General features: G+C 41.6%; 7 protein-coding genes across 12 annotated transcripts; 3 read left to right on the top strand and 4 right to left on the bottom strand.

The window, feature by feature from the left end:
• Nucleotides 1-3,768: 3,768 nt before the first annotated feature.
• On the bottom strand, nucleotides 3,769-17,859 carry aplf (aprataxin and PNKP like factor). The gene is made up of 11 exons (XM_070981520.1): nucleotides 17,712-17,859; nucleotides 17,384-17,519; nucleotides 16,140-16,211; nucleotides 12,812-12,975; nucleotides 12,060-12,231; nucleotides 11,544-11,679; nucleotides 8,544-8,725; nucleotides 8,054-8,370; nucleotides 6,942-7,064; nucleotides 6,543-6,589; nucleotides 3,769-4,862 (listed from the first exon to the last, which is right to left on the bottom strand). Exons 2-11 carry the CDS (start codon nucleotides 17,474-17,476, stop codon nucleotides 4,651-4,653), a joined length of 1,518 nt encoding a protein of 505 aa, XP_070837621.1. The 5' UTR covers nucleotides 17,477-17,519; nucleotides 17,712-17,859; the 3' UTR covers nucleotides 3,769-4,650.
• Nucleotides 17,860-18,377: 518 nt separating this feature from the next.
• Nucleotides 18,378-21,115, top strand: fbxo48 (F-box protein 48). Its single transcript, XM_070983377.1, has 3 exons — nucleotides 18,378-18,451; nucleotides 19,276-19,589; nucleotides 20,123-21,115. The coding sequence occupies exons 2-3, from the start codon at nucleotides 19,290-19,292 to the stop codon at nucleotides 20,282-20,284; spliced, it is 462 nt and encodes a 153-aa protein (XP_070839478.1). The 5' UTR covers nucleotides 18,378-18,451; nucleotides 19,276-19,289; the 3' UTR covers nucleotides 20,285-21,115.
• Nucleotides 21,116-21,968: 853 nt separating this feature from the next.
• cnrip1a (cannabinoid receptor interacting protein 1a) lies at nucleotides 21,969-26,905 on the top strand. Its single transcript, XM_070989035.1, has 3 exons — nucleotides 21,969-22,254; nucleotides 23,778-23,922; nucleotides 24,069-26,905. Exons 1-3 carry the CDS (start codon nucleotides 22,076-22,078, stop codon nucleotides 24,231-24,233), a joined length of 489 nt encoding a protein of 162 aa, XP_070845136.1. The 5' UTR covers nucleotides 21,969-22,075; the 3' UTR covers nucleotides 24,234-26,905.
• A 1,111-nt stretch (nucleotides 26,906-28,016) lies between these two features.
• ppp3r1b (protein phosphatase 3 (formerly 2B), regulatory s1ubunit B, alpha isoform, b) lies at nucleotides 28,017-45,751 on the top strand. Of its 2 annotated transcripts, XM_070978581.1 has the most exons (6): nucleotides 28,017-28,316; nucleotides 33,866-33,905; nucleotides 41,303-41,479; nucleotides 42,026-42,085; nucleotides 42,518-42,702; nucleotides 43,252-45,751. In XM_070978581.1, exons 1-6 carry the CDS (start codon nucleotides 28,314-28,316, stop codon nucleotides 43,297-43,299), a joined length of 513 nt encoding a protein of 170 aa, XP_070834682.1. In that variant the 5' UTR covers nucleotides 28,017-28,313; the 3' UTR covers nucleotides 43,300-45,751. The 2 variants fall into 2 exon arrangements, with proteins under 2 accessions (XP_070834682.1, XP_070834689.1); XM_070978588.1 differs by lacking the exons at nucleotides 28,017-28,316; nucleotides 33,866-33,905 and adding an exon at nucleotides 40,956-41,060.
• On the bottom strand, nucleotides 37,366-39,024 carry LOC139341433 (E3 ubiquitin-protein ligase TRIM39-like). 3 transcript variants are annotated; one of them, XM_070977984.1, is made up of 2 exons: nucleotides 38,295-39,006; nucleotides 37,366-38,177 (listed from the first exon to the last, which is right to left on the bottom strand). In XM_070977984.1, the coding sequence occupies exons 1-2, from the start codon at nucleotides 39,004-39,006 to the stop codon at nucleotides 37,366-37,368; spliced, it is 1,524 nt and encodes a 507-aa protein (XP_070834085.1). The 3 variants fall into 3 exon arrangements, with proteins under 3 accessions (XP_070834085.1, XP_070834078.1, XP_070834092.1); XM_070977977.1 differs by having other exon boundaries at nucleotides 37,366-38,746; nucleotides 38,780-39,006; XM_070977991.1 differs by having other exon boundaries at nucleotides 37,366-39,024.
• Nucleotides 45,752-53,447: 7,696 nt separating the features above from the next.
• Nucleotides 53,448-59,440, bottom strand: etaa1a (ETAA1 activator of ATR kinase a). Its single transcript, XM_070986376.1, has 6 exons — nucleotides 59,168-59,440; nucleotides 58,272-58,403; nucleotides 57,929-57,999; nucleotides 57,625-57,737; nucleotides 55,461-56,992; nucleotides 53,448-53,659 (listed from the first exon to the last, which is right to left on the bottom strand). Exons 1-6 carry the CDS (start codon nucleotides 59,331-59,333, stop codon nucleotides 53,553-53,555), a joined length of 2,121 nt encoding a protein of 706 aa, XP_070842477.1. The 5' UTR covers nucleotides 59,334-59,440; the 3' UTR covers nucleotides 53,448-53,552.
• Nucleotides 59,441-75,185: 15,745 nt separating this feature from the next.
• On the bottom strand, nucleotides 75,186-119,469 carry meis1a (Meis homeobox 1 a). 3 transcript variants are annotated; one of them, XM_070982257.1, is made up of 13 exons: nucleotides 118,835-119,469; nucleotides 115,606-115,838; nucleotides 113,322-113,463; nucleotides 111,982-112,032; nucleotides 111,823-111,873; nucleotides 111,420-111,563; nucleotides 108,235-108,346; nucleotides 99,196-99,341; nucleotides 87,217-87,293; nucleotides 82,450-82,508; nucleotides 78,862-78,951; nucleotides 77,944-78,055; nucleotides 75,186-75,956 (listed from the first exon to the last, which is right to left on the bottom strand). In XM_070982257.1, the coding sequence occupies exons 1-12, from the start codon at nucleotides 118,844-118,846 to the stop codon at nucleotides 77,997-77,999; spliced, it is 1,176 nt and encodes a 391-aa protein (XP_070838358.1). In that variant the 5' UTR covers nucleotides 118,847-119,469; the 3' UTR covers nucleotides 75,186-75,956; nucleotides 77,944-77,996. The 3 variants fall into 3 exon arrangements, with proteins under 3 accessions (XP_070838358.1, XP_070838377.1, XP_070838368.1); XM_070982276.1 differs by having other exon boundaries at nucleotides 75,186-75,953; nucleotides 118,835-119,360; XM_070982267.1 differs by having other exon boundaries at nucleotides 75,829-75,967; nucleotides 118,835-119,360.
• Between the last annotated feature and the right edge of the window lie 1,581 nt (nucleotides 119,470-121,050).

Below are 121,050 nucleotides of genomic sequence, written 5' to 3'. Positions count from 1 at the left end.
AGCCAATCACAGTGAAGCATGAGGACAGTAGCTCAACAAATGAAGAGTATGGCAGTTTTACATATGTGAAGAATAGAAATCATCAGACAGGTTGAAAAGAGAAGAAAAAGGACAAAGTGTGATGTGTGTACAGGTGTGTGGTTCTTTATCAACACTGTGTGCTGCTGCCTTCAGGTGTCTAATGAACTGCAGGTGACTCTTCGTACGGTGTGAAGCAGCGACAGCTACTGGAGGAATCACAGAGACTCATGCAGGGACAAACAGATTTTCCTGACATTTTAATTCTAATGTTTTTGTCACATTTTAATCGCGATTCCTACATTGCTGGTATTTGCTTCAATTATTTAGTTGCTGTTGTTGAGATAAGTGGCATCAGATTGACGTGTTTCTCAGCACAAAGACACATTTCCCACCAACATAAAAACAACTCATACCTTCAGCTCTGATTGAACTGTTCAGTACAGAAGCACAAAGTCTTGGTGTGTTTCCACTGATCGACAGACGTCCAGCTGGTTCTTCAGAATGTGGCTGGTGGTTTGTTTTGCTGTTTTTCTGCGTGTCGGACCTGTTCAAATCACCGACTGTAGCATGTTAACAGGACACATCGCCGTTTTAATTAGTCGTGTCTGTGTGTCACTTTCTGTGAGCTTTGAATTAGTCTGATTTCATTCATTCAGAAAGAAAAATGGACAGGAAATGGAATAAACCTGACTGTTTTAATTCAACCACATTCAGACTGAATTTATTCCTCGAGGAGAGGTTGAGTTGGTTTAATAATGAGTACGTTAATCATAATAAACACTCAGTGATTTACTCTTTCCTACCCTTCTGTTCTTTATTCCTTCAAAAAAAAATCAGCATAAAATTATTATTTCATTTGTTAGAGGCGGCCTGCTTTCATCTTTCTTATTTTAAGATATTCATATTATTTTCCAAAATAAATATTCAGATGCTCTAATGAAACATTGTAACCTGTAATGCACAATGGAGCCAATAGGAAGCAATTTTGGATGCAGATGTTCTTGATTATTAACCACCACTGGTGGAAAGAAACTGACTACATCTGCTTAAATAGTGAACTTAAGTACAACTTTGATATACTTTACTTGAGTGCTTCCTTTTTAACTGTCACTCCACAATTTCACAGGGAAATATTGTACTTTTACTTCAGTCATCTGACAGCTGTGGTTATTCTTTCTAAAATGATGCTTCCAGTCAGTGACGTTAATAAGTAATAACACAACATTAATAGTAATGTTATAGTGATAAAACTCTATAATAACGATGACAATATATATTGGCTGTTCTGCTGCAGTATGAGTACTGTAACTTTGCTTTAAGCGCTTTTTGTTGCTGATACTTTTTTGCGGGACCAGGCGTGTTAAACATGTATGTGGTGACTGGTGCTGTGAGGCCGAATCCGCTGCTCGTGTTGTTTTGACAGCCCGCGTTCAAACAGCAGCTCTGGAGTCGTGAACTGAGATGCTATTTGCAGCTGTTTCCTGTTAAAATTCATGAGGTCGGCCGCCTGTTTATCATCATCAATGAATACAAAGTGTCAGACGTGCCAAATACAACCGGCCTGACTTCAGATCAGCTCGTCTGTGGCAGCTTTCGTAAAAAGGTCTCATACTGCCTGCTCTTAATTCATAAACACGTTGCCAGGAGTTTAGCTGCGACACAAGGTTCACAAATAAAAAGTAAAGTAAGGAGGCATTAGAATCAGAATACAGCCGACTTAGAGTGCTAAATCCCCGAGCAGCAGAGAGAGTGCAGGGACAGAGGGGTTGCCGGTTCGATCCCCAGACGGGGCCTTTCTGTGCGTGCATGCATGGGTTCTCTCCGGGTACTCCGGCTTCCTCCCACAGACCAAAAACATGCTCATTAGGTGGACTGGTGACTCTAAAATTGCCCCTAGGTGTGAGTGTTAGTGTGAATGGTTGTTTGTGTATATATGTTGCCCTGCGATCGACTGGCGACTGGTCCAGGGTGTACCCTGCCTCTCGCCCGTTGACAGCTGGGATAGGCTCCAGCCCCCCCACAACCCCGAGAGGGATAAGCGGTATAGAAAATGGATGGATGGATGTCTAGCCTGTCTGACTCGTTGATCCTTTATCTGACTGAGGTTTGTGTCACTTTGAATCTATGACTCTGAAGCATCAGCAGTCTAAGTGTGTATGGATGAATCCATGGTGCTGTCCGTGGTGCTGAAGGAAAGGATTAATAACGACACCTTTTTCTCTTAGTCCCTCATTTTCATCTTGAATCTAAAATATTCTCCAAACTTTATACTATAAGTACTCTATACTACATTGTAGCCTATATACTCTACAGAGCAGTGCCACCTTCGTGATCAAGTGACATGTCGCACCTTGTAGTGGTGGAGGATCATGGAGACTCACTGCTGCCTGTAGTCGTCTGTGGGTAACATGAGGAATCCCCTCCTGAATAAACTGATGTTGTTGCAGATGCAGAATACATTTTTTGCAGGACCGTGCAGCCTTGGCAGACACGTGTGGCCAAACACATTCAGCTTGTAGTTTTTCAATGAAAGTGTCTTAACGTGTGAGCGATCCACGTGGGGCTGCGAGCTCAAGGCTGAGAAACTGTTGAATAGCAAACCATTCATCACAGGGAAGCTGTTGTTTTTGTAAAGATTATTATTTTTCTACTGTTGAAACACAGTTTTGAGGAGCTTGGGATACTTGAAAGCTCATGACACCTGACATGAATGACACCTATTGAAGCGTCAGCAGTGGTGGAAATTGATATCTGATGCAGCTCTTGAGCTTGTGTGCAGTTTTTGACATTTACAGGTGCTGGACTTCAAATTGGGCCGATCCAATCTTTAAGTCCTAAATGATGAAAAACTGTGAAGCTTACAGTGTGCATGGTGTGGCATCACAGTTCCATGTTTTGCCATGAAACAGGAAGTTGTTGTAACTTGAGTGTTCATGGTCAAATCTGTCCCAGTTTTACATGTTTGATGAAAGTCCTGGCTTAAAGACATCTGCATGCCTGTTAGGAGTCATAGTCTCTCTCATTCATGAGAGTTTCATGGTGTGGTTTTCACTTGATGCACTGAAATGTAATGTCTAATTAGTGGGTGTCCTCTGGTGCCACATACTGGACACAGGAAGTGACACTGAAGTCCTTCCTGAAATGTCCAAAATTCAGAGGTGTGTCAACCAGTCGGTGTCCAATAACAAGGAAGTAGCTGCTTCAAGCTTTGGTTTTGTTTTTCTCTTTATGCAAAAAGATGATCTCTTTAATTCCACTTAATTTGTGAGAAGGAAGACGCCCTCCTTAACGATGATCAAGGATGATGTGTCTCTCAGTCTGGATGTGACGGTGCATAATGTGAACACAGTTCGTGACCAAATACCTTTAAAACTGATGAAATTCCCATCAGCCTCAGCTCTACTTTGAACTTAGTGCTAATTAGCAAGTGTTAGCATGCTGACGTTAGCATTTAGTAAAGCCTCACAAAGCTGTCAGCACGAGGACTTTTAGCCGAGTAAATCCAAGTAAAAAAAAGTAAAATTTAAATTTAATTAAGCATTTTTAAGCAAGGCCATAATGTAGAAAGATCAAATTTATAGAAAAACCATTCGAAAGCTGATACATGAACAGATAAAGGTAAAGTCTTTTTTTTTTTCATGCAAAATAGTCAGAAAATTGTATAGAGTTTGGTGGGTGTTTTAACAGCCAGTGTTTCTAAAAACCTCGTAAGGCCATGTTTCATATAATGAAGACAGGAAGCTCTTTGCTTTCATTGCATGTATTTAAACACCGTAAGAAAAACAGTCCAAAAAATAGACTAATAATTACTCTAAAAGACCTATATTATACATATTTACACAGACAGATCAAATCAATCTGGAACATTTGGAGCTTCATCTGAAAAAAAATCGAAGCAAAAAAAAAAAAGAGAGGCAGTTTCCAGTTCTGCTACATTCTGGATGAATACTTACACAGTTCTAAGTGCTGAAAAGGCTCATGGTTCAGTAAAGATCGAGACCCCCACACTTTCATCAAGCCTCTATTTTTAGCTTTTCATGCTCCTGAAGCTCTGAAAACATAAATCTATCAGCGGGAAGCTGGTAGACACCAACAGTTCAGTAGCTTTTACATCATACGTATAAAAAAGATGACTCACAATGATGGAGGGCAGGCACATCTGACCTTAAATTTACCATTTTAACTATATGTATGTATATTTCAGGTCTAAATTGTAGCCTCACAATAACTGAATTTCCTTTTAGTTTTCCCGTAATTTATTCAGTTTGTGTTCTTCCCAGTCAGTGTGTGTTGTAGTGCAACGTTCAATAAAACTTTGAGCATCAAATTTAAGAAATGGGTGCTGCACCTGAGAGGCCACCCCTGATTTGTCCCTTCAGAGAACCAGTCTAAAGACCTTAAAGTGTAAGTGTAAGTGTAGTGTAAAGACCTTAATCACCTGTACATGAACCTGTTGGGGCCGCAGCTCCTCCAGGTGATTTAGGGTCATTCAGCTAGTGTGTGTGTGTGTGTGTGTGTGTGTGTGTGTGTGTGTGTGTGTGTGTGTGTGTGTGTGTGTGTGTGTGTGACATTAAAAGGTCGCCGGCTGCAGCTTTGAACCCAGCAAATAGCAACAGAAATGATCCGTGTCTACTTCCTCCTCTTCAGAAAGGCCTTTGCTTCTTTCTGCAGCCTTTTGATGTCCTCCTTACCGCTGTCATCCGAGTCAGGAGGGACGTAGTCTGAGTCATTGCCCGCGTCCTCACTGTCATCATTAATGAAGCTGTCGTCGTCCCCAAACTCCTCGTCTTCATCTTCCTCATCAGCGGGCGTCTTCTTGGGGACTGTGCGTCTAGTAGAGGCTGTGAAAGCATAAACAGTGCGGACAGGTTGACGCTGTGCAGGGTGAGTCACAGAGGGAGACGTTATAAATTCACCTACAGGAGTTCTGTGAAAGAGCTGCTTCATGTACGTCTGCCAAAGATCAGCAGGACTCGAACTTCAGTAGATCTTTGAAGAACTCGTTTGTTTAGGCAGACAGAGAGATAAAAGAGAAAGTTTGATGTTTGCATTTTAAAATAAGGTTTGCTGCGTCTCCCAGCAGCATGTTTCTGGTCATGATACCCTCAAAGACTTTGTGCAAAGTTAGAACTAAAGATTTTACCCCCTAATTAGATTCGGATATTAAAAGTCTTGCAGTGTGACGACTTGAGTCCAGTTCAGTGTGGAAGAAACGAACAGTGCCATCATGTCTCCGTGTGTGTGTCGTCCTCTGGTCGGTATAAACAGAGGTCATTGCGAGACACTGTGTCTTCAATCAGGAGACGGCGGTGATGAGTGACTCAGCATAAAATCATCCATCCATCCATCCATCCATTGTCTATACCCGACTATCCCTTTTTGGGGTTGCGGGGGGGCTGGAGCCTATCCCAGCTGTCAACGGGCGAGAGGCGGGGTACACCCTGAGCTGGTGGCCAGCCGATCGCAGGGCAACATATAGAGACAAACAACCATTCACGCTCACACTGACACCTAAGGGCAATTTAGAGTCACCATTAATCTGATGAGCATGTTTTTGGTCTGTGGGAGGAAGCCTGAGTGCCCGGAGAGAACCCACGCATGCACGGGAAGAACATGCAAACTTCACACAGAAAGGCCCCGCCCGACCTGGGGATCGAACCAGCGACCTTCTTGCTGTGAGGCACGCGCACTACCTGCTGCGCCACTGTGCCGCCAGCATAAATTCAATGTCAACTAAATGTCAACTGAGGCAGCAAAATGGAAATTCAGAGGAACAACATTCCACACACACCCAAACACACACACACACACACGGTGGTGAGTCACAAGGTCATTTCATGTACAGTGGGCGTTGACGTCCTGAAGGGCCCAGAGATTACATTTTATAACCCTCTAACAAAAAAATCAATAGGCTCCACCATTCAGCTTCCACATAGAGGTGCATTATTAATCCAGAATGTCTGGCTCTTATAGACGACATGACTGGAAAATAAAATTCCTTTACTTTAATAAAATGAAATAAATGACAAGAATAATGAGCCTGTCATTTAACTATGAAAAATAATCTGTTCAATAGCTGACATTTAAAAAGGCTGTATCAAATTTGTATAATGGAGCTGAGTTAATGACCTTTTCCTGGATTTTAAAACATGTTTGGTCATCTGACAGGAAGAAATATAGTTCATATTAAAATGTGTTATACTCATTGAGATCAGACCCATTTCACTGATTAACATTTTGAATGACTAATGAGCTACTTTATATCGACACACACACTCAGACAACAACACCATCTGCCCACCACGTGCTTACGTTCTCCACCTTCAAATCCCGTCTCAAAACACACCGTCGAGTTATTGTATTAACCTCTTATTGTATATCGCTGCTTTGTTTGATTTGATGATGTCTGGATACATCGCTGCCTGTTTCTACTCATGTAGGCGTCTGTGTTTGATGCTCTATGCTGAATTTTACTGATCTCACCGTTAATTAGAGTCAACATTCAGCCAAAAACAGCCCACCTGGTTTCTTGGTGTGTTTGTATTCCTTCCTGTGAAGAGGATTCTTCCTGTGAGGGGAACAAAGTTAAAGTCACGGTTTGCTCTCAAGATAAATAAACAAGTTTAATATCACATTCGGACTCAGGGGTGACAGGAAATGATGCAAGAGGCTCAACAAAGGTCCCTGATTGGACCTGACAGGAGAAGCTGCTCCAGTAATTGTTGTTTTCATGCAAGTCTTTCGTGCAGTCTTATTCAACCACCTGTAATGTGTGTGTATCTGTGATGGAGCTCCTGACTGGTAAAACAAATCCTCTGCAATCCTCAGCTCATCAGATGTTAGTCATCAGGTTTCCCATCATGCCTTTCAGTCCCTCCCTTTCATCTGGTGGTAATAATGAGCGTGCCGTGATGACTGACCTGTAGCAGTCGGTGCCATAGGGGCACTCAGGTCGGTCTGCCTCCTCCGTCTCCTCCTCCTCCTCCTCCTCGTAGTCGGTGTCTCCGGGGTGACTGCACTCCTGGAAATGGAGCGGGTTCTTCCTGGATAAAACAAATAGGGAGGTGATGAGATGTCTGCCGGAGGAGAAATGTGTTAGAGACTGTGCACACAAAACATTTCTGCAGGATGTTTCCCTGCTGCCGCTCCATCATTATGTACATTTCATTTAAAGGACCAGACCGTGTTCTGGTCAGGAGCATTTGAATGACTGGGGTCAGACTGGGGCCAGACTGGGGTCAGACTGGGGCCAGACTGGGGCCAGATAGGGGTCAGACTGGGGTCAGACTGGGGCCAGACTGGGGCAGATGCTCACAAGTTCAGAGGCAGCATCTCACGAAACTGGCCCGAATTCACAAACTCACAAATTCCCCTTTAGATTCTCAAAACGGAGAAGCTGTCTGATGACTGACAAACTGGTTGCGCCCATTAACCTGCCGACGTCCTGCAGGGAAAGATAAAAACATGCTGCTGCTGCGTCCTGCAGGCAGAGGAAGCTTTATCCTTTCACTTTGTTAAAGCGGTTTACTTACTGTGTGTTTTTTTGCCTGGAAAGTTAAATTGTTTGATGGCTAAAAAATAAAATATTTTCTAAAAATGAAACATTTTTGTGTCTCCAGTGGGTATTAGTTTACCAAAACACACAGAAAAGCACTAACACTGGTATCTATCCACGACTCCTGTGAGTGGAATTTTATTGCTTTTGGCCAAAGCTTTAAAAAATCACATTTGAAAAACTGTGGTCGTGGTCCCACTCTGTGATTTATGTCGTGTTAGAAAAGCTTTCAACATTAATGTTTCGCCTTTTTAAATCTGAGAAGGAATGAGGCAGAAGCACAGAGCATCAGGCAGTTGCTTTCAGAAGCTTTTAGACCTCATTCAGGTTTTTGGTTCGCTTCATGTTCATCAGCTCAAGGGCCCTTCATGAACCTCGTCTTTGTTGGAAAATGAGCCACATCAAAGTGAAAGCCCTCCTGCAGGACTTCAAATGGACTCCCAGTCATCCTCTACGCTCAGCCTGAGATAAACGCACCTGTAGCAGTCCTTCCCATACGGACACGGCTCTCTGACTCGAGGTTTGGATGGAGCTGGTCTGGACGCAGAGCCACTGTCTGACCCCACAGACTCTGCTCGTTTGGTCTTTTGCTGCCCATTTTTCAACTTCCTGTCCTCATTCTCAGGTTGATTGACTGCACACGCTCGCGTCGCGGTGTTTACGCCAGCTGTAGATGTCTCTCCTCGTCCTCCTTCCTCGTCCACCTCCATGACGAAGCTGTCCGACTCGTCGCTCACCTCGGACCTGTTGGGCTCATTCTGTAGCCGAACTGTGGGCCGCTCCGAGGGAACATCCTGGAAGTTGACAAAATCAGTTGAATTACTCTGTGAAAAAAGCATTTTTAGACACTCACTGAAAAGGATTTCACAGCGCTGCTCATTTACAGGTGAGACAGAAAGGAGGCAAAGCCTGAAGCAGACTGAACCAAAAATAAGCCTCTGACTACTCGCTAACATTTGTACTCAACTGTTATAGACTCGGCTGCTGCTGCTTCTTCATTGTGCATCTTCCTTCTCCTCTTCTTCGGCATTTCCTCCTCGAAGAGCTCCGCCTCGTCAGGTGAGGAAGTCTTGACCTGTTTGGCTGCTGCTGGTTTTGTGCTGGTTGACGCCGCCGCGGGTCCTTTACTTCTCTTCACAGCTGACTGAACTACAACAGAGAGAAAGATCATTTTCAGAAGAGTCGGACTGATGCTAAATATTGATATTAACATTATAAAAATATGGTTCACATTAATACTTTTACTGACACACAAACTCATATTTGGTAAGGATTCTCAAAAGGGGTTAAGAGAAATTGTGAGAGGGGGATTTTACATTATACATAAAGTTGCCAGTGTTAACACCAAACCCATCTCCTGAACAATCAACACAACACAGATCGATGGAGCACAGCAGGCTAAAGCAGACAGCCCGAGGCTGAGTATTAAAAAATATATCAGCTTTTATTCACAGCCACACACATGTGAAGGACACTGCAGGCGAGGGAAGCCTGCTGAGGTGAGCTCCTGAAGAAAAGCGCCTAAATGTTCATAAGAAGAAGAAAATTCAGCAGGAAACGGTGAACTTGTGACACTCATGACATCAAAGTCATCAGATAAATAAAGTGAATCTTTTGACGTCTGATCATGTGTGACATCATTAATACTGAAGCATCAATGTTAAAGCAGCATTTTACTGTTGGAGCTGCTCCAGGTGGAGACAGTTTCATCTACTTTATATACAGTTGGATAGTTTAGTCCAGTCTGGGAGCCGGGCCCCTCCAAAGGGTCACCAGATTAATCTGAGGGGTCGTCAGGTGATGAATTGGAAAGAAGAAGAAGGAGGAGAAATGTCTCTTTGTGGGACTTCTTAATCTGACAGTAACTTGTAACTAAAGCTGTCAGATAAGTGTAATGTAGTAAAAAAGTACAATTACTACTGAAAGTGGTGGAGTAGAAGTATCACAAAACACCTCAAAGTATCTCAAACTTGTATCTAAGAACGGTACTTGATTACTATCCACCACTGCTCACGTATCCAGCTCTACTGCACTTCACAATTTTCTGTGATGTCGCGCTCATGACGTTTGTCAGACTGTGAATCCACGAGACGATTCCGTGTCCTGAGAGTTCAGACGACACCGAGATCATCTCGCGCTTCTCTTCGGGAAACTGGAACTTTTCCATCCGTCCACTCTGCGTCTCCGCGAAACGCAGCTCTGAAGTGAGCGGATGCCCAAAGTGATGGAAGCAGCGATGAAGCAGCGGAGCCGTCTGCTTCCCCTCAGAGTAAATATTAGAGAACAGCAGCACTCAGGGGAAACGCACGCACGCACGCACGCACACACACACACACACACACACACACACAGAACATCCTGATACACAGAGACAGGCTCGGTGCACTGTTTTCCATTCATCCTCTTGTTAACATCACTTCATTCAGTCAAGCTGCCCAGCTCTTCCAGTGAAAAACCTGCAGCCCTCAGACTGTGCGGCAGTCGGGTTCAGCTGCTATTTAAGGTCAACAAATGTTCCCAGAGAGGCATCAGGTGGAGGCTCTGCATAACGTCACCTGAAAGCAGACTCGCTCCTTCAGCAGACGCTGTGAATTAGAGCTGTGTGGAGGACTAAACAGCACAAGCGTTTAACAAACGGGCACAAACTGGCTTCAAGAGCAGCTGGGACCAACACATCAAAGTTTAGCCCTTAGTCCTCAATCTAATGTTGCTTTCGTCAACGAAAATTATGACTAAATATCGTGAACGAAAACAAAAGCAAAAACCGAAAAAACGTGGGTTTTTTTTTTTCCAAAACGAGACGAGACGAAATAACATTATAACATTTCGTCTCGTCTCGTTTCAGTCAATGAAAATGAAGAGACATTTCAGCAGAGTTTTTATTTTGTAAACCACATTTAGTCTCGTTTTTATTTGTCAACAGTATCGCATTATATATTTATAGTTATCGTCACATAACCAGCATTTATGTTGCGTCTTGTCTTGTTTCTGTCATGTTAAAAAGGTTTGTTGACCACGATATTTAGTTTGTTGACAAAAGCAACACTACCTCAATCAATGGACCACATGAACACTGTGAGCGGTGTGACCTGCGAAACAGTGACTCATCTCTTGTGGCTGTCTGTCCGTGGAAACAATGACGTTCACCATCAGTAAAGACACACTTACCGGGAATCTCAGTACGCTTAATTCAACCCCTCAACAGTCTGTTAGCAGCAAAAATTCTTTGTTACTGTGACAAGCAAACACAAATCTTCAATTCTTCTTCCTAATTATGTTACTGGCTGTAATTATGATACTTCAGAAGTTAGCTTTTCTGATAGACAGCATTCACGGCTAAATGCCAATTTATTCCAATAACCAGTTTAATGACTAAAGAGTTTTTATTTTGCAAAGTTAAAATATGAGTCACAGTCATATGAGATGGATCACGACCTACTGCGCTCACAAACACAATAAAGCTGCAGAAATCAGCCAGTTGCAGATATATCTGTATCACACAGACAGGAAATGCCAAACAGCACTGGAGGTCATTCAGAAACAGTGTCTCCATTACACAGTTTGTCCACCAGGGAGCGCTGACAAGATGATTTTAGTACAGTAAAAAGTGCCACTCAGTATGAATCTGAGTCATAGTTTAAAAACAAGAGCACATCTAAAGGATTCATATCAGGAGTCTGTGTTTATGCTAAAAAAAGAGAAAAACTGATATCAGTGTGGCCTCAAAACTCAATCATCAGTCTGACTTCAGAGAAATAGAAACTCCATCTATCAAAGACGTTTTTAGACGATGAATGAAAAAAGGAGGGAACTTCCTCATGGATCCCATAAATGTCTTGTAAAACAGAGACAGATCACAGATCTGAACAGTTCAGGTGAAAGCGTCGTGTGTGGGCTGACACGTGAAAAAAGTCTGTTTCTGCTGCAGTGAATCCACAGTAAGAAACAGACAACATGACCACGGTACCTTTCAGGCTGGAGGAAGAGCTGTGTGGAGCTGCGACAGACGCCATCATCCATGCAGGTAAAACTCTCCTCTTGGGTGCAGACGGAGCGACGTCACTTCGCTCGTCCTCCACCTCTTCTGGTTGTGCAGAGTTTCTCTATATGAAAAAAAAACAGTCTTTAGGAGGGGACAGAGGCTTTATCAGGGCTTGTTTGATGAAAGCTGCTGATCACACGCATAAAGCTGATGAGCCGGTTGATCTGATATGAACTGTGTACCGCTGCGTTACACAGTGGAGCATCCTCCATTACTTCCCTCTTGTAGTTTCAGGGTCAGAGATCGGTGAATTGGTGCACTTTGTCCACCTCAGTGAGGCTGAGGTGGACACAACGCGGCAGAGTCAGCAAAGAAACGACCAACACAACCAGAGATACTGAAGGGAAAGATGAGCGTGAAAGCAAAATTTCAAACCAGACACAAGCTCAGCGTCCACCTGGAGAGAGGTCGACATGGTTTAACTCACAGGTCAGAACAGACCTTGTTTAAGCTTCTGTCGGGATGGTCGGCTTCCTCCTGGTTTGACGGAGCTGCCGGTGTCGGCTCCTGGAGAGGCGGAGTCTGTCCACGGCCCTGTCCAGTAGGAGGAAGCGGGTCCATGTCTGGCTTTGGGGAAACAGGAAGTTCTTCTTCTTCAAACACCTGACTGTTTCTGCAGGAAGTGAGATTTGACAGAACGTGATTCAGCCCGAACACTCGAGGTTAAAACTCCGAAAACTCCTCCAACTACCAGAGAAGTTCTTTCTTGAGACAACTGCGAGGACAATGTCAGAAATCCAGACTTGTGAAACCGTCATGCTGTTGCTTTGATGCAGACTTTGTGCATGAATTTTACATGAGCTCCGGCCGGTCTGAACAGCGGTAACATTTGCTCGAGTGCCCTTTCCCGTCTGTTTGATGTAAACTTCAAACAGAGAGCGAGCGTCAGAACAATGCTATGAGGGTTAACTCATGGAAACCCAGAGACTAAAAAAAAAAATTTAAAATTGCTTTAATTGAGTCTACAGATAACACTTCAACTAAATCCCATTCAATACCACACAGTCTGCTCTGCAAAGATAATAGATGGGACTCTAATCAAACAGCGGAGAACCATCTCCTTCATCCGGATTGCATTATTCATGGAGACGTCGGGGAGGAAACTTCAGTAAATGAGATTCATTTCTTGATGTCTTGACGTCTTGATGCACAGAATTAACATGGAAATGAGCCTTTTACTGGCATCTAAGTACCTGGGAGTGCGGTCTTCTTCGCCCACGGCCACCACCTCGTAGATGAACTGCCCCGGCAGCAGAGAGAACAAGTCTCCATGACGAAGAGGGTGCCAGGAATCTCTCTGCAGAGGTCGAGGGTCGTCGGTCAGGGACGACTGAACAAAGCAGGGGTTCAGGTGGGTCTAAAGATCAGAACAACAAACAGGATGAAACCACAACATGTCAGTCGGTCATGAAGTTTTAGGATTCAAAGCTCAGTGTTTGAAGTGGCTAATAAAAATTAATGCTCTTCTAATAAGAACGACGATCGTCAAATGACGGCGTGGACGTGATGTGACGGTGTGTTTCTGCTAGAGATTGATCAGCTGAACCCTCAATTCAGTTCAAAATAGTGAATTCAATTTGAGGCAACCTGGTCTTCAAATATAAAAGCAAAAAAAAAAAATCATCAAGGGGTTCATTCACACACATCAAACCAAAAGAATCTTCCATGCATTTGTTTTATAGACTAATCTGAAAGGCATTTCTGATACTCTCCTGAAAAAGTCATGAGGACATCAGCTGACAGTTCTGTCTTTGTGAGCGTTTGTTCAGAGTGCTGGACGAGCTGCTGATCACAGCAACCAGGGGTGGACTGGCCATCTGGCATACCGGGCACTTTCCTGGTGGGCCGGTGTCTAGTGGGGGCCGATCAGTGCAACAGTTTGTTTTTCCCCCCACACATAATTAGCCGTCCAGGATGGGCTGGGCTATGGTTCCTAACGGGCTTGAAAATTACAACCTGACCCGACCCGGGCCGCAGGTTTTTAAGGCCGGCCCTGATGCAGCGCGACACACCAGCATTAACCACCACCCGGTCAACCGATAATGTTGTGAGCCGGTCTGGGCCAAAAATGCCAGGGCTGATTGTTTTCCCCCAGTACAGCCCTGACAGCAACCCCACAAAGTTCAGAGTTCAAAGTTCCACATTTTGGGGAATCAGCTAATTGAAGTTCTTTCTGCAAATGAGACAATCGACACCAGTCTCACCTCTGGGCGGTGGAACAGTGGTGGAGGGACATGCTAAGGACACAATTAAGTACAATTTTAAGTTACTTGTAGTTTACTTGAGTCTTTAGTTCTACCTCACAGCGTCTATCTAACAGCTTCAGTTACAAGTTACTTCACAAATGAAGATTTTTACACACAGAACATCTGAAGAGTTTATAAAATATGTTTGTATATAAATTACACTAAACAGCAGTTTATACAAGTACAGCTGAAATGATAAGTCGATTAATCATCTTTTTTCCTGTAAAAACATTTCATGTTTCCAGCTTCTCAAATGTGAAGATTTGCTGCTTTTCCTTTGAATCATTTGAAGGATTTGAATGTATTTGTAATAATGTGGAGGTTTGGACTGCTGGTTGGACTAAACAAACATGGTGATGGTGTCACTTTGGGCTCATTGTGAGCACATATCTCACTATTTTCAGCATGTTTACAAACCAAACAATCAATCGATCGATGGAGAACATAATCATCTGTTTAATACAGAATGAAAAGACTCATCAGATCATAGTTCTGTGCTCTACTGCCTGACACGGCCTCGTCTCACTGTGTGACACATGATTACCCTGCAGGATCACTCCAGCAGGTCTTTAGTTGGTTCCCCTCTGACCACCTCTGTTAAATGGGTCAGAGTGATTTAAGTCATTTTCCACCTGAAACAATCAGCTGAAATCTGGGAATGACTTTTCTTTAATGCTCAAAGCCCAGCAGCAAGAAACCGTCAGCAAACTGAGCCGATGGAAACGACAAAGCGGACAGCGTTTGGACCTGCGATGCAGGTATGAAGGTTAACATATCAATGTCGTTTCAGAGCCTCGAGCTGCTCCATGCAGAATATCTGTCATTGTTTTCCAGTGTGAGATCAACAGACCAGATCATTGATGCAATTGATTCCACTTCACAACACAAAATGGACGCAGTGCTGCGGCTGTTTAGCGGTAATTACTTTTCTGAGGTGTAGTGACATCAAGTCAATTCAACACAAATGATAAATAAGGTCAGTATGATGCATGTCTTTAACTCTATGTAATCTTTTCTAACACACCTCCATCCGACTTCTGCTGCTGGAGCGACTCCACTTCCCCTGAAGGCTGATAAAGATCTGTGTGTTTAATGTATTTGTTGGAAAAGGTCACAACAGCATTTCATTCCAGCGACTAAATGACGACCTTTCAGAAATCACTGACACCTGTTGCTCAGGAAAATTCCTCCTGATAGAGAGTAAAACGAACAATCATCACTTCTCTGACACAGTGTCAACATGCACATGGAGAGATTTACATATGTAGGATTTCTTGATTTTCTTGCATCACACTGAGCAGCTTTTTAAATTCATCTGAATATTTAATGTAGTTTCTAAAGCGTTTCCTCAGGCAGCCATCTGTTTCAACACAGCAAACCACTAATTTTACCATATCCTGCTTTGGATGTGATGGCCAGTGAAAAAAGTATTCAGATCCTTTACTTAAGTAAGAGTATTAATACACAGTGTGAAAACACTCCACTATAAGTAAACATCCGACATTCAAAACCTTATTTCAGTAAAAGTATGTAAGCATTAGTAAGTAGATGTTTAAGGTCGAGCTCATTTGAACTGCTTTATATGCTGTTGGCTGGTTTAATCTACATCAATGCATCATATTCTGTGAGATCATCATAGGTTTGGAGCATGGCTGTCCTGTGAGAACCACGTATCTCTAAAAAGTCAATTGGACAGAAAGGGGATGAAAAACTGTAATCTGAACAGTAACTAAAGCTGTCAGGCAAATGTAGTGGAGTAAAAGTACAATATTCACCTCATTCACTCTTATGGATTTGCTGTCTCAAACAAAATCTCTAAAAGCTGTTTGTCATAGAAATTAGCTGAATGCAACAGATGACTGGAAGACACTGCATGTTGTCGTCCTCTGTGAGTAACAAGAGGTGACTGGAATAATGTTGAAACAACAAACAAAAATGGGTGAGTTGTGTTTATGAGGTACCAGGCAGACAATGTCCTTAACACAACCAGATGCACAAGAATCACAGTAAACTGACTCAGATTTCTGATTTTAAGGGTCACAGTAACTTTATGAAAGTACTACGAAATGACTTGAGTTTGGACGACTCAATGTGCCACGAAGGAGCTCACAGACAGGGAGGCAGGCAGACAGCATTCATGATATTTCATATAACCCTGACCCTGAAAAGTTTCAAAACTGATGCTTAAACTTTGGAAAAGGTCACCAGTAAATTAAAGGTCAAAAGTAGCAAATGGCTGGTGTGAAAATCTTAAACTAGGACTGAAAACACGTACTGGTTTGAGACGCAGTTGTCCGTTCAGGTTCTCCAGCAGCCCGTGACATCTGGACACTCTCTTATCACTGACCTGAAACAACATGAAGGAAAACAACACAAGAGAAGAGCTTCAGCTCTTGACAACTACACACCAGATTCTCATGAAGCTTGTTGTGGACATTCATGGTCTCCAGAGGACGGATCATAGTTTGGTGATGGAAAGTGAAGACGTAAAATGAAGATATAACACAAAAGCTGCTTTTTAGACTCTAGAGTTCCTTTAAGTTTGTACAGAAAAGTCTAAATGGTCAAACTTCAGAGCATTCATGCTGTAAATGCTATATTTATACCTCATCTTTGCATAATTATTATATTTTATCTTATTTTCTTTAGTTTCTATATATTTGATAAAAACAGACAAAAACATAATAAATATTGAATCCAATGAGCCTTGTACATATTTTATAACACTCTTTGCATGTGGTTCCAGTGGAAATAAAATCAGGCTCATTTCTAGAAGCAGAGATACGTCAGAGACTCAGATGTGCAATGAAAAGCAGTAACTGACGAGAAATCTGTCATTGATGGCTCTGGACAAATCAGTACCACAAACAGTGTCCTCCATCAGAAAAGACACTTCTTGTTCCTGCAGTCCAGCTGCCTGCATGTCATCAGCATGACAGAGTCCTCCAGTGGTTCAGAGGAAGACCTGCAACTCAGCTGTATTCACGTTTCTTTAGTTTTATTCTCTGGGAGACGTTCTTAGGGTCTGTTCTGGGTGTGCATGTGGAACCCACAATACACATATATTGGTCTGTTTGTCTGTATCAAGCAAATATTGTATAGGGATCTGCTTGTAATTTGGGAAAGTAAAGAACTTTTCGGGACGTCTGGACATGTTACCTAAGGGTGTGGCCCTGTCTTGTATGGGGGGTCCTTTGTCCAAATCTACTTCTAACACCATCATGTTAGTTCATTTTGTAAGAATGGGAGACACATTTCTAAATAAAGTTTAATCAAATTACATTATACAGATTTATTAGGGGTGAGGGTTCAACAGCGGCCCGATGTAGTACCTGTGTACCTGTGATTTTTTCCTGTCACAATGTGAAGTTAAAAAAAGTTTTAAAAACTCCCACACAGCATATCTACATCTTATCATGTCTAATAATATGTACTGACCTGTTAAAAAGCCTGTAAATAATTAAGAGTAATTGTACTTTTAAAGTAACTAGCCTAAGCTAAAGCCAAAGCAGCACTCACTCCCAGGAAAGGCCCCCTGCCCAGCACCGTCTCCCCTGGCGGAAGCTGGATGGGATCCCCGCCGTCCACCGGGACGAGGTCAAACCGGGACATGTGGTCAGCGGGCGGGACTGGAAGGGAGCTTCACCTCGGGTCACTGAAGGCATCACAACACAAGCCTTTAACATTCAGTTCAGGGCGTATTAAGCTTATTGGGATAGTTGAATAGTATCAGGAATAAAGAGCTTCTCTAACTTGTTTCATTCAATTTCTTTCTGAGGGAAGTAACGTGAAACAGAAACGAAAGCTGAGCAAAGGTTACATCGAGCCAAGCTTCACTTCAGCCCACCTGCTGTGGTGGTGAATGGAGAATGAATGGTCTCTCAGGACAGGACAGAAAGACGCTTTCTAAGTTGTCTTCTTCTTGTTCCTTGTTTATTTCTTTTTCCTTGTTTCTTCTTCTCCTTCTCCTCGTTCTTCTTCTTCTTCTTATTATTATTATTATGAAGGCTGTTGGCAGACAACGTTACTGTGAATTACCGCCACCTGCTGGAATGGAGTGCGGCTCGATGATCTAACTTTACATTTACTAGTTGCAATGATAAGTAAAAGAAAAAAAACCGAAAAAGAAATGAAAAGAAAAAAACTCATTTTCTCTAGTAAGTTCGTTATCCTGAGATATTGAAACAAAAACAGATTAACTTGAACTTCCTTGTAAAAGATCACAGAAGCATAAGCAAAGCTCAACTTTATTTCTTTAAACCTCAGTAAGCTTCCTTCTCTCAGTATCATATTTTGTCACGTATAACATGTTGCACAGTTTCTTCTTGATCACAAAATTCACACATCCCTGTTTGAAATAATCTATTCTTCTCTCCTGTGTGGATCTGTCAGCATGTTTAAATCCCTCAGCGCAGAAACACGTCGAGGAAAATGGAAATTTAAAGGTCGCTGTTTCTTGTTGGCGAATGACTCTTCTGCACATGCGCATTTCACCAAAAACAAGGTGACGTATGTCTGTGTATAAACAACCGTTGAGACATTTAAACAGTGGAGCTGTCAGAACGAGACGAAGCGACCATACTGACGGTAAGAAGCTCTTACTTTAACGACACGGTGTCGTCCCTTTCCTCAAACATGGCGGCAGACGTTTACTATCTGCGTTCTTCTTTAAAAAAAAGGTATTTGACTTGGAAGTGCGAAAGGCCGGAGGTGTCAGGCGGTGTTAGCTAGCTAGCTGCTAGCCGGGGCGGAGATGACTCTCGTGCAGCTGAACGTGACTCGGAGCTGCAACAAGAAAATCTGATGTTAAAATAAGATTCACGCTTCGATGCTGAAATTGAAGTTTTGTTTCATCCACATACCCAACAGTAAATCAGATCATATGAATTCAAACTGGCTGCTGTGATTTATAACAGCCTTGAAGTGGGAAAACGTTGTTTTTGTAGCCAGAGGTTTGGCCATCCCTCTTCCTGACAGCCATGTTATATTAATACATAGATCATAAGAATGCTTAAATCCGTAAAAGTTGGGAAATGTATTTGAGCTGGAGATTGAAATGGGTTTAGTCACCGTCATGATCAGATTTAGAGCAGGAATATTGGTATTTGCAAAATTAATGTATGTCCTGCCATTGTAGTTTTACTTATGGTCTGTCCGGCTGTTCAGACTGTCCGTAAGCTTTTGTTACTGAGCAGAGGGCCAGAATTCACTCATAAGTAAACGTTTCCACTGAGGAGAGGACAGTGATTTTGCTACTATGGTAGAAAGAAATGTCAAATTTTCCTCCATCCTTGTATCTTCAAAGTGCCCATGAGATTGAAAGCCAGTCCTGAACTAAAGGTGCTGAAATGAAGCTTCAAATGGAATTTGATTGTGCTCTGAGATGTTTAATCACTGTTTTCTCACTGTAGGACCCTGAGCTATAATGCAGCATGACCGCACGAGCACCTCGCCTGTGTTCTTCCTCTATGAAAGACGACCCTCCCTGAAATCCACCTGCGACACCCCCCCTCAAAACTTTGCTGAAACGCTGCCGACAGAAATGAGCTTGAAGATCTTTGGTGAGCTGGACGCAGAGAGTCTGTGCAGCGCCTCGCGGACCTGCAAGCTGTGGCATCACATCATCGAAGACAGCGAGCAGCTGTGGAGGAGCCAGTGTTTGCTGGTCAGAGCCGTCTGTGAGAGGGAGGTCGACAGCGACAGGAAAAACGGCCTGTCCTGGAAGGTGAGTCAACCTTCAAGAAAAAGAAAAAGCAAAGTGGTCCGTTATTAACGTTGGAGGTAGTTGAGGTCATGTGACATCACAGGAGACCAAGCAGCAACCTCCTGGGCTGAAAAATGATGTGTAAGTGCTAAAAACTGCAGCTCCACTAATGGCCACTTGTCTCCAAAAGTCAGTCAGTCCCCATAGACCCCCATATGAAAATGCCCACTGTGACAGCAGAAATAAAGATGCTTACTACCTGATGCAAAAAATGGTTTTGGTCTCTGTAACTAATTTCCTTTTTCATGATGAGTCTACGGGGGTGAATTTATATATATAACTCACTTATGCAAATGGCCACTTTGAGTGACAGCTAGCTGCTGGAATTCAGTAACCAAGCTTCATTCAGCTCTGAGCTCTAATAGGATTCTAATACCAGATATCAGATGGACAGACTCCCATTGTTGTGAATTCATGTAATGTAAAAAGCGAGATGAGATTTAAGCTTCTGTCATATGTCCGTCCTCTGACTGTGTTCTGCCTCCTCTCTGCAGGTCACTCTGGTGAGGAACTACAATAGAAGCTGTTTGAAGAGAGACTGGCTGAGAGGACGTTACAGCCACGTGAGATCAGCGGAGGAGCTGAGCGGCAGGAAGATGACGCCGCTGGATGCTGAGTCCTGGGGAGAGATCCTACAGGCCGAGCTGGACAGATGACTGACGGCAACGTTTGCTGCCACACTTAGGATTTTATTTAAAGCACCTTTTATACTTTTGTGTTTTATACAAATACACACAAACAATTGTACAGAATTGATTTTTGTAACTTTTTTAAGAAAAAACCACGGACCACGGAGAAACAGAAGTGAAACGAGTTTAATGCTAACATTAGACTTTACTTTGTTGATCCCAATTGGGAAATTCTTTGTTATAGGTTGTTTGCAGTCACGTGATGTTAAATCAGGAGGGCCGAAAGTGCGAACTGCAGTGAATGATGTGAAGGACTGATCTTTCTGGGCTAGGTTAGATTAAATTATGAGAGAAAGGTATAAAGAGAAAATCAGAACATATGTTGGATGTGACCCTTACATTATGAAGAAGAGCGATTTTTCAACTGAGCTAAAAGATTTGTTGCTGCTGAGGCAGCAGATATAACCGACTACCTGCTCATTCAGACGTCGCTCTACTCCAGAAAACAAGTGAAAGCAGACAAAGTATGGAGGCATACAAGTTTCTTGTTAGTGGTGGGTCCACTACCTCGGTACCAAGGTGCTTCGTTTTGTTTTTTCAACAGTGCATATCTCTTATTTTCCTGTGGATTAACCAGGCAGCAAACTTTCAGCACCGCGGAGCAAACCATACACCTTTTGAGTGTGTGTTATAGTGTTTCCTTTGTAGAAAACCACTTCTGCCCCTCCATCTGCAGTTCGCACCACAACAAAAGAGTGACGTGATGTTGTCTGCAAACAACCTGAAATGAAAAGTTATGACTGTCTCTTTGCTTTGATGTAAATATGGCTGACATGCAATAAATCACATCATGTTGAAGCGTGTGATGCAGTTTTTATTGACACCATGTCAGACACATATCTCTCCAAGTATTTTTGATGCTGTATTTAGTGGTCATGGAGTAATGTAGTGCATTACATTGTCAGTGTTCCTCTTATTGTGTCCACCCAGACAACTTTTGGCTTCATTGTTGAAAAGAGGCCAACAATGACATTTTGTGCATTAACATTGACACTTTCTGTGGCAATGTAATTATTAATTTCTATGGCTGCAAGAAATATTTTTTATCATGTTATTCTGGCATTTAGTTTATTTTTCAGTTACTGACTGATTGTTTGTTGCACATCAGAAAATGGTGAAAACTGCCCAGATGAGTTTCCGGCTGGCTAAAACCCAAAGATGTTCAGTTTACGACAGTGTAAGATGAGGAAAAACAACAAATTCTGTTTTGATAACCTGCTTGAAAAATGATGATGATTGATCAATTTTTCATGGACTGTACAAATTAATTGACTAATTATTGCAGCTCCACTCTGATGATTTAATATAGAGCTGAAATGATTAGTACAATAAGATTAAAGGATTAACCCGTTGTCAGAATGTTAATTGCCAACTATTGTAAAAACAAACCAAAAAAAAAACAAAAAAAACAAAAAACAAAACCGCAATACAAAGAAGTCAAACAGACGTGGCTTCTCAAATGTGAATATTTGTTGTGTTTCTTTGTCATATAAAAGGGTAAACTACATATCTTTGAGTTTTGAACTGCTGGTTTGACAGAAGAAGCCATTTAAATAGGTCGTAGGAAAATAACTGGGTATTTTTGTAGCGCTACAATGAAATAACTTGCTATTCCGCTTTTATTTTGAAAGACGTAAGCGGAAGCCCCGGAATGCCCAGCTTGACTCTGGTCCCTCCTCAGCATCACCGCATCATCCGCTGTCTTCTCCCTCAACACGGGACCTAAAATTGACCCCGTAAAGCACAAAAAGCGGCATAATGGACGACGTTCCTCCGATCATCAACATCTCCATCTCCCTGCGGATCCAGCCCAATGAAGGACCCGTGTTTTTCAAGGTGGACGGAACCAGGTTCGGCCAGAGCAGGACCATCAAACTGCTCACAGGCTCCAAATACAAGATCGAGGTGGTGTTGAAGCCTGGAAACGTCGAGGCCACGTAAGAAGAAATTAAAAGAATATTCTTCTTATTATATACTGCAGTTTATCTGCAGCAGGAGGCCACCGAGCATGCACATCCCCTCGTTCATTCCCTGAAATAAAAAAGGTCACAGGCCGCGTCTGTAAGGAGAAGATCCTTCTCCATTATCAGAGTGAAGGGATTTTAATACACATTCAGTAAAGCAGAAATAACCTTGCACGTCGCTGACTGTGCTGGCCTTCCTCCTGCAGGCCTGCAGCATCCGGTATCCGCCTGAATAAATCATGTGCGGCTCGTGTGTGATGTGTTGTTCGTCGCTGGTGGTGACAGGAAGCGTCGCCTGTCCGCTGATGAACAAACAGACAGCTGATGTCGGTGTGTTGTTGTAGGATTAGCTGAGGTGCAGTCAGTGTGGAGCAGGGTGGGGTCCAGATGATCAAACACGGCCTCAATGACAGTGGGCACGACCCGTCTGTAAGGATAGATGGATGAGGAAGGGAAAAGCTGAACTTAAAGCCAGCGTTAGTTCATATAATAAGAAATATGAGTTGTAAAGAGAAATAAAATTAACATCAATATGGAAAAGTAGGACCTGCAGAGTTTTCATGATGGTCCACATACTTATAACATAGTTTTATGCAGCCTACAGCCAAATAGAGCAACTTGACAAGCGTATTAAACCACCAAATAAACATTATATTGTCATTTCATCTAAGGTTCCCAAGTGCTGTCATAAAGACTTTGAAATAACATCACATATGATGTAATGAAGAGCGTATAGGAGTGGTGGCCCCTGTACTGATGGTGAATCTGGACATTTCTGCCTTGAGAAGTTGACTAAAATCAGCTAAATGCATCATTAGATTTGGCCTCTGAGGAGGAAGTGATGATGCTGGATACACCTGGCAGGAGGACAAGGATCTGACCTCTAACTGAAGGAACATGTTTGATACGAGCACAATATAAAGTAAAATAATATGATGTATTGATACAGAGCCCTCTCTACAAAACGTTGCAGTGTGAAGTTATTAATGTTGGACCCATTTAGTTGATATTGTACTTTAATGATGCAAAAATCAAGTGCCACGCTGTGGATCTGCAGCCTTTTTGGGCCACTGGGAGGTCTGGGATTCGTGGCGGCCCCAGTTTTACCCATGTTGGTGATCCAGTCTGGGTGATGACTCTCTGTAAACCTGTTTAATTCAGGTGCAAGTTCATCTGATAAGCCCTCTGTCCTCTGGAGAACACACCTTACTTTACCAGATACTCATCAACAGAAGTAATAAGTCACATGACTTTACTCCAAAGCCTTTAAATGAGCAGCCAGACTCCGGTTTGCAGGTATTTACCACTCATCAGCAGCTGACTGCACACTCCAGAAGAGGGTCCCTGCAGTGGATCCAGAGGGTTCAACACCCTTCAGGTCCTCCAGAAAGGCATTTCTACTTCTGTAGTTGCCTCCTCTAGTTTCAGGTCTCCTTCCAAGCTTAGACACACAAATTAAGCAGCACACTGCTTCCTCCTGTTTGTCTCCCTCACAGCAACATGAACATCGGAGGCATCATTTTCCCTCTGGAGCAGCAGTCCAGGGACGAGGAGTCTGTGGTTTATCACGGCCAGTATGACACCGAGGGCGTCCCGCACACCAAGAGCGGGGACCGGCAACCTGTCCAAGTCAGTATGGAGGTAAGACGACAGTGTCACAGTCACCTTTGATGAAATATCAAGTGGCTGTTGGTAACTGAGAAGCAGAAATCTGCCTTTTGATGCATCAAATTAAAGATCAGAATCGCCATTTTTGCTGCAGTGTTGGTGATTTTCTTTCTGTCCAGTTTAACAAGGCAGGAACGTTTGAGACGGTCTGGCAGGCAAAATACTACAATTACTACAAGAGGGAGCACTGCCAGTTCGGCAACAAATTCAGCAGCATCGAGTACGAATGCAAGCCCAACGAGACGCGGACCCTCATGTGGATCAACAAGGAGGCGTTCAACTGAGTCAGCTCGTCCTTCCTCAATCCACACTCCAAAAACCAAGCAGAGGACATCCGTTGTACCAGGACTACCTTTGAATATCAGCATCACAATAAAAGGACAGCCTTCTTTTAAAGGCGGGCGTCAAGTCAGCGAGGGTCTGGAATGTGTGTTTTATCAAGACAGGGAGAGAAAGTAGCTGTTTGCTATGCTGGTCTTTCAGGGGGTTTTGTTTTAAAGCTGCACTCTGCAATGGTGCTTTTTGACAGCTTCACACGGCAGCAAAAGGGAATAGTTTGACAAGAATTAGCTAATATTGAGAAATCCTACACTTAACTGCACACAGCGCGCTCATGTTCGCCACCTTGGCTGGTTTTAGATGTTTTATATCAAATGATAGTAAAGTGACAGAGCAGGGAGAAGACTGGAGGCTTTAAAGTGCAGTTTCCTTTTGAGGGAGCGCTCACGTTTCTGTATTTTGCTCTGAGGTTTCAATCCATCAGATACTGTGCGAGTGTATTTCAGTCAGTGATCGAACATCAAGAGAAGCTCCCTGTGAACAGTTGCAGAGTGTAGCTTTAAAGCAGCAGCAGCGTGTCACGTTCAAGGAACAATTGGACATTTTGTGAAGTTAGCTTGCTTGTCATCCTACAGTCACATGGGACTTGAAGATTGATATGAATTTCATGTCAGTGCGTTCAGTGCAGATATGTGCATGGTGTGTTTAGCCTAGCGTAGCTCCCAGTAAGCTCCCTGTAGAACTGTGGGAATTCAGAGATGAGGAAATGCTAGAGTGCTAGAGAGTGCTAAGTTTTCAGGAGGGTTGAGGGGCCTCCGCTAGCCTGGGTCCATCAAAAGAGAAAAAAAAAAACTTGTTCCAATAAAATGAAAGCAGCTGATTTTGTTAGCTAACTAGCTAGTCAGCAGGCTTTAGTTGACAGTACAGTCAGAGCTCAAACCTGGCAAAACACAAATGCAGTAGCTTCAACGCTAACAGCTGCTAAAACCATAATGTCGCCTATTTCTGCACCTGTGCAATAAACAGCATCTACAACTGACTTTCTTTGTGCTAGGCTAAGCTAAATATTGGACCTATCTCTGTACTGGGTGCACAAACTTGAAATTCATATCAATCTTCTCATCTCACTCTGGGGAAGAAAATATCCCAAAATGTTCCAACTGTTCCTTTAAGGTGGACTAAAAAGAAGCCTTCACATAATGAGCAATACCCCTCCTAATTTGATTTATCACAACACTAATTGGGAGGGACCCAGCGCACCAGCTAGCACGGTGCTAGCTGAAGACCAGGATGGAAGACAGCTGTAGATGGAAGAAGTGTTTTAACTCATGTGTTAAAATGTGTGAGTGTGTGTGAAGAAATAATGTATGAGAGTGTGAACATCATTGTAATAGTTGGACTTTTCTTATTTGTTATGTATTGCGTTAATTAAGGGGAAATTCCACCCAAAACACCTAAGCACTGTTTAAATGAGGAGGTAGCAGCACAGGAAGGTTAAATGAACTGATCTATTTGTCTTCTTCCTGTGGATAACAGTTCAGTTTCAGATTAGGTGACATTTGATATTTCCAGCAGCAGAAAATGTGGCAGAAAATATTTCAATAATGTAAACCAAATTAGCAAAACTTGGTTCTGGTGTCAATCCATCAGAACCGAAGTGTGAGGGCTGCCGTGTTGAAAATGACCTTTTAAAACCACACAGGTAGAAATGTGTCAAGAAGAGGAAAACAGATGGAAATGTAGAGGCAGGTTTAGAAAAAGAGGTTTTCTAAAAATATATTTCTGTAGGAATGAACCAGACCTCACAGATAATAAAAGATCTAGCAGTGTGAGTGGATGACGGCGGGTTTTTCCTTTAACAGGTAAGGCTGCTGTTCGTCTCAACAAATCCCATGAAAAGACCAAAACCAGCAGTGTGTTAGTGCGTCTGTCGAGACTGTCTGACTTCTGTCTGTGGCTTCAATCCCTTTGGTTCCTGCTGAAGAAGAATCTTTGAAAACTCATCATAAAACTGATGTGTGTGTGTGTGTGTGTGTGTGTGTGTGTGTGTGTGTGTGTGTGTGTGTGTGTGTGTGTGTGTGTGTGTGTGTGTGTGTGTGTGTGTGTGTGTGTGTGCGCGCGCGTCAGTGTGTTCACGGTAATGAAGGAACATGTCAGCCAGTGTGACAGTGTGGCTCATTGGTGTGTTTTTAATGGAGGTCGATGGCTCAGAGGAAGAAGATCTATCATGCTGCGATACTCACTCAGTACTTGTTAGCACATACATTCACTGTTGGTTTTGGTTTGCTCAAGAAATTTGTCGACAGCAAGATAAATATAGAATCTCACCAGACTTCTTTAAGCATTCGAACACGTCTGTGTTTCTGCTGAAAAGGGGACGATTTGTCTTTAGTCTGAGACATGGTGCTTTTCACAGGCTGCCGCTGCTTCACTTTCTGTTACATTTGTGCCGCTGTAGCTCTTTCTCTCTGTTTCCTCCTGATGTGCATGGCTGGATTAATTTTGCCAAATATTTGTTTGTTTGTTTTGTTAAGATGTCTCAATGCCTAAACCCTGCTGTTTTGTTACATATTGAAGTAAGGAGTATAAAGTGTCTTTGTGCATAAAACAGTACACTGAACCAACGTGATTGTACACTAACAATTGCAGTTATGATAAACTTCAGTATTTAAATTTTGCAGTGGTAGCCTTTGATCCTTTACTGAAGTAAAACAGCAATACCACACCGTAAAAATAATTATAAGTGAAAGTCCTGCATTTAAAAAGTTTCGCAATGTAAAAGTATGCAAGAAGGAGCAAAATGTACCTTAAGTATCAAAAGTAAAAGTATTCAGTGTATCAAAATAGCCCCTGTGAGTGATATACTATTACACATTATATAATTAGACTATCATCACTGCTGTAAAATTCAGCACGTTGTTGCTGTGATGTGGTGCTTTGTGACATAAATGTACTAAGCACACCCTCATTATACTAGCAGAGACAGAGGTTAGAAAACACGATTCTGCTGTAATGAAAACATGATGACTGATGTTTGTTTTTATTAGTGATCTATGAAGAGCCGAAGATGGAGAGAAAACCTGGACGTGCTGTACGGCTTTTCTCCAAAGATTGTGTGTTCACAGTGATGAATTACTCTGCAACAAAAAGGTCTGCTGAAGAGACCATCGCGTCGGATGCAGAGCCTAATTGTGACCTCACCACTTCTTATTTTCCTCTTTGAGCTGGTCACACAGAGCTCCCTACACAAGCTTTAAATTTTATTTTCTACTTATCCAGCAGCTGGTTGCATCAAAAAATGTATTTTCATCATCTCGGAGATGTCTACGGTCTAACATAACACTGTCCAGGGTGGGAAATATTGAGTTTAAACACTGATATCACTCTGAGCAAATGTTAAGATGACTTTTCCCCTACAAAGTTTGCATAAGGAACATTTTGGAACCAATGTGTGAGGAGGAAAAACGAACAACAATCAACAACAAGCAAATCAGATCAGCCTTGGTATTAACATGTCGGCTTACTCAGTATTTCAGGATCAGATTAAAAAAAAAAACTTGAGTGGGACAACACTGAGACAAATCTTCACTACAGGCCCTTCAAACAGTGGCTCTTGCTTCGGGGCCCCTGACCCTTCGGTCTGTCCCTGGTAAAGCTGTTCAGTAAATAATCCATGGCTCAGGTCACAGGTAGGGCTATTTGAGGCTCTTTGTGATTCAGTGTTACTTATTATGAAATAGAGTGAATCATCGCCTCAATAGGCGAGCTTTGCTTTGCACCTTCTACTCCTCCTCCTCCTCCTCCTCCTCCTCCTCCTCTTTCCCTCTTCACTCTTCTCACCAACTCAGCCTCTGTCTCTCACACCACCGGCTTCTCACTGCTCTCTCTCCCCCCTCTGCGGCTCGATCTACTGCTGCTGCTGCAGTGAATCTTTCCCCCGCTGTTCGAAGCCGTAAAGTCAGACAGCCGGTGGTCGATTTCTGGCCCTTAAAAGTCATAAACCTCGCTGAAACAGCGTCTCTGTCTGACCGTTAACGGAGCTTTGAATTGCATTTCCAGCAGCTTTGAGATCCTCTGACGGCAAAATGGTGAGAAAATTGTGTTCCTTATTTATTAAATTATAATGTCAAACCTCATTTTGTAATAACAGCTTTCTCCTTCGACTGTACTGTTAGCTTCGTAACTAGCTAGCGTTCCAGGCTAACCTGCTCGGTGCTGCTAGCTACCGTTAGCAACAGCGTTGATATTAAAAAGAGCGTAACGTTTGTGGCAGTTTGTTTATGACAGTATCGTAAGATTATTGTGTTATTTGAGCTTCTTCCACTGACACATTGTCACACACTCAGGTTTAAAATAACGTCTATGTATGACTTGGTAGATATGGCCACAAAGCTAGCTTGTGAGGAAATTGAGAAATACTATTGCGGTTTTGCTAGCAGCCTTGCTAGCTGGAGATGCGTCAAGTGCGCAACAAAGTAAGGGCGGAAATGTCGTAATATTGCCAACAAAATAAAAGCTTCAAATTTGTTACTGCTGAAAAGAAACCCATCACCGCCTTCATAAATGAACTAGGACTTCAGCTAACGGTTATTTCCATGATCTGTTAATCAGTATTAATCAACGAATTATGTAGTCAATAAACAAAAGTTAAATAATATTTCATGTGTTTTGTATGGTTGTATTAATAGCCTAAAGTTTAAAGGCAACATTAAGTTAATATTAAACAGCAAAAAGCAGGAAACCCATTCTTTGATTCCAGAACCAGAGAGTTTGGCATTTTGTTTGGTGATTTATTCAAAATGTTAGTCTGCTCTGAAATGAAAATTATATGTGACAGAGTTTCGGCTGTACCCGATGATATTCATTGAACAATTATTGATTATAGTAGTGTTCATAATATGTCAGAAAATAGTGAAATCCAAGGTTGCGCCTAGAAGATGCGTTTTGTCAAAGAATTCACATTCTACATAGGTTCAGTTTATTGTCATACAAAATGAAAAAAACCAAATTCTCACATATGAGAAGTGTGCGCAGAAAAAGAATTTAACTGAATTATCAGTTCTAAAAATAGCTGCTGATTTTCTGTCGATCAGCTAATCGATTCTAAGTATATCTGTGAATCCGTTTAACAAGGTGGCAGAAATGTATGTACACTTGGTTGACTTGGTTTTGTTTCCTCATTTTAATCTCTGAGACTGCAATCAACTAATGCTTCACAGGTCTTTAGCATAAAAAAGTATTTATCACGTGGTTGATTCAATGTTTTTAGGAACCCATTCTTTCCATAACATCTGCATGACCTCATCAAATGTTACTGTCTTAAAAAGTGGTCATCCAACATGTAGACAACCACATAGGGTTGGCAGTTTTTGCCTGCAATTTACTATTTTATTTTGAAAATCGTGACCGGAAGTGTTGTATTGCCTCTTGTGAGAAATGGCAGATTCTTTGTCAAATGTCGCTGTTGGTGTTTAAATCGAGCTGTCACCTGCCATTGACTCGATTTTAGTACTGAGTATTTTTCGGGATTCTAGCTGTCTGACATTCAGACCATCCTCTTGTTAATTCATGTGCTTTAAAGTAATGCCATTGTGACGTTCAATCTAAAAATAAAAGCAAGCTGATAAACAGCCGTTAGGTATCATAAGCAGACAATAACGAAAATAAGCTAAGATTTGTTTTTCAGAAAAGCATAAAAACATTAATTTATCTATTTTTTTAAGATTTTGTAAAGCCTTTGACATGCTGTCTGAAGAACTGCCTGCTGAGTTCTGATCAGAAAGGGCAAAAACAGACAAAGCAGCGCTCCTTTATGCAAAATTGTACTATTTATTTTTTTCCATGCAGTTTCAAATTCATGCCAAAATCTTTAGCTCATATTTTTATTTATTTTATGATATTGGGGTGCTTTATAACCTTACATTAACAGAATATAAACATCCTCTCCAGTGATAAACATCTGATAACCGTGTCACACCTTGGCCGAAAGAACCACAGATCAGTACACTTAACATTCAGTACTTGTCTATTCAAACTGAAGACTGCTCAAAAAGGCCAAACTTAACATAGTCTCTGACTTCTGTACAGTAGCTGGGATGTGCCAATCCAGGTGGGAAATGTGATATAACTTTGGAGAGTTGGAGTGTGTCAGTGTTGGGAAATAGGACAGAGGTATATGTTGATGAGTCAAGATGCCGGATGTGGATGCGGGTGTTTTGACACGGGCCATATGCTGCCGGTGAATGTTGCCCTTTAGAGATAAAAATGGACTGATGAATCCAAAATTGTGTGGGCAATGATTACCTTCGCACTGCAGCGAGTAAGAATACGCCCACACTGAACCAGCTGTATTTGAAAACATCTTTTTCTCTCCATTGCTGCCCTCCATACTGTACATGCCAAGCCAGTGTTTTTCATACTCAAAAACTGAGCTTTTCAAAAATGGTCTCTTGAGTAGATCCTTTTGAAAATGCTGATCTCATGTGTTAGTGTGGATGAGGAAAACTAAGCTTTTGGGTAAACAGAGATGGCTTTCTGGACTCTGTCTGCTCCATCTGTCACGGTGATTCCTCTTTTTAAATGTCAGTAAAACACAACACAGCTGTTGCCCTTAACTTGTAACAATAATGATTTCAGGTCATTTCATTCTGCTTTATGACAGCTTGATAATCCACCAAGTATTGATACTGGTTACTGGAGTATGTAGAGAAAAGAGAGGTTTACTTAGCTGAGAGGAATCAGACTGTCTGTCCCTCTACTGAGCACTTGTTGGCTGTGATGAGCAGTTTTATTGTTTGCTGATTGAAACAGGAGAAGGAAGAACAGAGGGAGCTTTTTCCCATTGATTTAGTGTGGATAGCTTTATAAAAATGCTAGTGCGATTTTCACATGCATTTTGAGATTTAGCCAGCCTCCTGTCAAAGTAGTGTGAAGCCAAACACTTTCCACGTCAGCGCAGCCGCGAGGGTCCGTGTGGTGCGAATTCTGTCATCTTTCCATCTCCACGAGGGACAAAGACCCTGAACTACGTGCATTTTTGTGCAGTTTATATGACAGTTGTGTTGGTGGTCAGCAGTTTGAGTCTCCTTTCAGACACTGCTGCTGCTGCAGCACCAGCAGCTTTACTGTCACGTGTCTGTGAAGCAGTGTCACTCAAATTTATGTCAGAGATTCAAATCATCTGGCAGATAAACTGAGCTGAGCTGAGGTGGGGTTTCCGTCCACAATGCCTAAAAATACAGGCACACGTTTCATGAAGCCAGGACTGAATGGTTGCGTTTTAATCTCAATGTATTTAGTTTCAGTGCATTTAAATTGACTTTGTTCAGCAGCTGCACAGTGTCAGAGGTGTCGTCATCACAGTAGAGCGTAGAGGAATAAGTTTCTAACTCCTTAAACACTAATGATCTTTAAAGGCCTTTGGATGGTATTTTGTACTGTGGTCTGGATGAATACACCAGTGAAAACTGCAGAAAGAGTGTCTAATCATATGGTGGATTAAGAAAATTTCAATAATTCATTAAGCAAATATGAAAAGTCAGTCTGACGGAGGCTACTCTCACATTTGGGCAGCGCTCCTCTGCGTTCATGCTTGATCACAAATGGACGTAGCTTTTTCATTTTTTCCAACAGAATATCTGACTCTGCGCATTCAGCCTGACTCATATTTGAATCATCTTTTCACCTTGTTATTGGAGCATGAATTTAAATAGTGGCTGGTATGTGATGGATGGTTGTGGAGCGAACCATCCACTGAATGCTCAGACGGAGGCGGAGAGCACAGGATGAGGGTGTAGTGGCTGTAAAGTAAGTGAGGCAGAAAAAAACTGCAGCACACCCTGAACTGTAGTGTGTGGAGTCATCTGTACATATGTTTTTTTGTTTTGTTTTTTGAAAGGGTGCGTGGCAGGAAAAGTTTGGGAAGTCCTAAACCTTTAGTCCACTTCATGTTAACCCTCTGTGGTCTTAAGAAAAGTGCTCTCATGCTGAACCACCAGGCTGCAGAGATCCGTGGTTATAATCCTGCTTTAATATCGACACTCCAAGAAGTTCATGAACTGTGTCCGAGATGCAGTGATTGATTTCAGGGCTGAAAACTTATTTGAAAGCAGCATCAGTGAGACTCATAAGTTCAATGTTGTACAGCACACAAACAATCCAGTTTAATGAAGCTGGGTGGGACCCTGATTAATGAGTATGAAGAACAAGTATAATTAATTAAGTTGAAGATAAAGCTGAGACACAGTGTAGTGTAGTAGGCTTGTGTGACGCCTGTGATCAGGCTTGTGTTGGCTCAGTGTCGGACAACAAGCCAGAACAGACCTCTGCATGTTTAGTTGAGGACGAATGTTTGAAACCAGATCAGCTCTCCAGTCAGCCTCCATCAAAATCCCAAACAGAACGATGAAATCTGGAGTGAAACTGATGGAGGAAAACAAAATGGCTTTTTTGAAAGTATGCTGTATTTTGCTCGAATTTTGCAGAAGATGGCATGTGTGTGAGATCCAAAGTGATTGATTAGTCTGTCAACAGAAAATAGTCTATTTTGTTAATTGATTGTTCATTTTGTTCAAGCAAAAATACCAAACATTCTCTTATTTCCAGCTTCTTTCCACATCGGTTGTGAGGATTGTCTGCAATTCTCTGTCATATGTGATAGTAAACTCAATATTTGGGGATTTTAAACTGGTGATTGGACCAAACAAAACATTTATTGACCTCACATTGATCTTTAGAAATAATGATTTTGATATTTTCTAACCCAAAAATGAATCAGCAAAATAAATAATAATGAAATAAACATTATTTATTTAGTTAATTATTGCAGTACTAAGTTTGCTTTTTTTATTAAAATTATATTTCACAGCAGAGAAACAAGTTAGATAATGCACATAGAGATGTGGCAGAAACATCTGGTGGAGAGAGAATATTTCACTACATTAAATAGTTAATAACCTTTTAAACATAATCAGAAACCGCACTTTAGAAGCCTCAAATCTCAGTGGCCAGCCCAGTATTCATGAAGTCAGCAGTGCTAAACAGCTACCTCGTCAAACCCCACAGATGAACTTGTGGGTGTTGTGTGTTGGAAGGCAGTATGAACCTCACATATTGCCTGTTCATGAGTTACTGTAGCTCTCATTAACAGTTGAGGAGGAAGGCTGCAGCCTCGTTGGAGCAGCCTGGTTCAGTGTGTGCGAGTCCTCTAGAGATGAGACAAGGCAGATCCAGGCGGCACGTTGGCCTCGTTTTCAGTCCAGATCATTCTGTCGCTCATGCATAATGAATAACACCAACAATTAGCCAAGAACACAGAATAGTTGAGTTCATCTTTCCTATGTGTTGGAGTTGTTTTTACAGATTTTTTTTTTAAAGTAAGGGGCGTAAGATTTCTCCCAGTCTGTGGAGAACTGCTAGAACACCTAGCATTGAATGTAATGCATTGACTGGCTTTTAACACCTCTCCATATGGTAAAAAACAACTCCTCAATCCAAACTAAGAGATACAACAGACCTCACTGATGCTCTTGTGTTTACAGCTTGTTGCCTCTGTTTGCATAAGATTTTCCTTTGTGTTTTTAATCAGATTCCTCAATGTGGAACGCTTGTTTCATTGTCAGTCTTGTCTCTTTTTCAGGGAAATGAAGCCAGCTATGCTCTGGACATGTGCTCGCACTGTAAGTATCAATAAATGTCACTTCACCACATGGTATTAGATCAAACACTGTCCTTGACCTAAACTACAAACATTTGCTGCTTCCCCTGAGTGTTTGATGTCCTTGTGTGCTGTTAGGGTTCGTTAAAATATGTAGTTAGCACCGTCGCCTCGCAGCTAGAAGGTCCAGGGTTCAGGTACTGACTTAGTAGCTGAGGTTGTTGTTGTTTCACATTTGTGTATACACACACACACACACACACACACACACACACACACACACACACACACACACACACACACACACCTACATACATACATACATACATATATTGAATATTAGAAGTTTGATAACCTGCACTATTGTATAGTGATCATCAAAAATGTGTCATAATGTGTCACAAATCAGACACATTCACACTGAGTTTTGGATGTGATGGATGTGAACATCACCCACAGACTGCACCTTTTTCTGGAGGCCTCTGCTGGGAGTGACTCCCAACACTCTGAGGCTAAAAATGCCTCATCGCTCTGTAAAGGTCAGTGTCAGGGGTGCTGGGAAAACCTTGTTTATTTTTAGTCACCGCAATATCCCAGTTTTAATTTGTCGGTCGCCCGGCTCCAACACCCCCAACCCCAGAGAAGAAAGCTCGCAGCTCAATTAGAAAATAACTAATGTCTGGACCTACTTTTTGAGTAACATGAATGTGATAGTAGGTGAAGGTGAACTTGGGTCTCAAAAATGACATCAACCATTGCTGGTATCAGGTGTTTGCCGCATGGGTGGGTGGGGGCCTCTGTCCTATGAAGCTGTTAAGAAAGTTGTCAAAGACTGGGGCCTTGTCCCAGAAACATCTTAGTCTTTTTTGAGTTTGTGTCCTGGAAAGTTGACTCAAAATCTTTGGTTTTCTAATCTGTGAGCAAGACCAGACCCTGTTTTGTGATCAAGGCGACGTTTCTCTGCTCACCACAGCCCAGCAAAAAGTCACTCCAGCAGCTCTCATTTGTCTTGGCGCTCACCAAACCTCACCAGTGTGTCTGGAGAGGTTTTCTGAGGATCTGAACGGCAGGATCCAGTCTTTCCCTGTCAACTGATGGACTTTGCCTGCTCAGGAATATTTATGGAAGTGTCGATGCCACCACTCCTCGACTCTCCACCCTTTTCTTCTTTCCAGACCGGCAGTTCAGGGCAGCTGCTTTCCCTTTTAAAATCAGAGCTGCTTTGCTGGAGTTACCCGCTCAATCGTCACAGAAGAACCACTAATTTACATTTTCATTTACTCTATTGAGCCATGTCTTTATGAATGGGTCCCCATTTTGTTTAGCCCATATCTTACATGCACAGGAGGATGTGGTTGGTGTGATTAGTAATCTGTATTATTCTCTATTATTTAACCTACACGTTGTCTTCACTGCAGGACTTTTATATTAGACTGCAGTAGTTCTAGTTAGGTGTATCTAATAAACTGGCGACTTAGTGTATATCCAAAAAGAGGACTACAAAAATGTGGGTAATTGGACTTTTACCAGTGTAGATTTTGTTGTTTCAAGAAAAAAAAAAACTATGTTAAAAGTGTGTAAAATGACAGGACACACATGTATCAGGAGTGATGGTGCAGCAGTCAAGTAGCTTTGGCCCCCTCACTCCTTTGGATTGTGATCCATCTTGTGGTTGTTCTGTGTCATAACACCAGTTAGTGGTTTTAATGGAAGCCTGTTGTTACTGCAGTGTAGAAGTGGTCAGACATGATGAAAGCTGTCAGGTCCAAAAAATGTTCACAATTAAAATGAACACACTGTTTTTCCTTTATTACAAGCCAGTCATTGTTGGATGACTCTTTCAGAGCTACTACACAATAACATTTGTTATCTGTATTGAAATTTTACCTTGAAAAATTAAGGTTAACTGACAACATAGAAAACTAAAGTTATTATAATTGTTAGTCTTGTTATCTGCAGGAAGGCTGCAGACAGATGATCATTAATTCTTAGTTTTTATTCCTAGTTTTAACATGACTTTAGTCTGTCTGCTTGTGGTCAAATGAGTTGAGATTTAAAATGGTTGGTTTCAAGTCTTTAACTGATGTTTCAGAATTAAATATTATTATTATTCTCCGTGTATGAGTCTAATGGGTTTGTTGTAGTCACTGAGTCTCTCCAGGTGGCAGGATATTGGCGCAGTCACAGAAAACTGCATGTTATAAGAGGAAGTTTAGTTGCTTTAGCCTGCTGTAGATAAGCATTATAGTTACTGAAAGGCTGTGTGGTGTGTTCACTGTCACAGAAGAGTCCCTAAAGAGTTTGTGTTCACTGTAACTATAGCCAGTAAGTAATTAAACCATTTTTCAGAAAAAATAGAAAATTCTGTAGGCTTTTGTTCTATTCCTCAACTTTGTCCAGTGTTTCCCTTACGGACATTTCCAGCAGCAGCCTACTGAAGAGCTTTATTTTGGACCACCAGAAGATATTTAGGGTCAGCTTCAAGACCCACCCGGACGGCCTATGTCCTGTGGTTGGTCTTGCCTCTCCTCCTCCTACTTTCCTGTTTCACCTGTACTACCTGTCTAATAATTGAATACATGAAGTAAAGTACATTTCACATCCAGAAGATAAAATACCTGCCTCCATGCCTTAATTTTATCCAGCTGACCTCAGCTTCATCATGACCATCATCAGCCTCTCTTTTCCTAATTTTCCTCATTTTGTCACTGTGTTGGTCATGCATTGGCCAAAATGACTTGGAAATATTCATTCTAGGATAAATGTACAGATTGAAATACATTTCATTTTTGAGAATTATGTTCAGTTACAGCACACATATGTCTGACATTTATTTTCGACGGGAAACAATCACCTGAGTAGGATGAGAAGAGATATTCTGTGAATGTGCACGATGCTCACGAGCCCTAACCCTAACCAGATCAGATTAGAGCAAAGAAAAGCCTGCTCCGCGTCTATAGCTCCTGATCAGTTCTGCTGCTAAACACAGAAACTCACAACAGCACTTTCAGCTTTGCTCCAGTACAACAATAACAGGAAAAGTCATGCTTGGAGGAAATTGGTGGCGATCACTGGTGTCCAAAATTGGGAAATTTTGTAATTTAGTTTGTAATGAGCAATAACTAATAACTGATTGCTAAACGGTGGCAATTTATTATTCTTGCCCTTCTGTGGCTGTTTAAAGTAGGGATGGTGAGTTTGCCGCATTTGAGTTAGGGTTAGATGGGGGTCAGATGTGCTCAAAATTCAGCTTGATATATTTGGTGTCTTTAGAAAATAAATGTCTGTGGGTTTAAATGGATTCTCCCCATAACGGGTCATGATGTAGGGTTAAAGAAATGAGTTAATGGAATACATATGATATAAAATCTTAATAAATTGTAAAACAGAAAATAAAATGTATACTCTATAGTATTGCCTCTAAATGTGTACATTTGTTCCTTTCCATGAAAATACATCAATACATAAGATAAGTCATTAGACTACTCAGTTTGATTGACAGCAGAGATGATCAGAGGTGCAGAGTTTTTACCATAATCATTAAGCCCAGGACAGAAGTATGGGAAGAGTTTCTCTGTGAAGGAGCAGCCAGTAAAGCAGTAGATAAGAGCTGCAGCATCTACATCATAAAAAGAGACCAGACTCTCCTCATAATCCACAAACACCCCCACCTTCTGAGGCTGAGACTTCAGAGAGAGACTGACTGATGGGTCATCAATAGCTTCGTACTCATTTCCATTTCTCAACCATATAGTCCAGTAACCATTCTTAGGACCCAGTGTGATTTGTCCCTTCCTGCTGATCGTCTCTCTGGCGACTCCAAAGTCCCATTCAGTCTTTCCTTTAACCTGAACCTCAAAGTAAAATCTGCCTGAAGAGAAACTCTGCTTTCCTAAAACACAAGGATTGAGAGAAAATCTCTCTGGATTGTCTGGAAGAGTCTTCCTAACATCAGAATCATTCACCTGTTTCCCATCATCAGACAGGATGAGATCAGGATGTGCTGTATCAGGATCAAGAGTCACATCCACTGCATACTGCTGGACCCTCTTCAGCTCTGCTTCAATCAGCTTCTTCATCTCTTTACTGAGTGTCTCCCCCAGCTGAGCCACAGCTCTCACCACAGTCCTCTCATATAATGCTGGAGGGACGCTGACCTCTGTCCAGTCTTTGGTGGTTGGGACATCCTGCAGAGGCGAGAAGCTTTGGAGAAAGTGGAGGTGGTCTTCAGAGCGTGAGAGCTGCTCCACCTCAGTGCTTCTCTTCATCAGCTCAGAGATTTCTTGTTCCAGCTCTTTGATGAAAACTTCAGTCAGTTGTTCTGTTGTTTTCTGCTTCTCTTCAATGGTTTTAATGAGCTCATCCAGGCCTCTCTCTACAGACTCCTTCAGAGAAGTGAAGACCTGAATACCTTCTGCTATCTCTCTGTCTGCATTGTTCTTGCTGAGCCTCACTGACTGTTTGACCTCCTCAATCTTCAGTCGTCTCTTCTGGATCATCTGCTGAATTTCAGCCTCAGTCTTCCTCAGCTCGGCCTTCTTTTCATCATATTCTTCTCTCAGAGGAACAACATCATGTGCCTTATGGTCTAAAACAGTGCAGAGCATGCAGACACACGTCTGGTCGGTCTTACAGAACAGCTCCAGAGGTTTATCGTGCTTCATGCACATCCTGCCTTCCAGGTTCTCCACAGGGTCGATCAGCTGATGTCTCTTCAGGCCTAACACTGTCAGATGAGGCTCCAGGTGAGTCTCACAGTAGGAGACCAGACAGACCAGGCAGGACTTCAGGGCCTTCAGTTTGGTTCCAGTGCAGACGTCACAGGGAACTTCTCCTGGTTTGGACACTCGTTGCTCTGAACTGCTGCTGATTTTCTGCTGAGCCGACTGTCTGAACTGAGCAACCATCTCAGAGATGAAAGTGTTGGTGTACAGCTCAGGTTTTGTCTTGAATACCTTTTTACACATTGGGCACAGGTACTGGTCACTGATGTTCCAGTGTTCAGTGATGCAGTTTTTGCAGAAGTTGTGTCCACATGATGTGGTGACTGGGTCAGTGAACACATCCAGACAGATGGAGCACAGAAACTGATCTTCATGTGGTTGATAGTTTGCAGCAGCCATATCTACCCATGTAGAGTTAAAGAAAACATTTTATTCAAAATTCAGTTTTATTTGCTGAAAAAGAAAGGTGTGATTACTGTTCTGTAAAGCATAACGTTTGATATTAGGTAGTTTGAATCATATACTGTGTTTATAGGAATGGTGATACTTGTGCAGAGTCATGAGCAGCTGGCATCATTTCAGCCATCCAGAAAAGCTTAAACTCGCTATGGTGGCAGAATAGCCCGGAATAGGCTCATGTTTTTTACACCAATTTTTATTGAAGAATAGTGGTGCTAACAAAGCTCATCATACATGATGACAAAGCATTATTTCCAGCTGCTTCAAAAAGCCCCCTGCCAGTTCTTTGGTGGAAAGCCTTTAATGTGAAACAGCCAGAGGAAATGTAGGAAGCAATCTGTACACAGAAATAACTTAACTGCAAACTCCAATCCAGAGATTCAGTTCCAAGTTTGTAAAGTCCAGTTAAAGTAAGCTACTGTATAGTTGACCTTTGGACCAACAGTCACTTTTCCTTTCATACTTACACGTACATTTAACAGAGTGGTTCTGTGTGAATCCTTGTTGTTGAAGCAGTAAATATGATCAGTTGTACTCACCGGTGTTTTGTAGACACTCTGCTGTTGTTGAGAAAGACTTGATGAAATCTGTTTTGAATTTTCTTTCAGAGAGAAACAGAGACTTGCCTCGACTGCTGTGTGGCTCTTTCTCTGATCAACATTCAGTTTCTTTTCTGGGGTGTGACGTAGAAGCTCTCCTCCTTCCAGCGTTGCTCCACCTCTTACTTCAGTTCTGTGGGTTAGGCTTTGTTTCCTCCCTCTGATTTACACTATTATTGGGAAATACCAGGGTTTTATCAGATTAATGTGAAGCAGAGGTGGTATTATACCTCACAGATGGGAGGAGTAAGGTGCGTGAACAGGTGCTGCTTACTGTTGAAACTAAGCTGCCTCAGCTTTGCTTTTGCCACAAGTTTAGTTAATTGGATACAAAGAGAGAGATGTCACACATATCTGCAAAATGTCAAGGATAACAAACAATTCCAGGACTTTCATTGCAGGCTAAATTGATGCAGGAATGTTCAGTTCAGTAAGTATTTATGTATATGCAGTATTACATACTGAGTGTCCGTGGACATTCCCAGAAAAGAGACCGTATTAAGTTCATGCTAATGCAAACCAAACATTTCATATGACTGCAGCTTCACATTAAAAGCATTTAATTTGCGATAAGTTAAATTTTACTATAAGGTAGTCACAGGAAATGCAGTGTTTGTCAGTGATCGTTCATGTCTACAAAACACGGCAGCGGTCGTGTTCTGACAGCAGATCAGTGACAGTCTGCCACATGGAGCTGGTAGATGAAGTGCTGCTGGTGACGGGCTGCACACCTCTAACTTCTCCACCAGGTGGCCGGCTCCTGTCACTGAAGTCAGATCACAGCTGCTCACAGATAGATGGAGAAAGGCCAATTAATGCCTAACTTCTTTATTAATATGAAAATAGTTTGTTTTGCTGCCCCTAGAATCCTTACTTGCTGTTACCATCAGTAACCACAGGTGTCGCCAAATCAACCAGGACTGAAATCCTCCACATTGTCTCTTTTAGTTTGGACTTGTGTTTAACTTGTGTTTGCTCTCATGCTGTACGTAAAGCGTTTTGCTGGATATCCTTTTATTCATTCACAGAGTTGTCCTGAATTAACATTGAATATATAATGAGAGGCTGCTGGTCAGAGTGTGACTGCTCCACATGTTGTTGAAAGCCTGCAGCTGAGCTTTGTGATATTTTTCCCATAATTCTTCACATTTCTGATTATTCAAAAGGACAGGCTAAAGTATCTCTACCAGGTTACCAACACAGTACACCTCCACTGTGTTTCGCTGTTTCATGGTTATCAACGGAGTGATTAGTGTCGAAAGAGGTGTCACATGACCTGGTGTTGGGGCTTAGAGCATGGCACCAGGAGGGCCGGTGGCACAAGGTTCAGTCTAACTGGTGCAGTGAGAGACCAGTAGCTCTGAACGACTATGGCCAGTAGGAACAGGAAAGCAGGTAAGTTTGGTACAGGTGTTGTGGAGGGAAACAGTCTTTACAGGCAGCACAGGAGGAAGTAAGACACAGGTGGACGACAGGTGTTTAACTGCTGTGTCTTGAACTTCACAGGCTGAAGTGTCGCCAGACTCACTGGTCAGGAAGCGTTTGTCCAAACAGTCTCCTCCTGTTATACAGACACTCTGTCCGTTTGTCCTCTCTGTCTGCAAGTAACTCATGTCTCTCTGTGTGTTTCATTTCAGTTGATGCTGATGAGATTAAGAGGTTAGGAAAGAGATTTAAGAAACTCGACCTAGATAACTCCGGGTCCCTGAGTGTGGAGGAGTTTATGTCCTTACCAGAGCTCCAGCAGAATCCCCTCGTGCAGCGAGTTATCGACATATTCGACACCGATGGAAACGGGGAAGTCGACTTTAAAGGTAAATAAATCCTGAAATGATTGTAAGTTTTACTGTTGACTTCAGTCCTAAAGATATAATATCATAATCTGTTTTCTTATTTAAATATTGTACATTTGTTGGGAGTCAGTGTGCAGGGATTTGTGTTGACAGTGAGTGATGAACGTACATGTGAAACACTGTGCATCGTTGGGTGATAAATGGCCAGAAGAAAGAGGAAAAGATAAAGTTGAAAGCAAATGAAATACCTGACAGAACAAGATATTTTACCACACTTATGCAAATTTCTTGTAATGATGACGTTCTAATACACCCAGAAAAGTTTGAAGTGGTCGAAACTGAAGTGTTAACATGTTAAATCTCTGCTGGTTGACAGATGTAAATAGTCTCAGTATATATACTTATGTCCTATACTTATCTACTCGCTAAATGTCTCATCACCCGCATGAAAAGTTCCTCTTGATAATCAATTAATTTATGCCTCTGACGTATTAAATGTATTATGTGGCGACAGGTTTGTTATCATAACCGCCATTTGAATCTATGATGTTTTCTGTCCTTCGGCAGAGTTCATCGAAGGAGTGTCCCAGTTCAGCGTCAAAGGTGATAAAGAGCAGAAGTTACGCTGTAAGTGTCCAACACCCAGCAGTTTCTTCACATCTCTGGTGCCTCTTTGTGATTATTAAACTCAATTATGTATGTAGCAAAACTGAATCCCATGTAAATCTGTTTCCTCTTCAAAGCGAAGATTGCAGTAAGAGACAACTGTCAAATACATCTTCTAGCCACAAGGGGGCAGTAGAGCCACTTGTGTCAGCCAGACCTGAGGTTTTACTGAGGTGCATTGCATGTTAGAAAATTTGGACCACTTATGGGCAAACATTTCAATATCAACACTGCAGCTGAAGCAGGACTTTTCAGTAATGTTAAGACAGCAGCACCTTTTTGTCACTCTTTGAAATGCTGCATGTGTTACATCCTCAGTCAGCTGCTCTGACCCAAACAAACCTCATAAATAAACACTGACATCAATCCTCCATGTCGCCTCTTTGACCTCAGTTGCCTTCAGGATCTACGACATGGACAAAGATGGCTACATATCCAACGGGGAGCTCTTCCAGGTCCTCAAGATGATGGTGGGCAACAACCTGAAGGACACTCAACTCCAACAGATCGTCGACAAAACCATCATCAACGCAGACAAAGACGGGGATGGCAGGATATCCTTCGAAGAGTTCTGTGCTGTAAGTATTGATGACTGAGCTTCATCGCCTCTCGTCCTCCCTCTTCATCTCCTGTGCGAACCAGGGCTTCAGATGAACAACGCAGAGCTGAGATTTCTGCCACAACTTCACCTCCTTCCCAAGCACAGGAAATAGTGAGAAGAGGTCAGAGCTCCAGCAGCGCTTGTCCTATAAAGAACGACTGTATTGTGAGAGCAAGGGCATTCACAGAAACCCGCAGGTCTCACAGTAAGTGCTGCTGGAGTTTTGGCCTCAGAGAGCTGAACCAGCACAGCACCATGAGCTAAAAGAGGCTAAAAGCTAATTCTCTGAGGGTGTGACACCTTTCACGTTACACAGTTACTTGATTCATCGTTAGCGCAAACCAAAATGAGGCCGCGCTCACACCGACCTGAGCACTCTCACTGGAAACACACAGATTATTTCTACTGTTCACCTCGCAACGGTTGTAAACTCTTCTCTCCCTCGTTAGTCATCCTCAGTAAGACTTTCATTAAGTGTTAAAAACACGAAAAAATGTGTGACCTCACTTCCTTTTGCGTCCTCCAGGTCGTTGGCGGATTAGACATTCACAAAAAGATGGTGGTGGACGTCTGACAACCTTTTCCCTCCATTTACTGAAGATCTGCTTGAAGACGTCGTCCAGCAAAACGCTCTCGTCTGTTTTCAACAGAAGCATTTTCTCTGTGAAAAGTCCCTTCCTCACTCCTCCTCCTCCTCCCCTCCTCCTCTTCCTCCCCCCCTCGAGCCTTCTGAAGCCAAACTTTTACCAAGTATCATTGACCAGGAACTCTCAGTGACTCGCCGTTGCACTTTAAAAGCTGACAGACGGCTTTTGATCGCAGAGCGACGGTTTCAGTTTGGTGGAGGAAAGCTGGACTGTGTGTGTGTATGTGTATGAGTGTGTATGTGTGTGTGTGTGTACTGTATGTTTTACTGGTTTTTCAAGGTATGTGGGTTTTTTATATTTATTTTGGTGTCATTGGTTTTTTTTGGGGGGGGGGAATCAAAGAAAGTCTCTGTTAAAGACAGTAAACTTTAGTGGACGAGTGCAGTTAGCAATGATGTTACTTGATTTCAGAACAACACAAACAGCATGAAGTGCCAACGAGAATTTATTGACATGCAGTTGAATTACAGGTTAAATCTGTGTCTTTGTTTTAGGGATGTAACTGTATTATTGAATGCATTTATCTTACTGGAGTATTGCGTTATTTAAACTTAAAGAACAGCTTCACTTCACAGTCATGTTTGGCGACATTTTCTCAGAAATAAAGGGACACTGCATGTTTTTAAACGACAGACTTTGGCTGACACGAGCCTCCATATTCGTTAGCTTTTTCAGGCACTTTTGTGTTTCTAAGCACCGAATCAGAGTTCAAGCTGTAATAACGACTTAAATGCTGACGTGAGCATTAGTTACAAGCTGGTAATTAGAATAACCGCGACATGACATGAATGCAGCATGCCATCAGGGACGAGCGCCTTCTGTTGAAGTCCTCTATGAAAACTGCTTCGCCTACACGTTTAGAGATTTTCTGCATAGATCTTCTGCAAAAAGTCTGCAGCCAACAGACTCACACGTCCAAACAAACGCACATAAAACTCGCAGCTTTGTGGAATAAGATCAGAGTTTTTGATGTCTGCTTGTCAGCAGTTTTCTATTTTCTGTACATCTGGAGAAAATTAAATGAGGAGGAAATGTGCAGATATTCAGATATTTCTCATAAGTATTTGCGCGTTTGCCTGATGACGCATTAGAAACTGTAAAGCCACTGACGTTGACCAACATGCAGGACTTCTGCAGGTTGGGAAGACTCATTTCTATTTTTAGGTTTTAATAGTTCTGTACGTGTTTTTACACCTGTAAGGTTTAGTGAAACTGTTTGGAAAGACAAATCGGCTTCATCTGTAGACGTACGGCAGAATCAGCAGAGATTCGATTGATCAGTCTGTTCTGGAGGAAACTGAATCTGTATGTGCAGCTCATCTGCTTTGGACGGTCACATCTTTATCTTAAGTGAAGAAGCAAAGCTGAGGAGGAGGAAAAACAATGCTAAGAATGCTAAACGCTGCTGTTCTCGCTTCACGCTGCAGGAAATCTGCCTGGCCGGACGGTTTATTTACTGACGTGCTGCAACAGACTTTTATACCTGAAACAGACGACTTGTGATGTGTTTGCATGACGTGTGAACTGATCTCCTCTTCTTCTCTGCCCGTTGCTGTTTGCATGTAGATCAGGTTTTATTAAAGCTCTTTAAATCTTTTTTCAAGGCTCCAGTTTACTAGACTGGTCTCAAAATTTAATGAAATGAGTGAAATGTCTTGCAAATGCAAATAATGTATTCCGTGCATGCAAGAGTATGTGATAGTTTTACTGCACTGAAAATACATCATTTTCTGTGAGCTAGAATGTTTGGATTTTTCTACAGTTATACGATAAAATAACATTTAAATTGGACGGTTTTTGGTGCATGTTTAATAGTTAGACTATAGCTCCTGTCAATAGAACTTTAACCCGTAAACAAGATTGTTTATTTAGCTCTAATACTTTCATATTTGAACATATAACGATGCTGTCAGGCTTGTGTTATTTATCAGATCATGCATTTCATGGTGAGGACATGTAATCTTATCATAATCTGTCGTGTATTTACTTTGCATTTCAGAGTTTTGGCTCATTTCAGGAAATTCAGTGAGACCGTGTTGTGTTTACATGTTAATAATGGTGATAAATAAAACATTTCAAGCACGTCAATGTTGCCAATAAAAAGGTTTAAATATGGAAATGACTAAAAAAAAAAGAGTAATTGTAATCATAAAGGTTTTGAAACTGTCGCTCACTCGTTGTTTTCTCCTCTTCTTCTTTGGGTTGATGATGTTTTGTTTGAACAGTTGGTGTCAAAGCTTCCTGCTCATTTACTTTCAGGTCGGTGCTGAAATGTCTTCTGTTGGTTTAGACTTTTACTCCTGTTTTCATCTCTGCTGCGTCACTGAAACTTCATACATGGAAAAATGAGAAATAAACTGTTTGAAAGTTGTTACGGATGCTCTGACGTCAAAGTCTCATTTCTACATGTTCCATAATTAGAGGGTTAATGAACCCTGCTTGAAAACACTGAGAAACAAATGAAAGCTTTTAAAGTAACTGAGGCAACAGAACGTAATGTACGTGCTGACTCTTACAGGGTTGTGATATTTGAGGATTGAAAGTCAGAATACAGAATTTGGAAGCACACAAGAAATAAAACTTCAATACTTAAGAAGTATAAGTACACAACTTTCTGTGAGCTCATTAAAACCCAGTCAAATGCCCCAGAATGACACTGCTGATGGATTTAAAGGTGCAGTGCACCGTTCCCGCCAGCAGGTGTCACTAGAAGGTCACATGTCGAACACACAGGTGTGAGTGACGTCAGCCGCTTTCTGAGGAGTTTTTGGAAACCTGGAAGTAACTGAAACCAGGACACATTTTCTGATAAACCTAAATAATTCTTTATGGGAAAAAACAGTAATCAAATATGGAAGCCCATTCCCACCACTTGTAGAATTCGTTATTATTTTTATTAATTATGGTATCAAATGTAGTAAAATTGTTATCTTACTTTGGCACCTGATTTAAATTTAGTTTTATGACATTTTAAATGTTTGATGCTTGTTAATGTATTGATTTTTGTCAGTAAAGTTTTAGTCTTACTCTTATTGGTCACTTGTGACAGTCATCAAAGCGTTCGGATGGTACAGCTGTCTTCATCTTTGTTTGTAGTTACCATGGTTACATGCATTGTTCTTGTTAGCCGAAAAAGACTCTTAATACATCAGATGGAAACTGAGTTATGGCCTGTGAGAAACTTTTGATTTTTTCCAGCAAAACAAAGGAAAATATAAATGAGTGGGTTTTTTTTCTGACAGGTGAGCACAGTATGAGCGGAATAATGTCCTTCCAGGTGTCAATTATCAGGAATTAACGGATGGCGGTTGCCTCCATGACACTGAATAACCATATTAGTGTTGATAAAAAACGTATTTCAAATTTATATAAATTTTGTGTCTGACAGGACTTATTTTCTAAAATTATCATAAGTCATTTGCTCAGTCAAAAAACCCATCAGCCCATTGCAACTGATAATAATAACAATAATAATAAGAAGAAGAAGAAGAATTGTTTAGTACTGTGAGACATTTGCTGCACAGTAAAAATCTCATACTGCTGCAATCTCAATCCTAATATTTGCATAACAGTCATGGGTGGAAATGAGCATTAATTCACATTTCTGGAAATTTGGTTAAAATTTGAGTTACTTCTGGTTGGAAATGTGGCGAGTGATTTGTCAAAAAACTGTCAGATTAGTGTATTAATACTCCATTAGAGAACGTCCAGAGGAAGCTTTCAGTAGCTGAACAACATAATTCATTCCTACTAACTGATATGTGACATTAATACGATGCCACAGTAACATTTAGTAATCATTTTCAGGCATTGGGATGAAATTAGTTTCTAAATCTGTTTCCCTCCAAAAACACTTCGCTGACGTGGCAGTGCATTAAAACAGTTACTGGTTCATTCTGTCAACTCATCTGTCTTCCACTTTATCATCCCCTGAACTGAAGCATCAGATCACCTGATGTTCCAGGTCTGAATGCTCCTAATTGAGCTGCAGGAGGAGGCGGCCATTTGTTGCCGTCGCTGCCAATTAAAAGTCTCATTCATAGTCCCTCAGCTGCGCCCTCAGACCCCCGAGCCTGCCGCCTCTCGTGGAAGCTGCTCATCTGTTTGTGATTTGGACTCCAGATTTATTTTCACACAAGCCAACATGAAAGCCCGCAGAGGCGACCTCTAAAACGTCTCTCTGGCTCTCCAAACGATCTGTGCTGTAATGGCTAAAACTACACGATTCCTAGAAATATGGATTTTCACACAGCGTCCTGGGAGTAAACAGAAACGTCAGCGTCATTCTCTGGTCAAGTTATGAGGGAACAAAGAGCGGCTTGTGTTTCAGGCTGAGATACTTTAAACACTGGTGGGACACCGAGGAGAAATCCTGCTGAATACAGTTAAAAACATGGAGCAGTTTCATGTCTTTGAACTGATTGGTGCGTGCTCTACTTTTTAAAGCTCTTGGTTTGCCTTCAAACTGGTATCAGCAGGGTTTTAGGGCGTCTTAAATGACCCTGCGCTAGTTTGTGTAGTTCCTGTTTGTTTGCCGGGTGACGTTAACCTATCGAGGACGTCAGAAAACGTCTTTAAAGTGAAACCTGTCCCACTCTTTATCTGTGTGGATGTCGTCTGTGAAAGCTGGACGTACACCAAGCCGTCCTCTCACCTGTCACTATCCTCTGTGATTGGCCGGGGAATAATTCATGGAGCAGAGTGAGGTGGAGGTGGAGGGGGGGTCACTCAGAGTTCAGTGGAACTCTCAGGTAACTTCATTTCACCTGCAGGTAAGTAAGAAGATCTGCAGTAAACACTTTCAGCCATGTTGCTGTAGGCGTCAGGTGAGGCCATGAAACGGCTCAGCTGCCCGGCAGGTCGGCCGACACCACCACAAGCTGTGTGTGCACGTGTGTGTTTAGATCTTCATGTAAATCAACCATCTTTGCCATTCAAATGAGGATGTTTGGATTTCATATCGGTCGTCTGACTCACAGGATGAGGGCCGGCCACCTGTTTCTTTCCTCTTCCCTTTCTAGGTGTTAACGTTTTCAAAATCGCCGTCGCTACGGGAAACGACAACCTCGAAGCTAGCAACCTACACGCTGAAAATGTTACCTTAATTTTAGCCTGGTTGCTAATGCAAACGTTCCACCAAAACACACACAAGCAAGGGCACCGACCCTACATCCTTGTCTGAGCGCTGCCCAGGACGATTGTGATTGGTTTGAAGAAATACAGACAAGCCAGAGCGCTTTCCCTCCGTAGCAGAATGTGCTAAAGTGCTAAAATGAAGGGTGAAGACGGGAGGACGGGACACTGCGAGGCTTTCAGTGTGAGAAACCGTATGTGTTCGAGCAGAATGCTTAAACAGTGACTGTATTAAAGCTGCATTAATGAACCTGTGGCCAGCAGGGGGCAGAAGACCTCCACAACCAGCTGACAGACACTAATGATTGGTGGCTACAAAGTCTCATCCTGATTGGTTCACACAGCCTAATGTACATTTCTCAAATTTGGGGACACGTGTTCAGTTATGAGGTCATGTGACTTCACACGACTTCCAGAGGTGGAATTTAGCTAAGATCATTTACTCAAGTACAAATACTTGTACTTGCCTTGAATCTCTTTTTTTCTTGCCATGTTGTACTTCTACTCAACTACACCTCAGAGAGAAATATTGTAGTTTTTATATTTTTTTAGTGCACTACTTTATCTGACAGCTTTAAGATTTTACACAATCACAGCTGAAACGATCAATGGATTAGTCAACCATTGTTAACAGAAGTCTTTCTTCCTGTAAAAACATTTGGTGGTTTCAGCTTCTCAAAGGTGAAAATTTGCTACTTTTCCTTTGAATGATTTGAATCATTTGGCTGTATTTGAATTGAATGCATGAATCAGAATAATTCAATGACATCATATATACAGTAGAACAGTCACAGGAGAAATTTTACTGCACTGAGTAGTTTTACTTTGAATACTTGAAGTACATTTTCCTGATTATATTTGCATACTTTTACTGAAGTAACATTCAATGCAGGAATTTTACTTATAACAGAGTATTTTTACAGTGTGGTATTAGTACTTTTAGTGTAGTAAAGGATCTGAATAGTTCATCACTGACCACCACAGATCTCGTATTAAAAAAGCCGACATTTGATGATCGATTACGTGAACAGCTGATTTTTACTTTGTGTTGTGTGTTTGAATACTAACTTTTGATCATTTATCATTGATTTATGGTTTAATTTGGAATAACTAACTTGTTCCACAATAATTAGTGCAAATATACAAAAATTAGACTGTATAACAGTCTCCACTGTGACTCTGAGTTTTGGATGAAGTATTATTGTATTAACATGTGTAACACGTGTAAACTTAATTTTTGATATTATCAATGGCAGCTTAAATGCATTTCAACGTGTACTAAAGTTACTAGAACCTACTGTTACTACGGAAACGCAGAAAAACAAAATTGACTCATTTCTTTCTTAATATTTCCATATTATTTGTACCATTTTGAAAAATTTCTTTCAACCACAAATTTTAAATAAAATCTATGAAGACGTAGTAAAAAATCCAAAAAATAAGCTTCTTTCTGCAGGAATATGAACCTGCAGTCTGCATGCTATTTGTTAATTTATTTATTTTAGAGCATAAATAATTGAATGATTCATTAGTTGATTCTATCTCAGGCATATTCAAACCGAGCTGGAGAGTAACGATATGATGAATATTTATTGATCTGAGCTGTTCTGCAGTCACACAGCATCCTGGTTGGGAATCAATGAACACCATCTGCTACTTGTCACTTTATCAAAAGCACACAAACATCCTGATTTCAGCCTGAATGCTGCAGATTTAAACATTCACAACACATAACAGTTATTATTTTAATGCTGCCGGAGCCCCCGACACACTGCAGACAGTCGGACTTACTTTGTTATTCACAGCAGACGCTTCGCTGGCTCAACTTGAGCTTTAATTCAACCAGTGAGCTTCTTTTGCTAATAAGCAGAACGTCAACATCAGCTAGAATGAATGCTCAGCCTGATAAATAATCTCCCTCTCTCCCAACACAAACTGAGTTATAAGACTCACACACACTGACATTCTGAACTTTCATTGCCAAAATGAGCTACTTTATAATTAAAAAACTACTTCAACTTGGCAAAGAAAAACTTCAGAGAAATTTCCTTTACAAATGGAGTAAAGTGAATCCTGGAGTATGTTTGGGACAAAGGCAGCGTGATTAAACTGAGGCAGATTACATCTGTGCGCCTGTGATTTGCAGCAGCGCGCTGGACTACGGTTACACACCTGTCTGCTGATAACGAGGCTCGGTTTACCTGCCGGGACGATATCTGCTCCATCAGACAGCTGCCAGACTGTTAATGAAGAGACCTGACAGGCCGAACGGACCACCTGACCACGAAGGACAGGTGAGTCCCACCGGCTGATGTCGACATGAAGGAGCATTTATTTCACTCCTCTTTCATTGATAGAAACATATTCCACAGGTGTGAGCCTAATTTTACTTTACCAAAGTCAGTGGCAGAAAGCACAAGTTTACTTCAGCATTACACTGAAGTACTATTTGAGGTACTTGTACGTTACTTCAGTGTTTCTGTTTTGCTGTATGTTACTTTATACTTCTGCTCCACTACATTTATTTGACAGCTACGGCTACTAGTTATTGTGAAGATTAAGATTTTACATCAAAAGCTGACGGTGAGTTTAGAAAATCTTTACTCAAAAGTACTTCAAGTCGCTTCACCTGCAACAATAAAATCAGAACAAATCATTAAATATGAACAAAACTCTGCATAAAATACGACAGGAGTATTCTGCTGCATAAGAAATACTTACTTACAGTATTTTTACTTTTACCTAAGTGAATCATCTAAACACAGATTAAATCTGGGTGAATTTATTCCTGTGCTGTAATGGTAGTAAAACTGTATTTTTCAACACGTTTTTTTGTGTGCTTTTTGTTAACATTGCTACTTGGTAACACTTTCGTGGAAAAATGTCCCTGCGTCGAACACGTTGTGTCTAAAAATCTAATCGGAAACAAAATGCACATGATGAACTAAATTTTCTCTTGTTAAACAAAGCTCAGTTCTATTTGAAAGTCAGAACTTGAATAAACGCGTTGACAAGCAGAACCTGAAAGCAGCGCACTGTAAAGAGATGCTAAACTGCCACTCGTTCATAAAATAGAACTTTATTCAAGATGCTCAATACATGGCACAGTGTTCAGTGTATGTATACAGCCTATACACAAATACACACTCACATGTTTGTGCATGTGTGTATATAAGAGTGTTTATACATATTTCATAAGTGGCACTTCTATTTTTCACATTAGTACAAATTCTGAATTTTGTCCGTTTTGTACACAGCACTCCTAATTTTCAGGTGACTTCAGTGATAAAGCTGGTTTGATTCTGGTTATGTTAAATGATTAGATTTTTTAAAATGTCAAGTCTAAGTCAAGTAAGGAGAGAATAAATGATTACAATAACCAACAACTCAACATAAATACAGTATGACATGTAAACAAATGCCTTCTGTAAAGAGTCTGCCTGATCATGAGGAGTCCACAGTCTGCTGCTCTTCATACACAATCAACAAGCCAATAAACTGATTTCATGTGACAGTCAGTTTGTGTTTTATCATCAAAACCAAGACAGCTGGTGGGACCTGAACAGAACTGCTTTCAGGTTTCTGTAGACAGATCACAGACAACCAGTGATGATATCGACAGTAAACATTTTATTGGTAAAACACTTTGAAATCAGTTAAAGTGCTTCACAGAAAATAAAGTGAATGAACAAGAGAAGAGCAGACGCAGTCGACAGTCAGGTTAGAAAAGTGACTCCTCGAGTTCACAATCAAAAGAAAGTGAAGTCTGCCTCCTCTCATGCTAACAGAAGCATGCAAAAAAACAAACAAAAAAAAGAATCAGGCTTTTCATCAGCAACACACAGCCAGAATATCTTCAAGGAACAGTTTGTCATGTTGTAAAACCCTACTGTCCACTACGTGTTTAGCCTAGCTTAGCACAATGACTGCAGGCAGGGGGAAACTGCTAGCCAGCAGTAACTTGACTTAAACGCTAAAGTAACTGACAGCAAACAATTATCAGCAAATTATTATCAGCAAATTATTTCCTTCATCAATGGACTGTTTGTTTAAAACATTTTTGCATCAGAAATGTACAACTGTTGCTGTAATATAATTGGACATTAAAATGAATAGTTTATCATTCTGATAAACACACTTATTTGCTTTCTTTCCATGAGATGAGAAGATCGATACCACTCTCACGTCTGTGTGTTGAGTACAGACCTGGAGTTGGGACGTGGTTAGCCTAGCTTAGCATAAAGACTGGAAGCAGAGGGAAACAGCTAGCCTGGCTCTGTCCATAGTTCAAACATGTACCTACCAACACCTCTAAAGCTCTCTGGTTAACAGTGGGTGTGTTGTTGCTTCCTGAAGTTTGGTCGTCACAGTGAGGATGCCAGGTTTGATGCCATTGTTCCTGCAACCACACCGAGCGCTCACTGAGCGTATCTGACAGCCTACACTGGTGGAGATGCGGCACAGAAATGCTGGACATATGGATACACAGTTGTTTGTCAGGAAATTGTGTAAAACCACAAACTGTCTTTCTTGCATTTTGGTTTGCGTACAGATGAAACAAATAAAGTGTGTTAATCAGAGAGCTTGATGGGTGTTGGTGGGTACATGTTTGAACTGTGGACAGAGCCTGGCTAGCTGTTTCCCTCTGCTTCCAGTCTTTATGCTAAGCTAGGCTAACCACATCCTGACTCCAGCTCCATACTTGACTTACACAGCCCTTATAATCAGACGCTTAGAAAGAAGGTAAATCAGCACATTCCTCAACTATCGAACTAAAAACATGATTTGATTTAAAAACACAAAAAGAAATCTGACAATAGAAACACGACATAAACATTATATTACAGAACATCTACAGTTTAATGCTACATGAACAAATTGTACAGGAAATGCTGTTCAAGCTGATTCAGAGATTTACGTGCTGACAGCGGTGCTGGACAGGTGGCACTCTGACAGCAGCGCAGCAGTTTCTGTCTGGCTCCGCCTTCGGCCAGGTGAGGCGAGACACTGTTCAACAGGTCTGTTGTGTTAAGAGGCTGTTAGTCCGTCAGGTGGGAGCTCGGAGGTTTTGGGCGGCCTGCATTCGCTGTCGTCGTCTCTCCATCGCCTGCTGCTTCTTCAGCTCGATCTCTGCTGCTGAACATTTGCTCACAGCTGCAGAGGAAACACAGAAGATACAGATGAAGGTGGAAACAGCTTCGATTTCATCAACAAACACTTTGACTTCGAACATCTGAAGGCGCTTATTCCACAAAGGCATCTAAAAAAAACAACTTTTAATACTGAAACCAGGACAGAATGCATCATTCACTTCAACAGATAAAAATGTAATTATAAAAAAAGACGGACAAATAGAAGATCAGTTCTATGAAAAGGGGCAGAGTCAGTTCCCTTAATTAAACGGTTGATAGAGAACTTGTAATTATAGTAACTGCAATGATTAGCACTGGGAGGAGAACTGTAAGACTGCAGGTGAGCAGCTGTGATCAGAGCTGTGCGGCAGCAGAAACATCTCAGCACAAAGAGCCGCTTACCTTCATCGCCTGCTGCAGGTTTGATGTTCGCTCACAGCGCAGGACGGCCTGCAGCTCTTCATCTGAGCCGCTCGCTGTGGCTACAAGACGTTTGCCTGAGCAGAAGCGTCGCTTTCGGGTGGAGCACTTTTCAATTGAACTGTGTTCGTGCAGAAAACTGTGGCGGCTGATAACATTAACGATCATTCATCCAGTGACGCCATTTTGTTGTGGTAAAACTAAGATTTCTGCAAACTTTCCAAGATCTTACTAATGTACATAAGAATTCATTAGGGGTTGGCATGAGTCACACGTGCTCTGAAAAAAACACATTGCTCTGTGCGATGAACGAAATGACCACAGCAGCAATGCAGCGTGTGTGTGTGTGTGTGTGTGTGTGTGCATGTGAAGGTCTGAAACGGTGCTAAAAGATCTGGACCGAGATGGTTTTTGTCTTATCGTTGTTTAAAATGAAAACACAGACGCAGACAGAGCTGCTGGTTTGAGTGTGAGGTGAATCGATGCTGAGCTACCTCGTAGCTGTCGTCTATCATGTGGTTAAAAATCATTTCACTGGCTGTAAAGAGTCCATACATCTAACACCAATTCCCATAATTCTTAGGGAACGGCCACCATATTGGTACAGGGGAAGCCACGCTCCATTAAAATTAAACTCATCATAACTCACTGAGTTTTCTACTGATATTCAGACAGTTTGTTTTGCTCCAAAGGCCAGCCATGTTTTTATGATACAGGATACTTAGTTACATTAAAACATTCTTTTCTCTTTCTGGGTGTAAACTGGCTGCCATGATGTCATTTGGATAGTAATAATAGTAACAGTGAGTCCTTTTAATAAAGTGACTCAAGCTGCTGTTTGTTACTACATTACTTCCCATGTTTGTTTGTGTAAATCACGACCAAGAGAATAAACAAACTTTACAGATTTATACTGATCAGTAAGAATACACTGTATGATGATATAATTTTGCTGAGATTCGTGCTGCTTATTTGAAGTAATAAATTGATGTTTTGTAGTAAGATATTCTGTTACTGCAGTTTCCCATTGTGGGCAAATGAAGAACATATTTGTTTTGGATTTTGGGCAACCGAAGCTGAGTGACGTCTAGCTCCACTGCACTGAAGAGAAGGCAGACGTCTCTACAGTCAATATCTCCAGAAATCAGCAACTCACATCAAAGCACTGAAGAAGCATAAACAGCTCGAAAGGTAAGAGGAGAAAACTGTAATTCATCCAATCAGAGCATCACACACTGCCTCAGTGATGTGGTTGTTTCACACTGGATGGCAGGAAGTGGACAGCAGGCGTGTTTGTTATGTGCGTGAGCAGTGATGCTCTTAACTGAACGAGCATGAAGCCTGAACGTGCTGTGACTTCACAGAGTGTCTGAAGCTGCTTTTCTGTGTGGACGTGCTCTTACCTTTGCTGCTCCATGTAGAAACTGGACTGTTGGGCTTCTTGAAGGTGAACTGGTCTTTGCGGGTATTTCCCTCTGCTGCTGGCTGGACCCTGCTGCTCCCCTGCACACATGCTGAAGTCTTGGTGGGTCCTGAAGCGTTTTTCGCTTGTGTGAATCTTAAAGAATCTGACACTGCGTTCATCTGTGCACCTGCAGTGAAGTTAGAGACAAAACCACCAGCCAATGAGCTGCCGGCTCTCCCTGAAGCACAGGGAAGAACGGTTGAGGTTTGTTTTTGGGGAAAAGGTTGCCGATTGGCTGGCTGGTTGCTGTTGTCCCAGGTTCTGCTGGCCGGTTGCAGAGCTGCTCTCTGGTTTGAAATGTGACCCACAGTCTGTTTAGTGGAAACGTTCCCCGCTCCCTGCATCTGGTTCTCCACGTCTTCACACATTTCACACAGCAGGTCGTCGTCAGCGGGGTCGTCCCAAACCGGGTCAGACGAGAAGAACGAGTACAGGTCTTCGTCCAGGAGGTCGGTGTCAGCAGGGGCCTCGGGGTGGGATGAAACCACCGCAGGTCTTTGAGGAAAGCTCTCAGCTGTTTCTGTAGCTGATGTGTTTGACGCAGCAGAAATAGTCGTGTTGTATTTGGCACTCGAGCCTCCAACGGAAGTCCTGTGAGGAAACTGTGGTTTCTGTGAATCTGACTTCACCATGTTTGATGCTTGGCAGGTACGCTGAAATCCCGCTTTGATTACGACATCTTTACCAGCTGAAGACCTGCTCTGCTGAGTGTCTTTATTTGCGGTTTCTGAGCTGAAACCCACCTTCGACTTTGTCCATGTGTCTGTCTGGATTCTTCTGACAGAGAAATTAGGATTTGACTCCAGTTTGAACGTTGTTCTCTGTCTCACGTTGTCCTTTTCTATTTTGGAAGCTGCTGATTGGCTGAGTCCAACACCTCCACTGATGGGAACATTTGCTGGTCTTTGATATTTCATTTCACTGGACGGTTTCTGGGTTGAACAGTGCTTTGGAGCAGAGAAGATCTGAGGATTTTGTGTCATCTCCAAAACCAAAGAGTCATTTAGCAAGTCATCGTTTTCCCAATCATCCTCAAACTCATCGTTTGCCAAAGTCTGTTTAGTGTTTGTCATGGAAACACCAGAAGTGGAACCATGTGAGGAAGAAGACAGTTTCCCAGAAGCCTCTTTGGAAGATCCACCAGAGGCAGGTTTTACTTGTGACGACAGCTGACTTAAATTTCCGCTCACATGTTGGGTCGGTCCATCAAACAGAAAATCCAAATCGTCTTCCATATGTTGATCCAGGTGGACCTGAACATCTGCCGCAGCTGCTGCCTTCACAGCTGGCTGAAAGCTTCCAGGAAGCGACGACGAAAAGTCTTTCTCTCCGTTTTCTAAATCCAAGATGTCCTCCGGCAGGAGCTCCAGACTCTGCTGGTGCAGGTCTTCGACTTCTTCTTCATCCTGACGAAACATGTTGAAGTCAAACTGTTTGGCCAGTTTCAGCAAGTCGTCCACTGCGTTCTGCCTGTGACAAAACAAAATCAGCTCACTGTGACGAGCGAGACATTGTGGAAACACAACATGGACACACGTTTCCTGAAGGACATGACGATAGGAAAGAAGAGCGACTCTTTATGTGATCAACCTTATTTCGCTTCCGGGCACACATCACACCCATAAATCAAAATCTAGCAGAAGAAAAGCCTCAATTTCATATTTTGAATTAAGTAAAAAAGACAACAGGAAATACATTTTTTAACAAACAGGCTGTTAAAGCTGCAACTCTTTAACAGATACAACTCGTGTAGAATTTTCTTTATTTCTTGACTTTTCTTTAGATACAATATGATGTCGATCATAACCCCCACGTGGTGCTTATCCAGGTGTCTGAAACCAGGATGTGGTGTTTACATGTACAAGACATAACCAGGATGCTCCAAAAACAAGCTCATAAGCAACTAAGTTAAAGAAACAGACTTTGAAATCATCAGAAATGATCAGAATCTTACTGGCCCTTAACTGAATGCACAGATGTCTCGTGAGCTAAAAGCCTAAAGCTCAGTCCACGGCCACGATGTCTCCACACGACAGGATCCGTGTCATAAACATCACAGCACAACAGATTTGGCCTGTGCTCGTTGGTTCTTCTGAACCTACCTTGGGGATTTCTTCTTGGGTTTGGGCACCTGAACGTCTGGCGTGCAGGGAATGGTGGCGCTGTCTCCGATCCACTGCTGCAAAGTCGGCTCTGCGTTTTCCGGTCTGCCATGCTTCAGGAAAACAGTAACAACACAACAATAATATAAATAAACACTGTTTACTGGCTCTGCATCTGATGATCTGAGCTGTGATTCGGAGCACATTCATGAACAGTGGACACAATGATAACTCTTATCAAAGTAGCTTCAAGAACTTTAAGTTTTTGGGGGCGATGTTTAATCCCAACAGGCTTGGTACTGACCTTTGGAGCGATCCTGCTAACAATCTCAGAGATGTCCACAACTCCAGCACGCTGTTTCTTTCCTCTTTTACCTGACGAAGAAAACAGAAAACAGCTCAAAACCAGTTTGTTTTGTTCAGCCAACAGGAAAACTAAACATGTTAAGTTCACAAAGCGGCAGAGAAAAATGGCTGGAGACTTTGGCGTTTTTGTTTCCTAAAGGACTACAGGAATCAATCTGTAATCAAAAGTGTAGTTTTCTGATGATCAGCTAATCAATGACTTGTCAGCGGTAACTGAAACAATGAACTTCAAGCTGAACGTCTTTCGCAATACACGTCCCAGCTGGCAGGCTGAAGATTACCGAATTTGTTGGGTGAAGGAGAGGTGGCGTCCCAGATGATGTCCTGCTGGAAGTCGGAGTCGTTGTGTGGAGACTCTTCACTGAAACCGCCACCTGTTCGAGATCTCAGGATTCTGGTCGGGGTCTTAAAATCTGGACAAGAAGAAACACAAATACAGATTCACAAAGAGATGTACAAAAAACAGTGTTTATTTCTCAGCATATTTGACCTCAATTAACTCTGTGAACCTTTTGTCTCTTTGCATGCTCCCTACATGGAGGTCAGAGGTCAAGGTCCACTCCAGTAGGACAGAGACTAAGGTCTAAATTGGGAACGCTGACTGTTAAACTGTACTTAGACGCATTCTGATGGAACATAATTTTGCGAATGAAATATAAATGTGAAGTTTTGCTAATGACTGACTCAAACTGGAAGTCGCTATTTGTTAGCTTAATGTTAAAAAGTCTGTAAGTTTTATATATTTCTGTCTATGTGGAAAATGTACACTCACATTAGACTATTAACTATTTTATTCCATTAAAAAAAAAAAAAAATCTTTCAAAGGGGTGTCCAGTGGCATCAGAGGCTTGTTTTGGCTGATGACACCAGAAAAAAACTATTAGAGCTTAGATTTTCCACGCATAAACTGAACTGTGTTGAACTTTTTGTATGCCGACCTGAACATTTAAAACTGTAGTTTGCAAACACATAATATGTGTAAATATTATTTAGTTTAACGCTACATCTTGGAAATGCAAGAAACTCTAGAATCGCGAGGATTCTGAGTGCAGTTTGGCACGTAGTTATCTGCACTCAGCTGAGCAGGTTGTTGCTCAGGTTACAGCTGACGAGAAAGGCCAGAAACAACTTCAAACACATAAAATAAGACTTAATTAACATGACTACAGTTGCTGACCTGGCTGTTGGCTCTGTGGAGAGTCGACTTCCGAGGCTGTTTTTGTCTGCTGACTCTGTCTGAAACTTCTTCTCAGCCGATTTGGTTTGGATGTGGCGGTCTGTTGATAGAGCGCGGAGCCTGTCAGACCAGGCGGAGGGTCGAGCTTCCCTCCGCCTCGGTTCATCGTTACCGGCGGTTACCTCTCGACCTGTTGACGGTCCGTCTTTTTTGCCAATAAAGGGTGAATTGTACTTTGTTATTTACAGTTTATTTTGTTGTTCATTCGACCAGTCGGCGGAGTTTTTAAACGTCCCGCCATCTTGCCGTTCCCAGAATTCCTTTCGATGGCGGCGCGTTCAAGAGCAACACAGCTGCGCGGATACTGCGCACACAGAGTTGCATTTAGGGGTGATGATTTTTCTTTATTCATTTATTTAGTTTGATATTATAGCGATTGTCACCATGAGCATTTCTAGAGTTTCCAAATGTTTTGCCATAGTCATGTCGCTGTTGCATTTAATGTGTTTGATATTCTTCAAACTTGAAGCAGATGACAGCAGCAGAAGCAGCAGCAGCAGAGGCAGCAGCATGGGTTGTTTGTGAAGCTGTCAGCAGCAGCCCTCCTCCTCCTCCACCGTTTCCCAAAGGAAGGATTAACGTGCCGTATCCTGCTGGGCAAACAGTACATACACACTAACATGACCACAGTGATGCAGCTGCTGAAAACATGTTCACTTCTTTAGAAAAACAAAAAAACAAAAAAAAAAAAACACGCAAAGTGACTGAGAGCACTGAATTATAACAGATGATGGTGGAAGCAACCAAAGTCCATCATTGCATTTAATGACAGTTTCTAAGATGATATTACAGAGTCCAGCACTGCAATAGATGATGTTAGTGAGTAATAGATGTTCAGTGGGTGGGGAAGGGGAACACAAATTCATAACAGGAAAAAAAGGATTCAGTTGACTGTAATCAAGTCTGTGCTTTGGGTTTTTGAGCAATGCTGAAACCATGTGCATGTGTTTACACCAGTCATCTGCCATAAGCCTCCACCTGGCTCTATCCAACAGCATCCACGGTTTCTCTCCAGGAAGAATTACTCAGATCGTTTCCTTAAGTAAAAGTAACAATACTCTGTTACAAGTCCTGCCTTTGAAGTTCTACTTGAGTAAAAGTACATATCACCATCAAAATGTACTTAAGGTAAGAAAAGTAAAAGTACTCACTTACGGCTCCTTCAGAGTGTTAAATTATTGAGGCTTCAAGTTTCTGAAAGATATTTTTTATCTTATGCACCCAAGATAATAATTTTTACTCACAAGTTATTATTGTGTGGACTCTGGGACTTACAGCAGTTTCTGTTTCTGTTTCATTCTAAGAAATATTTGATTACCTCTCATAAATGCACACAGCTCCAACCTGAGCAGGTGTAATCTATAAATTATCTGAACACACGTGTGAGCATCTGAGGGGCCTTTAATCTGTAACAAAGCGTCATATCTAATAAGTTGATATGTTTTCCAGGTGAAATCTAGTGACTATAACAGTTAAATATTGTGATGTAGAAGCATAAAGTAGCATGGACTGGATATATTTTAGTAAAGTACAAGTACCTCATAATTGCACTTACGTACAGTACTTGAGTAAATGTAATTAGTTACTTCCCTCCACTGGCCAATCAAAAATGGCCCGACTGGAGGAACTTCAGATTCTACTGCAAGGTCTAATACCGTCAAATAACTTAAAAAAATTTAGTTTTTGCCAAATGAAAGACAGAACATGAAGAATCGTGGAGCTCCAGATTGGTTTAGAAGGTCCAGGTCTGCTGGATCAACAGTATTGTTGTAACATCAGTCTGAATTCCATCGCTCATCATTTAGTTTCCAATATTGTTATTTTGTTTTCAGTGATTTGTTTTCATTGTGACTGATATATATATAGCTCAATATACCCAGAGTCCTGAACCAACACAGTCCAGCCACCAGAGACATGAGGGGGCTCTGCCTTGACAGTTTTATGCTCTTCAATGATGAAGTGGAGAAAAAAATGTAAATGAGTTCAACTCAAACAAAATCAACATTTTACAACATCCACAGCAGTCGTTTTTAACAACGCGTTTATAAGCTGAGCAAAATGGGAAATCCAACATGTCCACCATTTCTTCCAAAAGACTGCAGCTCTGTTTCCAGCTCGCCAGCTGTGGACTGAGGTGAAATCTGAGCGATTCATCACCATCCTGTTGGGCCGCCATGCCGACCCTGTGCCTGGCTCACAGCCAAACAGAGATACGCACCATGTTTCATGGCCTACGCGTCCGAACAGAGTACCCTGCTGCTCTGAGGAAGCACTAATCTTTGGTGCACTGAAGAAGGAATCCGTGGCAGAGCTGTCAGGACGGACAGAGGCAGCGACCTGCTTTTCACATTACAGTGGCAGCGAGCTAAATGGCTCTTTTTCCCCAGTAGACATTGTCCGTCTTTGAAATGTGATCTGGGATGCTGGCGGAGGCTCGTTAGAAAGTTAGAAAAGGTCTGAGCACTTTCAGGCCGGCGGATCAGAGAGCAGCGTCAGATATTCTGCTCTCTAATCTCACCGATCTATCACTGTCTGCTTAGAAGTGCCAGAGAGCCTCCGGGGTGCAAACTGCAGGACCAACTCTGATCTGAAATCAAACCCCAGTTTATGAGTCAGTGCGCAGCGACTGGTGGAGGCCGTGGTGCAAAGTACAAATATTAAGTACTTGTACTTTACTGTTTTCATTTGATGATACTTTATATACTCCACTACATTTACCTGACAGCTGCAGGCACGAGTTACTTTGCAGATCAAGATTTCACCATATGATAAACCTATAAATATAATGCATTATTAAAGATTAAAGCACTGGTTCCAGACCCTTTTGACTTATGACCTCTTACAAAAAACAAATGTTTAGTTGGGGCCCTTCATCATGTTTATAAGCTGTTAACAGTTCCAAAAAAGACATATTTCCCCTCAAACTTCTCACTTGGTTTCATTTCAATAATTGATCCAATCATCCAATTTTTCACAAAAAATCAACAACTCTAACATCGATGCTTCAGTATTAACAAACCAACAATGTCACATAAAATCAGAAATCAGCCACAGGAGACATTTTACTACTGCACAAAGTAATTAAGTAAATTATCTTCTTTCACCACTGACCCTGTCCCACTTACCAGCACATCAATCCATCAGTAAAACAGCAGTTTTCATTCATTTGCTCCCCAAATTCCAGCTTCTGACTACATGTGTGATACTTCATTTGCTGTTTCAGAAGATTTCAAACTGAGGTAGCGTAATGTCTGATGCACACACGGTGGGCAGGTGTGCAGGAAAATTAAATCATGCAAAAGAAAGTGACGTATTTTGGCAAAAGTTTATTCAAAATGTGATACTTATAGAAATGATGGACAAAACCACCAAGACAAGACCTTAGTGGGCATTTTAAACAATGCCATCACCAGAACACTCACACAATGGGTTCACAGGTTTGTGTTTCCCCGCAGTGGAAAATGATCCTCATTGTTGCACTTTTATAACATCCAGCAGATCTTTCAGGTGCACATAAACACGCTTTCTTTCTTTTATTGGCCTGTTACTGCTCTCAAGGGGCATCTGTGGATGTTTCAAGTCAAGTTTCAGTCATTCTTTTGTGTAGTGTTGCTCCACCTGCAGCTTCCAACACTTGCAGAACAGCTCCTTTACAGCAGTGTCCTTTTTGCTTATCCTCTTTTGATTTTCCTCTGCAGGATCTTTCTGCAGGTGCAACATTTTGTAGTTCCACCTTAACCAACTCCAAAAGTAAAATCCTGCTTTTACAGTACATGAATGCATGAGGCAGAAGTCAGTATGTTTTCCTGATTATACTTGCATACTTTGTCCAGAAACTATCAGTGTTTCAGCTCATTTGTTCGAGACTGACACAAGATGATGACAATTTAAAAATAAGACAAGAACAAGACAGTTTAGAGCAAACATTTGTATTTGACTATAGTGTCTGTGCTTCCTTTGACTCCACTGGAATTTTACAACAAAGGAAAAATATCTGCTTTGTGGTATTTATAGACACATATTTTTCCCTAAATAGAGTGTTAAAAAAGACACCAGAGTTCAAAGATGTGGACAGGGTGGGATGTCTAATACAAAACAGTGCAGATGTGGCTCACTTACAAGAAGACAAGCGTTGGGAGGGAAAGTATTTTTAGCACATATTAAACAGAAAAGTGAAACTGGATGAGGTCTGACTTTGAAATCAGTCCGCATGAAGCAAACTCAAGTGAGGCAGACTTGACGTCATGCGTCCAGTGTTTCCCCTTTGAGCCGCAGCCGGTTAACAGACGGAGATGGGCAACGTTTCCTCCATCACAAGCTTGAAAAGAATTCCCATCGACGTGCTCTTCAGCTGGGCTGCCAGAGCGGCGAGCAGTCCAGAGTACACAGTTTACAGCTCGCCGCACTTCAAGTCTAATGTTCCACAAGCCTCCCTTCAGATTTCCACTTCAACACCCACTATAATGCGTGCAAACGACTCCAGTTACTGTTTCATTACTGGCCTATAAACTCTACGATAAGTGGCTCCGTCACATCCATTTGAAAGCTGTCCAAGACGTCGCCCACAAAGTGCCCGCTTCAGAGCGCAGCGTGCATGTGTTTCGGCTGGACTTAATGCTGCATTTATTGCCACTGACTGGCCCATTGTAATCTATGTCAGATGGTGTCCCAGCTTTTTGTTTTTGTGAGAAGTACAAAGCAGGAACCCAAGAGGACTCAGAGGCATGCCGAGACTTCCAGAGGGGCTGAGGAGGAAAAGCAGAGCATCTTCAACATGCAGCTTTCAGGTGAGTTCAGGGTTCATGCTTGGTGTAAGGTCACGGCAGAGGGCAGCTTCAGCTGTTCACCAAAATAAGCCAATGTATCAATCAATAAGCCAAGGAACCTACAAAAAGCTTCATTTTTATTTGGTTAGCCTCTTCTAGTGTCTTAATAGTGCCAAGGCACAGCAGTGCTTTGAGCTTAATACTAATCATAGCTTTAACATACTCACAGTGACAATGCTAACATGCTGATGTTCAGCAGGTTCACCCTCTTAGTTTAGCATGCTAGCATGCATTCAGTTGAGGCTGATGGGAATGTTTTGCAGGTATTTGATCATAAAAAACTGGAAAAACTGGAAAAACAAAAAATGTGACCTGATGATGGTGCTAGATGAAAAGTCAGAGGATCATTACAGTTATTAAAGTTCATCCTGAGGGGAACATGAATGTCTGAACCAGACTTCATGACAATCCATCCGCTAGTTGTTGAGCCATCTCTCTCTCTCACACACACACACACACACACACACTTGACGGTGGTGCCAGAAGAAAAGTCAGAGGCATCATCCAAGTCATCAAGATTTGTCTTCTGGGGACCATGAATTTCTGTACAATGGACTGACTGACCAATCCACGCTGCCATACGTGCCTGCCAGTAGTGGGACTTTGGCCACCGCTGGCTAACACTGGTTAAAGATGTGAGGCAACGACCTGAGGCCATCATGTTCTGAGGTGCTCATGAGCTCTCAAACCAGTCCATAAGTGTTCCTTAGGCCACAGTTTGTGCCAGAGAATCACCTTGTTGTGGTGAGATATTTAATTTCACAAGAACTGGCTCGGTCACGGTGGGCGCAGAGAACCAGGGCGGTTCTGATGAAACATAGAAGAGGATTTCAGAGCCAAACACAATGGATCTTGAAAGCATAAGAGCTAATTGTGTTTGGTAATGCATCTGAACATTTATCAAGCTAGTCTGTTTTCTCTGCAAATCTAAAACACCTGCAGGAATGCTTTCATTTGTAGACTGTAAGTGCTGCAGGCCCAGCTGTCAGCACGCAGCATTTTAGAGTCCAGTGTCTGAACATGCAACGGAGCAATGAAAGCAGTTGTCCAAAACCTTCATTCTTCCCAGGATGACAGTACTATTTGGCTTGTGTCGGCTCAGTCGACTAAAAGCCAGAGCGCTCTCCACTGGTCTTATTCTCCTGTCGTTCCCTGGACGCTGCTCACGGAGTCTGGAGAAATCCCCCTCCGCCGTTCCAAAAGCGAGGACTGTTTGGATTTATGGACGAGCTTTACTGGACTGTTGGGAACCGGCATGCAATCACTGCACTGCAATGAAATCCTGACATTATTCTGCCTCGACCATAATTGACTTCATTTTGACCTGAATGAAGACATTCAATCCAATTCAGTGAAATTTCTGTTGCATGTCATTCCAGTCCTCAGAAAACTCTACAATACTCATCCAGCTGCACTTTTTTTATAGACAAACTCATCTAAAGGATGCAGAGGGGGAGGAGAATATGTGAGGCCACAGGGGGAAGTAAAAATTTAATGGAAATTACCTTCTTGGACTCTTAGGACAGATGAACTACTGTTTACTGAAGGGGCAATTTTCAGCTTGGTTTAAATTAACACAGTTTGTCTACATTTACAGATTAATTACAAGTAGCTGTGCCTTGTGTCCTTTAAAGGAACATTTTAGGAACTCTAAATCTTAAAATAGGTTGTGTTTAGCCTAACTTAGCTCAAGCACAAACTGAAGGAATCTGCCAACAAATGAAAAATGACAAAGACAAAATGACTTAAAGGTGACTTAAAGGCTGGAAGCGGGGGGAAACAGCCACCGAAAAGAGCGCAAAAATAAACCAGCTAACAACCTCAGTCGTCATTAGAAATTCTAAATAGTATAAATTGTATTTTACTTGCTGTTTTCATGCTCTGTGATAATGCTGTAATGCTGCTGTAATGCTACAAATTAAGTTACTTACTTAATGTCTTAAAGTTCTGTGCGTCCAACTCAGAGATAGGTCCAGGGCATGTTTAGCCTAGCGTAGCACAAAGAATGAGAGCAGGGGGAAAGTGCTAGCCTAGCTTCATCAAAAGAAAGAGATTTTTATTGAAGAGGTGTCGAATGAAATGTTAAAATGAGACATTGTGCTTTAGCAACAGTTAGCACTGGAGCTAACTGTACAGAATGGCTGACTCAGGTCCTCGCAGTGTTTATATAAGCTCCTGTTTCTTCACGCTCTGCTGCTATGATGGATGGTCACAGAGAGGAAGGATTCAGTTTACTAGAAACAGAGGAAGTCACTACCATCAAACCCCCACAATCTCCGTCACCCACCAGCACATGCACAGACACCACTAACATGGAGTCATCAGCCAAGGTCACGCTCACCCTCCAAAACACACAAACACATAAAACCCTCAGTGTGTCCGGTTGTCAGCGTCACTGATGAACAATGTGTGTGCGTTCTTCTACTCTTAGGCCTCATTTCTGATAAGATTAGTCTCTCTTGTTCAGGGTGAAGGCATGGATTACAATCATTACAACTTTCTAACTTTTGGGACACAATGAGCAGTAATGGGACATTACATAAAATATCATTCAACATAATCACTGAACAGGGGCAGCACGGTGGGACAGCAGGTAGTGCGCGTGCCTCACAGCAAGAAGGTCGCTGGTTCGATTCCCGGGTCGGGCCTTTCTGTGTGAAGTTTGCATGTTCTTCCCGTGCATGCGTGGGTTCTCTCCGGGTACTCCGGCTTCCTCCCACAGACCAAAAACATGCTCATTAGGTTGATTGGTGACTCTTAATTATCCTTAGGTGTGAGCGTGAATGGATGTCTGTCTTGTGTGTTGCCCTGCGATCGACTGGCGACCGGTCCAGGGTGTACCCCGCCTCCCGCCCGTTGACAGCTGGGATAGACTCCAGCCCCCCCCGCATGGATGGATAATCACTGAACATTTCAATTAAACACATAATTCAAATATAGCTGTACTTCAGATTTGATATTAGATGCATATCTATATGAAACTCATCAAAAAGCAACCTGAGATATGAGGAACTTCCTATCTTTACACATGACCTTGTCTTTTTTTATATTTCTATACTTGTACCTTTATTGAAATAGGATATCTGCCCTCTTTCTCACTTTGTACTACAGCTGCTGCACAACAATTTCCCTCAGGATAAATAAAGTTCCATGTGATCTGATATGATCTTAAGTTTTAGAGTTATGGATAGAATAAGGTTCAGATTAATGTATTGAAGTTCCTCTCCCATAAAAACTCATCTCTGTTCATTTCATACTTGTGTCTCGAGATCACAAGTTCTTTATTTCGTTATCTTGAGAACAAAGTTTGTTTTCTCATGATAACCGGTTAATGTGTCAGTTTGTTTCCTCTTCTTACTTAATGCTCATCAGATATCAGGAGTGCCAACATGCATCAATGCCGTCTTAACAACTGTAGCAACTGACTGAATCTGAAAATGTCAGATGGAGTACCTGTTATTGATCAGCACATCAGACTCTACTTCAGTTTTACTTATCGACATCCAAACTTTATTATACTATTCAAACACCCACCAATATGGGCAGTTTCTTCTGGTTGCAGCCTCCTTCAACATGTCTGTTGATCACTATATGTAAGCCTGTCCCTTACAGTATGAAGCCAACAAATGGCAAAACTTCATAAAAAGTTGATATGATTTGCTTTGAAAATCCAAAAACCCACAGAGCAGTAAGTGTATGTGTTTCACTGTTACGGATATTATGAAGTTGCTTCTCATGATAAACTGCCACGTTATTTTGAGAAATCGGATAAAAAGATAGATTAACCGGTCATCACGAAAAAGCGAGCCTTTTTTTTAAAATCTCAAGTTAATTAATTTAAGCCTTTGATTCTCTCATAAATTGTCCTTTAAATATCAAATTGTGTTGGACCATGAAACTGAAATGTTTGCAAAATACCACAAACAAACTGTTACATTTCTGAAGAAAAAAGTCATTTATGTTTTCAAGGTCCCACATTGTAGAAAGTGAATTTTCCATTATTTTGAATCACAAAGCAGGTTCGGGTGCTGTATAAATACTGCTGAGTAACGCACACAATCTGTATTTACTGTGCCTGTAAAAGAGCTGTCAGGACTTTGGTGATGTCACAGTCACCGCCCTCAACCACGCCCACCAGACTGGGCTTTTGAGGAGAAGGGCCTTAAAGAGATAGGCACTGCAACAGAGCGTTCCAGGCAAAGGGTGAATAGAGGTGCTGCAGCAATGGACAGCATGAAATAATAATGTGTCAGCATGTAAACATGTTCTGGTAAACACCCAAAATAAAAGTATAAACCTGAAAATGAGCTTAATATGGGACCTTTAAGTACATTTACTCATGAACCTTCCTTTAAATATAATTCTGAGGTACTTCTACTCATTATCATATTTAACAACCTTCGATGTTGTTTAGAAACTTAAATATTCAGTTTTGTTGTTGGTTCATTCCCTGAAGGCCTCACTCATCCTCATCTCGGCGTCTTGATGTCGTGTTTATAGACAAATAGTCTGTTGAGGCCCCGCCCCCGCTAACGAGCTGAGCTAATTGAAGTGAATATGATGGTAAATGAGTGAGCTGCAGGCTCTCATTAACCTGATTAATACTCTCTCTCCCCACAGCCACAGATTACATGTTATTGTGAGTCATTAGTTCTTCCTCTGAGCACGAGAAATGAATCTGACCTGAGACCCTCAGCCGGGAAAACACGGGAGGAATCACTGGTGAAAGAAACTTTCAAACTGTGTTTTTACAGAGAATTTCCATCTGCATTTGATTACCCTTGTCTGATCACTCACTCACACTGAAAACTGTTTAAAACGTGGCACATTTAAGTCATAAGACACATTAAAACTATTTTTCATATTTCACATTCTTGTTGTATTTGCCTCTAGATTTGTGTGTTTTCTGATTATGAAAGGTGATTTTATTTGCCTCTCTTTATTTTGTCATACTTTCTTCCTCTGCAGATGGCGTTTGCTGTGCTGTCGAACTGTAAATGTTTAAATTTCCATTTTCTGAGCACTTGTAAAGTTGAGACTGAAAGACTGACATGGTTAGAAGGTCCAGAACAGCTGCTAAATGGACATTTTGGTGAGGCTGTTTTGTCAACTGCAGTTTCTGAGGCTGAGAATCAACTTTCAATCTCAACTTTCAGGCCAACGTGGCCAAAAACAGAAATGTGAACATCTGCAATCCCATGACAGCAAAGCAAACTGCGGAGGAAGATCACGAGATATGATCAAAAGCCCTCATTGTGGTTCAAGTCTGTTTATGTTTTATTTTTTATTATGTATTTGTATTCATTTTGTTGTATTTGTTTCAGTATTTCTGCATTTTTTATTGTATTTTTTATCAGTCAAAACGGTCCCACTTCAAGGTCCATTTAGCAACTATCTGTAGCCTTTGATTGCGTCTCATGATCATCATACAAATGTAAATGTTTCCATTTTTCTGAGGACTTTAAGGACTTCTCGTTCATGTTGGTCTGACAGCTGAGAACGAAAGATTGATTTGTTAAAAAGGTCCAGACCTCATTGGGTCTCTCGGAAATGACATTTATATGCAACATCGAATCTGCTGCCTGATTATGTTTCTATGATCAACATAATGAGGAAACTTTTTTTCTAAAACATCTTATTTGTTTTCCTACCGTATCTGCTCATGATGACTGAAGTATAATTTTTTTACTGTCGCTGTTGTTTAGGCACTGTGAGGTTAAAGTCAGTGAGAGCTCACTGTCTTTGTTAAATATTGAATTTTACTTAATTTATAGGACTCAAAGTTACCTAAACAGCCATAAATTTTTATATTATGTACACACACACACACACACACACACACACACACACACACACACACACACACACATATATGTATGTATATTTAGGTATTTTATTAGTTTTAGACAGTTTTTATGTCATTATTGTTGAGGCATCTTTAATATTACAATGTTTTATGTAAGTAAATAGTGTATGTAAATAGTTTTATATTATTAGTTTTTCATGGTTTTTTTTTATCTTATTAGTTTTTATACCATGTTATATTTTTTTTATGCTAATTTGGAAATTAGCTCCAAGAGGGAATGAACAAAACAATACTCCTACGACTACTACTACTTCACCCCCTAATACTACTGCTAATAACCCGTAGCTGACAGGTCCTGTGTTTTAAATTAACTGTATTTTCAGGTGAACAGATGAAGCCTGTCTTTCATAAACAAGGTTGACTTCTTGCCCAACAGATCGGCGTGTCCCGTCAGAGTAAACTGACCCCCTCCTTCATCATCTCCCCCACCTTACCTCCTGCACTTCCTCTCTCCAGGTAACCATGATCCTCCCCTCCCCGAGCTTCTGGATCCTCTGTCCGACACTGAATACCTTCCCCTTTTGCCCAGCACATGGGGAAACACATTTAATCCCTTCTGAAGCAAGCATTTAATTAAAGGCAATAAATTATCCAACTTCGTGTTCAGTTCTCCTGGATCCCACAGATCTAGACGGCAAATAGAGCGGCTTTCAGGAGGAGGTGGGTGAGCTCATGGCGTATGTTGTTTTCAAACTGAGTATTGATGGAGCAGCAGGTCACAGGCCCAGACCTGGAGGAGGCAGATTAATGTCTCCTTGGAATTTGGGTCTGCTCAGGCTAACGTTTGTTACTCGGGTACGAATCAGGGGTAGGTTTGTTTAGATAAACCTCGTTACCTCTGCAGGCTTGCTGCCTGCAACCAGAGGGGGTCATCCCCTGGGCACAAGAGCCCACTGCTCCTCAGGGCCAATTTATCACCATCTGTACGGATCTGTGGCATTCTTTCCTGCTGACAGAATACAGACACTGAGAGCAAACTGATGCAGCTGAAAAATGCAAAGGATTCCCCTTCACATATCACTGACTTCATGTGAAATATCAGGGTTTCCCCAGGAAACTGGATGGCAGCCTGGGACAGAAGCTGTCAGGTAATCGGCTTGTTAGTATCATGGATCGATTACTGAACACGTACTGAAAGTCTCTGAATGCACTGACCGTTAACATTTGTCAATCAATGAAATGACTACATAGAGAAAGAAAACAACTATGAAGAGACAAAACCAGATCCAAATGACTACAGAGAGACATAAAATGACTACAGAGAGATGTTAAATTATTAAAAAGAGGTGCAAAATTACTTGGAAGAGATGCAAGATTACGAGTGAAAACTAGTCCACAGATGAAAACAGCTGTGAACTGCAGTTTAGGTTTGTATTTATTATTTTTTGTAGTCATGTTGTTTGTAGGATGTAATCAATATATGATACTATCGTACAGTGAACTGATTTGTACACATCACATCTGATTTAATTTCCAACTGATTTCTGTTCAGAATTTTTAATTTCTCCTCTTTGTATTGTTGGATTTTGCTGTGAGCACTAACACAGCTGAGCCAAGATAAAGTCAAGCTGAAAGGAAACACTGGGAACAAAAGTGCAATTTGAGTTTAATTGAAATTTAACTGTGACAGATGAGCAAGTTTTCGATCTTTAACTCATCTTAGCAGCAGAGGAAGGTATTAACTTTCTTAAAGTGAATTATTCCCAGGTCAAATTTTGGTGAGACAATACAGCTTTACAATATAATTTGACTGTAATTTTTAATTTTACTGTATTAATCAGATGTCTTAGCAGTTCTTACTCTTTCATAATAGTAGGTACAACGAAAACAACTGAGCATTTAATGAATAATAATAAATAATAGACTTTATTTAGAGGAAAAGAGACATACATTTTATACAAAGGATTTCTGTAAAAACTGGGTCCCTACATGCTTTAGTACTGTGAACAAAACTGAAATCTGGGAGAAAAAAATAAAACAACAACAATACTACTACTACTACTACTATTACTACTAATGATAATAATAATAATCATAATAATAATAATAACAATAATAATAATATAGATGTAAATGTATCCAACATAACTAAGCGAGAAACCTGTTAATTATTATTTAAAATCTTTTAATTCTACTGAATTTTGTAATATAAAGAGTTGACTATTACATCAGTTTTGCAACTTTACAGTTTTGTTTCTCAGTACTGCACCATGATGGCACCCAGGAAGTATTTACAAAATTACCTAAAGGTTGTTACTTCCTTGTTCCCCGAAGTCTTTTTTTCTTCCACTGTTCCTATGTTTAAGTACCGGTGAGGACCAGAGAGTATTTATTGGTTGGCCTACGTACGTGATTCAAACAACCAAATTACTCTGTAAATCACTCTTGGCTGTTATATAGTGTAGAAAATTAATTTAGCAACAAGTAAAAACCAGTTTAAAACCACAGTGCTGCTGGTTTGAGTGCAACAGAGAAAGAAAAGAGTCTGAAAAAAGAAAGAAGGCAGGTTATTTTTACCGAATTGTCACAAGCTAAAACTTTGGCCTGCTTGTTTTAGCCTTGGTGATTTTGGCTCAATTGGCAAAAATTAGAGCTGCGAGCAGCAACGAGTAGCTTTCAGGTGTCACAAAGGTGAGGAAAGTCACTTCAGCCCATTTAATTCCTTTTAAACAAGGCTTTAAATAACCAATCACACACTTGTTTCACTTGCAGCAGTTCAATAACTGCTCGCTAAAAATTCCTCTGTTTGGACACCTCACAAATAAATAATAAAGTAAAAAAATATATCAAGTAATAAAGTGAATAGAGACCTTACAATAAAGTAAATATGGCAGTGAGTAAATAACAACCGATATAATAAATTTGTAGTCATTTCAAATGTACGTTATAGTTGTCACTAGGCAAGAGATGACCCTTGACCTCAAGAGAAAGACGCTGATTGGTTAAAAGTTATGGAAATGTTCATCACACACGTGGTGTGTTGGTGAGTTTTATTTGTGTGTGTATTTGTTTGATAAGTAGCAGTAACACTAATAATCAGAATAAATAACCTGCCTGGACACATTGCATTCACTGCCCGAGCGATGTTGGAAATTGCAGCGCTGCACAGCTCAAAACAGTCATTTAAAAATCTTTCTCAAATCCGAGTTTCCTGTTTATTTAGCTGTCACTTGTTGTTGTCACGGCAGCTTCAGTCTCCCAAGCCTCTCCTCACGTCAACGTGATGTTTTCACTCTTATCTTTTTGCATTTTTAAGTGAGCACGATTGATTCTTTGATGAGCGCTCACCATCGGCTGACTGTCTAATCACACATTTAGCTTTAAAAACAAGAGATGAAGGCAGTTTCCACAATCCCCTAAAGAGGGCAGTCTAACATGGGAGTTGAGGCGGCTGCCTGTCAGTCAGCTCAGAGTGAAGCAGAGGGAGAAGAGCAGCACTGAGGACGCATGTTTGCTTTAGCTCTCATGTTTTCTGCTTCAAAAATAAGTCACCAGGATCATAAAACTCATCTGAACAAGTTCTGTGTCCTGCAGCCGCTGAACAGAAACCCCTTGAGTCAGAAACCTGGCTGAAAATCTGCACTCGCCTCAAATCCCTTCTCCAAATTAGTAATTGATTTTAAGAGGAAGATAAATGATCTCTTTTGTGGCCTCCAGCTTTGAAATGAGGTGTATCTAGGAAACTCCCAGCGGATTGGGAGAACACATCCATTGAGGGGGCCAACTGGAGCGTGAGGGGGAACTAATCTCTCCATTTAAGAGTTTGGAGCAGATTTACGTAAATCAGCTTTTTTTCCCCCTCCTCCGTCAAATTCCAGGGGAAGAGTTGCATCAGAGTGTGCAGCTCTGCAGGACATCCGACTAGAAGACTTCCCTCAGGTCTGCATGTACACTGTGTGAAATGACGATCTGTTACGTGATTATTTTAAACCAAACTGGAGAGCAGGGCGAGAGCCAGCTGCTGTTGGCACATCTGCGCTGTTTTCTTCCAGGAGTCTCTTTCCTCTTCAAACCAGAGTGCCTCTTGAAAGTTATGAAATTAAAGTTGTAATTTTAGTTTCTATATATATATATATATATATATATATATATATCTCATAGTTTAAATTCTTGTGTGGCAACACCACAGTGGAAAAAATACTCAATTTGAGAGAAAAGTAATAAGTAAAACAAGTAACAGCAGCAAAATACACTAAATTAAGCGAAGTAAAAACTGCAGTATTATGAAGAAGAGTTCAGCTCAAGATCTTTCAGTTTTCAGATCAAAGGAAAAGGGACAGAAGGAAAGAAGCAAAAAGAAGCAAAGACAGAGGGAATTAAAGAGATGGGCAATACTTTATTTTGTAAATACTGTCAGTTCTTAGGACATAAAATGTTAACACTAATTCAGAGTGAAATATGGAGTTAGGTTGTAACCACTATTTGAGTTTTTAGAAGTTGGTCAGGATGCTAGATGGTAAACAGAAGAGTTGTTAAAGGCAGCCATTTCTATCAAGAGGGGACAAAATGCAAACATGTATTCTCCTGCAGGCCGACATCTCGCTGCAGTGTCTAACAGACCCGCCGATTCGCCGCGTCGCTGTTGTGTTCTGCCTCATCTTGATGTGGAAACAGTTAGCTGTAACAAATATGCAAAGCTGCTGAGTCGCAGTTTGGTTCGGTTCAGGCACCAAAACTACTTGGTTAGCTTTAGGATCACGGTTTGGCTTAAATTAACTACTTTGTTAAAACAATCAACACTGACTGTTGATTCCACACGGGAATCGAACATCTGCCCTTCGCTTCTGTTATTATCACCTCCTGCTGGTACTGCACCTTTATACACGCGTGTACTTTTCACTATCCACTGGAGAATCATACTACATCCTTTTTTAGGGTGAGGCTGGGCAACATTTTGAGCAAATTAATAGAAAAAAGATCTGTAAAATAGTACCACCAAAAGATGATACTGGATATTTTATGAGCTTATCTCATGTTTTGAATAGAAAATCTTAATCTTCAAGTAACCACTGACTCCAACAGTCATGTAAATGTAATGAAATGTAAACATTTTCCCCTGAAATCTGGTGGAGGAAAACTGGAAACTTTCCAAAAATTAAAAGGTGCATAAACCTGCAAAGTGTACTCGAGTACAGCGCTTGAGTAACTGAGTCCCCACTTCTGATGTCAAGTGTTTGTACACACCAAACGGCTTCTGTAGAGTTTGACAGCAGCAGAAAACCACCAGGTGTTAATAATAAAATACTTTCACAAATCGAGGAACAAATTTGCTTCACTTTTTTATTTCAGAACTCAAACGTTTGTGGAGCTCAAGGGAAGAAAGTCTATGAAAAAAGACAAACACACACAGTGTGGAAAGTGAAACAGTACAAGTCCTTTCCTTTATACCAGTACATTATGCAAAAGGCAGCAGCAGAGCACTTGTAAGGACTTGTCTCTCGTCCTCTGAGAGTCCACAGTAAACCGCGCTCAGTCACGTGAAATCTGCCGGCCATTTTTCAGAGCTTCTGTGTCTTGAAAAATGGTTTGTAGACAGGTCCTGTTTCAAAAGAACGCCTCGGGAAATACAGACATCAGCTTCATGTCTTCAGCTGGTGGGGAGGATGGGAGGGTTGATCCACTGGTGTCAAAATGTCCACTTGAGGCTTCCATAGTTGTAAGTCCAGAGAGTAACAGAAGGTTAAATCTGTTGGTGGACATGCCGGTATGCTGACATCGCAGGGAATTATCAAATCCAGAGACGCCACATTGACATTTGTGTCCTGTTCCAGAAAAATCCTCCCAAGTGTCATCAGTTCAGACACACAGCTGTTTATGATTCCTTCCAAGATCTCCATCTGTCCCCACGTTCTCTCTTTTGTGCTTCAGCTGGAAGATTTTAAGTCACAAAGCGTCTCCTGTGGCCATGGAGACGCAGCAGCTTTCAGGTGTTTACTTATCAGGCCAGGTAGATGCCCAGGGGTGCGGGGCTGAGGGAAGGACGGGTGAGGAGGCGTAGGGTCCTGCTCTACGCCTGCCAAGGAGGTCTGCTGACCTGCTGATAGAGTCCAGCAGAGAAAACAGAAAGTAACATGTCAACAGGAAGTTAACTTGAAAAGGAGACAAACTGAACTGCAGAGGAGAAATTTGTCTGACATGAGTCTGTCAGATAAGGCTGCAACTAACTGTTATTTTCACTGTGGATTAATCTGTTGATTATTGTCTCAATCAATCAAATAGTTGTTCAGTCTATAAAATGTCGGAAAACAGTTGTAAAATATTGGTCAGTGACTAGAAAGCTGGAATCAGAGAATTTTTACTGTTCTACTCAAACTGACTGACTGGCTATATCAATCAGAAGGGTGGCAATTAATCTAGTTGACAACTAATCGATTAATTGATTAATCATTGCTGCACTAGATTCATATTTTCATTTGGTTTATCAGTAGAAATACATGGCATCTCCTCACTTGAGTTACATCACCATATGAAAGTCTGGTGATGGGCTGACCAGGCCTACTACAGGGCTAGCTAGTGAGCTACTGTAGCTGGCGAGCTAAACTAGCACTAGCAGTCACAGTATCTGTCAGAGCTTCTGTCTTGTCTGTGCTTCGTTAGGTTTTTGGCCTGTCATTTTGTTCTTGGGATTGTACACAATTTTATTTGACAAAGAAATGAAGAGGGAGGCAGCTCTCTGCGCTAACTGTCAGTTAGCAAGTTAATTAGTTCAGATCCTACATGGACAGTAAGGTCACACAGTTTATTTAAGGTTATGCTCTAAAAAGAGAGTTAAATAAAACCAGGGTGGCTGCTAATGAGCTACATGAATTTGCTCTGTTTTTGACGCTCCACCTTTCTGTTCCCTCAAAGATAAAATACTCACACACAAACACAAAGTATGAGCTAGCTGGTGAGCAACTGTAGCTGGTGAGCTAACCACTAACATATGCTAGCCAGCCAGGAACATGCTAGCACAGTCCCAATATCTCTCCATGCTAGCTGACTTACTAGCTAAAAAGCCAGCTAGCGCAGTCGCTAAGAGGACAATGAATTTCTGTCTCATAACAATGTCTCTGTGGAGCGGTACTCAAACAGAGGAGGCTGCATAAAAGTGAAATGTGACACATAGCTTTTAAGATACAGCAGCTTATGATTTAGGGTCCAGTTTGGAATAATTTTCCAGAAGAAGCGAATGGAAAAAAGGAAGCCAAATGACCATGGAGTGGTCATGTCCTCGTGTGTGTGTGTGTGTGTGTGTGTGTCTACATGCATGATTGCATCAGATCCCAGCTGACAGGTGTATTGTTTCCCACGAGCCATAAACTCAGTAATGGCAGAGGGAGGAAAGACCAACGCTCCTGAAGACTCTTTAATTGTCTTTGGTCGGAGTGTTGCCGTCTGACTGACCACGTTTTAAGGAAACCCCTCCTCACCCCCCTCCTCCTCATCTCTAACTCCTCTACACTTCCTTTCTGCACATTAACATCCTCTTAATCTCTCCTCCCTACGCTGCGTTCACTGCCCCCCCGGCCTAATAATGAAAACTGCTTACAAAGTAATTGGACTCCGTGTAATCAAATAAAGAGATGAGAGCGTTCTGCTTCTCTCACTAATGATCAGTTCGTTAGACAGAATATGGAGAGGATCTCAGAGGATTAATTGACCTTTAAATCAGATGGAAATGGATTTAATTAGTGAGGAGGAGCGGAGAGGAGGTGGTGATAGAAGAAGAGAGATGTTTTGTCTTTTGTCTGCTGTTGTAGTTGTAGTTCACTCAACTTGGCGAATGGTGCTAGACATGTTCAATGAGAGACGTGATCTTGTATAACAATAATATTTTTTTTCTATGATTTGTAAATAGTTGTGTGTACATTTATCTACAATTAATATTAAAGAGATCACTGTCAATGGAAAGCATGTTGCATGCAAAGGTGTTCAATATTGACTGAGTTATCAGTTTTGACATAAACAGATTACACGAAAATCTTCACTTTTGTGTAATTTGGGTGAACTGGCCCTTGAAACACCTGACTTGTGTTACTTACAGTGGTTTCCTGGGACACTGGGCGGGTCCTCTGGCTGCAGAGTGGTGGTAGTGTTACATGTAGTGCCACTGTCCCTCCACACCCATTCCCATCCCCACACCACCCATAGGACCTGCAGGACGAACACAAAAACACACAGTTGAATCATCATCAGTTTGTCTGAGCTCATGAAAAGTTGACCCTTCAGAGATATGTTGTTCTCACAGGACAGTGTCACACAAACATGTGATGGTCTTACAGAAGGTGATGCATTGCTGTAGATTAAACTAAACTTGGCTGTAGGGAGGGTCACACCATGTGATCGCACACAAACAACTACTGGTCTGACGTCATGGTCCCCAGGTGGTGAATCCAGTGGGTGAAACAGGTCAAAGTTTCCTTTTGTTTAACACTTCAGTTCATGACAAGATATCTCTGAAACAAAGTGCTAGCTGTACTTTGAGATTAATCCTGATGTAGAATACTAAAATGTTAATGTTAGCGAGTTGTTTTGCCAAATTGTGCCAATGACTGGATGTTAAGTGAATCCAGCAGCTGTTAACCTGCATGTTTATATGTCTGTGAGCGCACTTTGAGGTGAGTTCCAGACTGTTTAGACTGAGCTGAGGCTGACAAAGAGGCTCTGAGAATGATTTACACGACAACATAATTTCTACTTGGGCGTCACCCTCAGGACAAACTGCACAGAACGTTGTTTCTTATTTTCATCCATACGATTTCTTGATCTCTGGTCTGTAAGGATCGTTGCAGGCTCATGGACGGTTAATGCAGCTAATGCAGTACTTTAATGATTCCCTAAAATATTCTTTCAGTAAAAATGTATTAAAATGTACCTATTTATTGGGAAAATAACATTAACGATGCCTCTACACTGAATTATTTGTGTGCATGTGTGTGTGTTTGTGTGTGTGTGTTTACCAGGTGGTCTGATTCCCATGTGTGTCTGTCCATCCATAACAAAGCCTCCCATTGGCTGACCATCTGGGCCGTACGGTCCTGCCTGGCTCACTGCGGACACGGGGGGATATGACCCTTTTTAATTATCTCGCTGCCTGCTGTCCCATAGTGATGACATCACTCTCACATTCACACTGTGAGGTGGGGGACAGTATGACAGCTGCCGTCTTTACGAAGAAATCCGCATCTCGTTAGTGTTCAGACCTGATGATGTCTCTAAGTCTGTTCATCTGACCGGCACTTTGGTCCACAGTTTACTTGAACTTCCCTGTGGATATTCCTGCTCCCCAGAGGATGAATATCAATGACCTGACGACCCCTGACCCCACGTCTAGTCCCACCTTTTAGGACAAAGTTTGCATTTAATGTTTTTAAAATTAAAAGTTTTTCCAAGACTTCATATGATATTGTGTGGTGAAATTTGCATTTCAGCCTCTAGGGGCACTATAGCAGGTTTTTAGACTTCAGCATCAAAGTGTGTTTATGCAGATTAAGACTGTGCTGCACCTTTGGTCTAAGCTGTTACAGCATGTTAAGGCTGTCTGATACACCTGATCTGTGACCTCTGACTTTCTGAACCTCTCCACAGACCATAGTGTTCACCACAGGACAGCTGGGATGTAGGAAAGGTTGGACAGGGCAGGAAATGACAGGACGGACAGACAGTTTAATTCTGGATTTAGTATCTTAAGTATTCTCTACCACTGTGTTCATATACTGTAACTTAACAATGGTGCAGTTCATGTTTCATATTAATTATATTCCCATATAAACTCTAACAGCACCAGCTATGTTGTGTTCAAACACACTCCTGTTTTCTCTACACTTGTTTATGATATAGTTTATTTTCCTTGTTTTCATCTTCCATCTAATCTTTGGAGGGAGGAGGTCATAAATCAATGATGACATGACTTTAAATGAAATGTGCTCTTCCTCATGGGGGCATTAGCTGGATAAGGTTTCATCTTAAGAGGAAGTGTTTCACTCTACATAGTGACATTCCCAGGGTTGAAGCCTTTAACAGTTTCCCATCGCTGTCATTTAGAAGTGTATCGATGCTTTTGTGTGGAAGTCAGCTCCGAGGTTAATGCCAACAAAGCTTAGAGGCCAAAAGGCTAGCAGTACTTTAGCCTTGCTTTAGCCCGGCTCCTATTTGTTTTAATCCCAGGTTAAAATGTTCAATGGAGTGGTCAGTCAAAGCGATTAGCGTCTTTGTCTGGAGCTAATCCTGCTGAGGTTTAGAGGCCATTCAATCCCGGAGTTTAAGCCTCTCTGTTCGCTTTAACACAACAAGGAGCCGAGAAAGAAAAAGACACAGCGAGTGGGGGGAAGTTCACCAGTGAGTCTCTAACTGCTCAAATTCAGCATGTTTTTCATTGGGTGTTTACATACATGTCAGTATTCCATTTGGTTTTGGAGTATCCCGGTTTTGCGTATGAAAACATCAAATCCTGGTTCAGAAGTTCGGATGAACCTTTACTCATGTTTGACAAAGCCGGATGTTCCAGCTGGAGGACTCCAGAGCGCTGTGGCTCTAAAGTCCTTATGCAGATTTCAGATAACTGTCTGCCATGTTTGCACTTGTGTCTACATGCTGACAGAAAAGTGAAAAACATGACACTGTAATGAAGAGAGTAAAATTTATTGTTACTCTCGTCTTTAGATGAAGAAGCCAAACCCAACAGGAAGGCAAACGGTGAACATATCCACACCCACACAGATGATCAACTCCGGATACTGTTAGTCCTGAATGCAATGATGAATGAATAAATAGGCTTGTCTATGTTCCGTGTAAATGCCATATGATCAAAACCAGGATAAGACTCACAACTGGGACACTCATGTGCATGTAAATACTTGACAGGCTCAAAGATATCTTCATTTCACTAAAATACACTTCATACATGGGTCTGGAATAAACATCTGCAGCACTGCATCGTATTTCATCCACACAGGCTACAAAAACTCCTTCTTGAGCTATAAAAGCAAATAGCAAACAAATGTAAGCTTCAAATTTTATCATGGTGACATATGTCCTCTTTGCTAACCAGGAAGCCAAAATGGTTTGGCTGAGCAGTGGCTCATTATTTGGCAGGTGTGACTAACGGACTCATGTTGACTTTCACAACACGACTGCCAACGCAGGCCAAAACTAGCTGCTACTCTGACTGATTCTCAGCCAGCGCTGGTGTCACCAAAACCTAGACAGAAGTAGGGAATTCACTTTTCATTCAAAGTGAAACTACAGTCCACCATGGGCAAAAACCCAGCAGGGTGGTTTTAGTGAAATACACTCACTGGAATCTACCACATGTCCTGTTGCTCCGTCAGGAAACTTCTTGTTAACAGAAACTGGAGGACATCAGCAACCGTTTCTAGAGATGCATCTGAGTCGTTCTTTGAGTCTTTTCTTTTCAGGCCATTTTCTACTTTGACTTCACCAAAACTCAGAGGGAGATATTGCACTTTTTACTTCACTACATTAATCTCACAGCTGTAGTTACAAGTCTTTATTTTAAGATTTTTACACACAAAACACATGAAGAACTTCTAAAATATGGTGTTTTGTTCTAAATTAAACTACATGTACAGATTAAGGAATTAGTCAATTAATCAGTCTATTGACAGAAAATTAATTGTTTACTATTTTGATAATGGTTTCAGTCATTTTTCCTGTCAAAACATTTGATGGTTCCAGCTTCTCCAATGCGAAGATTTGCTGCTTCTCCTTTCAATGATTTGAATCATTTGATAGCTCAAAATGAGCTCCACCTCAACTAACTTCAACAGTAAAATCCTGCTTTTACATGAATGCATGAGTCAGAATAATCTAATGACATCATTTATAACAGTAAAACAGTCACAGGGGACATTTTACTGCACTGAGTACATTCATTTTGAATACTTGAAGTACATTTTCCTGATTATACTTACATAATTTCATTCAAGTCAAGAATCTGAATATTTCTCCCACCACTGCCTGAAAGCCTTGAGACCATAAATGGAAAAATAATGGATAATAAAGATGCCATTTAAAAAGTGACATTTGAAGAAAAACAAACTGCATTAGTAACGTTAAATCAAAGCTTGTCATTCAAGCGAGGCAGCGGAGCTATGCAGAAACTGAACTACTCATCAGTCCTACAGTGAAGTTTAAGTTCAGGCTTAGAGGGATCCTTTTGAATTATTTGAAGAAATTACGTGTCTTTTCTCATTTATTAAATCTTGATCTTTTGAAAGAGCAACGGCTGTAGTCAGACTTGTTACTTACTGACATCTGAGACTCAGGACTTTCTCAGTGCAGGAAGCTTCACAATCACAGTCTCTGTTTGTCTATCTTCTGGGTTTGACTCGCTCTCAAGACTATAACATCTCAAATGTCAGACCTTCTGGGAATGTGGCATGACATTATCATGCTTTACCATGTCACAAAACGAGATTTTATTACTCATTGAATATTTACTTATTAAATTAAAAATATTTTCTCAAGGTTACGGAATAAAGCTTTTTCCTGCTGGATGCAGATGTGGACTGGAGCATGAGACCTACCTGCTCTGTTGGACTGGTCGATCATGGGCTGAACGATCCGCCGCCTCGCGTTGATGAACCTGAGAAAAGGAAGAGACGGAGGGATGCAGAGAAACAGGAGGAGGGAGGAGATGGGAAAGACACAGTGACAGATTATAAATGAGGTGGCCCAGCACTGTGTGATTTCAGTGTTTTGTCTCTAAAGCTGCAGAGAAACCTAAACTTCCTCTCTGCTCACAGAGCCGAAGCTCAGATTCACTGTGGGACATCAAACACCTCAGTGCACCAGGACATCTCATGCTCGTCTGATATGGAACGTCTCCTTTCTTATTTTCTGAGCTTCACTGCAAAAAACTGCTTAAAATCATGACAGATGAAAACTGAATAAAAGATTTTGCGATGTTTCATAGAATCTGTTCTGTTCAGGTGCTGAAACTGAACCTGAACCAAAGATTTAGTTTACGAGTCAAACCTTTGGTTTCATATAGTTGGTTTGTCAAGTTAGTTCTCAAGTTAGCTCATGAATTCTGCTCAGCAGGTCAAACGGGTCAGTTCAGGTTAGCTGATGGTTCAGTTAAGCAGCTCCAGTAGTTTGATTGGACTTAAGTTCTGATTTGTGTGTTTACAGTTGAAATAAATTTACCAAATCAAACGAAGCCGTTTCACTTTGCTGGAGTTTCTGCAGCTTGGTCAACAATGAAAATCTATTGTTGTAACAGAGCCACCAGCAATTTAGTTACACCTTTAATTGTCTTTGCACTACTCTTCCACAGGTCATCCAGGTGTCAGTGCAGAGCTTATTAACCAGGTTAATGCAGTGGGAGAAAAGTGTTAAGTGCACTGAAACCAGAGGCCGACGTCTGATGGCTGCAGCAGCAGCAGTGCATTCATACACGTCCCCTTCTAAGTACACTCTTGAAAGCCATCATCCTGGTATGTGTGACCTATGACCTGGCACCTTTTGTGACCCCCCCTCCCTTAACTCCTCATATTCCCCCTGCCGCCTCCCCTCTGCTGAGGAGCGTTCTGGTCTTCCTCAGCTTAAAGCTTTCTGAACCGCCTGTCGACCCCTCCTGACCCGCCCCGGAGTGAAAGCTCTGTGGTTTCCCACTTGATTTATGTCCCCTACAACCACCTCCCCACCCTCACCCCACCTCCTCACCCCCGGGTGGGATGGTTCCATTTCAACTTGTTCAAAAAAGAGGGGGGAGAGGGGGTATAAAAAAAAAAAAAGTGGGGGACAACCCTGTTTCCTTTTCAGGAAAACAAAAGCCATAGGAGTCTTTTCAGGAAGTAAAAAAAAGGCAGCAGGGGAGGAGGAGGAGGAGGAGGATGGGTGAGATACAGAGGAGAGGAAGAATTTTTAGAGGAGAGTAAAAGAGGAGCCGCTTCAGCTCGAACAGGAAGCTGAAATGTGCTGTCAGACTGAAAGCTGCACAGAAACAACCCTAAAACTCGCCACTGCTCTGATACAGACGAGCTTCCTCCCTGAACAGCTGATAACATTCAAAGAAGTTAAACCCTCTGGATTCAGAAGGTAACTTTAGCACCACATGAGCCTCTGCACGCTGTTTCAGAGGCTCTTCTAAAGAAAACTGTCTTCTAAAAACAAAACATGCTTTGAAATAAGAAGAAAAGATTGTGATGGATAAGAGGAAAGAGCAGAGCTATTGGTTCCCTCAGAGGAAGAGCCTCTTTAATGAGCCACATGACTCGAACACTACAGAAGATACAGCTGGACAGCGGTTCACATGATGAGTCTGAGGTGTCACAAGATGATTCAAGACAGAAGAAGAAAGAAAACACTTGTCTTTCTCAATATGATTTTGATTACATGCATATTTTCTCATGTTAATACTGAATACTGCCTTTAGAAATCCTTCAAAGGAAACAGAATTAAAAATGATTCGTTGGTTGAGCTGTTCATGATTCAAGAGAGTCGTGTAAAGAGTTTTCAGGAGCATAAATAACCACAAGTTCAAGTCCAGACAGCAGAGGCTCTTGTGTAATGTTAGCCCCTCCTCACTAATGGTTAATAAAAACACCAGAGGACCAACATGGATGAGAGGAGACACACATAAACGCATCTTCTCTGTCATTATCAGAGCTACTGCACTTCCATTAAAGCTGTCATGTTGCCCGTTCTCTTGACATAAATGTGTTCATTAGAAACATGCTCAGACCAGCATTTTATTTCACCAAAATTTGTACAAAACCTGTAACTTCAGACTGCTCCCATGTCTGCATCACCTGCGATGAAGCACGCCAAGCTTAGAAGCAAACAGTAGAGGTCCACTCGGATCTGGTTCCTGACCCTCGTCCAAATGTTATCAGTCATGTAGGATCTCAGTGTACTACCACAGATCTCAGGTCTGTGTGTCGATATTTGTCCACCCTGAGTGGACTCTCAATCAGCTCTGATCCCGTGGTGCATCATCATCATAATGAAAAGACTCATTAGTTGCTGTCCTATACAAAAAAGCTCAAAATGAGCTCCACCACAACCAGCAGTAAAATCCTGCTTTTACATGAATGCATGAGTCATAATAATCTAATGACATCATATATAACAGTAGAGCAGCCACAGAGGATATTTTACTGCACTGAGTACTTTTACTTTGAATACTTTTAGTACATTTTCCTGACTTTAAAGTACCTACATGGTTACCCCCCCTCTGTGGCCTCCAGGCCCTCCCTCAGGATGGAGGGGAGGGAGGTGGATGCTTCTTTCTGTACAGTCTGAGCCATGAGTGGAGTTTAAAACAAAGCAGCCACACACACACACACACACACACGCACACACACACACACACACACACACACACACACACACACACACACACACACACACACACACACACACACACACTGCTTGTAAAACAGTCACTAAGTCCCGCCCTCCTGGGTGTCAATCTCAGGTCAGTCCTCCCCCTCCTCCCCCTCCTCCCCCTCCTCCTCCACAACGGGTGTGTTTAAATAAACCAGTCCAGCTGTTTGCCATGAAAATGCCATTTACACCAACTGCCCCCACCAAACACACACACACCTCCCTCTCACAAATCAGCAAACACAAAGTATGACATGAAAAAAAAAAACACTTGACATAAAAGTTTAAACAATTTGACAGTTTGAGCAACAAAGTACGATGAAATTAAATGACTGGAAACGTTTTTGTCTCTTCATGCAGCCTTTTGTGTGGCGACACTGGAAAACCAAAAAAAAAAATCAATCTGATATGAGGAAAGGTGAGGAGAAGGAAGAGTGAAGGAGGTGAACAGAGGGTAGGCAAGAGCAGGAGAAAAGAAGATGATGGGAGGGGGGGGCAAGGGAATAATTGAGGAATAAAGATGAGGGGAGCGAAAAGTCAAGGGAAGCAGGAGAGGAAGCAGACGTGTACAACAACGGAAGAGAGCAGGGCAAAAGAGGAGTTTAGAGGAGAATGGAGGAAACAAGGAGGAGAAAAAAAGGAAGCAAGGGAAAGGGGCAAGGAGAAGAAACAGAAGAGGGGAGTAGGCAAGGAAAGGAATCAAAGGGAAGGATAGGAAACAAGGTGATGAGATGCAAGGAAACAAAGAGAGGAGAGAAAAAAAGGGTGGACAGTGGAGCAGAGAGGAGAGGAAATAAAAGGAAGCAAGGACAGGAAACAAGGACAGGAGAGGAAACAAGGAAAGGAAACAAATGATGGGAACGAGAAGAAGAGAAGTGCAGATTCAACACATCACACAGGTTAAAGCCCACCTGAAAGCACACACACACGCGCACACACAGGCACACACACACGATCTGACAGTATAAGCCAGTTGAGCAGCAGTCGGATCAAACCGCCTCCTTCCTGCTTCATTTACAGCCTTCGCCTCTGCTCGCTCATTTACTCTGAATCTGCAGAATCAGGGAAAACACTGTGAGCTGCTCCAGAGGCGTTACCTTGGCAACAGCCAAATATTCGGAGGGAGCGGGACTGACTAATGGCTTCAGAGGTTTCAGAGGCTGACAGGCTCCAGACATCAGCTCCAGTATATCGCCGGGCCTCCGAACCTGCTTTTAATGGGACTGAAGGTGTTTCCAGTCTGAAATATTCACATAAACCCAAGCAGGTCGTTTCATTCTGATGGTTCTGTCATTTTGGCAAAGATGTGATGGGATGGAAAAAAAACGCGCTCCTGCTGACGTGCTGTTTGAAATCTTTCTGACGGTGACATAAACATACTGATGCATAATGAACTTTGGCACTGGAGACTAGTGTTTGCATCGCATCTCTGAGCAACAGTCGATGTTTTATAATCAGGGTCTTCCTGTAACTTAACCAAACGAAATGATTAAGGAACACTAGAACCAGGTTCTGGGCTTGCCGTGCAGGTAAAGCTCCTACAAAGCATCCTGGTTTCCTAGAACGGTTCCTCAGGTCAAAACAGGTAACAAAACCTGTTTGAAAATGCCTTTTAAAGGCCAAAGGTTGCTTTATAGTTTAGGCGAGTTTAACAGTGCGCTAACTATGTATTAACTGTTAAATCCTCGACACTGAATCTTGCTGATGTTTCCATTTCTGTATCAGTAAACAGGAAACACACCAGGAAACATCCTACAGGTCTCTAGCTCCCCACCTCCACCCTCCAAGCTCCAATTAACTCTCCAATTAACCACCTCCTCCCCTCTGTAACTGTAATTGGGGATATTTGGAGATGGGGCAACCCCACAGGATTCATTCAGATCATTAGCTTCAGGTTGCCTCGAGGGGACGGGCTTCCCAAACATAACAAGAGTGTGGCGTCGCCAGCGTCGCCCACTCACCAGTTGTTGACCTGCAGGATGGTGAGACCGGTGTCCTGAGCCAGCTGCTTCTTCTGCTCCTCTGATGGGTACGGGTGCTGCACAGGGACAAAACACAGACATGTTAACACACTGGAAAACATCACAAGGTTGTTTCTAGTTGTTGTTGTTGTTGTTGTTGTGAGCCTCAAAGCTGCTAATTAGCATTAAAGAATGGAGGCGGGGCCAGACTCATTAAGGGAGTATGAAATGGAGCATAATTAATGGGAAGAAATGGTGAGCCAATTAGAGAGGGAAGCTGAGTGGAGAGAGAGCCCTGTTAATTAGGACTGTGTGTGTGTGTGTGTGTGTGTGTGTGTGTGTGTGTGTGTGTGTGTGTGTGTGTGTGTGTGTGTGTTCGGGGTCGTTTAGGCTTGTTTCTCTAACAGTGCAGGATCAGAACAGGCCTCAGGCCGCACAGCTTCATTCCTGGAATATGTGTGGTTGTACTATATGCTATATGGGGAGTGTGTGTGTGTGTGTGTGTGTGTGTGTGTGTGTGTGTGTGTGTGTGTGTGTGTGTGTGTGTGTGTGTGTGTCTTCATGTTTGTGAGTGAATACATAAGATTTATTGACATGTATAGATAGTATGTTGAACATGGGGTGTGTGTGTTCTTGTATTTCAGCCATTGTGACGACTAAAAGAGCAAATACATACATACATACATACTAATTCATCTATCAGTAGATCAACAGAAACATCAACTATTTTGATAGTGAAGCATTTGTAAAAGTGGCCACACTGGCTTTAAAGCCGCTCCCTCATGGTGTGACTACACTGTAGGACATGAAGGACGAAATCCACTGTCCTTTGGATAGGTTCAGGTAAAGGGTTGGGCTGTAGGAAATGTGAAATGGAGATGTTTCACGGCTGCTGGGTGAATAAAAAGCATTTGATGAGACAAGCTGAGCCTGAACATTCATAAAGAATTTCATCAAAACTTGAGAGGGCGCTGAAGGTGAAGGCATCTGCATGCGACTGCGGGGTCAGAAATTGCAAAGTGGTATTGAGCTGTCTCTGGTCTCGGCTCTAAATAAACACTTAGGGAGTGGACAGGAGAGAAAAGTTCACGTAAAGCTTTGCCAAGTTCGCAGCACTGCAAACAATAAATAATGCTTCAGTGCAACAGCTGACAGTGAGTGAGAGTCTCTACATGTGCTGACTGAAACCAGCTGCTGCAGATCCTCCGCGGCACGTCGCTGCCTGTCCCTGACCCAGATAAGCAGCGCTATTTTCACACCGATCCAACATGTAGCTGCTTAAGTTCAGACTCATTCAACTCTGCAGAGAGCAGAGCATCCAAAAGACTGGACACGTTTGCTGCGACCACATCATTAGAAATAGCTTAAGAACAGGAAGTAGAAGCGAAGCACAGTCTGTTCCAAGATGTATTTTCATTGTGGGAGACTTTCTACGTTTCCGCCAACATTTCAGATGGAAATATTTGGCTTCAAGCAAGAACCACTCGGCACGTACAAGTGATTTAAGAGGACTGTAGTACAAGTCATGTACAAATAGTCACATTCTCCACAGTGGGAAAAACTATAACAAGTATATGGATTTTAATGCCTCAGTCTGAATGAAGCTTTTATGTTCAAACTATTCCTTCTTTATTCAGAAAACTAATCTGCTTTTGATGAATATTAACTGTTTGAGTGTTTAACCATATTTTGTGATTTCAGGTCCTCAGTTGTGAAGATTTGCTGCTTTTCTTTGTCTTACGTGAAAGTGAACTGAACTTGGACATTTTTGCTGTGAAGTTTTTCTTCCTCTGCTACAACATATTGATTTGGGGCGTCAATTGTGCAAATGATCAAATGTCATAAAACGCAGCACGTCGTGATTAGTTGGCGTTCAGGTTGAAAAAATCTGACACAAACGTGGTGGAAATATGAAAGGTTTAGGATAAAATAAAAACGTTCTGGCATGAGACACAAAGTATTTATCTATCAGATGGAGGGGTGGCTGGTGTCAGATTCTGGTTTCACAGGAAAAATAAATTATCCAAACATATGAAAACTTGAGGCACTGCCACATTTCAGATCAACACAATCACTATGAGCCATAACACAACGTTTTACTGTTGAATCAACAAAACGAAACATCAAAACAAACTTAAAGCTTCTCCTTCAGAACATTCTGAATGCAGGGGTTTTACCTGCGAGTACTTTCATGTTCTGTCCTGTTACTTTTACTTCAGAAAAGGCTTTAAATACTGATTCCTTCACAAGTGACGACAGGCAGCGTGGACAAACTGAAAGCACAGTTTGTACAAGTGTGAACAAAAATAACCTTCAGGAACAAAGAGTCAATATAGTTTCACTCAGTAGTGGAAGAAGTACTCAGATACTCTTTATTCTACTTCAAAACTACTGTCATCAAAATATACTCAGTAACAAGGACTCATTATGTGACATGGCCCATTTTCAGAACACTTTTTTTTATTATAATCATTGAAATAGGTCTAAACATGTACTATTATTATTATTTTATTTATTTTTTTTATCATTCTTATTCTTATTAGAATTAATATAGCATTAATAATAATAATAATAATAAAGGAGTAAGAGGAGAAGAGGAAGAACAAGAAGAAGAAAAACAAGAAAAAGAAGAAGAAGAAAGAGGAGGAAATAGAAGTAGAAGAAGTAGAAGCATCAAGTAGCGGAAAATGGAGATTTTCAAGTAAAATACAACTAAAGTACTTAAATGTACTTAGTTACTCTCCACCAGTGATTTCACTGCTGTTAACCTTCAGCCGAGCCGGCAGGTGAAGGACAGGACAGGAGAAGAAATGAGCATGAAGATGAGGAGCGGTGAAGACGAGGAATACATATGTATCAGGCGGGTTTACTCCCCCGTTCATCACCTCCTGGTTTTAGTCCAAACACTATCATCTATTTCAGAACTCCCAAGTCAATCAGACAGCCTCGGGTGGACACCAGAAGACTCTCCACATCGCTCAGTGGTGAGGAGGGAGAGTCTTTGATGTCTTCTTTTCTCCACTCTGCCCACCCCTCTGCCAAAAGTGCTGTGTTTTCCCTGTGATCTGATAGCAGGTAATTGGCCTAAACTGCATCTAATTTGCCACAAAGAGCGATAATCATGAGGTCGGTTCATCACATGTTCAGCCTCAGAGCCTTCAGCCTCCTCCAGGGAGCAGCTTTAATTGTCCTGCCGATGATTTCACCAAAAACAAGACAAGACAAAGCGAGTGAAGAGCGGCGAGAATGCGAGAAGCTTCAGACTGTTTATCTAAGACCTGAAAAATCAACCGAAGATTGTTTAAACCTGAGAAACACACACTGCTGAACAAATGAGTTCAAACTTTTTCTGTAATCCAAGATCACAGCAGGCTCAGGAAGATCCTCCTGCTCTCTCATCACCAAGTCACATAGGATTTCCCTGCAACGGCTCATCACACGGTCACATACAGCACGAAAACGCAGAATCTTCCCTCCACCAAATGAAGCGAGAGTAAAAACACATGGTGAGCGGTTCAGGCTGGTCCACCTCCCAGTCTAATTTCAGAGTTTCCACTTGGGTTTTAATCTGGAGCCACCTGCTCATTATAAAATTATAATCCTGTTAGCAGGGAGTGGCAGCTCAGACTGCTTTGCAGCTCGCAGCCTGGACGAACACCAAACTGGTTCAGGACCGCCAGCGCTGAGAGGCTGGTCTGGGATCAGTCTTACTGTCTGTTTCACTGTGAAGGAAGAGCTGATCTGAGTTCATATTCAGGAGATGTTACAGAACAGAATTTACCTCAGCATTCAATTTTCCCATTTACAAAAAATCCCCCTCATGGTACTATCACCTGTCACCCATGAACCTGTTTACCTGTGGAATGTTCCAAACAGGTGTTTTCGGAGCATTCATCATCTGCTGTTGCTCCTGTCCCAACTTGTTTGAAACATGTTGCTGCATCAAATTCAGAATAAAAAGATATTTACAAAAATCGATGAAGCTGATGAGGTAGAACATTAAATTCATTGTCTTTGTACTGTTTTCAATTGAGTTTATGTCAAAAGGAAGAGCAAATGATCTCATTCTGTTTTATTTATGTTTTACACAGCGTCACAACTTTTTTGGAATCTGGGTTGTACAGTTTTGCTAATACACCACCCGGTGAGCATCCACACTGTAATGCACTGTTGTTCTTGTCTTGCTCAAAGAAAGAAAGAAAGAAAGAAAGAAAGAAAGAAAGAAAGAAAGAAAGAAAGAAAGGAAATTTTGTGTGAATGTCAGTGAACGTCAGCTCGGGTTGTTAATTTTTTAATTTTTTTTTTGGAAGTTGTGAATGAGAGGCTGAATTTCATGACTGTTTAATAATAAAATCTGCAGCTCTCCCTGCATCGGCACATTAACGGATGCAAATGAGACTGCTGATACACACAGGTGCAGGACTCTAAATGCATGTTACACACTACACACTGAAACACACAGCGTTTCATGCTGTGAAGTGGGAGAGGTGTTGTTGTTTAGTGTCCCAGTAAACTTGTTAAGAGGCTGTAATTGCTACTCATTTTGTGTGTGTGTGTGTGTGTGTGTGTGTGTGTGTGTGTGTGTGTGTGTGTGTGTGTGTGTGTGTGTGTTTGTGTGTTAGCATTTAACAAACATGTCAGGACTACTTTGTCCACCTCTGTTATGAAACAATTCACTTTGATCGCTCAAATTCAAGAGAAACTCATTCATTTCTAGGAAAAAGTGGCAGATATTCTGAAAAAACTGAATGTTAGTGTGTATGAAGGCGTGAAATTGAAGGCGTCTTTAAACGGCATCTTTTGCACGTTTCTCGAGTCTTTCGGCTCAGATCTTTCCCTCCATCTGCCGTCTGATGGCCTCCTTGCTTCATTATCTGACGGACGCTCATTTACGCTGTCAGGGAAGAAAGGCTGCTCCGTGATGTATGTGACCACATGCTGGACATTTTTTTGTGGATGTGTGTATGAGTGTGTGTGGGGGGGTGGGAGGTCAATAAAGGCGACCCCCACAGAGAGCTGGGCCCGGGGGTCTCTGGGGGGCCTGTCACTGAGGTAATGGATGATGTTTTCACTGCAGGGTGAGGGAGCCACAGAACAGCCCTCCTCACAATGCAGGGAAATGAATGTCTGATCATACAGGCCTTTATTTTTAACCAAACCCAGAGAGTTTCAGGTCTGATTAGACCAACTACAGTCCTGATGCTTTTTCTTCTTGTCTAAGAAACTTACAGAGTTCATGGAAAGTTATCAAAACACCCTCTGACCCAGTTTGACTGACTCTGACCAGTGTTCCTAAATCTGTTGGTGTGTTTCTGTATTTAAGAAACTTGTCGTTGAGGTTGTTCCAAAAAAAAGAAATAAAAAAAAAAAAGAAATTTGTAGTTTAAAAGTTTGCCTCTGATTCACACAGGATGGACTGTATTTAATATCTGACATCAGCTGTATTTTATTTTGGCGGTAGAACAAGCACTGTATGACTCTACTGTAAATTCCTCAGAAAGTCCTTCTTTGATCCAGTTTTTGAGGGCTGAGAGGAAAAGTACAGATTCTGAGGTCCTGAGGATTGAAGCTCAAGTCACATCAGAGAGAGGCAGCGAAATTCATTGAGGCTTCCTCTTGAAATAGGTGGTGTTGGCAGCTTGGTGATGTAGTGACGACTCGCAGGACTGGAAGGCTAACTGCTAACATGCTATCCAACAGGAACATTCTTGCGTGATTCAGTCACAATAGTTCTCCAAGCTAGCTAGCTTGCTAACTGCCAGTTAGCACATGAGCGAGCTTGGCCACAGTTTCTTCAAGATTGACTGCGGTCATCGAGCTGTCTGAAAGACAAGCGTCTGTCTCCAGAAAGGTTTTTGAAATTGGATGTTGCCAGACAGCAAACAGCTTTGTCTTCGGCTGTCTGTTATCTGAAAGGTCGTGACTGTCTGATGGTTTGCTGTTGCTGAACAGCACAAATTTGAAGTCAATGTAAAAAAACTTTCCAAATGAGTACGCTCACTGACCGTGGTGATTCCAGTGAAATGAAGTCCTTTTGTGTCAAAATTTTATCTTTTTCTTAAGATTATTTTTCCGGTATGTCTTTGTTATTCTAACAGTGCTAGCTGGAGAGAGAGGCGATGACATGCAGTGAAGGATCCTAGGCTGGAATTGAACCCTTGTCTTCAGTGAGGACTCATGTTACGCTCTCAACCAGGTGAGGTACCTGGACGCCCAAATTTAAATGCTGCTATGACTGTGCCATAATAGGTTTTTCCACTAGGGGGCAGATGAAGCTTGCATCAAAGCTGCAGCAGCAAAAAGCTCCATTAGCTTCTCTTTAAAATGTTGTTAAGTCCACTGCTGGCCTACTTCACATCCCAGCATACCGTTCACGAGCTTAACTGCATTTTCATTTCAGATGTGCATTGTTAAGTTTTAAATATGCTCACAGCAAATTCTCAGAAGAAACATGGGATACACAGTATAGGGTAGTATATTGGCACTTAAAAAACACTCACTGTGTCGGCCATTGGGGCTTTTTATCATTCTGTGTCGTTCTTCTTGTTGTTGCCGATAAAATGTTTATTACTATTAAAACTGTTGCAGCAGATTGCAGAAATCACAACATTCCCATAAAAATTTTTCATCTTTAAGTTTGGAGGCTGAGTGCGTAAACACAATCACCACCATGTTTAATGATCTCCATTTGTTTGGTCTGTGGCGCCACTGATTTAAGCGTAATGAGGGAACATGAATATGATGACGGACAGAGACTCGCAGGAGACGTTGGGACCAGACTGAAGTGGTGGTGGATTTCACATCGGTGGCGTTTGATGTCTGATGGCGTTATTAGAGTGAGACTTCCTGTACGGTCATGGCTCTGGTGAGGTGGTGGCGTTGGTGGTGGTGGAGGGGTGCGTCTCTGGGTGATGGCAGGCGGCTGAACACGTGTTGGTGCCTGCGGGTTGCCGTGGCCTCGCCATCACCCACATCTGCAGTTCTATGGCTGTAAACAGCCGCTGATGGATGGATGGAGGTGTCCCGGTGCCCTCTGACCTCTGATGGTTGGAGGGCAGGGGGTGGCGAGGTCAGCGCCGGGGCTTCCTGCTAACTCATCTGTCCTGCTCGGCTCAGGAGGCCCATTCCTCAGCCGGCCGACAGGCAAGCGGGGTGAAGTCCTCCTCCGTAATTGTGGCGCTTGCTTTGAAGTTCGGGAATCGTTTCTGTCGTCTCTTCATGCTGACGGTGGACGTTGTTTTTTTTGGCTTTCATTTTTTTTGCTCTGTCGTCGTCGTGCTGAGAAACACTTGGATGTGCAAAGTCTTTCCAGCTGTTTTGATGGAGTCACATGTGTAATTTGTAAGCCAAAGCAGCCCTTTAATGAGTTGGGTGACTGTAAACAAATGTTAGCGAACACAAAGCTTCCCCCACCTGTTTGTAAAAAGTCATTTAAGGAGGCAAATAACATCTGCGAGCAAGAGGGAGGGAAATTACACACTAATTAACATTAACTGCATTAACAGGGATGATGATGCCTTCCAGTTGATGTTTGCACTTTTACATGAAATAGTGAATAAAAGCATGAAAGAGCAGGGTGTGTGTGTGTGTGTGCGCGCGCGTGCATGGTGTAAACAGCACGTCGGCTTGTGGCTCGGATTTTATGAGCTGTGGCTCAGAGGAGGCTGCTGGATTTTGTGTACGACTTCAGGGGAGGCAGCTAAGAGGCCAGAACACCCTGCAACACACACGCGCGCGCACACACACACACGCACTCAAAGTGTTTCTGCTGCCTGAGACACAAATATTAAAAATGCGGCAGGAGTAAAATTTTTCTGAATCAGACTTTTTTCCACATGTTGCTTCTACAGCTTTTCCATGACTTCTCTGTGTAACCAGGGTAAGCTGGTCCAGCAGGATTAAAAGCTGCAACAGAAGCTGAAGGCAGACCAAAGAGTCCGACTGCAGCACTTAACAAAAACAGGCTGTCAGTTCAAAAGAATTATTATGCTTTACTATGAGTGTACACGTGGACACACACACACGTGCACACACACACACACACGTGCCCGCACACAAATATTTAAAACTTTTATTAGGTAAAAGTAGCATTACTGCATTACTACACAATAAAAAAAGAAAAACTTTGTGGAGAAATGTCCTTAAAAAAACGTAAGTATTAATTTTGCAGAGTGTTGTTTTATACAGATGCAAAACAGTAAAATTCGGACCTAAACTGTTTGTCATAAGTTTAATGCTGATTTACCGCACTGACTGTAGTTGTGCACATACAGTTTTCCTGTTCTGAGTTAATCTGTTATAAACGGCTGGTTTATTTCTCACCTGTCTGATCAACTGTCAGCTCTCTTCTGAGATTCTGATTATATTATTATCACTGAGAAATGATGGACAAAACCACAAACTTAAGACCCAACATGAAGAATCAGTGTCATTATTTAATGTGGACATAAAATACTTGTGTGATGTTGTACGTGCAGACTCACATTTTGTGCAGGTGATGTTTGGAAAAGTTTAGCTTGAGATGTTTTCTTTATTTTGTTTGTTTTGTTGTTGTTGTTGTTGTTGTTGTTGTAGTGTTTAACTGTGTTTTAAAGACCCCCGTAAAACAAGTTTGCCCTGAAATAGATGAAACTAAATCAAGTAAAAGTCTCGAATACTGTGTAACTAATGTGCATCTATTATGAATAGTGGTATTATGTCCTCATTGATTCTTTTTTCAGATTTATCATGATTTTATATTAATACTTTCTTCTTTTCTGAAAGTTTTATAGGGTTTTTTTTTTTTTAAGATATTTCTGCTTTTTGAGGATGGCAGTGTCATTGACAGTCTCATTGATCATTTACTCAGAATTTAATTGTTCAAGGAACTTTTGTTGACAAATATATTAACAGGAAAATGAAACTGTGTGCAGGAGTGTTTTCACTTGTGCCCTCTGACACACCTTCAGGAGTTCAGAGATTTTATATCAGTTGCATAAATGAACTGAAAAAGTAGTAAATATAAATAATATGATGTCAGTGAATGAATGAAAATGGCAGCTGCTGGTTGTCCAGTTTGAGCCTCTGCTGTGAGGAGCCTCTTCACTGTTTGAGACTCCATGCTGTCTCATTATTTTCTCTGCTCTGTGTTTTGATTCCTGGATTAAATGTACTGCTGCCCTTCACACAACCTTAACCTCCAACAGTTAGCATGTTTCCTCCCTCCCTCCCTCCCTCCCTCCCTCTCTCAGGTACCAGTGTTTCCTCCCCCTCCCACCGTTCTTCTCACCTCCCATCTGCTGCAGAACTCGCTGTCCTCCAGGTTCAGCTCAGAGTCCTGGCAGCGGCCCCGACCCCCGCCGAGCAGGGACCGATTTAGCCTCTCCATGTTTGGCGGCAGGCAGGGGGAGATGGGAGGAAAAGGTGGTGGTGGTGGAGGGGGGTGGGGGGCTGGGGTGTGTGGTTGTTCTGCCGGTCTCAGCCAAACCTATGAGTCAGTCACGACTGGGATTTTCAGCACTAAGCTGGTCTCCTCCCACTTTTACTGGACTATTCATTTCAGCTTCACACTCATAAAAAATAATATTTCCCTTTAGGTTTTTGCGTTCTCACTATTAGAATGATTGGAAATTGATTTATTCTTTTTGCTGATAAAAACAAAAGATATTAATATGAATCTTGGTGGGAATAACCTTTGTTCAAATCCTCTGGACACAGCCAAGCAGACAAACCTGTGCTTTCACGGTTACACCATAATCCTAAAGAGCATCCTAATGGTTTTAACTGGTCTCTGTGTGTGTTCTCACAGAAATTAAAAACAAACAAACAAACATACTTTTATCAGAGGTTTGTTGTGTTTCATTCTTCTTAATGGCTTCTCAAGATTGTAAGGAGTTCACAAAATAGCTGCTTATGTGTTCTTTAGTGCAAATGATAATCTATTAAAAACTATTCACGCTCTCTAAGTCTTAAACTCTGAGCCATAGAAGTTGAAAATGTTTGTTGCTGCACTTTATAAATGTTTCTTCTTTGTAATTAATTGGTAATGAAGGCTATTTGCTCATAGTTGGTGTCAGTTAAACAAACCTCACAGATTTCACTCATGAGTTAGATTAGTGATATGTAACGAGCTTTCATTCATAATAAAATAATAAAATGCTTTTTTTGGACCTGGGATTGACAGGTTAAGCGGCACTAGGCATTATTTTTATGTTACATGGGTAATAAGAGCAAAATGTTTTGAACTTTGTGAAAGTCAAAACTGTTCAAACTGGATTACATCACAAATTCAAATGAAACAAAATCACCAACTAAGTTTACAAGTGAACAGTAACTTCTGGATTTAACATTTAGAAATCTTGTGCAACCACTGAAATCACTGAAATACAACAACACAACGAATCGTTGAACACTGAACACTGGCACACACAAGATGAAAGTTTGTTGTTTTTCTTTTGTGTTTAGCGCTGAATAACTGTGGGACATTATGAACACAACTGAGGACACTGAAAGTGTGCATTCAATTATTTCTGTGCAGTGATTACAGTTCTTTGCATCACTAGAGTGAGTTTGCTTCACAGTTCTGCTTTCCTCCCATCAGGACGTCTCTGAAGAGCCCTAAACAGCCCACAGGTGAAATACCTGGACCACAGCATAGGTCAAAGGTCATTAAACCAGACTGAGAATGTCCCCAGGTTGGGAGGAGGTCAACACAACTTCAAAGTGGATTGGGGCAGCAGGGTGGACAAGTGGACAGAAATACCAGCACAGAAGTGGAAGGTCACAGGTTCAGTCCTCCAAAATGCTCATGAGCAAGACGAGGTGTGTGGAGTGAGACACACTCTAACCTGTGACCTGTTCAACTACAGCGACCTGCTGTGGTTCTTTTATGATTCATATACAATAAAATTAATAAGTTCATCTTGACATCTTCGTATTTTGTACAATTTCAGTTGCGCTCTAATGTGCCGAACTGTAATTAAATAAAAAATTGCAAAAAAAAATTAATTGCAATTTACTTTCTTAAATAACACTCAGTATAAGTTACTAATGATGACCATTCTACACATTCTATTCTAATATGTAAGCATTTAAACTGTGACACACCTTAATTGTCTAAACATTAGCATGCTATCACACAGTATAGTAAAGTGGTGGTATAAAGTGTCGTAAAGAGTTAGCATGAAGCCAACACATAGCTTAAGTGAATTGGCTCAATGTGGTTATTAGATCGTTAGCATTAAGCTTGCTGTCTGAAAGTTAGCATGGTCAACCACCACTCAACCTAGTTTATGATTAAGTGCTAACATAATCATCTACATTCATGTCCCACATAAATCTACTCCTAAACTAAGTGTTGCAAGCTAACCAATGTGTATGTGTGCTAAAGCTTAACATGCTAAAGTATGTAGAGCATGCAACAGAGTTAGCATACACGGTGTAAGTACAGTTACTAGTTAGTAGCTATTATCATTCTAGACAGTGTATTCTAACATGCTAGCAACTTGCTATATTATGTAATTATTATTATTTCTAAAGGCTAGCATGGTCATCACACAACATAATACAGCGTAAGTATATATTAGCATTGACTATTAGCCAACTTGCTTCAAGACAAGTTTCTTCCAATAAAGGAAGTCAAATGCATCAAAGTTGAGAATGCATTACGTGAAACAAATGGACATTGATTTGCTCTCGTTTCAAAAATGTTCAACAGAATTATGTTTCTGGAGAGACACAAGAAAACAAAGACTTCTGAGAAACTTCCACAAACTCCAGCTCCAACTAGGAGAGAGTTGTGACCACCATAACAGCCCAAATCACTTCTGTACATAACAACACTTGAAAGTACCATATGACTCAACATGCACAAGTGCTCGCATGGCACTGAGCATCCCACACACTGATAACCTGGATCACATCACTCAGTGCTGTCTCAACAGTTTGAGTAGCTAAATCCCAGAAGAAGTGAACGTGAATGAGTGAGGCTGATGCACTTACCGTCAGGTGCTGAAAAAGCCAGGCTCTCAGGATGTTGGTGGCCACTTTGGGGAAGATGCCTCTTTTTTTATTGTGCAGTTTGTCTCTGTCCGAGTCGTCATCGTCCCCTGTGCTTGGAGATGCTATGCCATTATCCAGGCAGTCACCTGATCAGCACATGGAGAAGAAGAAAGAAACTTTATTTCATAGTCCTGACAGAAACCACCGTTTCAAAACAGACCAAACATGTCAGGCTGGTTGGTACATATCAGACCAACTTCAACAATTTCTGAAGGAGGTTATGTGCAGACCTAAATCTGTAGTGACCATATTTAAAAAAACCCAAACTGGGACCTTTAAGAGTACCACATATTCATGTATGCACCTATGTGTGCACCATTGTCGTTTTTATCAGGATGAGGGACAATTATTTCAGCACTTATCACAGCTACTGCGTGCACCTTTGAACACCATGGATGCAGGATTTTTGTTGCTGCCACATTAAGAAGGAAGCAGTGTCGGGATGACAGTTAACTGTTAGCATACTGAAAGAGCTGAAAGCACCATAGCCTATGACGCCCACCTAGGACTCGTTGGCTAGCGACAGAATTGACAACAAGATATTATTTCATTGACTGAATCACAGACAGACAAATCAGTGTTGACTTCAGATGCGTGAAGCATTGTTTATGTTCTGGGTTAGAAATTAATGAGTGGAACAGAACATGATAAACGTCTCTGTAACCTCTACAGTTTAATATTATGATTTGAATTATGGTGAAAACTGGGACATTTTGGTCTTTTACAGATGTTTGTCTGAACTCACGACACCCAGCTTGAAACCAGGTCTGGTCACGTTACCTAAACCTCATGGTTAAACTCTAGCCTTTAAAGACCAATTTAACAGCTTGTTTTAGGTTGAACCCCTTTCACATATTCAAAAAACAGAATCACTAAATTTCCTCCAGAAAAAGACAAAGAAATTATGTCAAACTTTAAGTTTAAAAAAGCTTAAAAGACATTTTTCAGTTGTTGGAATTCTTCCACACACAAAAAAGAAGGAAGACTCACTGAACTCAACACAACCAAGAGCACATTAGCCAAACGCAGCCCGCCAGCTAACCTTAGCACATTTTACACAGTGCACATGAGGCCTCACTACTTTTCTGCCCATTAAAGGCACCTACAAAACACATGCCTTTACTCATGTACTTTCCCTGCACTGATTTTCCCAGTTGATGAGTGCATTCAAACTAGTGACCCTGCAGTCACGCTGGCCTGCCCTGCTTTGTAACCCTCTCTGTGCCCCACCATCCCCCCGCAGGTTTTGGATCATGGCATATAATGCAGCATTTCAACTGAAACCCACTAAAAGCTGCCGGGCCCGGTGTTTTTACTGCACTTTCTCTGCCTGTTTAATGAGGCTCATTTTCTCCTCAGTGTTTTTAACAGCGCCGGGCCAAGGTTAGGGCGACAGTCCCCGGCAGCCTGCAGAAGGAGCTTCAGGCTCCAGGTCCTGCCGCCCTGCCCAGAGTAAGCGGAGGACGAAGGCCTCGCTAAACCTGAACAGAGGCAGGATTCTGCCGTTCAGCAGAGCCTGAAAAGGTGGAAATAATCATAAAAATGATGCGTAACTCCATAAACAAGCTCTCAGCCTCATTAGGCTGAACCGCAAGCTCCCGGAGGCTGATTTACACCCCTCCACCCGCACTCCTTGACTCCTCTCTCTCCTTAGAGAGCTGAGGAAAGAGAGGTCCGACGCAACCTGCTAATGGTTTGTGACAACTCGGCTTCACAACAACCTGTGAACTGAAGGAGAGGAGGAGGCAGCATGTGAGTGATGAAAAGGAGGAAGAAAATGGAGATGTGGAGGAGCTTCATTTTTGGTCGCAGCCATAAGTATAGTAAGTGAAAGATGCTACACCTTCAGCCTCGTGTGAAGAAACGACGAGCTGAGACTCAACAGTAGCAGATGAACAAGTGATGAGAAGTAGTATGATATTCACCATAAGCACAACCAGCCAACGATGTTTACATTGATGCCTCCTCCACAGAACTCATGTTTCCATTAAAATGCTGCGCACATTTTAAATTTCAGAACTTTCTGTACTTTCAATATATTCAAAAGAACATGACGATATTATGCATTCAATCGAGCAACAGCGGCTTTGAGACCTCTTTAACCTCCACTTTATTCTTTAAGTCTACAACACTGAGCGCTGAACTATGGGGAGTAGAAGAAGAAGCAGCTACATCAAGGTGTGTTTGAAAAATCTGTTGTTGCTACATCTTCTGTTTTTAAGCTTTTCCTTTCCTTTTCCTTGCAATATTTCTGCGTTGTTTTTTTTTATTAAATATCTGCTAAGATTTTTTAATCCAAACGTGCAAATGTGCAAAACAAAAAACAGATGGATGGAAATGTAATTACAATCATATTGGCTTTAGGAGGCAGCAGTATCTAGAAGTATTATAATGAGTAACGACACCCCCTCCAATTTCAAGAGGTCACTTAAGCTTTAGCCAATGGGAATGAACATCAGGGATTGCTGATTGGCTGCATCACATTCATGGTGGGACAATGCAGCTGCAGCTTCATCTATGAGCGCTGTTTTGTTGTAAATCAAGAAATTGAGCAAATATTTCACCACAAGACACTCTGCTACTCTGGAAATCACATGTGATTCCACCAAAGTTTGGTGAATGCACCTTAAACATCCCAATAAAACATGTCACTGCCAAAGAATCGAGTGTTCATTCAGCAGTCCTCGTGTTCTGTGTTGTTACACACAATGAATCTCTCTCTGCTCTACAGATGTGAGATACAGAAAAAACACACAAGGCAGTCCAGTCGTGCTGCCGGCCTCCTCCATTGCTGCGCTTTTTAAGAACTGTTTGTACAAAATTTTATTATCCGTGGTCTGTTGGAAGAACGCTCACTGGAGAGGGAGAGAAGGAGTGAGTCTTTATTTTCCACTACGGACCATTTCCCCTCTCTGCTGGCGATGGTGGGAGGGGTCAGATAAATAAAAGCCAATCCAGCGCTCTAATAAAGGTGACCTCACTGCTGAGGTCAGTCCTGGAATAAAAACACTGAGACAGATGAAGGATGAAACTGAACTTATCCTGCTGTGAGATCTTAAAAAACATACAGGAGGCTGGAATGGCTCTAAATATTGGAACAATGCAGCCATATTTGAAATCCTCCACTCTTCTGCTTTCAGGTCCATCAGATGTTTGAACCTGGCTGCCGGCAGCTGCTGTTCAGCCTATAGCATCAGTGAAGTCCAACAATGATGCTGGTGATCAGGTCTGGCTCACACTCCGTGTGTCAGATCATCCCAAAGGTGCTGGATGGGGTTAACGTCAGGTTGTTCCACACGTTACTGGGAAACCCATTTCTTTATGGCTTTTAATGTTGGACTGTGATGTTGAAAAGGGACAAACACAAACTGTTGACACAAAGCTAAACAATCATTGTATGCTGTGGTACTAAGATTTTACTTCATTGGAACTAAGAGGACCAAACCAGAAAAGACAGAACCAGACCAAAAGTTTCTGGACGTCCCAGGCCCTTTTGGCCGTAGTGTCCCACAACAGTCACCCACAAACCTCAGCGGCTGAAGATGACTTTGAACAGAGGTGTGAAATCAAAGTCTAGTCTGAGAGCTTCATTGTTCAATCGTGAACAAAGCATGACACCAGCTGTTGAATTGATCTGAAAACGCTGAACTTATCACCCTGCCATTACCTGCACAGCAATAACTTTTGAGGACATCTGATTGGATGATTCGTACTTCACTCTTCTGTTGAGTTGTTTGAAGAGTAGTTCAGTGTTTTGGGAAAATTAACTTTCTTCCTGCAAGTAATATGGGAATATTGAGATCACTGTCGTGCCTTTGCATTACACAGAGTACTGAGCTGGAAGCAGATGGTGATTAGGCTGACTTAGGATAAAGACTGCACGCAGCAGAAAAAAGCTCTACTGCCTCCGAATGAACACATGCTTACCAACAGCTCTACAATTAAAACATCTTAACGACTTAAACAACTTAAAAATGCATTCTCTAGCTGTATCCAACACCCACTACTATAATTGGAATGGTTGCTTCCACCAAAATGATAAACTGTGTAATCTGTAGACACACAGAAATGCCAAAAGATAAACAAGCTACAGCGTGAGCTAGCTGTTTCCCCATGTGTTTATGCTAAGCTAGGATAACTGCATCACGACTCCACCCTGAACAAACAGATATGAGTTTGATATTGATCCTCTCATCTCACTTTCAGAAAGAAAGCAAACAAGCGTGTCTCTTCACTTCACATTCACCAGAGAGGGCCCATTCAAAGTGACAGGATTATGGTCTTTTATGCTGAGGACATGTTCCTCTGTTTATGTTCTCCAGGACAGCAAATTAACACCAAGCACTGGCCAAATATGCTGCAGAGTTTGGCTGTGGCTCCTGCGTTAGCCTACAGTTAGCAGATGTCATTTGAAGTCCTGCTGAACTGAGGTTTTTCAGTAACGTCAAAGAAATCTCTTATTAACCACATTTGGCTCCATCGTGGAGGTCAACTGGGGAGCTGGCTGTGTGTAAGTGATGTTTAAATCTCTACCAGCCAACAGAGAGTGAGCCGGAGCAGCTTGTGGTCTGGCTGCTGATGCATCCAGTCAGAGTAAACCATCTGATAAAGCAGATTTGTTTCCAAATGGAGGTGTGATGCAGTTTGTTTTTAGCCCCGCAGTCCCGAGCTGCAGCTTGACTCGTAAAGGAAGATTCATAGATGGGATGTCACTTTGGTCAGGTAACCAGCTTTGTATCATAGGCAAACGGGACTCCACAAGCAACATGAGAATCAAACAATTTCACCTAATTAACTCACATACTGTAAGTGAAAGCAAAACTCAATGTACTTTAATGTAGGCTGCAGTTGTCCACTGCTTTTTAGATGCTATATCTGTAAATTGTGCTTCTGTCCAATTTAATGGACGCTTGTAATGAACAATCTGGTCAATAATTTTTAACAATCATGGTTTTCACTTCCAAATTGGTTCAAATAATACAAGAAAACTGCTGACAAACTGCCATTTGACCATAAAATACACTAAGACCCTACAGGCAAGCTAGTGGCTCTAGGCTGTACTTGGATGCTAACACCCTTTAGTTTAGCCAGTTAGCATGCTAGCATTTGCCATTTTGCACTAAACAGAACTCCAGCTGAGGCTTATGGGAATGACATTAGTTTTGTAGGTATTTGGTCACTAACTAGTGTTGGGCAAGTGTTGATTGAAAAATTAAGTCAAGACCTGTCAAGTTGTTGTTTCAGTCTGGACCAAAGCAGTGGACCGAGCAACAGGCCGACCTCATAATTTTTGGAGCCATTGTTGTTAAAAACAATGGTTATTTTAGCATTTAACAACTACAGCTCCCATAGGCATGCTGTCAAAACCTCAAGTTGTTGAAAGCTCACAAAATAACTGCAGTTTGTGGTACAAATTCTGCTTAGATGTCACTGTGCAGCGCAGTAGTAAATACTCATTACTCACAGATCATGCAGAGAAACATGCTAGCTTTCCAGAGAGAGAAATAAGCCAAATATCCTAAGAGAGCCAAACTCCATCGCACTATTAAGGCTGATGTATGTTGAGATTGTATTTGTTTGATTAACAAATCTCTTAATACATCAAACTGGGTGCTGACTGGTCCTTTTTTTGAAGGTCAGACTCACAGGTGAACCCGGCAGCAGTCCCCCCACAGCAGTGTAAAACTGTAAATGTGGGCAGCAGATAGAGAAACCACAGGGCCTGTTTCAGTTGGCCCGCTAACAGTCCCATGCTAACAGAACCGGCTGGACTGAGACCAGCAGCATGAAGCCAGAGCTGCTGGACCTGTGTGTGTGTGTGTGTGTGTGTGTGTGTGTGTGTGTGTGTGCGACACACACAAGTAGAACTGCATTTACTGTGTTTATTATATCACAGGTAGATTTGTTTCCTTTGTTATGGCATTATGTGTTATATTATTATGTCCATAACTGATTAGTCAGCCAAACATTTTCTATTAATGAAGAAAATTTTTGTTTGGCCTGTAAAACCCACCAAACACTAAGTTTACTAGAATTTAAAATGAGGAAACTGGCAAATATTCACATTTGATAGACTAATGAGTGAATTTAGTCATTTCCAACTGAAATTAAATTGCTTTCTTTCTGTTCCAGCGCACATGTCTCATGTGAATCATCTGCCCTGTGTTCAAAAGAAATTCATATTTTAGATTTCTTGATTTCATTACGGTGCCCCTTATTTTTGCATTAATTAGTTTGAATACTGTTTCTTCTCTGTGAGTAGGTGAACTCAATTTCATTTGTAGTTTAATGTGATGTTGTTGCACTATATGAACATGGTATTGAACATTAGTACATATTAGAAGAACTCTGTAGGATTCGAAGCACAGACTTCTATCTAAGAAGGATGCATGTTAGTATTTCCATTGATATGTCGTCAGTATGCTCATTAAAACTTGTATACATGTTAGTACACTGGGTTTTATGTTCAGATTAACACCTTCCTAAAAAAAGAAATGTTTAAGGTTATCGCTGCAAGTATTTCATTTTACACTTGCTGCACTTGCGGTAGCTTTTTTTCCTCTTTGTTTTGGGACTTTCCTCTGGAAGAAGGTATTCACTCTGCTCTCTGCACTTTCACCATTTCTTGTTGTAAATGTGAAGTTAAGTTACTTACAAACAGGTCTGAATCATCGACTTACAAACGCCTGAACACAAATGTTTGACAGGTTCCCTGCCAGCTTTTTCCCCTTTCTTTAATAAATCAGACATAGCATGCAGGGTGGAGAAAAGAGTTGTTCTAATTCTTCATGGAGAGCATTGCACCTCAATGGAAAATGAAAAGCAACCACTGAAAGTCGCCATTACAAACAACTTGACTAAAAGCATCTGACATTAAACGGAAGATAAAGCAGGATTAGTTTGCGTCATCTTGCTGAACACTCATCCTGAATTTGTTGAGGGAAAAATGTGCCATCTTTGCATAAAGCAGTAATGACTAACAGACTAATAAGACAGCAGCCTGCTGCACAACACAAAAATTACAGACTGAACAACAACGTGCATTAGCTTCCCTGTTAACATGAACACAGGTCGTGTCCTGCACCTGAGCCACCAAACAAACATTCACCAGGGAAAAGCGCCCTGCTAATGTGGGTTTGCAGGCTGCAGAGGTAATTAGCAGCTCAGCTGCAGCACATTAAACACCATGTAAATGTATGTGCAAATGTCAAGATCAGTGAAGTCAGATGCTAAATGTTGAGGGTCCATTGAACTCCACTGAAACAAAAACACTGTGCTGTTCTTTGGGAGCTGAAGTTTCCACAACTTTGTTACATCATCTCCTTCAAACATACGTTCAAGATTATATTTGTTTTCTCAATATTTGGATCTTGAACTTCTTGAACATCTTTCAGGAGTTTGGGAGCTTCATATATGTGAGTTATTTGAAGAGGGCAGAGCGAACACAGCACCTGTAGCTTCTTTACTGATTTAGAATTCATGCCTCTTCTCTATCCTCTGGTGTTTTTACCTGCTGTCTGTTTTAGTGAATATTTTCCTATCATTCTGGTGGACTGGATGAGTTGCCTGTAACAGAAATGATGCTGTGTCTGCGCTGCAGGAAATCACATAAGAAGCAGGAGGATCGGGTCCTGCTGCAGGGATGCTTCTATCAGCTTGAGTTACATATTCTCTTAATCAATACAACAGCATGACTTTCTCAGAGGGAAGGAATATTTGAGCATTTTTCTTCCATTTCTGAGTTTAAAGAACCAATCTGAAGTGGATGGAAACATTGTGAAGGTCTTGTGTATATGTGGGTTAAGAGAGTGTTCATTATGTCTACGTATTTATGTGTATACATTTTTTATGTATATCTGTTGAAAACATGAATGTATATGAATTCTGTTAATCCATGTTTCAGGATAAGTGTGTGTACTGCACATGGTGTTACTTCTATTTCTGCATGTGTGTTTGGGGGTGTGTGTTCTGTGACATAAAGCGCTCTTTCTTCCAGCTCCACTCGAAGCTTCCCGTCGTCTGTCAGCCTTCATCACTCTCTCACTCCCCCTTTTTCTCCACCGTCTCCCGTTATTTTCAAACTCACATCAAGTCCAACATGTTGCAAAGGTCAAAACCATAACACCCCCCCCCCCCCCAGTACAGACGCGTTATCAGCAACATGTGCAGTAAAATGTGTCCTGTGACTGATTTCTGATTCTATCTGATATTAATAGATTGTTAATACTGAAGCATCAATGTTAAATCAGCATTTTACTGTTGGAGGTGCTACTTTCAGCTACTTTCTATACAGTTAGCTAGTTTAGTTCATTGGTGCCCAATCTAGGGTTTGGGGTCCTCCAAAGGGTCACCAGATAAATCTGAGGGGCCGTCAGATGATTCTTGGGAAAGAAGAAAAAACAAAGTTCTGATACTCAAACCATCCATCCATCCATTTTCTGTGCCGCTTATCCCTTTCGGGGTCGCGGGGGAGCCGGAGCCTATCTCGGCTGTCAACGGGCAGGAGGCGGGGTACACCCTGGACCGGTCGCCAGCCGATCGCAGGGCACATACACATTACCATTCACGCTCACACTCACACCTAGGGGCAATTTAGAGTCACCAATCAACCTAATGAGCATGTTTTTGGTCTGTGGGAGGAAGCCGGAGAACCCGGAGAGAACCCACGCATGCACGGGAAGAACATGCAAACTTCACACCCGGGAATCGAACCTGCGACCTTCTTGCTGTGAGGCACGCACACTACCTGCTGCACCACCACCGTGCAGTCCATACTCAAACCTGTTTTCAGTTTTTCGACTCTTCTGTAAAATTTGCTTTTTTGTGAAATATTGAACACTTTGAACGTCTCCTTATTGTTAGTAACTGAGTAACTAGAGTAAAGTGACTAGTAACTAAAACTATCAGGTAAATGTAGTGGAGTAGAAGTATAATGTAGCACAAAATGGAAATGGAAAAAGCTTCAGAAAGTAATCTCACCTTGTTCGCTGCTATTGTCACCGCTGTGAGACGTGTGTCCACCACTGGAAGGTCCCGGCGTCCCGGCCGATCGGACTGACGCTGCGTCGTCGTGGTCTCTGCTCCACGACATCTGTAGGGACAAAGACAGAGGTGGACGGCCAGTGAGACAAAGATCAGACAACAAGTGTAATAAAACAGAGCTCCATTCAGGTTCAGAGTAGTATGAAAGGAATAAGCTATTTGATGGATGCTGATCCAGCTCTTGTCAGAGACTCAGTCTCATATGGGAGACAGACGCTGGTTGGCCAACTGGTCAAACCTGCTGTCTTTCAGTTTTTGTTTATATAATACTTTATAAGATTGACAAAAAGGCCAAAAGGTGGATGTTCCTTCAGTGAGAGACAAGTGCAGATGTCAGGGTTTCGCACTCCCAATATTACAACAGAGCAATCAGCACAGTTTGTAGTGTGTCACTAATTACAATCTTATATGTGTAATGTGAAAACATTTCAACTTCATCTCAACATTGGAGACGTTGGAGACAGGGGATTCCCAAAAGAATGACTAGGTTGTAAATGATGCAAATATATTATATAACACTAATCTACTCGAATCTAAGATGATCTCTTTGGAGCTCAGACTCAACAGCGCCACCTACAGAAAGTCAACCTGAATAAACATAACAGGGCATCATTGTCCCATCCACAGTTTGATTGACAGGTGATCAATACAGAAACACCTCATCTAAGAATGCTCAGTAATGCTCAAAGATGGAGGCTAAAAAACAAGGAGAACCAGGAGGATTATCAGTGTATCATCAAAACAAAAAAGGCAATGAAAATGAAACCAGAGCTTTCGAGCTGCTGGTCATCCGACACTAAGCTGCTCGAGTTCACACTTGGAGGTGATTAAAGGGTTAAAGGCCTGACAAGTGGCTGCTGAGAGCTTTGCTGCAAGACTGATTTAAAACCTGCTCTGCTGGCTCGGAAAACAGACACAACCAGACTTTTCACCTCTATTATTGCCTCTTCTCTGGGAAAAGAAAGAAGTCTTCACCAGTCCAAGAGAAGGAAAATGATCTGTGTATTTGTGTGTGTCTGTGTGTGTGTGTGATCTGTGGCCAGACAAATGAACTCACAGCAGCTTTAACCTGACTTATTTCCAACAGCAGATGTGACTCCTGCAGCTGGATGATCAAATCTATCTGCTCATAATCTATTTTCCCTTTATGCGGATTTCAACATTTCAGGCCTGTTTAATAAACCCTGCAGAGCTACTTTGACTGCAGCCAGAAATGGAACAATGTAGTTCAACAAAACAATGTTAACTCTTCTTACCAGCTTTTTCAAGAGCTTTCAACTGCATGTCAGGGCCTTTATCAGGTCAGAACTGCCTCTATGCAACTACAAGTTGCTGAGAGGAAGGCTCTGACTTTTGTTTGTGTGAATGTACCAAATAGAAGTTTGGAGTATCCGACCTTCTTAGAGTCTCTGGATGGAGTTCTAGAAAGGATACCATCTTGGGACTCTGTAGTTCTGCTGGGGGACTTCAGCACTCACACGAGCAATGACAGAGTTACTTAAAGGGTAGATGATTAACTCAGGACACCCAGGTGATGGCAGAGCTCTCAAATGATGACCTGACTGGTGGACAGACCTGGTAAACCCAAATGTGTACTGAGGGCGAACTGGAAACTGCTGGAAGGAGTTCTCATGCATCCCAGAGGAAGTTGGGGACATTAAGTCTGAATGGGCCATATTCAAAGCCTGCATTGGGGAGGCAGCTGCTCATGGTCAGAAGGTTGTCAATGCCTGTCATGGCAGTAACCTGAGAACAGGCTGGTGGGCCAGCCATGAAGGAGGCCGTTAAGCTGACGAAATAGACCTTTTGGAATTGGTTGGCCCAGGGGTCTCCTGAAGCAACAGAGGCCAAAGGTGCTGCAACTTTGGTGGCCACCAGAGCAAAAACTCAGGTGTGGGAGGAGTTTGGGGAGGCTATGGAGAAGGACCTTGTGTTGGCCTTTAAGAAGTTCTCTTTCCATTAGGTGACTCAGGGCTTAGCTCAGGCTCTGTTCAAGAGGGGGAAGAGACCTAATGACCCTGGCTGGGGATGTTGTTGCACGGTGGAAAGAGCACTTCGAGGGAGTCCTGAACCCAACCAGCACATCCTCTGTGGAGCATGAGGTAGTCCAGAAGCTCCTCAGCAGTAAAGCACCAGGTGTGCTTGCAGTTCTCAACTGGCTGACACACCTTTTCGGTGTCATGTGTAGATCAGACACTATGAGTACAGAAGAAAAGACTGGAATGGTGGTTGCCATTCTTAAAAAGGAGGACCTGAGGGTGTGCTCCAGTTGTGGTATCACACCGCTCAGTCTCCCTGGGAAAGCTTATGCCAGGGTTCTGGAAAAGAGGCTCCAACCTATCAGCTACATGGATTCCATTCTTGACATTGAACAGTGGGCCAGCTCTTTACATTTGCAGGGTTCCAAGGTGGGGGTCATGGGAGTTTGCCCATTCAGTCTACATGTGTTTTGTTTTTGTTGACTTAAGACTGAATTGAGAGACATAGGCAAGTCACAAGTAGACGCTGCTTAGTAATAAGCTGTAAGTTCAAGTCACCCAAGTACATGTACATTGAGCTGCAGGAATTTTTAGTTTTCAATTGGGCAAGCCCAAAAAAAAAAAATAACATCAACATTTTAATGATTTACATACTTAAAAAACCTATGATTTAAATTGATCTGGATAAAAAAACATTAGTAATCTGCTGAGTTGATAAGACATTTCGCTAACTGGTAACAGGTGACAGTAACACAATTGGGTATGAAAGAGGCATCCTAGAAAAGCTCAGTTGTTCACAAGCAAGGATGGAGCGATGTATATGTGATTGCATAAAGGATATCACTACATGGGCTCAGGAGCCCAGAGCTTTTTGGAATCAGGGTTGTGTAAAGTCATTTCTGACTGATCTTTGGCATCTGATAATAACACAACATCTGTTGCAACATAGTCTGTAATTCCTTTTCAATTCAATTCAATATACCTTTATTTGTCCCGCAAGGGGAAATTCCAAATTCCTTTGGAAAAGATATACTGTTTGTAGTGCAGTCCACTGCTGCTCTGACTATCTGTGCTCTCTAATATAATCCAAAGCAGAATATATATCAGCATGTATCAGTTTCAAGGAAGTGACATTGAGCTCACCTGATCAATGTTGTTTCCTGACCTGATGAAGTCTTCGCTGTCTGATTTGTTTCCATCTCTGTCATCTATAACCAGATCGATCGGCATTTTCCCTTTCAGACAGCTGATGTATCGATGACAGAAGTTATCACAAAGCTCATGAACCTGAAAATAAAATACAATAAAATACTTACAACAGCATAGTTTCATGACTGACAAAATGGTCTCTTAATGGTCACTGTGAACAAAGTTATATATACATGAAAAGGATGACAGTGTTTTTTGTTTAGGTGTGGATTAGCAGCACTGTGGACATCTTTGCTTTAATCTCATTACTTTATATTAAACAGCAGATGCTGGTTGACATAGAGTGTGATCAATAAATGGTCAAAGGTCACTGAGACAAATCTGTGTTTTTTCTGACCTTCTCCAGCTCCAGGAGGTGGAAGCGCAGCACTTGTATTGCCTGGATCATCTACAAAAATATTATGTACAAGTGAGCTAAAAAATAAACACTCTTAATTTATGATACAATTCAACATTACTACAATGTAGTAACAGAATAATAAGAATAATAACTCACCAAATTATCCAGCTCTGGGTTTGATGAAAATAAAGGCCTCTCTGATCGAATCTGAACACAGATAAAAAATATTATCATTATTTAACTGAAGGCTGGAGCCCCTGGGGTCGCGGGCTGTTGTTGACAAAAGCAGCTTCTCGTGTCTGTCCGGCCAATACTTAACTTGCCAGATAAAATGACCATCATTGCAAGCAGATTTTGTCAGCTGTAGCTAGTTAGCTAATTAAGCTAATCTTAGCTTCACAAGTTGGTTGAAAAGAGTCAACATCCTGAGCAGGTGATGATCAGTGCTGAAGACATACAACATTGTTCTTTTATTTCCATATGGAGAGCTAGTCCATTTGTTTCGTATCTTAAAATGTCTGAACAAGCAAGACAGCCCCAGCTTTACTGTTCCTTTATTTCTGTACATCTTAATTTTTAATACCTCAAAAGGCTTTTAGCATGAGGGCTAATCAGTGTGTTTATCTAAGAGGGCTTTTAGCACGAGGGATAACCAATCTGTTTGTCTATGTCAAATAACGAAATAAAGAGGAGGACATGCTCTCAGTGTCTTAGGTTTGATTTAGTTGTTTCTGAGAACTTTTGCTGTGTGTCACAGGTCCTCTCTCCAAGCAAGTATCAAAATAAATGCAAAAATGCTAGAAAAAGCCTTAGCCATAGCTTCATCCAAGAACGCTTCAATACTAGGTAACATTAATTAATTGTTGGTTTCTTTGTAGATAAAAGAGCTTGGTCTGTACCAGCTCTATATGGAAAGTGTCCTGAGACAACTTCTGTTGTGATTTGGCGCTATACAAATAAAATTGAATTGAATTGAATTGAATTGAATTAATTAAACATTACATTGTTTACATGGAACATTTGATCTTCTTAGAAAATATGAAGCATTGTTGTAGATTAAACTGGTTACAAATGTATCTCAACCAGCTACAACATTAAAATACAGCCCATTGTTGGATCAATGACGGTGACATCCAGTGATATATTCTGCAGGAGAGAGAACTTTTATTTTTCATACTTTAAGTACATTTTACTGATAATACTTTTTTAAGTAGGCCTGCGTTTTTCAATGCAGGACTTTAACTTGTAATGGAGTATTTTTACACTTTTATATTTCACAATGAACAATTTGAGCACTCCTTTCATTGAGTGCTAATAATCACAGAATGCACAGAAAGTGGAATTAAATGGGGGGGGGGGGGGGGGGTCAGTGGGGGCCCAAACATCCTTTTTACCCAGAGGCCCCCTAGAGGATTAATCCAGCCCTGGTCCTTTATGATCCTGCAGATCTGTTCTGTATTAACTCTGACATGTGGATGAAATGTGTGTTTCTGTACCTGTTTGGAGAAGACAGCGATGTCCTCGTTGAAGGAGTCCGAGGAGCAAACGTCTCCACCAGCCACACCACTCTCTCTCGGCGTGCACGTTGCCAATTCACATTTTTCAAAAATCAGTGCGAGCAGAGGGAATAAAGGATGTCTGCAAGAGAATGAGGGAGAGAGAAGGAGGAGGAGGAGGAGAAGGAGGGATCAGCTCAGATTGCAAAAATCTAACAAGCTTCCTGCCGCCTCAAGCTTTCCTAAATATCCATAAGAAACAGTCAAGGACAAGGACTTTGTTGACTGAACACAAAACAAAATTTATTTGAATATTTCACTATATTAGAGGGACACTACATGAGGTATAGACATTAGCCCAGTTTGGAGGTGAGTGGAACTTTGATTACAGCTATAAAATTAAACTGCATCACCTCTTTCAAGCATCCTCACTTACTCTGGATAATGCTCAGAACACAAGGTCAATAGTTCTCAGAGGGAATATTTCTTCAGCAGAAAGTTTACTTGGAGGCAGAAATCTCAAACACAGACCTGCGCAAATGCAGACTATCTGCATGAGGGAAGTGAGAAAATAAGTAAAAAAAATAAAAATAAACCTGTAATAAAACACAAAGTAGGCTCCTGATAAAAATGTGGAATAAAACTGTTTCAAAAGATGGAAACAAAGTCCGCTACTTTAATGAAGATCAAAAGTTTAGAAAAGAATTTATTATTTAATGAGACTGCATTATTAATTAAAAAAAAGAAAAACACATGCAAGGATGCAAACTAGTTCAAAAGAAGCAGACTTGACTAAATTAGAAGCTGAAGCACACTACGATATTTAGAAGGTGACACTAACTCCAGTAAGTGGATCTCCTTTGGTAAACAGACTGAACTCTGCCTGAAGATCAGAAACTTTACGGCAGAACATTGCAGTAATCTAGACGGAAAAATAAAAAAATATACTACAGGTTTACTTTTTCAAATTAAGGACTTAATAAATCTTCGATATCTTTGATGTAAAAACAATACTAAAGTGTCTTAAGGTTGTGACAAATTCAAGTGTCTCTTGAATGTTCAGATTGTTTGTTTCCATTTTAATGTGGAATTATAAAGAGTTCATTCAGAGATAGACAGTTTTAATTTTAACTGGAAAAAGTTATTTGACATCCAGCTTCATACAGCCGCCAGGCAGTTCTGTGGTGATGCTGTGGTCAGAATATTTTAATCCTAACCCAAAAAGGTGTAGTTAACTGTCATTAGCATTAAAATTTAAAAGAGATGCCATGATGCACTGTAAAAAGTGTTGTGAGGCCCAAGGAGAAAACAGAAAAGACCCCAGAATTGAACCCTGAGGCACTCCAAATATTCAGTCTGGAGTACAATATAACACAAAGGGAGCATAAACAGAAATTAACAGGATGACGCCCACAGCATGGACAGGCAACTCACCAGGAAACATTTTAACTAGAGTTAAACTCAGATTATTGGCCATAATCTGTTTCTTGGAAACAGAAAACAAACGAAACAGAAAATCTATCTGCAACTATTTTGGTAATCAATTAATGTCTCAGTTATTTTTAAGCTAAAATTTCAAACATTTGTTCCTGCTTTTAAAATGTGATACAGCAATCTGGAAAAAGTCTCATATTTTCCAACATTTTATGGACAAAACAATTAATTGAGAGGATAATCTGATTAGTCGATTATGAAGGGATTAAAAGTGAGTTGATTTGACAAAGTTTTTACAGTGCAGCTGTATTCCAGAAGCAACACTTAGGGCAACTGTAGCTGCTGACAGAGCAGAAAGAATCCTGCTGCTCTGACAGTCAACAAAATGACCAAAACTGGTGTTTGTTCATGTTTTCTTTACTGATTTTGAGTCGTGTTTTTCAAGCAGTTTTCTGTGAACCTTCATGGCGAGAACCGAGCACAGAGGCTGACCATAATAAATCTTGGAAGAAAGAAAGAGAGTGTGTGTATTTTTGCTGAAGTAACTTTTACTTTGACTTAAGTAAATGAGCTGAATACACATATTTTACCAATGTTTTGCACTTTTTTTGTATCTGTGAAGAAGCAGCAGGATCCCCTTCAACACACAGATAATGTTGGTCTGGTTCAGCTCGGCCTGGAAGAGAACGGCTTGAGCTCATTCCCAAACAGTGAGAAACTCAACAGATAAATCAAACATGTAGACACCCGGGAACTTTTTTTTACAGAAGAAAAACAAAACATTCTGAGGAGTTTTTATTTTCCCCTCATCAGTTTTGTCTCTTTTTACAGCGTCATAAACTCATCATACCCATAAATGGCGTCTTTGTCCCTCTTGACAGCGTCCCCAGCTGTGGCGGCCATGCTACTGCTGGTGTGGGTGGACTGGGTGTACTGGTGCGGAGGGTACGGACCGGCGGCGGCAGCAGCCAGGTGCACGGCCTGCAGAGAGCGGGCGGCAGCAGCGTGGTGGTGGTGATGGTGGTGTGGGTCTCCATACATCCCACCCATCCCCTCCAGCCCGTAGTGGGCCAGGTCTTCATACTGAAACACAAAGATAAGAGATGTGTGACCTTTGACCTCTTGAGCTGTCCTGTAGGAGCTGTTGACTGACCTCAGCGGAGGTCAAACGTGAACAGTAGATGTAGTCAAACATACTGTGTTCAGGGTTTAAAAGCAGCATGAGGATGTTTAACAGACTTTAACTCAAGCTTAATTTAAAAGCAGCGCCACCACAATAAAGACAATAAAACGACAAAGTGGCACCAACAGATTACAAATGAAGGTTAATTTAAGAAAAATAAAATAATCTGATTTTGTTCCTAAAAACAAAAAGACCCTTCTTTAAAGAAGACAGCTGGCAGTTTATTCCATGCATGTAAAACTATAAACATCAATAACATTCGAGAGAAAAAAACACCTCAAACACACAAAATAACATCATGAAATCTGATCGAATGAAACCTCTAAAATGAGCAGAGAGAAGAGTCAAGAAAAAAATGATTACAGGCCACAGGTGTTTCTGTTATTATGTCCACACACCCCTGTTTATTTTCTCTCATGTGACAAAAACTAATGTTTTGGAAAAACAATAACACCCAGTCTGTTTCTAAAAGTGTTATTAAAGTATGATAAGATTTTGATTGCAGATTATTATGTCTAGATAAAACATAAATAATGCAAATAAAACAGTACGTTGACTTTTTGAAAGAAAAAAAAAACATCCTGATGTGTCCTGAATGATGCTGCATTTGAGCAGTTTCCCACTAGATAACATAAAGTTGTAACAACATCGCTGAATTAACACGTCTTTGATAAACAATACTGAGCTTTATCAAGTATCCGTTGCATTGTGCAGGTGTTCCTGTTATTATGTCCACCCACTGTTCATTTTGTCTAACATAATCAATAGTGTGATGTCATGTTTATTCACTTTAAAACATCCAGTCTGTGAGGTGACAAATGATTTCAGAGCACAACTCAATAAAATCCTAAAAATGCAAATTCTGTTTAAACTGCAGAATTCTTTGACTGCATTTTGTACAGGGGTGGACAAAATAACATGAACACTTTAAAACATGATGCAGTTGAAGGCAAAACAAGACGTCTGTGAAAGCGTCAACTGAACATAAATCTGATCAGCCTCATATCAGACGTGTTCCTGTTATTCACTTTGAATAATATTCGTACTGTCCACCCCCTCTGTTCATTTCCTCAAATACTTCATAAACTATGGCTTCAAGTTTGTGTGCAGATATCCATCTGATGGAAAACCGGAACTGTTCTATAGCCTGAAGTCAAAATAAGTTGAAACCTTTTCATCTCAATCTATGAAAATATGACGAAAAACACATCTAAAGAATTCGTTTTTCCAACTCTAGCAACTGAGCTTTATTATTTCCTTCAACAGAGCCTGTTTGTGGGTGTTTATGTGGACTTTAGATGCTTTTTTTTCCTCCAATTTTGAATATGCAAGTAAGCTCACACTAATTTAAAACAGGCTGTAATGTGATTAATCTTTAATGTCCAAAGCAACAAGAAAAAGAGCCATTGCGAAAAAAAAAAAATATTTCAAAAATCAAAAACCTGATTTTATTCCTATGAAGAAGCTGGTGTGTTTATATGTGTCCTGATGTTAATTTGAAACTTTCAGACTGTGTGTATCTACATTAATAAGACCAAAAATCAATTAAATAACAGGAATGTGTTATTATTTTCTTTGCTCACTGATTGTGCTGTTGGTTTCCTTTTTCTTTTATTTTTCCTAATTGAAGGCAAGCAGCTGCAGGTTTCCACTGTGAGCAACCATGTCACGGATTAACGTTAAATAAAGTTTTAAAGTTTAGAAGCTCTCATTAAAGATGCTCATTTGTTTTCTGAGTGATAGATAGATAGATCGCCGATCAATAACCAATATAAATCGCAGTTTAAACTTTGACCTCGACAAACAGCCTGCGTGAACAAAACGCTTTCAAACCGAGTGTTTGAACGTGAGTATTAAACGTCCTTTATCCACCTGTTTGTTGGTGTGTTGAGCTCCATCAGTTCAGGCTGAACAGATTTTATCAGCCGTGAAAAAACCAAACGAAACGTTTTTCTTCTGCGCCGCTGAAGCACAAACGGCCTCAAACTTAGCGACTGAAACCGGGAACAAACTGCTGAATGTGCGATGAATTCTGCGCCCGGATGAGTTTACAGCCTCTGCACAAAGTGTGAGGCTGAGCTCCAAACACGGCTTCAAACTTCATTTAACTCTGCTCATAAAAAGGTTGCAAATGGCATTAAAACGTGGAGTTTTGTTGGTGGAATAAAATGTTTTTGTTCACTTTAAACTAAATCACTTTCTGTCTTAAAACAACGGAAAAGTCTCTGGAAAAAGGCCTAAAGTGAACAAATAAACTAAATGAAGTTTAATTGTCGACATTTAAAATATTTAGTTGACTATAAAATAATTTAAAAATGATCAGCTGACATTTATTTTTCCCTCTTCAGTTTTTTTTTTTTTTTTTGAGTGGAAATAATTGTATTAAATTTCCGTTATGTGTTTCACTGCTGCAGTTAATAATCATTAAATCTAAACTTTTAATTGTAACAAAGAGGAAATGTTTTCTTTAAATCTGTTCACGTGAATATAAATCGGTGGAAAAAATGCTTTTCAGCAAGAAAACTGAAATTAAGTTTCAATTTCTCCAGTGAAAAAGTTTCATGAATTATTTTTACGCACGGGAGAAAGTTTGCCTCGTTACTTGTTCCTGAAATGTAAACGATAAATATTAATCAGATAAGAAACAAGCTAATATTAATAAAACACAATTCTAGTTTAAATGATAATTTAAATTCAGCAGAGTTTAAAGCCGGTTTCCTCTCAGTTTTGCGTCTCTTTGAAGAAAAGTGGCTTTTTCACAAATCCAGACTCACTTTATTCTCTTGATTCCTGCTCTGAACATCAAACTTGTGCAGCTGAACTCAAAGCTGAAAACAAACCGTCTTCTCTCACTCGTCGTGTCTCTGCGCTCTAATAAAAGTTGATTTTTACGCACCCGTTGCGCCATCGGCCCCGTCTCTCTGCACGGAATCCAGGTGACTCCTGCGGGGCAAAACACACATCCAACTCCCCGGTACCGGAGCGTTAATCAGCTAATCCCGTGTGTAACGTGTGTGACCGAGTCCAGCCGCGGAGAGAAACGCACAAACACACGCACAGCAGCAGCTGCTGCGGCGGGTCCTTGCAGGCTCCGCTCCGCTCTCCACGGGAACCGAACGACGGCGACACTCCGCCAACAGCAGCACCAGCCCGGGCAGACGCTCTCTTGCTCCCGGCCTCCAGTTTCAAGCAACAACCAACCACACAACCAGCAGCTCAGTCCGCAGGTCGAATTCGATCAGTTCACATCCAAACCGGGGGGTTAAAGTGACGCGGACCCGCCCGCTGCGCTCTGAGCCGGGCCGTGCGGCGCTGTCTTCTGCGCGGAGGTGCGTTCAAATCCCCATCGCAGCCGCGGCGGAGCGGCTTCCTCCTCCCTCAGAGCAGGCCGTCCGGGTGTGAGGGGAGGTTGGGGGAGGGAGGTTGGGAGGGAAGGGGGGAGAATAGTTTTTCTCTCACTTAAAGGAGCAGAGACTCGTTGCGCGTCCCCGCAGCTTCCACAAGACGTGGGAAGGCGCGCCACCGCGAGGTGCTCGGCATGGAGGGAGTGTAACTAAATGCTGGTGAGAGACAAAAGCCTCCCCACATTGTTGCTGGAGAGACAAACAGTTTAGATGATGTATGAAATCATTGTAGCAGAGAAATGACTCTACTGTTGATATATGAAGTTTGTATTTTAAGGCTTCTCAAGTCCTTAAATACAACAAAGTTTCAACACAACTATGGAATAAAACTCCTTCAAAGTTGAAAATTGTGTATAAAATATTCTGTGAAGTCGAAGAAGAGCTGGATCACCAACAAAGAACCCAGACCTTCAGGGGCCCCAAAGGCTCCAGGTTTACTATGTGGCAGGGAAGTTGGTGGTAATTTGATTAACTGCAAATGTGTGTGTGAATACTGTCTGCGCCACCAAAGCACAACATAAACTGAACTGAGAGCAGCCCCGAGGTCACTCCTGCAGCATTACATCACACTGAGGCCAAATTTACTGTTAAAATCTAGTTTTAGAGATTTTATTAGTTCAGTTAATGTCACACTTACATGCTGCTGCTGCTGCTGCACATGTTCACACTCCTCAAAACTGCCTTATGTTGATATCTACCGCTTACTGTCTACAGTATATGTACATATATGCAACCCATAACTTAGTTAAATGATAAACTAATTGCTAAATACTACAAAACGCAAACAGTGGGAGAACAGAGGGGTCAACAGGGGCCCACAGCACAGGGGCCCAGAGCACAGTGGGTTAATGTGCCCCAGCAAATAAACTGTCTGCTGTAAATTTTAAGATATTAAGAACGACTCCTTTCATTCTATTTACTGTTCGTTTTGCAGGTAAAGACATTACTGTACAGAATGGAAACATTTTAATGTTTGACAGCAGGGTGAAATAACTGAAGCCAAAATGTTTTTGACATACCAAACCTTGACTTCAAACAGGGTGTGAAAACTTAAAATAACTCCATGATTCCTGTTCCCGCTCATTGTGTTATGACTCTGCTGACTTCTTTTAGGATGGTGTTATTATAGTAGTTTAAAGTGTGAACCACGGTTGCTCCAAAGAAAGACAAGAAATATGTGTTTTTAAATGCCAAAGTTTGAATGTGAGGATAAAATGAATGAACGCCCTCACGCTGAACACTGATGGCTGAACTCTTGGACACCTACGCCATCTAGTGTTTGTACAGTGTTAATACCAGCCAGAGCACGGCCATGAATTATTGATCAGATTAAAGATGCTGACTGCTCAGATTTGATGAGGGACAGATCCTGAGCCAGAAATCAACACCAGACGAAACATTTGAGCTTTTCACACCTGCGGCCTTCTGATAATCTGTGGTAACTGAGCGGAAAACATAAACATCACAGTGAAAGTTCAACCTCAGTGAGGGAAATCAAAGGATGGAAGATTAATAGGTTAAAGACCGTTAAAATCTAAAAAAAAAATCTGGTCAAATAAAGCCAAAATCATCTATCTGGCTCATTTACACTGAAGTTAAATGGACGATATGTAACATTTCAACACTAAAATGTCTAAAAACTAGACCTATTTATTCATTCAGATATGTTGCACATGCAGAAATTACATACTGTATGTTTAAGAGAGTT

The sequence above is a fragment of the Chaetodon trifascialis genome, chromosome 2, assembly GCF_039877785.1.
Source record: "Chaetodon trifascialis isolate fChaTrf1 chromosome 2, fChaTrf1.hap1, whole genome shotgun sequence".
Classification (NCBI taxonomy): Eukaryota; Metazoa; Chordata; class Actinopteri; order Chaetodontiformes; family Chaetodontidae; genus Chaetodon; species Chaetodon trifascialis.
Note: the sequence above shows the minus strand (reverse complement) of the source record. Positions and strands in the feature narration are given on the sequence as shown.

What these genes read in the sequence shown, in the direction of transcription:
- aplf (XM_070981520.1), bottom strand. Translation starts at nt 17,476, where the DNA reads ATGTCCCGGTTTGACCTCGTCCCGGTGGACGGCGGGGATCCCATCCAG. An exon ending in TATGGCACCGACTGCTACAG is followed by an intron (nt 6,590 to 6,941) that starts GTCAGTCATCAC and finishes TTCCCCTCACAG; the next exon opens with GAAGAATCCTCTTCACAGGA. An exon ending in CAAACACACCAAGAAACCAG is followed by an intron (nt 4,863 to 6,542) that starts GTGGGCTGTTTT and finishes ATGCTTTCACAG; the next exon opens with CCTCTACTAGACGCACAGTC.
- fbxo48 (XM_070983377.1), top strand. Translation starts at nt 19,290, where the DNA reads ATGCAGCATGACCGCACGAGCACCTCGCCTGTGTTCTTCCTCTATGAA. An exon ending in AAAACGGCCTGTCCTGGAAG is followed by an intron (nt 19,590 to 20,122) that starts GTGAGTCAACCT and finishes TCCTCTCTGCAG; the next exon opens with GTCACTCTGGTGAGGAACTA.
- cnrip1a (XM_070989035.1), top strand. Translation starts at nt 22,076, where the DNA reads ATGGACGACGTTCCTCCGATCATCAACATCTCCATCTCCCTGCGGATC. An exon ending in CCTGGAAACGTCGAGGCCAC is followed by an intron (nt 22,255 to 23,777) that starts GTAAGAAGAAAT and finishes TCTCCCTCACAG; the next exon opens with CAACATGAACATCGGAGGCA. An exon ending in CTGTCCAAGTCAGTATGGAG is followed by an intron (nt 23,923 to 24,068) that starts GTAAGACGACAG and finishes CTTTCTGTCCAG; the next exon opens with TTTAACAAGGCAGGAACGTT.
- ppp3r1b (XM_070978581.1), top strand. An exon ending in TCTGGACATGTGCTCGCACT is followed by an intron (nt 33,906 to 41,302) that starts GTAAGTATCAAT and finishes GTTTCATTTCAG; the next exon opens with TTGATGCTGATGAGATTAAG. An exon ending in CGGGGAAGTCGACTTTAAAG is followed by an intron (nt 41,480 to 42,025) that starts GTAAATAAATCC and finishes GTCCTTCGGCAG; the next exon opens with AGTTCATCGAAGGAGTGTCC.
- LOC139341433 (XM_070977991.1), bottom strand. Translation starts at nt 39,006, where the DNA reads ATGGCTGCTGCAAACTATCAACCACATGAAGATCAGTTTCTGTGCTCC.
- etaa1a (XM_070986376.1), bottom strand. Translation starts at nt 59,333, where the DNA reads ATGAACCGAGGCGGAGGGAAGCTCGACCCTCCGCCTGGTCTGACAGGC. An exon ending in TCCACAGAGCCAACAGCCAG is followed by an intron (nt 58,404 to 59,167) that starts GTCAGCAACTGT and finishes CTTCTTGTCCAG; the next exon opens with ATTTTAAGACCCCGACCAGA. An exon ending in TTAGCAGGATCGCTCCAAAG is followed by an intron (nt 57,738 to 57,928) that starts GTCAGTACCAAG and finishes GTTTTCCTGAAG; the next exon opens with CATGGCAGACCGGAAAACGC.
- meis1a (XM_070982257.1), bottom strand. An exon ending in GACAAAGACGCCATTTATGG is followed by an intron (nt 113,464 to 115,605) that starts GTATGATGAGTT and finishes ATTCTCTTGCAG; the next exon opens with ACATCCTTTATTCCCTCTGC. An exon ending in CGACCAGTCCAACAGAGCAG is followed by an intron (nt 78,952 to 82,449) that starts GTAGGTCTCATG and finishes CCGTGTCCGCAG; the next exon opens with TGAGCCAGGCAGGACCGTAC.